The sequence below is a fragment of the Caretta caretta genome, chromosome 4 (genome assembly GCF_965140235.1).
Source record: "Caretta caretta isolate rCarCar2 chromosome 4, rCarCar1.hap1, whole genome shotgun sequence".
Classification (NCBI taxonomy): Eukaryota; Metazoa; Chordata; order Testudines; family Cheloniidae; genus Caretta; species Caretta caretta.
Window position 1 is genome coordinate 43,664,594 of NC_134209.1, and position 139,808 is coordinate 43,804,401.

At 41.5% G+C, this 139,808-nt stretch overlaps 1 protein-coding gene and 1 long non-coding RNA gene across 5 annotated transcripts; one reads left to right on the forward strand and one right to left on the reverse strand.

Annotated features, from left to right (window-relative positions):
* Positions 1-21,077: 21,077 nt before the first annotated feature.
* Positions 21,078-108,754, forward strand: EGF (epidermal growth factor). 3 transcript variants are annotated; one of them, XM_048846696.2, is made up of 25 exons: positions 21,078-21,702; positions 34,649-34,780; positions 39,080-39,279; positions 40,335-40,516; positions 44,427-44,657; positions 47,224-47,426; positions 52,943-53,068; positions 54,300-54,422; positions 65,219-65,341; positions 67,426-67,551; positions 69,679-69,815; positions 72,665-72,813; positions 74,413-74,517; positions 77,013-77,236; positions 81,170-81,337; positions 82,286-82,435; positions 83,949-84,107; positions 85,012-85,128; positions 88,411-88,536; positions 89,373-89,495; positions 90,916-91,066; positions 93,561-93,725; positions 97,454-97,556; positions 101,988-102,090; positions 105,998-108,754. In XM_048846696.2, exons 1-25 carry the CDS (start codon positions 21,576-21,578, stop codon positions 106,222-106,224), a joined length of 3,780 nt encoding a protein of 1,259 aa, XP_048702653.2. In that variant the 5' UTR covers positions 21,078-21,575; the 3' UTR covers positions 106,225-108,754. The 3 variants fall into 3 exon arrangements, with proteins under 3 accessions (XP_048702653.2, XP_048702654.2, XP_048702655.2); XM_048846697.2 differs by lacking the exon at positions 85,012-85,128; XM_048846698.2 differs by lacking the exons at positions 21,078-21,702; positions 34,649-34,780 and adding an exon at positions 39,795-39,882 and having other exon boundaries at positions 39,115-39,279.
* On the reverse strand, positions 70,212-97,783 carry LOC142071853 (uncharacterized). Of its 2 annotated transcripts, none has more exons than XR_012668066.1 (4): positions 97,702-97,783; positions 93,205-93,260; positions 91,906-92,069; positions 70,212-72,206 (listed from the first exon to the last, which is right to left on the reverse strand). It is a non-coding gene; the product is annotated as an uncharacterized LOC142071853 (long non-coding RNA). The 2 variants fall into 2 exon arrangements; XR_012668067.1 differs by lacking the exon at positions 70,212-72,206 and adding an exon at positions 87,645-87,831.
* Positions 108,755-139,808: the final 31,054 nt, after the last annotated feature.

Genomic DNA, 139,808 nt, shown 5'->3' on the forward strand with positions numbered 1-139,808 from the left:
TAGAAGTTTAGGGTCACCCTTAGCAAGAGGTTGGGTCCCTGACCATCTTGGCTAATAGCCATTGATAGACCTATCCTCCATGAATATCCAGTTCTTCTGTGAAGATAGTCATTCTTTTGTCCAAAACACCATCCCATGGCAGAGTTCCACACGGTGATTGTGTGTTGTGTGAAAAGGTATTTCCTCTTGTTCACATTAAACCTGCTGCCTATTAATTTCATCAGGTGACCCTTGGTTTTCATACTGTGGGAAGGGGTAAATAACATTTCTCTCTTTGCTTTTTCCACACCATTCATGATTTTGTAGCGCTCTATCACAATGGTTCTCAACCAGGGGTACACATATCCCTGGTGGTACACAGAGGTCTTCATAGAGTCATAGAATATCAGGGTTGGAAGGGACCTCAGGAGGTCATCTAGTCCAACCCCCTGCTCAAAGCAGGACCAATCCCCAATTTTTGCCCCAAATGGCCCCCTCAAGGATTGAACTCAGAACCCTGGGTTTAGCAGGCCAATGCTCAAACCACTGAGCTATCCCTCCCCCCTCTTCCAGGAAGTACTTCAGCTCATCTAGACATTCGCTGAGTTTTACAACAGGCTACATAAAAAGCACTAGTGAAGTTAGTACAAACTAAAATTTCATATAGACAATCACTTGTTTATGCTTCTCTATGCACTATACACTGAAAAGTAAGTACAATATTTATATTCCAAATGATTTATTTTATAATGATATGGTAAAAATGAGAGAGTGAGCTATTTTTCAGCAATAGTGGGCTGTGACACTTTTGTATTTTTATATCTGATTTTGTAAGCAAGTTGTTTTTAAGTAAGATGAAACTTGGGGTACGCAAGACAAATCAGACTCCTGGAAGGGGTACAGTCGTCTGGGAAGGTTCAGAGCCACTGCTCTGTCATATCCTCCTTGTCTCTTTTCTAAGCTGAACAGCCCTAATATATTAGTTTCCCCTTATGGAACCCATTCCATACCCTTGATCATCTTTGTTGCCAGTCTCTGAAACTTTTCCAGTTTCACTGTATCCTTTTTGAGATGGGGCAACCAGAACTGGGCATAGGATCAAGGTGTGGGCATACTTTGGATTTATAAATTATGATATTTTCTGTCTTATTTTCTATCCATTTCCTAGTAGTTCCAAACATCCTTTTAGCCTTTTTGACCACTGCTGCGAATTGAGATGAAGTTTTCAGAGAACTATCCACAATGACTCCAAGATCTCTTTCTTGAGTGGTAACAGCAAATTTAGAACCCATCGTTATGTATGTATAGTTGGGAATATTTTTTCCAGTGTGCATTGCTTTGCACTTAACAGTGAATTTCATTGGGAACCTTCACAACTTTCCCAGCGCAATGCAATCCACAGACTATTCAACACAACCACCCATGCAACAACACAACCAGCACACACACAGCCATACACATTTCCAAGTTCAATGCAACCCACACATAAAACACAAATCTCCCAGCACAAAACTATGCACACACAATTCCACACAACTCTACCATCACAACACACACATTTGCACACCTTCACTCATAGTTACCATAAAATCATAAACTTGAGCATCAATGCTGCGAATTCATTGCTAGGAGAGATATAATATGAGTAACACAATTCTCTAAATCAGCTCCAGGTAACCTTTTTTCATAGTCTCAGTCTCTTACTGCAAGCAGCTGAGAATCATGATAGAATCATTGTGAGACAGATTCAGCCACCCTTACTCAAGATGAATAATATCTTAATCTGGGAGATGTCCCATTGATTTCAGTGGGACTATTTGCAGATAACGGTACTAATCAACATGAATAAGGGTGGCAAAATCTGCTCTACTATATAACAGTAAATGATCATGATGATTCAGAAGGGGTGCAGTATGACATGACAATTCTGGTGCACCGTACATCTGGTTTTCCAGATTTCTTCCATTGCCTACCGAGCTCTCTGTCCTGAGCCTATTACTTGGCTTACTATGGCTTAGTGAACAGTGAATCCCAGTTTGATTTTTGTATTCTTTATACTAGGAACACCATCAATCTCTTCAAAGGGCGAGGTTGGGAGATTGGCATTCTTGAGATTGGAATATCATCTGGGTACAATGCTAGAAAGACCATGAGTTCTATTGACACTTCTTCCAGTCACCTCAAAATGCCCCCGTCAATCATCTTAACTCCAGAACGGAACAGAAATTTACATAAAAATCACAAAACATGTTGGTCCTTTATTTACAGAGAAAGGGGTTTGAAAAATATTGAATGAATTATTAACATAAACAATGGAAGTCCAAAACGTAAACCAGTTCTAATGGGAGTTTTTGGGGAAGAAGGGATTTGGCCAATGGATAGATGCAGTGATAAAAATGATGGCAAGATACATGTTGACTTGTGTTTCCTACGGCTACAAAGGGGGCTACAAGGGCAGCCCTTCACTGGCCATATTGTCTTCTCCTGGCCCTTATATGCCTATATGTTTCTCGTCATGTATTTTCTATTTTTTTTAGCTCTGTTTGTTCTCTCTCTGTCCCAACGGAGGCTAGACCTGCTTTTTTTATTACATTCGTTGAAAAGAGATTTTCAAAGACACAGGTGGTTATGGTTAGGTTCCCAAGTAAGAGGCCTGACTTGCAAAAGTATTGAGCACCCAGCAGCTTCCGATGGCTTTCACAGTGCCTTGGCACTTTTGATAGACAGGCCACTTAATTAAGTGCCTAAATATGGATTTAGGAGCCTAACTGTAGGGATCCAATTTTAAAAACCTTGGCCATTATTCTCAGAGAAACTTTGTATTCTTTAAACTATCATAGCTAACTACTATATGATTTCTTCTTCCTCTTTTAAATTAAAAATATATTTGAGTCATTTTTTCAGTAAAAAGGAAACTCCTTACATATATATATGGTGAACATTTATATGGCTAGCAAAAGTAGAAACTGGGCTATGTTTAAGAGGATAATGAACACAGATCATAAAAAGGCATTTAAATTTATTACCTTTTCCAAAAAGTTATTCAAATAGTATATTCATTTAAAAAATGTTTTAAGAGGTGAAAATAAAACGCTGCTTGTATACATAAATGCATGCCTGATCTTTGATATTTTCTTTTAGATTTAGCTTATTTCTTGAGATTACACAGTGAAGAGAAGTGTGTTGATCCAGAGGTGGAAGGCTTGGATGGGGATAGGAGACCCAAAAAGAACGTAAGGAGGTAGGAGACTGAGATTTATAGGGAAGGGGTTATGATGAGATGGCAGGGGACCACATGGGACCTGGACTTTTCCTAGGGGTCTAGGGTGAATGTGGCAGGGGATCTAGTAGGACAACAGACTGGCAAGATGTGGAAGGAGGGATGAAGTGTGTACTGGGGTATTTCCTATATACTGCAGTGATTGGAGTTCTGTACATTCCTAAGCTAGACATGTGGGTGGTCTTGAAATGGGATCATGGAACAAAGGGCACAGCAGGAGTGCAGAGGATAGGGGGAGATAGAGAAATGCATGGAAGTTGGAGAATGGAAGGCAGTACAAAGTCCTGGGAGGAATAGAGGTAAGAGTGTGAAAAAGGGACGGGGGACATGGAGGTGGAAGTAGGAGACAGTAGGGCATGGAATGGGCTTGCAGGAGACTTGGGGGGCATGGGCAGGGATGTATAAGGCCTGGAGGGAGTGCAGGGCATCATGGGGAGGAGTAGAGAGGACTGAGAAAGGTCTATCTAAATTTTAAATCATTAAATGTTCTAGATATGGGGTAATTTTTTTTTAAAGTACATAACTAACTTAGAAACCTACGTTCTATTTTTTCAAAAGTGACTTGGACATATAGGAGAATCCGTCCCATTGAAAGTCATAAATGCTTTTGAAAATGGTACTCATCTTTAAGAGTAGGGTAGCCTGGCTTTGGTGGGCTGGATAAGATTTGATGGAACATTGTTTATCTCCTTTTGGTACTCAGTAAATTCTAGGAAAATTCACAAACTCCTCCTCCCAGCCCTGATTTAAGGATACAGGTGTGATTCTATTGGTTCAGCTAACACCTTAAATTCCTTTCTTTAAAAAAAATCTACAATTTCAAAAACAAACAACCCTGTTAATGCTAAAAAGTCTTGAAATGAGCAGTTAAGAATCCCAGCCATTCCCCCTGCTGCCATATAATCCTCCATCACTCACTGTCACTCCACTCATCTTGAACTCTGCAACTGAAAATTTACAAAAATATATGCAAAAATCAAAACAACAAATTAATGGATTATAAAATCTCATTTCCTCTTCAGGGTGTCCACTTCAGATATGCCATAAAACTAACACATACAACAATTTACTGATGACAAAATACTATATATATTGGTTAACAGAATTGAAAATACAAACTTTCAAGTTCTAAATACATGTGCATAAACCTGCAACAGCGTAGAATCAACACAATTCAGAACATCAAATCAGATCTGTCATTCTATTTCTATACACACAAATATTCTCCTCCTCAACCAGTTTCATCACAGTACAGGAAAACTGAACTTAATGTAACCTAGGACTGCATTTCCTGTCAACATCTACACTCTACATAAAATATAAAATCAGATTTATACATTTTAAAACATTGTTCCACTACAGAACAGAACAAAGGGGAAAGTTCAACTTGGGTGAATGATATAAGCGAAGTGGGATGATATAAAAAGACTAGATCCCTTAACTGATCATTCCTAGACTTTTTAATATCTTGAGCTTTACAGTATTTTTGTTTTTTTCTTTTGAAGTTTTAGATTTTTTTTTTAAAGTAAAGAGTGCAATTTTGGGGGATGTCAGCTAAATTCCACTGAAAAACTCTTTCAATTTTAACTCTTTGTTAATGCAGGTTTGCTGATCGTGGATATTTTATTATACAGTAGGCATCCATGCAAATAATTAACATATGCTGTGTGCAAGTGTAAAAATGTGTAGTAAAGATTTTGACAGGGATATAGTCCCACATATAATAATACTTGAACATAATGGGCTGCTGTCTACTACAACTTTCCTTTAACAGAGAGCCATTAATAATAGAAAATTCTATATATTCATTGTTGGGAGAGGAAGACAAATTGAATTTCTTATTTGGGCAGATGAGAGAACCACAGTGACCTTGAACTATATTTTTTTTACAATCTACCTGGCTGTAGACTTAAACTCATCTTTACCCATATGTCACCTTATTACACTTGTATTGTATATGCTTTGACCTGTGCTGCCCACTTCATATATTAGTGGTGAGTGAGCAGTTAAATGATAGTGCCAACTGCCCTGATTGAATTTTAGCATTATTGCTCATTGCTGCTTGCTAGGGTTTTATATATAACAAGAGCTCTGTGGGACATCTCCAACTGAAGGTTTAGACTGGTCTGCAAAATTCAATAGATTCTCTTACATGGTACAGTTTCACTACAGAAACTCTGAGCTAACCCTTTTGATTTTCTCTGTAAAAAAGCAGTATGTGTGTGTGAAAGTGACTGAGGGTCAAATTCTGCTCCCTCTGAAATCAGTGACAAAGCTTTCCCATTGTCTTCAATTGGACCAGGATGCAAAGTATTCCTATGATTAATAAATACCATTTTCCACACTATAATGAATATTGAAGCCCACAGGTTCTCTTTCCCAACAATGGCAAAAGTCCATCTTGAATTGCGTTCCTAAGCAATGAATGCCAGTGATGAAAATTCTGTTTACACTGCCTGTACTGTACAGCATAGATCAATGCTTAGGACAGGAATCTTTACAGCTATCATCACAGTAAAGAGACTTGAGCTAAAGGATGTCTGTCCCAAGACCCAAATAGTGTTCAGAAAAGGGATGGAGTTTTTCTGAGTGAGTTTGACTATGAAGTGACTTCCCATCTTCGTTTCTAGAAAAGAATCAGGAATTACTCCAACTACTGCAGCCAATGTGAATTCCATTTTCAGGTACATATTCATCTTTGGTAAAATTCTAGGTCTGGCAGTATTACAAGCCCTGAAGTTGTTCAGTGTTGGAAATTTATGAATAGAGACTATTGTACAGATGACTAGAATCTGAACCTTGGATGGTGATTGAAGTCGAGCACCAACTTCCCTACAAAACACAGGGTCACATCATGTTGCAGACCTGGAAGGGGCTCAGAGAAAGGTAGCAAGAATGATCAAGGCCCTAGAAAATCTCTCACGTGAATATAGATGGAAAAGATTAGGAATGTTAATGTAGAAGGGAGACTAATATTAAAGGGTCATGATAAAACTATATAAATAACACATAGTCTAGAGAAAAATCGATTGGGAACTTTTATTCTCCCTGTCTTGTAACACAAAACAAAGGGACGTGGGTGGCAGATTATCCCACAGCTGCCTAATGCAGTGTTCTTGCACCTTCCTCTGAAGCTCCTGGTATTGTCCGCTGTTGGAGACAGGATACTGGATTAGATGCACTTTGGCTCTGATCCAGTATGGCAATACATTCATTTAGCACAAGTCCATTTTGAATGCCATTGGGCAGTTAAGTGCATGAAACAAATATTTTGTAATTAAGTTGTTAATATTTTCATTCAATAAGTAGAACACTTGTGGGATAGCATTATAGTTCTCAAACAGTTGCTTCTTTCTCCAAAACTCTGAAAAGTGAAAGTAAAAACTAATTGTCAAATCATGTTCTTGCTCCCCTCTCGTATATTTCTCATAGTTTAATTTTTTTTTTAAAACAAGGAATAAAACAACCTAGGGCGTTAGCCTTGTAGCAAGTTTTTCCAGTCTTTGAAACAATTACATCTTTGTTGATGAGAAAGTTAAATCCAGTACCCATAAGTATTTATTTTCATGTGAAGCCGATTAACTAATGATGCTGAAGTCTAAATTTCTTAACACAGCTGATGCCATGGACTGATCAGGTTGACCTCTGAGTCATGTGTCTTGAATTTTCGAGCTGCTAGCATTGGGCCAAATATTCAGGCTTCCAAAAATAGCTCTTAGCAATTGTATTTTTTAAGTCTTCCTCAGCACAGTCCTTTGCATTTAAGATTAGTGGGACTTTGAGCCACAGGGGAGGAAAATATGAGTGTACTGTAATAATGGACCTGTCCTTTTAAGTTCAGAATATATATAAGTTATGCTAGCTTCTGCATTTGCTGAAGAATTCAGTAATTGGTCTGTCTTTTGGTAGGAGCCTCTGTCTTTTGTTAAAGTAATCTTGCACTATGCTCCTGGTCTCAGATTATAACTGGAGGCAGCAGCATCTAAGGCTGTTCTTCCAAAGCTTACTTTTATTGGTCGTGAGAGAACGTTCTCATCTTTCTCATGATGATTGCTTAACACAAAATAATATATTCCTCCTACTCCCTAGCACAAGATGGCCTGGCTGTGTGACATTTTGTACCTGCCACTGCCAGGAGCCTAAGGGGGCTGTGTTATGCCCAGATTGCTGTGGGCTCTGTAAATCTAAGCACTGAGACTCACTTAGGCACCTTTCTATTATTGGCTTCATTGGTCGTATCTGCATTGCATAAATATCCACACAGTACTGAATACCCTTCCAAAGCTCTGTCCTGGCAAGCCTTATCCTGATTGAAAAACCTGGGAAGGATTTAATGGGGGCAGGTTGCTCAAAAGTCCTGTTGCTTCTACTTTGCATCTACGTTTGCATTATATACATTTTTTAAAATAAGTGCACAGAACCACAGCATTTGGTTGTTCTTAACTCTTTGATAGCTGAACTGACATGTGATAGAAGAAAGTGACTTGTTCTGTGATTCTTTACCACTGTTACATGACACAAGTGTCAGAAGTTGACTGAATTTGAAACAGGGTTAATAAAAGATGATCCAAAAGTTCAACCCTCCACAAGCCTTTCAGTTTGATGAGGTGGAATTTTGAACCCAACAAATCTTAACACAGCAATGAAGTACAGATCAAGTCATTAGTTCATGCAACAAGGAATTAAGCTGGAGCCTGGAGATATTTAAAAATCATTTGCCTTCATTGAGAAAGAAGAAGAATAACCATTACCATGAAATCATTCTTAGAGAGTTTGATCAGCATTTTGATGCTTAAAAGAATGTAATACTCAAACGGATGTTCTTTTATGGGCGTGCAGAGGCCCAGAGACTTCATGGAAGCCTTAATAAAGGCATAATATGAACAAGCATAAGAACACATCAAGGATTGTCTAGTAGTTGGAATTTTAAACGCGGGAATGTCAGAAAAATTAATTATGTCTGAGTTCACTCTGAAATACGCCATGTAGTTGATAGCCTGATCTAGGGAAAGTGCAAGTTAGTAACAAGAGTGTCATGGAAGCGTGGTACAAGAAGTAGCAAAGAAAAAATTCCCGTAGGGAAGAGAGAAATACAATAAAAAATACTGCTTAGGAGCATTGAGTCACTGAAAAGTAGGAGGTATAATGAAGAACACATTCAAATGAGGTGCACCCAACCAGCGGAGGCATGTGCAAGTAAGGTAAGAGAGAAGGACATTGGGACCATGTCAGTCGAAGCAGAGGGATGAGGATGGTAGCCAAAGCAAAGATGAATGATGCTTGTTTCCTGGCATCAGCATTCAAACACACCATTCTTGAACAGGATTTGAATGCTAAATTTAAAATTGATTCAGGTGTTGAGGTCTGACACTGGTTTGTAAACAGACTTTTTAGGAGGTGTTTTCCAGTCATAAATTGGAGCAGCTCTGGGTAGTGCTCAATTGACCCCATGCACAGATAAGATGTTTGGGTTAATTCAAAGTCCATACTATCTACAAAGGCAAGGAAGTATGTGTTTGACACTTTGGTTATTAAGGTGGCCGCTGCAAGTTACTACAATCATTGAGGTGGGCCTCATAAAAAACAAAGGAGAAGCTGGAACCATGTTTGGTGAAAACTACCTGCTTAAAGGACAACTAGAGTGGATTGCACTAACAAAAGGGCCTTTCCTTGTGTGTTGAATGCAGTCTGGAGGGTTCCAATCTGCCTTCTTTCCACAATACAGGAGGAACTGGGTAGGAGAGGAAGAAATAGTGTACTTAAAGCACTGACAGAGTGATGTGTTCCTGTGGGGTCTGTCAGTGTCATAGAAAAAAGGACTATACCATACCTTGAGTCCTGAAGGTAGTAGAAGCTGTTTGACACAAATAAGTGTAGAAAAAATGTATGCTACAAGAAATCCCACCATAGTTCAAAGGGCATGTGATTGATAAAGAGGGCTGGGGGCCAGATCCAGAGGAAGTTACAGCTATAGTTGAAATACCATGATCTAAAAGTATATCTGAAATGATGAAATTTATTCTTCCTCTGGTAAATTTTTGGAGCACATTCCACAAAAGCCCAGTCTCCTTATGAACTATTTCAAGCAGACTTTGTGTGGATTTGAGAGAAAGCACACGAAAATTTGGTGGATCTAAATAATCTATTGACCACATCACTGGAACAGGCATTTGATGATGTTTCCAGTTCTACAGCTGTTTCAACAGATGCCAGCAGTTAGAGTTGTTGGCGTACTACTCCAGTTTCAGTGAGATGTTTAAAATCCTGTAGCATGTTGTTCCAGACAGCTTTCTGACGCCGAGATCAAGTACACACAACTAGAGAGAATGATTGACAAGTCTATGAGCATGAGAGAGATTCACAAAATGTTTGCAAGGTTTTGATAGCTTCAAGATCGTGACAGACCAGAACTTACTTGTTCTATTAATAAACAATAAAGATTTCGATATGATGTTCATTAGATATCTGATTGCTTATGCATTTTATGAATTTCAAGCCTCTTTCTGAATATGCTCCAGGGAGATCCTTATGGGTGGCTGACACATTATTGAGGAGCCCTATTAATCACCCATATTCTCCGGAGGCTTGGGACAATTCAGTGGCATCTACCTGTGCTCCTGTATCTCCTGCTAGCCTCAACATATGAGTTAGGACTCATTAAAATATCTGCTAATGCTGATACACAACAGCAAACTATCCATGATTTTAAGAGATAGTTGGCCCTGTTACTTAACAGGGGTCCATATCCAGCCTGTGATTTTTATGCAGAAATTTAATTACCTATGGAAATCTCATTGTACTCCTACATTCCTTGCAGAATAACATTATTAGAAGACCCAGGGGGCCTTACAAAAAGCTGGGAGTAAGCCTGAATGTCTGTGTAACAACTCAGCACAGAGCAGGACCTAAAATACAGGTTAGAATCCCGCAAGTCTTGCCAAATGACCAGAGAGACAGCTCAAAGACCCTCTCATAACCACCGCTTTGCCAGATAGACCTTTGAAAAGGATAGCACTGGGCCTATAGGAAGAAGGAGGCATGGTTTTCTAGATTTGTGGAAATTCTGCTTCTTAGTAGACTCATAAGTCAACCGGGCATGAAAAAGTTATAAAAGATATTTTTTCTCATTTTGAAATTCTGGAAGAAATAGTCCCTAACTCTGAGCCGTAATTTGCCGGCTCTGAATTCCACACTTTTGGGATGCAATATAGTTTCAGGCATGTTATTTCCAGTCCTCACCACCTGTGTGGGAATTGGCTGAGCAGTTCAGTTTGCCAAGAGAATTCTAAAACAAAAGGACTCCACATTATCTTGATTGGACCATAGGGCAACTCCCCCATCAGCCATAGGAGTAGCCCAGCTCATTTGTTTATGGGTTGAAAATTGAATTCTGCAATCTTCAGAGATAAATCTTCATTATGCATGGCCCTGCATTAAGAATGTGAAGCTGATATGCCAAGACTAGGAACTCTATCTTCTTTAACCATCTGAACATACTCCCAAAGCCTAAACCAGGGGATCCAATCCTGATCCCAGTCTGAGGAAGAAAAATATGGACACCACCAGCTGTGTAACTGCACGCTCAGAGCCTACTAACCACTCAGCATTGCTACACAAACAGCTCTCCCCACAATATTTCAGGTTGCTTTCTGGTTTTGAATTTTTCCTTGTTTAATGGAATTTTCCCTCTCCTTCATTTTATGGCTGAGGTACTGGTAACCGTGAGACTGTACTTGATCCAAAATAGCACTTGTCAATTTAAGATATTTTCACCAGCTCATGTTTCTGAAGAGTAATCTGCATGTTGAATTACAAGTGATTTTATTGGTAGCAGGGACTAGACATTTTGACCTCAATCGCTTGCTGCTGTAGTCACTGAACCCTCCCATACAAATGAAAGAGACATGCAGAAATGGCTACATGGTATGTCCCAATCCCTGACAGCCTAGAGTGGACTCCGGTATAAAATAATATACAGTAGAGGCCAAATCCTAAAGTCTTGATCTGGTTTTATTCAATTCTTACTCAGGCAAAGCATGTTTTGACTCTAAGATGGAGTAAGGATGGAGTAAGGATTTCAGATTTAGGGTAAATACATTTAAAATTATTAAATTAATAATAATAATTGATAAAAAAAATAACTTGCAGAACATAAGACTAAAATATCCTGTTCTCAAAGGACCCATTGTCATCCTGACAGATTCACAATCCCATTGAAAAAACGTTTACTTCAGTGGAGCCACACAGATTTACACTAGCTGAGAATCTGTCCCTTTGCTGTAGATAGACTTAGTTCTCCGCTTATTGAAATCCATGGGAGTTTTGCCATTGAATTGAGCATGATCATTTCCTATATGCGGTATAGCTAGAGGGGAAGAGCTGTCACTCCAGATTCTTAATCCTAGAACATGAGGAAGGGCATGTGCTCCAGCAACATGATGAGAGCCCACGCCCAAGGTCCACATGTTTGTAGCATCAAGGGATTGTGAACACTGAGAATTCACACAGGAATCGGTTTGTGACTTTTATGCCAACATGCTTAAGGTAAGTCCTGAGATGTCTGTCTATGGATATTGAGATATTATTAGAATGTTACTATTTGATCCAGGTATTTTAGGTATTTAATCTTTTTTTTTTTTTGACAACATGTTCTGCATTGCCTGGGAGCCAAGCTCCAAATAAGGCAGGCAAACTCCATACTCACAAATGGAGAGGTTTCAGTAGCATTTGGAAACACATGCAAACTCTCAGAATAGAATTCCCCCGCCCCTCTCCCCTTACTAGAGTCTTGTTTCATTTTGGAAAAGTGGACACAGAGGGTTAATTTTCAAAGCATTGCCCGAGAGGTAAACCTAACCCTTTCCCACTTTCCTGGAGGAGAAGGATTTGGGTGTGTGACTCCATTTTGAAACTGTACCCCACTGAGCATGACTTGTAAATACTATCATATACTACAGAACAGCCGCAAACACTCTTGTTTGTAACGGTGATACTACAGTATTTGGAACACTCTTGAAAACTGTGGGTACAGTACTTTGGGGCTATTACAGTAAATAAAACACAGTATTTTTTAATGGCGGTATCTAATAAAATGACACAAGAGAATGAGGTAGCTATCTTTCTAGTGTATAAGCCAGTGATCACTGAGAAATGTTTCCAGATTATTTTCGACTACCTTAGTACTTTTCTAGAGATGTGGTCTGCTAGATTTAGTAAAATCACAGAGGGCTCCTTTGCATGTTGCCTTATCTTGGTGTGTATAGGGACTTTACATAGTTAACCCATTTTGCTCTTAGCTTCCTAGATACAGTGTAGTGATTTCAGTATGCAATAAAAATATTTACATATCTCAAATGAAAAATTGATATATTTTACCATACCTTAGACATGTATATTCAAGATACTTACTGTTAAGGGACAGTAAATAATATTTAGTAGTTCTCAGTGATTTGCAGAAATGTTATGATAATACCATATCATACTCATGGTACAATTCATCAGTACTTTTTCCAAATGCAAATACAGTATAATCCTAACTGGATCTTTTTTTGGTTTGTTTCCCCCAGATTTGTTTTCTCTATGTAGTATTCTGTTAGTAGGAATAAATTATAACAAGTGCTTTGCACTTTTGAATTGCACCTTCCATCTGAGCTAGGTGCACTTTACAAATGTTAATGAACTAAGCCTCAAGCAGTCTTTTGAGGGAGGGGAAGTATCAATATCCCCCTTGTATAGGTAAGGAAACTGAGGTGGGGAGAGATTGTGACCTACCCAAAATCACACAGGAAGTCTGTGGCAGAGAGGAAAACAGAACACAGGCCTCCTTGATGCTCAGCATACATACAGAGGCAGCAGGCTGAGAACTACATGTTGTAGACTTTTATTTTTTCCCTTTCATTTCTGTATATAATGGCTGAGCAATGCCTGATGCCACCTTTTTCCTCCCAAGGCTGCCAGATGCTGGGTTAGACCCCTGTGTAAGTTAGAGGCTGCTCTAACTCTCACTGGCTGGATACAGCCCCTAAAGGGGCTGCTTTGCCAGCTGGGGATTGCCAGAATACAGCAGCACTCCAGCTATGCCTGCTCTCTCCTTGGCTTGCTCCTGACATATCTCCTACATTGTGGGAAGGGAACAGAGTGGTGCAGATCCAGCTCTATGTTAGCGGAGTATCACTCGCGCCGCCCCCAACCCCCACCGTCCCCCGACCAGGAGAAGCCTAATTTGCCCAGAGAGGAACAAAGGGACCATCACGTGAGCCAAGATCTGTCCGAATGTGGCCGATAAAACTGTGCATCCAAGCATAGCCTATGCAGCTAGTATACATTGCCATATAACTGAGTAGACAGTTTGCAGGTATGCTGCTGATTGATTGTTAGTCCTGTACACCAATAAGAGAATCACTCCACTACTGGATTACAATGAAGCGATTTCCCAGAGCCCTTTAATGCTGAATCCCCTGCACCTTGCTCCCTTGAGTAGTCTCCAATGAAGTCAATGGACCTACGTGTGGGAAACCAAGCAGGATTTGGCCCCTAGGATATTTAGTTGCATGAAAAGCACTCTGGTAATACTCAGTGACTGAGCCAGGTGTTGCAATTGGGTGGGTGGTGGTCTGAAGAGTGAACCCCCCTACACCTGTCAGCGTCAGCTCCTGTACAATGGGGCGTGGCCTGGCTCCCCACTCTGGGCACTGCGACCTGGTACATGGGTTCACAGCGCCGTTCAGGTTTGATCCCGTGACAGAGGGGCAGCCAGGTCAAATTTGAGTGAGTGGTATTGCGTCCTGGTGCCTGGGGTCACAGTGCCGCATGACCCCGTGTGGCATGCTGCAATGCCCAGAGCGGGGATCTGGGCCAGGTCCTATAGGACAGGAGCTGCTGCTGCTGGGTGAGTGTGCAGTGGGCTTTCTCTCCAGCCCTTTGTGTCTCTTACACCTCGTTTTGCCAGTTGCACAATATGCTTGACAAGGTGCCTCACCTAGACCTAATGGCTGTGGGGGGAGGCAAAAAAGGGAAAGTGGCTGGCCCCCGTGCCCTCCATTTGCGCCGCCTCTGGGAATAGTCATGTTTCTGTCTGCTGCCTACTAAAAACACACTTGTGATTACTGCATCACATAGATCCTGTCACACAGCAGCAACAAACAGAGTAGCGTTACTGTTTGTTTGTTCTCTTCTGAAAACCTGCACATTCTGACTCCAAGATGTTGCATCCACTCAAGCCTGAATCTGAGCCTCCATATGCAAAAAAACTCACTTCTTCCAAAAGTAAGACACCTGTCTGCAGATTTAAAATAAGCAGTGAGTTTATCTGATAAACCATCAGTGCCCTTTAAAAATCAAGCGTAAGTTGTGCCTGCATCGAATACTGCAGCCTGTCTTCCCACCCTGCTCTCTTTTTCTTGTCTTTCCCCAAGAGGAGAATTGACAGCTGTGGCCTCAAACAGGGTGTGTCTTGGATGCCAAGTTCCGGGATATCGTTCTCACAGTGGCATTTGAGGTCCATGGTAGGCTCTTTGGCATTGTCTCTTGGCAGCTGTGAGGCTGCTTCTGAAGTTGTGTCAGGTCAGACTGCTTTGTGTATGGCTGGGCCCCTTGCCGATGAGATGCCCCTTCCCCTACCAACTGTAATTACTTCCTAATATGGTACAGCAGATCCACATACAAGACTCTGATGATCAATAGGGAAGGATCCAAATAACCATATATTTTTCACCTTAGATCTATGCAGTACCTTTAGATGAATAAATTGCACTGCAGCTAGCTTTGCTCACTTTTCAGTGCAAGACTCTGCCTTAAGTGGATTCTTCAGGAGGTTCTACAACTTATTCATTACATTTTCTGCATCCCAAGATCACCTCACTGTTTACTCAATACACAATTAAAAATAGATAAATAAATATCGCCAGCAATTGGCAACACATTTTATTAATTTTGCTCTTTGCCACCCCCAAAACCACCCCTCAAACCAATGCCTTCTGCCAAATTAAATTAATGGAAATTTCACTGTGCTCAGAAAGTCATAACAAAGGCTCTGCTTAACTGTCGGAGGAAGAGAGTGCCAGAGTTTGGCACCCTTCACTAAGAATGTCTTGCCATCTGCCCCCAAGGAGTTCCACATCTCAGTCAGTCGCAGCCACAACAATGGAAAGAGGCGCTGTTTATTTTTTACTTTGAAAAACTGGCCTACGATGATGTTTGCGTCTACATCTGTTCATTTGTAATCTGCCATAGTATTATGGACAGTATCTGATTTAACTAGACATAAATTAGGAACCCTACAGGATCCTTTTGTAAATGTGTGTACATACATGTGTATCTCTGTGTGTCCTCATATGTGTTTTGATTCTTCTCTCACACCAGTTACACACAAACACACACATTTACCTGTGTCAAGCTGGTGTAAGTTAGCCGAGAATCAAGCTAGCTGGAGATATGGGGCCACACAAACTTGTCAGAGTAAAGGGAGCTAATGCATGAAACTAATCAAGTGATACCACTCCAAATTTCTCAGGAAGTGTTTGTAAAGAAAACCTTAGAATAGACTCAGACATTTATTTACTATAGAGGAACAAGCCTACAGATGAGGAGAGAGAGAAAGTGAGTCATCTGCAGAGATTTGCAATCCACAGACTGAAATTGGCTTTAAATAATTATGTAGTTATAACATTCAAAAACCAGTCGGAGAACACTTCAATCTCTTTGGTCACTCGATTACAGACTTAAAAGTGGCAATTCTTCAACAAAAAAACTTCAAAAACAGACTCCAACGAGATACTGCTGAATTGGAATTAATTTACAAAGTGGATACAATTAACTTAGGCTTGAATAAAGACTGGGAGATGGGATGGGTCATTACACAAAGTAAAACTATTTCCCCATGTTTATTCCCCCCCCCCTCAGCATTCCTTGACGTTCTTGTCAACTGCTGGAAATGGCCCACCTTGATTATCACTACAAAAGGTTCCCCCCTGCTCTTCTGTTGGTAATAGCTCACCTTACCTGATCACTCTCATTACAGTGTGTATGGTAACACCCATTGTTTCATGTTCTTTGTGTATATAAATCTCCCCACTGTATTTTCCACTGAAGGCATCCGATGAAGTGAGCTGTAGCTCATGAAAGCTTATGCTCAAATAAATTTGTCAGTCTCTAAGGTGTCACAAGTACTCCTTTTCTTTTTGCAGATACAGACGAACACGGCTGCTACTCTGAAACCTGTAGTTATGTTAATTATCCATCTCCCCAGCCAGAACTAATGGGGAAAAATGGTGCACACACAGAGTAGCAATGCATCTGATAATTTGCCTACGGAGTACAAAGGTGTCCTGATAGTCCAAAATTCTAATCACTGCAGCTCCCATTGACTTCAATGGAAGTGTTGAGTGCTCAGCTGCTCTGAAAATCAGTGCCAGATTTCACCCCAAAGGATCTCGCAGCATGTCTGTGTTCCGATACACAGATTAGGAATCATTTTACTACTGGGGGGAGGGAGGGGGGGGCGGAATACATTTTTGACCAAGGACAGTGAGACGAGGAAGAGTACTGTTAGCCACACAAGCAGTCTTATACTCAGGTTTTAGGTCTCCTCCTAAATATCGTCACATGGTAAATGGTACTGGTATCTATAGCAACTCAAAATAATGAAGGTCTGCTTCAATTTGAGCCATTTGGTTCCAGGGAGTGTCGGTATTCCGAAACCTGATGCTTAGCAGACATAGTGTAGTCATCTAACAGAGAGGTCTAAGGCATCACCCGATAAGGTAACACAGTGGGCTCTACCTGACAAAATAGGCAGATCACTAAATTGTTTCCCTAGAATATTAATAAGGTGTTCTATTAAACTGTCTAGCTATTATATTACATTTAAAAAAATTATAACTTTCAGAAAATTACACCTCTTTGAATTACTTGTGAAGTCCTTTGAATATCTTCTATCTGGAGAAGTAACTATGCATGATGATTGTTGTCAGGCATCATGTGAAAGCCTACAAGTCAAAATTTAAAAAGTGAAAGTGCCGAAAGTTGATGATGCAAGTTACAGCTAATGCTGTAATTGCTGTTAGTGTAAGAACTTTTTCATGGCTTTTTTGCCTTAAAAAAATCTTAACAGAAGATCCTATTAGAAAAAGGAAAAAATTGTATTTATAACAGAAAAAATATAGAATTTAAGTTGTGAAAACCAGATCAAGTGAGGTATTTGGCACATGAATTATTACGAAATAAATAGTGAGGACAGGAAGCAAAATACTACTTAGTATTCCTAACACTTTTCATTATTAAAGTCCTTTATAAATATCAATTAAATAATCCTCATGACATCTCAGTATTATGACCGTAAGAATTATCCCCCATTTACAGATGAGGAAACTTAGGCAGAGAATTCTGCCTAAGGCCACAGAAAGATCCGTGTCATAGGTAGGCTTAGAATTCAGAAAGCCCTGGCTTTCAGTTGTATGCCCAGAGAACACTAGAATATGCCTCTCGCTTTGTGCCCTTCCTGCTTTGCCTGTGGCGTATGGAATAGCATGAAGATTTATATTCCTTGCATCTGTCCCATATTAAAGCTGTCTGACACACACTTTCAGCTTGTTGATCATATGACCAATAAGTGTGAGAAGGAAGTGAGCACTACTCAGTGGTGTCTTCAGCACTGTCATGGTCATTGGAAGTATTTTCCCCAGGGATGGTAATTCCAGAGATCCACATAAGCTCTCCGTGGGTAGGAAATGGCACGTTAACAAATACATCATCCTTTTTTCCTGGAGGTTAGCAGAAAACCTCAGAGTTAGGTGCACTTGAATCACTCGGCTACTGTTGTGGAGTTGATTCCCTGGCAAAACACTGACTGAGAGAAGTCAACTTCAATAGGTATTCTGTACCTGGAGCTTCTACAACTCAGGGCCACTGGGGAGGAACCAGAAGCTGGCTTTTGGGCTTTTCTGTCCAGGACTGTTCCTCACTTCCCCAGTGACAGTCACACTATAAGCAGCCACTACATGTTTAGCATCCTTGCCCATTTGGAAGTAATGGTCCTGATTACAACATCTCTGCTCCCTTGTTGCAGCATTTCTCTCCTAAGCACTAAATAATAATATTACCACCTCTCTCTTATATAGTGCTTTTCATCTGTATATCACAAAGGAGGTGAGTATCCCTATTTTACAGATAGGGAAACTGAGGCATGGTGAGGCTAAGGCCCAGATTTCTAAAGGTATTTAGACAGTGCTGCACTCAACCTTGCAATGCCTAACTGATTTAGGAGCCTAAATCTCATTTTCAAAAGGGATGTAGGTGCCAAAATCCCATGGCTAGCTGATGGGATTTAGGCTCCTATGTGTCTAAATCCCTTTTGAAAGTGAGATTTAGGCTCCTAAATCAGTTAGGCATTGCAAGGTCGAGTGTCTAAATACCTTTAGAAATTTGGGCCAGGCTGAATTGCTGAAAGTCACCCTGCCAGCCAGTGGAAGAGACAAGAATAGAATCCAGGGTCTCCTGTGACCCAGTCCAGTGCACTCCCTGTATTATGACAGACATTTTAAAATTAGGGTGCTGTAGCAAACAGCCCATGGCGCATTTGGACAGGTCACCTGACTCTTGTGGGGCAAGCCAGCGTGTTCAGTGTCCTCTCTTTCTTGGAGATTCCTACTTTGGATTAAGCAAACGAGGCATGATCTCTTTTATCCAGATTTCAATAACTTACATTAGATATTTGCTTTTGGTTTTGTCAAGTCTGAGGCAGCTCTAGCTTTTGGCGATGCCACCACTGATAGAGCGTCTCTCCAGTTTCTGGGGACCCTCTGTGTTTATAGGACAGTCCTGAAATTAATGGGTGATGGGGGTCTGCTGTTGTCTGACTGCACCCAAAGGGGCTCTGCCTAAGGTAAAGGTCGTTGTGGTGTTGGCTGTTCAAACTTTCTCCTTGCTCCCATCTGGGATCTGAGATGGAAGGGAAAACAAAAATCAGTGGGCCACCCTTCTGAGCATGTGTTTGGGTAGAGGGAAGACCGAGTACAGAATCAGGATAAAAGATGAAGGAGAGGTTGAATAGAGCCATGGGTGGAAAAGGGAAGACCGAGAGAACGAGTCTCCTAGGAATAAAATTGGCCCTGGTCCTAAGGAAAAGGGAGAGATTATTTATTTTTTTCCTCCTTTTTTGTGGGCTTGTTTGAGCCTGACCTGGAAGAGGTCAAAGCCCTTCAGGGGAGGCCCACCTCACAGTTTGGCAAACACTGCCTGGTGATTACTCACAGAGAAGTGATGCATTCCTTTGGTACTGCTCAGGCACTGTCACCCCCACCCCCAACTTGAACTTAGAAGAAAATATGGGGGAAGAGGGGAAGTAAAGCCATGACCCAAAGTCATTTGGTTAGTGAAAATGTACCATTGGGTGAACATCACAATTTACAGCAGATTGTGCAAACCCCAACCTTCAGTGAATACCTCTCATTCACACCAGTAGTCCCATTGAATTCCATAGGGCTTTTTGCATGGGTGAGTGCTATTCAGCAGGAGTCAGGGCTGCAGTTTCTGGCCCTCTATAATTGACATTACTGTTGTTTTATAGTGCACACAGTTGTGAATCCACTCCTGAATGTCTTACAGGAAAACAAAGTTTGCATTTATCAGTACAGATTTAATTAGTGGCTTTCCCCTGTTCTTGCAAGGAAGGCAGTGGATTAAGCAAGCATGGATGTCATGCATGGATATCAACATCAAGAAACAGTTTCACATAGTTGTTCTTGGCAGAGAGTTACACAGCTTAGAATCAATGTTTCATGGTTATTATTTTCAATCAGTACAAGTCCACACGTTTCGTGAATTCAAGCAAATATAGAAAAAAATTCCCAGGGATGGACTAGCATACAGCTGTGCGGGGTTCTGGTGCTGCCAGTGTTCCCAGCTGCTGTATTATCAGAGTATTTATTCCAAAATAATGCCATAAGAATAATATAAAAACCAAACACCGCACAATAGTTAGTGTAACAGGCTCGAGTCCAGCAAAGCACTTAACTAGCTATTTAAATTTTAGCGCATTTAAATCCATCCATATTCAGCAAATCACTTAGGGACGTGGTTAAATACTTTGCTGAATTGGGTCCATAACGCTCATATGTCGGGGATTTTTGAAGCGGCAGGAAGAAAGTGAGCCTGTTTCATCACTACCTAGCATCTTGTATTCATTTACTCCTGTGAAAAGTGGGTGTAAAAGGCCACTCTGTGAGAATGGTAGCCTTGTATAGCCTCTGTGCATAGATATCAATGACTACAGCAGGTGCAAAACAGAACAGAATCAGACCACATATTGTCTCAGTTCCTAACCATACCTATCTGCCTGTGATTGTGAAAGAATGATAGGCCAAACTCAGACCGATGTAAGTGGTTGCCAGTTCTGACCCTAATATAATCTACCTTTCCAGGCAAAAATATACATAAGGGAAACTGGAAGAATATATTTTTTCTGTTTATGCACAAATATGTATTTAGGATAAAGTTTGTTTGTGGTAATGAAACACATGATGTTTAAGATGAGTGATTAGTTATTCATAATCATGACTGTACATAGCATAGTGTAAGTCTGGATACAGCCTCTGAGAAGCTAAAGTACAGCCAGCGTTAAGCAGGTACCTGCTAGGCACCAGGGACTGCTTTTTTTAGATACTGAGTATTTATTATGCATGGTGGGATATCTGCACTTTGGCTGGCTTCCCTATAGTATAGAACTGACAACATTACTATTTGCAAACACAGGCTTCACTCAAGTGGCACTAAAAAGAGAAGAGGTGGGGCAAGCAGAGCTTTAAAAAGGAATGGGGAGTCATTCCAAGTTTGTATATAAAGAGAAACTATGTTTTAGGAGGGATAATACCTATAGATATCTACCCACAAACTCATTTAAGGTCTGTGGTGGGCAGTTTTACAGCTTTTCTGTTTTTAAGATTTATTCCACAGCTTTGCTTGTTGCAAAGAAATTTGTAGTGATCCTCCTGAGATTAGCTTTTAAGCTGTGTTAAATTTGTGGCAAGGGTGTCAGGCATTTCATACTTGACTTAAAAAAAAAAAAAGAGAGAGCGAGAGAGAGAAAACATTGTGTGTGTGGAAGAAATCTTGCTGGAATTTCCTCAAAGGTTGTAGTATGGACTGAAGTGACAAGAAAAGCAAGACAGGGGTAAAACTGTGGGGGATTGTGAAAAGATGTCCCATTGCATAAAGCTGGCTGCTGTAGAAACACTCTGGGAATACACATGTTCATCTTGTCGTGGATATGACTGAGTACAAGCAAGTTGCTCTCTATTGACAGTTCAGAAAACATAAGATTATGTTTCTCGTACTTCCTGCTTTTTTGCCAGTATTTTTCAAAATTGGTTTTGTTAGCCTGTCAGCTTTACAGCACTGGAACTGTCCCAGGGGATACCGATTGGGGAATGAAAACTCCACTTGTATAGGTAAGTAAGTGACTTTTACTTTAGACATTCAAATGTTAAGGGAAGCTGCATTTTTTTATCCTCTTACCTGAGTTTCATGTGCTTTTGGTTTTTATGTAATGTGTATGTGTTCCTATGATTGGCTCGATAAATCAGCTTTTATATATTTTTGTTTCCCACAACTAACAGGACTGCTATTCCTTTATTTTTATACCAGAACTAGCTAATGCCAATTTAGCTATCTGAAAGTAATCTGTAAGAGAAAGATTAATATTATTAGTAAAGAGATTTGAACTGTCCCTGGTTACCCCGTTCTGTTTTTATGTGTGCTTCTGTAGTGTGTGTGTGTGTGTATACATACACTCATATATAAAAGTATATATATTTGTCTATATATGTGTTATTCTGTGTGTGTGTATATATATATGTACACACACAGAATAACACATAATAGACAAATATATATATATTTATATATATGAGTGTATGTACACACACACACACTACAGAGACACATATAAAAACAGAACAGGGTAACCAGGGACAGTTCAAATCTCTTTACTAATAATATTAATCTTTCTCTTACAGATTACTTTCAGATAGCTAAATTGGCATTGGCTAGTTCTGATATAAAAATAAAGGAATAGCAGTCTTGTTAGTTGTGGGAAACAAAAATATATATAAGCTGATTTATTAAGCCAATCATAGTGTGTATATATATATATATATATATATATATATATACACACATGCATATATAGAGAACTTTTTTTAAAGATATCTAGCTTACATCTCATGGTACATGAGTCAAGGACCTATTTGGTATCATGTATGCTAAAAGACACTGGTAAAAATGGATGTCATAGGAATATTAGTTCAATCTTAGTGAAATTAAGATTTATGAACTGGGAGCCCTTTCTCCTGACAGCCTGAAGTTGAGGACAGAACTTTAAGATTGTGGAAAGGCAGAGCCAGTGCTGCATTGGGCTATACGGCAAGGGAGGGAGGAAAAATTCTGGAAGTTTTCAAGGAGGGAACCCAAATATTAGAAGCTAACCCCTTTCCTTGGTTTTCTAGTGCATCAGAAGCTCTGACTCAGTTCTTGACAGGATTCCAGTGATTTAATAACAGATGTGTCTTGGTATGTTCTGGCAAGAAATGGCAACTTGTAAACAGAAGACAAAAGCATGCATCCTAAATGTCTTACTGTTAAGAGAAAAGGAGCAAGGCATACAAGTACAAGATATACAAATGATACACTTACCTGAAGGCCTTTCAGAGACTGAGGCGCGTTTCATCACTCCTTTGGGAGTTCAGTATGATGCCTAAACAATTGTATGGGCCCTGTTGTGTCCTCACTTACATGACAACAACCCCATTGGACGGAAGGATGTTTCCTAGGTATAATTTAGAGCAGACTTTGGCCACTGAAGTTTAAAAGTCTATAAAGATGCATTCTTTCTTCATTTTCTTGCAGTTGACTCAGTTGCACCTTTACTTTATATTTATTAATCTCCAGAAAGTGAGAAATGTTTTGCTGTCTCCTCTTCTTTTCTATAGAGAATGAGAGACACTCCATTCTATTTTTCATACTGTACTTGGAGAGATTTCTTTTTTAAACACCTCAACCACCAGAGCAACTGGCGAGTAGTTCAGCAAGACACTGAAGAAATAGTCATACAATCTGTAGCTATAAAGTCTCTCTGGGTAACCTGTTAGAAGTATGTATTTTGTGCAGTAGCTAAGCCAATGAGTAGATAATGTGATCACAGGTGTTGCTGATGTCAAGTAACATGTTACTGTTCAGAGTATACTGAAATTGAAATGAAATGGGCTGGAATCTGCCCTCAGTTATAGCCTTTTGGGGTTGCGTCAGTGTTACTGAGGCAGAATTTGGCACAGTGCATAGCAGTGAAGAACAACACTTATGTGGAATAACTTTAGATATTTTAAATCCCTCTCTTTATTCTTCTGACACAAGATTCTGGTTGTGTGACCGTAGAACTGTTAATGTTTGAGTCCCTGCAATAATTACATGAATCCGATTAGCAAATAAAAGATGCTGTGCAAACACATGCGAGGAAGCTGAGGGCAGATGCTGAAGGCAACTGAGGGGACAAATGTGGAGAGTGGGTCTCATGACTCAGACTGGCAAATTGTGAACAATGACAATGCTGGATAGGGCTCGACAAACATCTTTGTCATCTGTAGGTCATAACAAATATACCGGTTATTAATCAGTGCTTCTGACATTGTCTGTTTTCCTGTTAATGTATCAGCATCACGTCAGCCATAAAGGCCTTCACCAAAATGAGAAGGCAACAACAACTTTATGATTAGTGCTTTTTGCAACAGCTCTCTCTTTATCGGAAAGAACACAGGCTTTTCTAGATTTGTTGTTAAATATTATTACTACTGATTTGGGGCTAGCTTGTGATATCCTTATTCACACTGTAGTACTTTACTCCTTGAATTGTTTGTTGATTTCAAGGGATGTTCAAAGATCAAGGTGCTACTTAAGGTAAAGTTATCATAATCTGGCCCTAAGTGTTTTAAAATAGCTTTGTAAGGCAGTTTATTTGAATCCTGGGTTGGTGGACAAACCCCACCAAATCAATGAATGGCCCTGTCCCCTCAAGTGAGGGAGGGGCCACAGAGCCCAGAACTCTATAGATAATTGGGAACAAGCAATAAAAAGAACAGGGAGACCAAATCTTCTAAACTGTACGCGAGGAAGAGGATATTATATACTTTATACTGTACATTATAAAGTTATATCATCATTTACAAAAAATTAATGGTTTTAGGCTCTGAACCCTTGTGGGTAGGGAAGCACCTAGTCAGATTGCAGGACTGGGGCCTTAGTTACCAGTTGGTAACTCATCTCTCTCTCTCATAGATCTTAGTGAATACATGTAAACTTTCACCTATACAGGAAAAGCAGTTTCAGCCATACAGGCATTGTGATACTTTGTACCACAGTCAGAATGTATACCCAGTGTCAGGTTCTTAGAGGAGCTTTAATTCCCAGCACAGCAGACGATCATTTACCTGCATCACTCATATTTTTGAAAGAGTTGCAGTACCTACGCTACTACAGTTGTTTGCTTATGTTTAGTAACTTTCTGCCAGCCGTGCTAATTAAACATTTCACCTTCATAATGCATGACAGGACATTTGATGGGAATCTTGAAAATATTCAACAGAAGATATTTTCCACCGGGGTCTTTATCCAAAGCTCATTGAAGTCAGCTGAAAGACTCCCACTGACTTCAGTGGGCATTGCATCAGGCGTTATATGAATAAATACCATCTTTATGGATTAAAATTTGGAGCATCTTTGAAAATGAGGTATGAACAAGAAGTAACCAGGAAATATTGGAAAGTAATATCACATCTCTCATGGGGCCTTCTCCTAGAAGGTGCCAAGTGCTCGCAACTCACCTTGACTTCAAGGATAACATTTCTTGTCCAAAGGAGCTTTGGGTGGTGTTTTACTAGAGACAGGTCAGTCAGGCTGATAGAATGAAGCGATCTTAGCTTTCCTCATCAATATTTTGTTTGGTGAGGAGTAGCAGGCATTAATGTTGTGTCCAGTCTTATGTCAAGATTTTCAGAAGTGGCCAGTGATTTTGGGTGCCTCAGATTTTGGGTGTCTAGCTTGAGACACTTTTAAAAAGGCCTGATTTTCAGAAAGTGCTGAGCTCTTTCAAAAAAAGGGGCAAAAATAGATTTACCTTGGAAAGGTACCTAAGGCAAGCTAATAATAATAATAATAAAATTAACAATGCATTCAGTAACAGAGAAATGTGGGAAGTAATGATTAGAACTGGGTGAAATTTTTCAGACAAAACTTTTTTTTGCAGAAAAATGCAGATTCTGGTTGATTGAAACATTTAGTGAATTCTTGCTGAATTTGCCAAATTGTTTTGGTCGAAAAAACAAAAAAAACCTTTTTTAAAAAAATTGATACAATTAGTTTCAGTGTTTTTGAAATGAAGCATTTTGATTCAGAATAACTTTTTGTTTTAGAATGGTAGTTCAATTTTATTTTAAAAGATAAACCCTGAAAAATAAATCTGCATTTCGGGTTGAATGAAACGTTTTTTGTTTGACCCAAAACAAATTTTTTTTTAAACTTTTTTGGCTAGTCAAAAAATTTGAAAAAATTTCATTTCATATTGTCCTGAAATGATTGTTTTAAATTTTTCAGTTCAGCCAGTGAACCAAAAAATTGATTAGTTGCACAGCTGTAGTAGAGAACCATCAAAATTAGATGTTTGACTCAGAACAGCTGTAAGGGCTTTGTATCTGACACCCTGGATACTAACTTGCCCTTACAGTTTATTTTCCTGATCCTTCCCCAAATTGAAAATAGCCTGTTTGCCAGTTCTGGCCCAGACATGGCCACGCTCTTGAGATTTGGGTCTGAGATTGAAAAAGCCTAATGAGTACAGTTTCTCTCTGTGAGATTTCTGACATTTTCAGTTGATAGCCCTTGAAAGCAGCTTGAGAGATTTTACACCATTGATACTCAGCCCAAAACCTGATTCAGTTTCATACCCAAACCAAAGCCTAAATTCTCTCTGCTTTCAGATCCAAACACCATCTCCTTGGCCCAACTCCACTGAAAAAGTCCAAGGATCGATAATCTCTGTATCATACTTACATGGCTCCTGTTTTCATAGTATATCAGAACCTCCCAATCTTTAATATATTTATCCTCATAACACTCCTGTGAGGTAGGGCAGTGCTGTTCTTTCCCAGTTTTACAGATGGGGACCTGAGGCACACAGAGACTGAGTGACTTGCCTACGGTCACACAAATAGTCTATTGCAGAGCAATATAATATATGCATGTAGTATAAATGCAATTAAACCTGGGTCTCCCCGGTTCCAGGCTAGCACCCTAAACACTGGACCATCCTTCCTTCTGGGAGCAATGGACAGGTGATATACATGTTTGCAATTATTATTATAGCAAAATCCGGATTTCTGTAAGTATGCTAGGTGCTTTACTGAGCAAATGAAAAAGATATAAGCTCCCTGGGGCAAGAATCACCAGGGTATTGCTCATGTCTCTTAGATTGGCCACAAGTACTTTATTGCTGTGGGTGTTAGTAGTAGACGCAGTCTCGATGTACAGTTAGCAGAACTATCAAGCTTATTACAGCTCACTGTGTTACTGCATATATTTGGAATAGCCTTGGACATATGGTATATGTGTCAAGAGAAGCTGGTCAAGGGTCCATATGTCAGAGGAAGGTTAAGAAGCTGATTCTTGGGGTCTTTTTACCAATGCCCAGTACAAATATTAGCCTTGATCCTCCACTGCATCTGAGCTCATGTGTAGGGGGGTGAACATTAGGGAGCTCATTATGGCTCCCTGATTCTGGGTTGGGAGACTCCTGCATGAGAGAGAATCTAGGGCTGCCGTGACTGATACCAATAAGGTTCCTAATGGAGCTGGGGAGGATAGGCAAATTGCCTGTTTCTTTCCCCTAACCAAATGACCTCCTCTGCTGTGCCAATGCCTTCTCCCCCCATGCTGAGTGGAGGGCAACTTGTGCAGCTTTTGCCAGTGCGGAGTCCCCCTTCCACTGGAGATTTCTCCGCATGTCTGAATGGCACACAGTAACCCAAGTAGAACTGAGAATCTGGCCCATAGTCTTTTACAGATGGACAAGCAGCACACTTGTTTGTTTTGCTTAATTAACTCATCAGAATTGATTTTGACACCTGCTCCTTAGATTCCACCAGCCTAAGACTCAAGAGGTCTGTGTTACAGTCTCAGATTGGTATGCCAGTTTCTGCTGCTTCTTCATAGTAGTGCAATTTCTTTTTTCAGTTCTTGCTATCCTTAGGTCTTTAAACGGTACAATTTTAGCATAAGAGGTCACCACGGGGATTTTCTTCATCCTTCAAATGAATTGTATGTTTGTGCTTGTTGATAAAATTGTGATGGTGACTAGATATAATGGACTGAATTAATCTCCGGTGGATCTCCACAGGAGCCAAACTTCAGTGAGGTTGCATTTGTAAGTAAATGAAGGCAGACTCTGACTCACAGCCTTCACACACACACTGCTTCTCTGCATCCCTGCCAAGCATGCTAATGCTTCACCTTCTCTGAGCAGAGCATTTCTCAGGACTCTCAATAAACTGAAATATTTGTGTGTAAGGGCATTGAGGACTGCCAGCATCATGAAGACATGATTCATTGTTTTCACCGATTCTCAAGGCATTCTCTGCATAAAGAAGTCTTTGAATACAGAGCAGCACCTCATTCTTCTATTTAGAGCTGCCTGTCAGGGCACTGCAGACAGCCTTTGTGTTCACTAAGCCGATTTCTTTCACAGGGAAAAGTTCTCATTAGTTGTTGCTGGGATACATAAAGCAACTCCGGCAGGATGGCAGCTGCACTTCCCTTTGGCACTAATAGTGCAGGTGAAGGAGAATACTTATGTTGCACCTGGTGGGCAGTTTTAGGATCAGTTTCTCCAAGAGTTTAAGAAATAACCTTTTTACTTCTTAAACTTTGCACAGAGAGGACCGACCATATTCAGTATTGGGCTATCATCTATTGTTACTGCAATACGCTGGGAACATACACAGAGATCCAATACATTCACTAGTACCCCGTGTACTACTGGCACCTCATCTTTGCCATTGTAATAAACTTTCTCTGATAGCAGAAGGGAGTTATTAATGTGCCTCTGATTTTATATTCGACAGTTATTCTTTCACTATAGCATGCTTTCAGTTAAGGTGCTTGTTCACTCATTAGGGTGTGTGTGGGATTTTCTTTTTCATGTGAACTTTGGTGGCGATGAAAGGTGCCGGATAGACAAGGAATTTCAGAATTTACGGCTGTCAGTCCACAAAACAAATACAACAGAGGCAGTGTAAGTTCCCTCACCCTGACCAGCCAGTGTGCCCTTGCCTGGAGGAACTATTTCTTAGATTCATCAAGTTTAAGGCCAGGAGGTACCAGTAGATCATCTAGTCTGGCCTCCTATATCACACAGGCCATAACATTCCACCCAGTTACCCCTGTTTTGTGCCCAACAACTTGTGTTTGACTAAAGTACATCTTCCAGAAAGGCATTCAGTCTGGATATGAAGACATCAGCAGACGAAGAATCTACCACTATCTACCATGATAGTTTTTTCCAGTTTTTAATCACGCTCTCTGTTAAGAAATTGTGCCTAATTTCTAATTTTAATTTATTTTGCTTCATCTTCCAGCAGTTGGTTCTTATGATCCTTTCTTTGCAAGAGCGAAATGGTCCTGTACCTCATTAACAGTGCCTCAAATGATCCACTTTTGAGATCCACCACTACAAGATTGGAAATAACTGGCTATGTGGTAGCACGGCTGAAAGGGATCTGGTGATTGTGGTGGAGATCAAAATGAATATGAGTCAACAATGTGATTCAGTTGTGCAAAAGCAAATATCATTCTGGGATGTGTCATATGTAAGGCAAGGGAGGTAATTGTCCCACTTTTCTCAGCACGGATGAGGCTTCAGCTGGAATACTGTGGCTGATTCGGGGTGCACGCTTTAGGAAAGATGTGGATAAATTGGGAAAAGTCCAGAGGAGAGCAACAGAAATGATAGGTCAGATTTCCTAAATCTATTATGAGGAAAGGTTAAAAAACCTGGGTCTGTTTAGTCCTGAGAAAAGACTGAGGACCTGTTAACAGTCTTCAGATATGTAAAAAGGACCATAATTGTTCCCCATGTCCCCTGAAGATGGGACAAGTAGTAATGGATTTAATCTGCAGCAAAGAAAATGTAGGTCAGATATTAGGAAAAACTTTCTAACCATAAGGGTAGTTAAACTCTGGAATAGGTTTCAGGGGAGGTTGTGGAATCCCCATCACTGGAGGTTTTTAAGAACAGGTTGGACAAACACCTGTCAGGGATGGTCTATTTGGTCCTGACTCAGCGGGGCTGGACTTGATGATCTATCGAGATCCCTTCAAGCCCTACCTTCCTATGATTCTACAACGTGATCCTCCGAAATGGCAATACTGCTAGCACTCAAATTAAAGGCCCAAATCCTGCAGCCTTTATTCATTTGAAACTCTCACTGACATTGACGGGTGTTTTGACTGACAAAGGGTTGCAGGGTTTAGTCCCAAGCATCTGAGATGCAGCTTCTTAATAGCTATAACTATCCTAAGAATCTGCTTAGCAACATGTTGTAAGAAAACTTTTGTTGAGGTTGCTCTTTTGTCTAACTCATTTCAATGCATGTACGCCTTGAAGGGACAATGAATCTGCTTGACCTGGCCTAACACTGTGAAGTTTAGGGGACATTCAGTGTAGCATTTTGCAGAGTTCAGTGTGGTAGGCTAATAACCTTCATGTAGAGGTTTAGGAAGAAGGAAAGGAAGGCTTTCTTTGCAAAGGATGCATATTGAAATAAATGATATACAAAAGGACAGCGTGGTAGGAATCTGTCTCAAAAGACTACTATAAAAAAATCATATAACAGGATGTTTCAAAAGATAACTTTTAGAAAAAATTGAGGAGAGGGGCTTGATATACAATAATTATTACTAAGCTTTCTGAGGAAGTAGCTGTCTAGCTAGAGACTTATGAAGTCCCCACTACTGTAGCATAGGAGCACCTTGCAAAGAGTAATGAACTTATCCTCACAACAAAGCCAGGTTCTAGGAAAGTTATTACTCCCATTTTGCAGTTGGGAACTTAAGGAACCAAACAGAAGTACTTCCATTGTATAAAGATGGCATAGAGCCAAAGGAGCAGTTCTGTGCTCCTTCCACCCAGGCCCTAGCGGAGGGGTCCTATCTGAGGGATGAGTGGCATGGCCAGGGTGAATCTTTGCTCCAGCTATCTCCAGTTGCCAGAACAGCATAGTTGGGCACCTGGGTTTAAATTAGAGCAGTCTTTAAGCTACTGTAACGATGCTGGGGAGTTAACAGGCCTCAGAATCCAGGGGGATCACAAAAGTGGTGTAAAAAACCACCTGTACCCCATGCCTTCTAGAGCTGTGCTAAGCACGTTTCAGACACTGCTCAGAAGCTGGATCAAAATTTGCTGTTTATTTTCCTTCAGTGTGCAGCATATTGAGAATGAAATAAGATGGGGCACTTTGGCTCCTAGTTCCTAGATCTGAATGCCATGGCTTACTTAGTAGAGCGTCCCTGGCTCTGGAATTCAGTTCTCCCACTGGTGTGACAAAAAATGAGAGTCAATTCACCTACAGGGCAGAGTACGTTGCTCATCTGTTTTCTCAGGCTTTTCCCTAAGTGCTTATGGTGATGGTTGGATTATCTTTATGGCTAATGTCGTCCAGCATAATATTATGCATAAAATATATGTAAATTTGTCCAGTGACTGATGGGTAGTTTTTATGAATTCAAAATAAAAAAAAAATGATGTCACTGATTCTGTCACTAGATTTTGCGTTGGTAAAGAGCAGGAGGAAGTATGGTTTTAAGGGTCTCTTTTGTTTTATGTTACATAGTTCCTCTGTGTAGCCAGCTAAACATGTTGGCAATCCGCATGTCAGCTCTGAACAATCTGAACATAACATACCGGTGTGTGATTCACTGCATATATGAGTAAAAGGCTTCTACATGGATAGAAGGCATTTCTTGTTTTTCTCTATAATGGGCAACTACAGAACTTTTGGGGTGGGCTTTATGTTCAGTTATTATTATTTGTCACATACATACTGCTGTAAGGATCATGCTGTCTAACTCAGTGAAACACAATACACCGAATAACAGTTTAATAAACAATAGGTGCAGATATTGAGTTTTATGCCAGGAGTTTGTTTTAAGGAGAAAGGGAAGTTGCTTGTCACCAGAGAAGTGAGAGGAAGTTCAAAGCATGGGGGTAGGATGGCATGATAGAAGGTGTGAAGCAGAGATTGAGGGAAGAGAGTTTGGAGCAAGGGGAAATGAGTTTAGATCTGGGCTATGTTTTCAAAAGTCTCAATTCAGCCTTCACTTCTGCACACAATCACTTGTAATCACCCTTTTTGGTGCATTATCCCTTATTCGCACAAGTTATAGAACTTATAAATTCAAAATCCAGTTTCATGAAGTCTGCGCTTAGTTTGCACACACAGAGGGGGTTTGTATTTGTAAAGTCTGTTGTTTGTGTGCAAAAGTGATAGTGTGAGAAACCTGTGCACAAAAATGATTAATGCACACACAGTCATGCATGTCCCAAGGGAAGCCATGTTTCAAAATGTAAACCTGATTTATTTTACCCCCGAGGAGCAGCTTTTCCTTCACAGCCCAGGAGCTAAGAAAAGCATTGAAGCACCTCCGAGCATAGTTACCTTATACTGATGGTTCTGATTCGTACATATCTGAAACACTGAAAGTTGCTGCCTCTCTGGTATCTGCTGTTGGTGACTTTGTGCTTGAAGACATTGGGGCAGAGGTTACACTCTCTAGTGGCTGAAGTGGAATTACTGAGGAAGGGGAATGTAGAAGCCAATTAATGTGGAAGTGAGATTGCCTGTATTGGATCACTTCCATGTAAGCGAGGCAGTTTATTTGCAATTAAAAAAAGGATAGAAAAAGGAAATGTAACACCTAATATTGATCATTTAAGGCTGGGTTTGCTCCACCTAATTAATTGGAGAAATTGTTGAAGAACAGCTGAGTTTTGTGAAAAACTTGAACCTTTGTTATGTTGCAAGGATCAAGGTCAGTTTCTTGACTTATCTGGAGAGTAAGTGCAATAGCTGTGTCCCTGATTATTGAAAGGAGTACTTGTGGCACCTTAGAGACTAACCAATTTATTTGAGCATGAGCTTTCGTGAGCTACAGCTCACTGCATCCGATGAAGTGAGCTGTAGCTCACGAAAGCTCATGCTCAAATAAATTGGTTAGTCTCTAAGGTGCCACAAGTACTCCTTTTCTTTTTGCGAATACAGACTAACACGGCTGTTACTCTGAAACCTGATTATTGAAAGCACCTTAAATCAAGTCTCTCTACAGTTATAGTGAGATGCATTACTAGGAGTTTTCTTGATCATATTTGAACTATAGGAGTATTCACACAGCATTCAGTGAATTCCCAAAGCCCTCTTTCAATTTGCACTGGGCTAATGTTAAAATTTGGGGTGGGTTCTCCAGGCTTTCTCTTGTTTGGTTGTTGAAAAGTCTTGGTCAGGAATATAGAAGGAAAATCCTCAGCAACCTATGCAGTGACTATCATTCTCTGACCTGTATTCCTGACTTTTTAGGAAAAGATGTGTTCAGGAATCAATGCCCTTTTTGTACTTGCAATCAATTGCAACCCTTTTTCAAATGCTGTCTTGCTGCATTTTCTGTTCATTTGTGTACATTCATGTACTTACTGTGCTGATAAATCCCCCAAAAGAAGCCTTTGACATGCTTTTTTCTCCCTTCATAATGGACAGAAAAATGGATTTTATGCAGGGTAAAAGTCATTAATTAAGAGCCCCTTATATGTCTGTGCCAGTTAGCTTCCTCTGATGTACGCTAAAAAATACATAAGACCCTGATGGTATTAAGCGCTGAACACCTACTGAGATGTTGCCATCAGCTGCATTTGATTTCAGTTGGAACTGAGGGCTCTCTGTATTTCTGTGGATATGCTCCTTGCAGGAGTGGTCCCTAAGTGTTTAATTCCTTTTCCCATGTAAACCCCAAATAAAACCTGCTCTTCAGGAATGACCTTATTTTTCAAAAGTCCTTCACTTGTGTAGCTGTTTCATCGATAATACAGCATAAATACATCAAGCGTTTTGTTGATTCCCGAAGGCTCTAGACTAATCTGTCAGTTAGAAATCAACATTTCTAACTGATTCACTGGTTGCACTGAACTGGTGTTTGGTTTGGGCTAGTTGCTCTCAGAATTCAAAGGGTCTGATTTTTCTATGCAAGACTCTGCTGAATCTCAAATGTACTAGATCCAGTTTGAAATGGGAATGCCTTGGCATTCAGGCACGTTTTACAAACCCTACCGCAGAAGGGGAGGTTGTGGGGGGAGGACTGGCAGGGAGAAGTCAGGCAGCTGCAGACCGAGGTAGTGTGTCAAAATTCATTTAGCAAACTATAATGTCAACCTCAGAAACAAACAAGAGCAGGGCACAAATACATTCCTTTTGTCCGCGAAGCTACTGAACGTTAGTTTAGAATGGAGAGTTGTTAGTTACAATGGATAGTCATTAGCTAGAAGGGGGATTTCCCTGGCTTGTCCCCTGCAACTGAACAAACCCCTTGTAGCAACAAAGAAGCTATATAATATGATTAACGGAATGTCACTCTGTGTGGTCACTCTGAAGCCTAAAATGTCAGTTGAGTCAGTGTGCAGCAATGAAAATAGCTGCAAGTATGGTTTAGAGTTCTTTTTGCTCAAAATATCACCACGTTTCAAGGCCTGTTACTGTCCAATTTTAAAGTTCTCAGCTATTTTGACTTTACGAATTACACCTGTGCAGCGTAGAGAGAGGCATGTGTCGATGCCAAGCCAAGAGTCCTCTAGACCATTGTGATATCAAAGGTAACACAACCAATCACCACCCTTACTCTATGGCTAGTTTGCATTTCAACCACTTCAGCGCAACACAACCCACACACAACAACACAACCAGCACACACAATAACCCCGAATACACACATGCCCTCTCCGCAGCACATACCCTTCATTCACAACCTGCAAAAATTTCATGCGCTTCCAGCACAACACAATCCACAAACACAACTCTCTCGGCACAACACCCACATTCTCCCACCCTCACTTATACTTGCCATAAACTTGACTGCCAAAGCCACAGACCCATTGCTAATGATACCATATAGTCATCCTACTCTTTTAATAATGGGAGATTAAAAATCTGTAGTTAGCACATTATAGTATTGACTAGCTGAGTCATACACATGCTTTCTTTTTGTATTTTGTTCTGTTTTGCTTGCTGAATTCTCCTTTATCTACTTGTATTTCAGATATTGATGAATGCCTTGAAAATGGTCTAGGTACCTGTGGCCAAACCTGTGTCAATGTTCCAGGGTCCTATTTCTGCTCCTGTTTGCCTGGCTACACTCTGGATAATGACAAGTGGGCCTGTTATGTTGATGGTAAGATCATACTTTTAAATGGCTGAAAGGAGCTTTATAACTTTCTCTAGCAGTTTAGCATCAGTTCACACTGTGAAAATAGTCCAGGCTAGTCTGCTCCTAGCATTGACAGGACATAACTAGGCTACTGGACCATGCGTGGGAAAATGTCACATGCTGATTGAACAACTGCCACAGCTAACGTAAAATTAAAGTGGAAAGTGAGCTTACTGGAATGGGCCCGTGCTCTGGTGTTAGCATGACCGTTCACAGACAAAATATAAAGTGTGGTTGTGGTAAGAAAAATGAGCATGTAAAATGAGTCCTCCTTACTTAACAGATCAGCTCCCTGTCTCTATGCAGAGTCATAGCATCCATCCATCCACCCATTCCTCTCCTAACTAACCCTCCTGTTATCCCTCTCCCCCCAAAATCATGGCACTAACATGACATTAGCTGCCATCTCATTGCTCATTCTGTCTGTATGTTCTACCTCTTTCCCTCACACTCTGTCTTGTCTATTTAGAATGTAAGCTCTTCAGCCAGGAACTGTCTACACCTTTGTTTGTATAATCCTAATACAATGGAGTTCCCAGTCTTGGTTGGGCCCTAGGCACTGCCTTAATAAACATGATTAATAATAACTTCTCTCATGTCCAATACTGTAGTATCTGAGCACTTATGACCAAATCAAGTTTGAATACATTTTACTCCTGGTAGCTCCCCAGTTCCAGTATAGCTAAGGAAGACTGAACTGGATTGGGTCTGGCTCACAAATCAACAACAGAATTGTTAGCTCTTTTCTAGCTTTAGAATCTTCATCTCACTGCTGATGACGTGTGAGCCAGAAAGAAACAAGCTTGGCTTTTGGATGCCAGGCTGAGTTCACAAGGCTACAAGCGGTTCAGACAGTTTAAAAGAAGTATTTTTATCTTATATTTACTTGTAAACTATGTACATTTGATCCGGACACCAGGGAGAGGAAAATAATGTAGCTTCACAATACCATTTGTGCACAGATGCTTTTCAGAGAACAGTCCCAAATTAAATTGAAAACAATACCAGAGAACGACATCATTTATATAAGGGATAGTTTCAATGTTTAAAACACTGTCCCAAGAGGTCTTCTGGAACTGTTGTTTGAGTAATTTCCTGTTCTTCTTTGTAAGAATAATACAAGTGTCAAGCCCTAGTCCTGTATATTTTATGTCAGATATAAACAATCTGTATCAGATATGATGTGTGGACAGTCAAAGGAGAGGTGGCTTTTCACTTAAGAGGTTGTCAACATGGGGCAAAACCTTGCAGCTCATATCTCCATCTCTGGATATAAATTCTTCAGTCAGAAGCCCACCAAACAAAATTCCTCCACGTTTTGTAGACTGTAAGGACTTTGGGGCAGAGACTGTCTCTTTCTGTCTGTTTGTACAGCACCTGATACAGTGACGCTCTAAACTTGATTGGTGTCTCTGGATGATAATGCAGTATAAATATTAAATAATAATAGTAATAATAACAGGAAGCGCAAACAAAACAAAATTCATCAATGCGTTCAATTCCCCTTCAGTTAGAGCCCTTAATTAAACTACTGTTGTGAGAAATTCACTGACTGGAGAGGACAAAAACAAAATATATGTAAACTCTTGGTCAGTGGAGTAATTGGCAAAAGTGCAAGCAGTACAGCTGTCAGGTTCCTGAGACAAATCAACCTTGCTGCAGTTCAACATTCATTTACCGTTTACATAAACCAAGTCTACATAGTTGAAATAGTCTCACATGGATTTGCTCAGTGCAAACAGCAGAAAAAAGAGAGTCACTAACATCCTAGAAGCAGCTGTTATAATTGGATAATACCTTGAAAACTCCAAGTACAAAAGAGCCTATGCTACAAATCATTGTGCTGGTGAACTTCCTCTTGTACAACAGTAAACCAAATCTTGGGTTCTGGTCAAAAACTGCTGCCTAGCCTGCTATTTGAAAGCAGAATCAAACTCAGAAACTTGAGGGGTAAGGAGTCCCATTATCTCGATGGGAGGTGGATCAGGCACAGAGTTTTATTTGTCCACCTTCACCTTGCAAATGTTATGCATCTTGAGGACATCCAGTTCAAGTTTATAGGAATTATGACAACTGAGTTTAGAACCAAAGCTTATGCCTACTGTTAATAAGAATTGTTTAAAAGTTTATGAAACTTATTATTAAAACTGATGTACTTATTCATCCTTGTGAATATTAAATGTATGTGTGAAAACTGGTGGGAGGGTGTGGGTTTGAGGGATTTAAAATTTCCCCTGCAGTATTGGAAACTAAACTCAAGAGGTGACTGGATGGCTATTATAGCTGTAATATATATGGGAGTGATACCCATATTACACATTTCAGGATAACTTTAGTAATAGATTTCTCATGCATCTTTCCCCTCTTAATGTGCTCTGACCCATTTCAGACACCTTTTAAACATACGCACACAAACTGCCATTGAAATTTTTATTGCTTTCCCCTCCAAAAGTGATTTTGGTGGCAAATTAATGATTAGGCAGCTGCCTGATATGCAAGACATTTTTTAAAAAATGAAAGGCTGAATTATGATTGGTATAGTGAAGCCCCTTCTCTCACCAGCATACCAGTCAATAAGCAGTTGCTTGTACTACCTGAGTGAAAAGAAACGTGTACTGCTTGCAACACTGCACGTGCCAAACTGGCCCTGTCTGGGCATGGTCAGGGGGTTGTCATACCTCTCTCATCCCTTCTGACTCTGGCTAGTGCCTCTAGGGCTGTGCTGTTGGGAATGCATTGTGATACTTTTCTATCAGGGTAGAAAGCATCTCTGCTAAAAGCCCTCATCCCTGAAAAAGAAATCCACAAACATGTGGAGGTATGAAAATGCACAGTAAGGGCACCCAAACAACCTTAACTCTGCCCTATAGGGGGAACCATGAGGGTAAAATAAATCTAACAAGACCATAAATTGGTTTAATGTAATCTGGGGCCACAGATACTCTAATGTAAGAATCAAAGTCATATGGCTATTGCATGATGTCACTACAGGGCAGAGTTAAGGTTGTTTGGGTGCCCTAATTGTGCATTTTCATTCCTTACCTTTAACCTCAGTTCTGGATTTCCTGAGTTTAGGATACTTGCAGCACTAAATTAGTGATGTGCTCTCAACCCAAACTCCATCCTAATGTGGATTGTGTCTGGGAATTAACGGTAATAACTAGTGGCTGCATGAGTCTGTACGTGCAGCTTTTTCCTGGTTCCCATGAGCTACCTATGCTCAGACCTGGCCAGTCTCTGCTACTTCCCGCCAGGACCTTCATCCCCCAGTGTGGAGATCTGAAAAGACTCTCTGGTTGTCTCTCTGTGATTAGGGCTGGGGCTGCTCTAACCAAAGAGAGAGAGAGATCTGGGAGGATACTAACCATACAGATGCAGCCACTCAGAGCTAGTCAGTGCTGTTGCTATCTCTCTCTAGGCTCAGGAGAGTGGGAGCCCGCAGCACCAGAACACCAAGCAATGGGCCAGGAGCCCAGCTAGAGCATCCCGCATCTGCTGGCAGGAGGCAGCTAGATCCCATGCCCAGCCCAAGGCAACTGGTGGCAGAGCCTCAAGGGGAAACTAGAAATCCCAGGGGAGAGCCTGCAGCCAGCAGGAACAGAGGAATTCCTGCGTTCCTAAAGTGTGTTCTATGCTGCAGTCCGATCAGGTTTATCAAGAGAGTTGCTGTTGTCTGTGTTATTAAAGAGCTCCACATTTATTAAATATCCAGATTAAAGCGTTGAATCATTTGTATGAAGTCTTCAGATTTCTGGGCCCCCATCTCTGACAGGCACGCTATAGTAGACACGTAGGCATTTCAATTCTTGAGCATCTTGACTTTACTCAGTAATTGCTTTATTTTGACTTTCCATTTAGTAGCATCATACCTCTCACCTGCTAAAGGCTCAAAGGTGGCCTCACACAGTTTCACTAAGACCCAAAACGAGGGTCACCAAAATTAGCATTCATCCAGGAAACTTAAAATGCTGTGGGATTCCGTCTTTTAGTGTAAACAACTCTTTCTGTGTTCTCTGTTTCATGAGTCTGTAATTTTTGATTCAATTGACTTTCTACAATAAAAAGCGAAGGGGCATTGAATTTGTGTGAAACACAGATAACTTCTGGGACTAAAATGGGCAGTGACCCTTAGAATGCAGAACATTGTGAGGTATGAGTATTATAAGTTCTTCCCAACTCTGTGACTGGCATAGTGCTGAAAAGAATTTAGTGTCATGAAAGAAAAATACCTATATATGACCACATTTCTTTCCCCCACCCCAGATCCTGCACCATTCTTAATTTTTAGCCATGGAAATGCCATCTTTAGAGTTGACAGAGAGGGGACCAATCATGAACGGCTAGTTGCCAATGCTGGCGTATCAGTGCTCATAGATTTTCATTACAAAGAAGAGAAAATGTATTGGGTGGACTCTGAAAAAGGGCTTCTGCAACGAGTGTACCTGAATGGCACAAAACAAGAGGTAAGGTGGTAATTGCCATGGGATTCTCCAAGAAACCATGCATAATGAGAAATCTGATGTGAGGGGGCTACTCTTCAGATACAGTGGTGCAGTTTCTGCTTACAGATTTGCAATTGTAAGTGTGCATCCCTGGCACGCTAGCCTTGGCAGCAACGGGGGGACGTGGGGTCTGGGTTCAGTGGGCTACCCCACTGGCATTCACAATACACACAATCTCTTTAATAAGGCGAGGGGATGGTGATTAGAATAAAGGCTAAGGGGAGGAAATTCAGACTAATCTAGGTGTGTTGTTCTCGCAGACCGTACTAATTTCTACCAGCTTTAAATATATCACTGGAATTGTGGGATTTTCTCAAATAGACTTTTTCAGAAATCCAAGCTTGCACAGCTAGTATGAAGAGAATGTATGTAACTCCCCTGACATTTTTCTTGAAACTACTAATTGAGACCTAAGATTACTCCTTTCAGCATTACCTCTCTTGCTCAGAAACAGCTGTGCTCTATATCTGGCTAAGGTTGTGTGGCAAAGACAAAGGAACTTCAGCACTTCCAGAATCCAAGATGCTGCCAGTTCTGCAGTGGACTACAATGAACTCCTCACAGGTGAACTCCTGTGTCTACATGCAGCCTCACTGATTTATCCTGCATGTATGAACTAGAAGGATTAGGGCTTTTTCCAGTGTGTGAATGGATATTTTATAGCTTAGGAAATACAAGATAAATTTAGGTAAAAGGAAAATCTGGGCAACATTGGGATACCTCTGCCTGATGTGATCTATTTTCATTTGAGAACAGCTCATCCTTGCTTAGCATGACTTAACTCAATGGTTTGCGCTTAAAGATGTAGGTGACAGGAGGGGAGAAATGCAGCACAAATCAAGGTGATTAAAGAGCAAGCAAGGAAATCCAATCTCTGTGGTGCTATTAAAAAGAGGCCAGCCAATGGATTTAAATGGAAGCCTCAGTGTGTTTGCAGGTCACTATTTTGTTTGGTGACAACTTTAGGAAGGTAATTTGGGTTGCTGTTTTTTTATGTTTTTAATTTCTGTTTACAGAGACTACGCTATGTTGAAAATGGTGTTTCGGGGTTTGCCATCAACTGGATAAATCAAGATATTCTTTGGGCCAACCACCGGAAAGCAACTATTGAAGCAACTGACATGAATGGAAACAATTCCCGAGTCCTTTTAAAGGACATAGGTCATCCCACAAGTATTGCTGTTGACCCTGGGAAAAGGTAACTCTGCTTGGGGTTTATAAGTTCTTTGAATCAGTCTCAAAATAAACCAAATGCTCTGATGGCTTCTTGTAGGCTAACAGAACAGCTTGCGTACAGTATGTTGATCAAATGTCAAGTGATTGTTACAACTTCCCCAAGAACACAATAAAGATAAATAGGGTGGCAGGTGGCAGCAGCATACCAGAGACCAACACAGAGACTGACCCCCCTAGTTCATCAAGGTGGACTTAGCCAGGTGGAAGAGGAATGAGGAGGTTTTTGACTGTCGGGGAAGGAGCCAATGAGGCCTCAGTTGATGGAGGTGGAGGACTTAAGGGGAATGAGCTTGATCTTCATTTGGTAAAGCAGGAATGGTGGCTGAAAACGCTGAGAAGCCCCAATCTATAACATAATTTGAATTAGGCATATAGTACTTATTTAAAAGTAGGTGACTTTTAGAGAAGAGCTAATGCCATAGTGGTTTTCTTTGTTCCCTTCTTTCTGTTTGTCTCCGATTTTGGTCATCTTGAATATCGGTTATAAATATCGGTTAAATATCGGTTATAATGACTGTTGTTACCATACTATATATAGTAGTGTTTTAGACTTGATAAGGGAGCTTCTCTAGGCTCAAAACAATTTACATAGAGAGCCATTCATAGATGCATCCACGCAGGGAGATTTGGCTGTTCTGAAGAGATATTTGTATTTGTATCATCACCCTGAATACTCTGTGCTGACTTCTCTTGACTGTGCAAAGCTGTTTCATTGGCAATGTTTAAAATAGCAGTGGAGGAGACATTGAGGTACTCCATATTGATATGGCAATAAAATATTTTTGTTGGCACTTTTAATTTATAATGAAGCCACTCATCGCTGCTGTTGAGACATTTTAATGTTAAGGCTCATGTGTCCTCCTCTTTTGCACTTACACATTAACCTTCTTTTCATGCTAACCAACAATATCTATATTCCTCACAGGGTTGCCATTTGAGTATGATTTGAAAAGCTGAATACCAGACTATTTGTTTTCTGTACTGAATGTCACATTTACCGATTTGGAAGTTCTCACAAGTCCTTGTACCCTTTCAGCCTAAAGCCACATAGAAACATTTTATGAACGGAATAATGGAAATATATTTGCTAAACTGTTATGAACTCTGCGGACAGACTAAGGTGTATATATACACCTATGTGTGATCAACTAGGGATTTATTTTAAAGCATTACTCACATGCTGCTATGTCAGGCTAGTTAGCTATTAATAAACTGTTTAGGTCCTCCTAGAAGTCTACTTTCTTATGTATCATTTTTATATTTTAGCACATTCTGCTTGTCTGAAAGTCCTGATGGTGCTATTTTAATATTAATATAGTGAAGTCAAGCAGTCGGTAAATTAATTTCCAGAGGGACAAACATATGCAGTGTCAGAAACTAAGAAGAAATATAGCTTCCTGAAAATGTGTACAACTCTCAAGTAATGAAGTTCATCATGATAGCTAAATTAATAATCACATTTTTCTCAAAATAAGCTTGGCTGGTTTTGCTACAGAATAATAATAAAGCAATTTTTTCCCGTATTCCGCTATTTCCTGTGTGGAGTTTAGACATGGTCAAGAATCTGTAAGAGGAGGCACTGTTGTCTAAGGGTACTGCAATGGATTGTGAGTTAGGCAATCTGGTTTCAATTCCTCCCACTAATTTGCTATGTGACATTGTACTTGTCACTTGGGCCTGATCCAACTCGTGCTGAAGTTAATGGAAGTTCATGTGAATTGGACTGGGCCTTTAATTGCTCTATGTTTCTCCGTTTCCCCACCTGTAAAATGGAGATTATAGAATTTAACCAACCTTTTAAAACATGTTGGTATCCTGAGATAACCAGTACTATAAAAGAGCAAACGATGATTATTGCCGTGTTTGAAAATTGTAATAGTAGCAACCTCGTATTGTCCTTACTAAAACATTTTTTCATCTGTAGTTAATAATCTCCAATTGACTTAGCACATACCACAACAGTTAGATTGTAAACTTCCAGGGGCAAGGTACTGAGTCTTCCTATGGCATTTGTATAGCACCTACCACAGTCAGGTCGTTTCTTGACTGGGGCTTTCGGGTACTCCCATGATATAAATAAGAATAATGATGATACACAGGCTTTGTGGTATATTATTTTGTACATTTAAGAAGCATTGTAGTTCTTTCAAATTCAGTATGATCTGACACTTTTGGTCTGAATGGGATATTTATGTCTAACAATTTCAGTGCTATCAAGCCAATGCAATGCACTAATACTTCTTGGAATTTCTGTATGCAACTGTAAAACAAAGAAAGAAGCAAACAGAATTTAAAAAACGAACAAACCCTGTAAAATAAAACAACTATCCATTTATTGTTGGAGGAAGTGTGGCCAAGCCAGGTGTTGGCAAATATTGGCCCTGATTCTTCAAACCTCAAGGGGAACAAGTAATTTTGCACAAGTGAATAATCTCATTGGGCATGCATAGGTGTTTGCAGGATAAAGGCCACATTTTGACTATGCCCTAATATTTAGATTAAAACAAATCAATAAAATAGTAGAAATGGTATTTTTCAGCTAAGTGCCTGCAAAACAGATTCTGGATTAAAATTGCTTGGAATGGAAGAGCTGTATTTATCCACAGAAGAGGTACAACATAGGCATCAGCAGTGCAGGCTTTCCCCAGTTATGTGCCTTTTCCTGACTTGAAGGCATCCCTGCAGGGGTGAGAAGTTCCCAGACAATACCGTCCTCTCTGCTGGGGAGAGTCAACAAGGGTGTTGCTAGATCATGACTCACTTTTGGAAACAATGTTTGGTCTACTAAACTGGATCTTCCTTGGGGAGTTTCTAGTGTCTTGTTACCTAATTCTCTCAGCCATCCAGTCCCCTTGAAAACATTTTTAAATGTGAAAAAAATTGATAAACTGAATCTTAGCTCTACAATGCTTGCCACTGGACAGTCACCAGTTGGTAAAAGATACAACGCAGTAACCAAACTTATTTCCTATTTTAAAGGTGTCCCGAAAAGGAGTAAAATAAGGTGTTAGCCCTATTTACTTTTTATGTATAAAGAAAAACAATAAAGGGGAAAATATTTTCCTGCTAACCTATACATTAAATTCTCAGATCTTGTCTGTTCTGGAAGTCTCTGTAGTGACTGAAGAACTTGGGAAATTATGATATTATGGGGAGCAAGAGGCAGAAAGCTAAGAACTGAGTGCAGGGGCTGTTTTTAGTCAGACTTTATAAAACTTCTTTTTTATTTGTAATTGTTAACATCTATTTAACTCCAATAGCTAATGAACATTTTGGAGAAATTATGGTCACCCATTCAAATAAAGTGAGAGAGCTCCCAATATGTAAACTCTCAGACCCACAACTGCTCCTCCAGCAAAATCAGGGGAGACTAAACTTGACACTTCTGATACATCTGCAGTCTTTTAAAAAATACAAGCAGGAAAGGTATTTTTAAAAATGTTTCTGATAAGCAACAAATGTATTAAAATTATTTGCCTAAATGACAGAGAGTCTTGAAGCTTGCAAGTCTCAAAGGTCTTTAAGAGATGTAAAGGATAATGGCATCAGTATGTCAAGAGCAAGACTCAAATCTGCTTAGATATGTATCTTTTATGGACTTTCAAGTGATACTGCATAAGTATTGAAGAAGGTAAACATTCTGTTTCTGGTAGCCAGTTTCTGCATATCTGACTTTTCCTTCATGCAACAGATATCTTGGTATTACTCAACTTCTGAATTAGAAGTTTCGGTTCTGGGAATAGTGTGATAAAAATGAATACTGAATGAAATGAAAAATGAAAAAAAGGGAGGTTAATAACAGATAATACGCATCAGCTGCTGCACGATCTTGCAAATAGTTCTTTCAAAATATGACTCATTTTTGTCTTTAGGTTTTTATTTTGGTCTTCAGATGGTGCTTTTTCTAGTGTTCACAGAGCAATCCTTGATGGAACTGACATGAGAAGTGTTTTGAGGACCACAGAAAAAATAAAGACCATCTCATTGGATTTTATTGACATGAGACTCTTTTGGATCCAGTATGATAGCGAGAAAGATGTTTCACGCATTGGATCATGTGACTATAATGGTGGCTCTATACATTTGCCCAAACATTCTGCCCGGTAAGTTTTTTCTGTGTTGGATAGAAGGAAACTAAACTCTTCCCCTTCTTCTTTGAGTCTGGAAACAATAAAGATTGTAAAGTACAGACAAAATGGCATAACATTTTCAGAAGATGATAGGAAAATAGAATAAACAACCCATTTTCATTGCTGTCTGAATACTCCTCCTCCTTGGCACTTTTCATCTTCAAAGCTTTTAGCAAAGGACAACTCATTAATCCTCAGGACTCTCCTGTTAAGTAGGTATGTATTATTATTAGCTCCTTCCTATATATGGAGAAACTGAGGCAAAGAAGTTAATTGATTTGCCACAAATCACACAAATCACCACCTGGTCACAGCAGGTGGGCTCAGAGGAGAACTCAGGAGTGTGGGCTTCCAGCCTGTGCTCAGACCACCAATCATGTCTTGTCTTCCTCTTCTGTCTGATAGTCATATACAATCTTGCTGTCCTCTTCAGCTGCTGGATCTGGAGGCTTTCCTGACCCTGGCAGCACTCTATATACACATTGTCCAATTCTCTGCTGATTTTATTGCTCTGGTCATTTCCAGAGAAACAGAACTAGTGACAATGAGTGTCTCCGTCACCAACGGTCATCATAAGCCTTGTCTATACTAGAGAATTTTGGCATTACAAGCACTTGTGACATTGAACACACAAGAGTGCTTGCAATTGTACACATTGCTTTTGCTTGGAGCAAGGCTTGTTTTTGTTGCATTCTGTGTCAGGTCACTTTGCAGTAATGAACTGACCGCAACATGGATAGAAAGTTGCACTCCTGTAATTGCCAGTTGCTCTCCTGTAATTGCCAGCACTGTACCAGAATGTTCCTTTTACCCTTCCAATGGCTTCTTCCTGAGGTCTGTATAAGCAAAGATCTGTCTCTACACAGTGTAGGAGGTGCTCAGGAATGGTTCCCTTCACCTATAGACCTCAAGATGGTAGGGGAAAATCCCCTCTTTCAGTACCAACTGTCCCTCATGGGTCCTGGTATATCAGTCCTCCACATCCTGTGTTCCAGTCAAATACTACAATACCTGCCCCCTCTGCCATCCTGTTCACTTCCTGAGAAGGGTTAATGCCCTCGAATGATGGACACTTTAGGAGCTGTACAAGACTGAGCTCCTTTTGCATACATTTTAAGAGTCGCGGAAGAAAGACCAGGACTGTGGACTTTAGAAAGTCTATATCTCCTGTATTAAGGCACCAGTCCTGGGGATCTTCTAGGAACTGTGGGATTGTTATCTAGGGGCTAGATTATTAAATGTATTTGAGTGCCTAAAGATGCAGATATGCACCCAGTGGGAATTTTCAAAAGAACCTAGGCACCTAACTCCCATTGAGTTTCAATCAATTTTGAAATCAATGGGACTTGAGAATTAGGCACTCAGGCACTTTTGAAAATCCTACTAGGTGCCTATCTGCACTTTAAATATCTGGCCCCTAGTGCTTCTGCAATGGTACAGGATTACTGTGTGGACAGATTGCAATATTCACTTGAAAAAAGGATGCCTACTATGGATGCCCTGCATCATTGCAACTTACATCAATAGAGCCACACCAATGGAAGTTGCAATGGTACAATTCTCTGTTGTAGACAAGGTTTTATCACATCCTGGTATATATGATATACTCCTCAGACAAACTGCCTTAGAAAAATTGTGTTTTGTATCAACTGCCCTATGTCTGGTCCATAAAACATATCTGTTAAGACTGTAGGTCTGGAAATTGGGAGGTTTTATGCAAATAAAGTGCCACCTATTTGTATGTTTCAGTATGCGTCATCTCATTTGCATACAATTTCCATAAAATCTAAGTTTCCCTGCACACTGTCAAATCTCTATCAGTTGCTCCCATTGAATTTACCCACATCCCATCAACCCAATCTCTCTAGCTCCCTACTTCCTCCTTTGAGTTTCCCTGTGTTCTCAGGGGAAAAATTATTTTCCCTTGAGCTCTGGAAGGGGCAGAGTCTCCTCCTTCCTCCCCATGTGTATGTTCTGGGAAATGGAAACCAGCATACTGCTCTTACTAGCCATCTATACAGCATTTCTAGCCTTTCTCTTGCTCCTGAGAGGCTCAGGAACCCAGCTGAGGGTGCTAGAAATCAGTAGTCTCCTAAAGAAATGGGGATGCTTAACAGGCATGGTTCCTTCCACAAAGGCACATGGCATAATGTGTTGTCTGTTTTAAACCATGGGCTCAATAGAGTTAGCCAGAATACCAGGACTTTCTCTGTGAAACAGGGCAGTCCTGGTCAACTGGTCACTCAAGCTGCAGGAGCTGTTAGTAATGGTTTGGCTGGCCCCACTGTATCTGCAGTATGTTGTGTGCTATGTTGTAACAACAGTATATTGTGTCCATAGTGACATTTCAACGGTCATACCATACCTCACAAACCATTCAATCACGTGTTCACAGATTTTAATTTCTGATTAAAAAGTACGTCAGGGTATCTGAAGCAAACATGGTTGATCTAGGTGTTCCATGTTTTCAGGAGACATTAAGCAAATGATTAAATAGGGATGAAATCAAATGTTGTTTGTTATTTCTTCTCCACTCCAGACACCGTTTATTTGGCATATCTCTGTTTACTGAGTACTTCTACTATTCAGAGCCGAAAAGTGGCACAATCCAGAGAGCCAATAAATTTACAGGAAAAGTTATAGTTGCAATCAGCCTGAAACCAACATTTTTGCCACCTGCTGAAGTAAAAGTGGTGCATCCATTTAAACAGCCTGGTGCAAGAACAGATGCTCGAGATTTTGGTAAGTCACCACATAATGACATTCTTATGTGTGTAAGAATATTGTCACACACTCCATTTAATTTTTCAGGATGGAATTTTCTTCAGCAAGAGTTCTGGCCCTTTTGAAGTCGATGACAAAATTCCCATGGGCTGCACTGGGGCCAGGGTTTCACTCAATATGCATGGCTTTAACAGGAGCTTCAGTTAGGAAGTACACAGAGAACAATCCTAATTCTATTAATTTACGAATGAGGAACATCCACATGAATTAATTTCTTTGTGTGTGTGTGTGTGTGTGCATATCCCTAAGTATATCAAACATACACCTTGGCAACGCCCCTTCTAGGCTAACTTCCTTAATTCCTGTCCCCTCGTGGACCTTTCATTCTAAGGCATAATTGAAAACCTTGCTATCAGTCCTAAGTTGTTCTGAGAAATGTATGAAATTTCCAACCAATAGGATGTATGTATATCTCAGTCCCACTCTGAAGTAACTGGATTAAGGGTCACACTGTTCACCCTAGGACTGATATGGAATTTCAATAGAAACTTTTAAATAAGAAGCGTGAGTCTGTGTGATTTACAGTAAGTCACCTCAAAGTGTGAGCACACCATGGGTATTTTACTGTAGGATCTGAGATGAATATAGGTGAAGGGATCCCCACTATTGCAACATGGCACCTAAATACCACAGTGGTGGGTGCACTATAAATGCCCGGAGAGGAGGAAAAAAAAACGGGGCCTGACTCTCCACTGTCTTGCCCCTTGTGTAGTCATTTATTCGTATCCAACTGGGTGTGAATGGTTATTATTGAGATGCAGAGCCGTTTTGCACTTCTTTTGTACAAAGTGCAGGACAGTGGAGAATCAGGCACCTGAGAGCGTACTATCGTAATTCCACAGCTCCCATGGAAGGTGAAGAACCATGTGATTCTGAGTGACTCAGGTGGTGAGGAACACAGAGTATTTCTTAACAAAAATTATAATGTAAAAAAACCCCTCTTGAAACATAACTTGGAAACTACCCCATATCTTTTGTCCTTCTATTGACCCTTGTCTCCCTTCACTCCATCCGATGCCATATTTGGGCCCACTCTCCCCTTGGAGAGTACCATGGAGTGGTAGAAACCAAGATCTTCAAGAGGTATCGCCTGTGGAAATATTTTAATTTTCACTTCAAGCATTTATTCTGCTGCAGCAGGGATGCTAGCAATTAAAATCAAATGGCAGGTGCTTGCATGACAACAAAACACGCAGCCATGACCTTAAGGAGCCTGTCCCTTTATTCAGAGATTTTTCCACTGCTCTGTACAACATGTCACTTTGAACCTGGCGGACTGAATCATTCCCTTTGAAAAAACACACACACAGCCACCGGACCAGGGTAGGTGTGGGTCAGAGGGTGAAGCGTCTGCATATTGCTTAGCGTGATGCAACTAGTTGACCCAGGTTTGGAAGGTACTGCATAATTTCTCCTAAATCCTGAGCTGGTATTGACCAATAGGGGTGTCTGCATGTGGAAGGGGTGGGGGGAGAAGAAACTGGCTAGTTCATAATTGCTGACACAATGAATGCCAGGGGATGTCAGCTAGGTTATAAGCATTCCCTTGAGGCAAAGTACATAATGTAAAGCTTATTGATTCTGGACACTTTGCTTTTACTCTTCTCATCGGAGCTTTAAAGTATTCTCCCCCCCTTTCCCCCAAAGAGTATATACTGCTTTTCAGTGTCCACTTTTCAACTGAAAAAGGGTTTTTCCCCCGCTTCTCTTAGTGGATAAATTGTCAAGGTTTTTAAATGCACCATGCTGTCTGTAGCTTTACTGCAAGGATAATTTGGTAGAAGCATGAAAGTAAGTAGTGCTTGTAATGCGTTTTTTCCCTCTCCCAAATGGCTTCTTATAATACATGGGGAGAAAAAGAAGCTTACCTTGCCCAATCCAGATGAACCTTTTGGACTTTACATGTGCATCGCTTAGCTTATCCAGCCCAAGAACCAGGATTGGAAAGGTTAATTAGCCCAGAGCACAAATGAGATTTATAGGGGATCTTACAACAGGGCAACCTGGAGATGAGAGCATGTAGGCTGTAACTGGATGCCCTGTAGAGGCTAAGTCAATGTTTATTGCAACACAGCATTAAATGTGAATGATCAAACCTTATTTAAAACAATAACACAGATGGCAAGTAAGTTCTCCTCAGGTAGAAAAGAACCTGACAGGAAATATTTAACTGCTACAATTCCTGCCAAAGATCAAATTTGGGTTATATGCTGCAGGCTTTTTTCACTAGATTAATGCCTTGCTTGGGAGAGGTCCTCCACTATCCCCTTTTTCTTTCACAGGACAGTCTTGAGCTTGTCATGACTGTTTGTTTCACAACTAACAGGACATTAATTTGGCTTTGGGTTCAAGGCAATGTACTCACACAATGTCATGATGTAAATACCACAACCTTCTGATGCAACAACTTTGTTCTGTGGGGCAAAGTGTGAAAGGTGGAAGTGTTCTTCCCACATGATAAAGAATCTGAGGTAAATAGCTTCAGATTCAGCTGCTGATAAATGTATAACCCCTCTGGAATACTTGCCATTTCTACTTACAGTTTATAGACTGTCAGCGTTGTCCTAACATCTCAAAGACTGATTTCTCCTGTAATTATCTTTTTTCCCCTGTCAATACTGTTCTGTTTAAAGGGATACTAGTGTCAGGCAAAACTTAGCTCCAATTTTAGCTTTTATAGTCAAGCATTTCAAATATGGGTATCTAAATTTAGGTTCTTAAATCCATATATAGACACCTAAATAAAAATCTTTTGATTTTCATTGGTTCTGACTATCTGTAACTCCCATTGATCCTTAAAGCAGACATGGTGAAGAAAATGGCCTATATGATTCATTCATTCATGAGACCAATAGAAATATTTCCATGATATTTTTTTACAAAAGTCCACTGGAAGCAGTGTATAGTGTTGCTAATCTCTTTGAGACAAGCAGCTCAAATTTTGACACTTCCAACCAAACCTGAACCAAGAACCTTTTTCATATTTGATTAAATAGTAATTCTTGATGTGCCTTTCTACCAGTTGGCCAGCACTTTCCATATTATGGCTGGGCAGAATAAAACATATGAAATACAATTGTTAGGCTATTTTCCATGTGGTTGAATTTAGAGGGTGAATTGGAAATAGGGCACGTGAACGAGCTCTCTTGTGCGTTCTCACCTGTGTGGTGACATGAGGGTTGTTTGCTGCATGTGTGTGGGTGGGAATGGTTGCATACTAATCTTCAGCAGCAGCAACAACAGTACAGCTATGCTTTGCCTGATCTGACGAAGTGGGTTTTCACCCACGAAAGCTCATGCTCCAATACATCTGTTAGCCTATAAGGTGCCACAGGACTCTTTGCCGAGTCTCATCATAAGTAGCGCACAGTAGATAAGGTAAACGAATCCCCATCCTCCAAAGTGACAATGAACTTGACAAGGAAGACAATTCACCGCAAATGTTCCATGAAGTCCAGGCAGCAGAACAAAGTAGATGATTAATTATTAGCCATCTATAAACAACAGAGAGCAATAAAATGATAATTAGCATATGAAACAGAATGCAATATCATACACGCTGTTCTCAAGGTGATAAGCCCTTTGTAAAGGGACCACTTTTCTGTATGTGTGCAGATAGGTGGAGACAGCAAAGTGGATCACAGAAGCAGACAATCCTTTTCTGGTTGAGGGATCATTTTGCATTTGGCTCAGATGAGTCTCACCCCTCTGACTTTGCAAACCAACAAAAATCATCTTGTGAGCCTCTGACTGTCGACCATGGGTCTTCCGCCAAACCAGTTCTGCCCCTTCTCCTGATGCCTCCGGGAAGTACCTGTGTTGGCAGGTGGCCAGAAATGATCCTACACAGTCATGGCTTTTAGCCTTCCCCCACTCTCCTTTTGGAGCACAAGGAGCTTCATTTTTAGACAGTAGCTTGCTGACTTGATTTTACAAGTCAAAAATGACGATGAGGTTATTTTCCTAGTTTGTGGAGATGGCTGAAGAGAAGCACAAGTTAGAGCCCAGAGCATATCTGCTCTTAACTGGCAGGATTAAAATAGCCTTCCACTAGAAGAAGCAAAACTTTAAAGAGAAGGAATTTCCTTAGAATTGGCCGATGAATACAGTACACACTAACTAGACTTGGAGCCTACATACTGGAGATCCCACTTCCCTCCTCCCAGGCCTTTCTGCCACAACTGTGATGGGTGGAGGCACTCTAGCTGGACCCTTGGAGTAAAAGTCCAAAATAACCTCTGTTTGTTGACTGTCAGTGCGTGCTTTAGTGGGGACTTTGGGGGTTGTTTGGAGGAGAGGAGTTTAGCATGAGGATAAATATAGTTGGGAGTTGTTTTGTGCTGGTTGGTTAGTTGATGGGTTTATTTCAATTAAGTGTATTTTTAACTTTTGACAGAGGCACCCTACACTATTAGATATTAACATCAATCTCAGTACACAAACAATCAACTTCTTCAGCTACTTTAAATATCACAAAGCAATATCCAGATAAACTGCACATGGGTTCCATTACTAGTGTGGCTCCCTGGACTGTCTGGAAGAATTTCAGGGGTCTTTAAAGGGCATCTAGAGTATTATTACTGTTTCTAAGGTGATCCCACTTAGTAGGCTTTATTCTCTGTTCATTAAAGAAGCTTCACATTAGTTATTATAATGATTATTGAATACTAAACATACACTTAGCACCGTAATCTTGGATGTCTTCACAGTCCCTTCCCCAAAGAATTTTTATAGTCTAAATTGTACAAACATAGAACATGAAAGTAACAAAGGAAGACTGTCGGGAAAGGAGCAATAAAAGTTAAAACAAATACTAATGTCAGTAATACAACAAGAGTTCTGCTGTTTTAAAAGATTTCAGAGTAGCAGCCGTGTTAGTCTGTATTTGCAAAAGAAAAGGAGTACTAGTGGCATCTTAGAGACTAACCAATTTATTTGAGCATAAGCTTTCGTGAGCTACAGCTCACTTGTAGCTCATGAAAGCTTATGCTCAAATAAATAGGTTAGTCTCTAAGGTGCCACTAGTACTCCTTTGCTGTTTTAAAAGACAGACTGAGGCAAGGCAAGCTTTAGATTTGGGGCCTGGATCATCTTTTTGTTCTGTGTTTGTACAGTGCCTAGCACATTGTGGTCTTGATCCAGAATGGGGCTTCTAGGTACTACCACAATGCAAATAATAATAATAATAATTAATAATATAATTAATTAATGAGTAGACAACCCAAAGGTGGAAATCATTGGTGGAAAGCATGGTGAATGGGTTTGGAGGCAGGATTTGGAGGAGGAGATCAAAGATGCTTGTGTCCTTCTTTCTCACTGAATATCATGGGTCTGATTGTGCAGTAGCTCCATGTATGAAACTGTCTTTCAAATCAATGGGACTTCCACATGAAATGAAATCAGGTTCTGTATGTAAAGCTGAATTTTATATTTTATAAATCAATCTCCATCCTAGAAAACATTTACTCTTCCAGAATACAGATCCTGCCATTTGAACAAAGAAAACTGCAAGAGAAGCATCTGCAGGGATGACTCCAAGACCCATCGGTGCAAGTGTTCAGATGGATTTGTTTTAAGTAGAAGTAGGCAATACTGTGAAGGTAATATATGGATTCAAAACATGGGATGGATGGGGCAGCTGGATAAGTTTTCTCCCACACTTTTACCTTTTCTCAAATCTTGAATTATGTTTCTTTTGAAGGTTCTGTAAATTCCAGTTTCCTATCTTTTTTTTTCCTTATCATATTTCATTTTCTTGTGTCCGGGTTCTGATTGAGTCTAGAAGCAGAAGTACCAAAATACCAAAAGAAAGTCTATTCTTGTGAAATGTTGCAGTCTCAGTTTGGATTAGTCAAATGATGTTCAGATAAGCGTGCATAATTTTGTATGCTTATAAGAATTCAAATGAATCAAACTCCAAGGGTAAAATGGTCAAAACATGCCTAAGTGATGTAGGCACCTCAGTCACATTTTCAAAAGTTACTCAAGATCCTAAACCTGTTACTTTTCAAAATTTTACCTCACTTGTTTTAATCCAAATTAAACAGTCCAGTATTTTTCTTTGAACTTTTTTCTTTAATTTGTAAAACTTGTTTTAGGATAAAATGTATAAAAGCACACTAATCACTCAGGAGTCAAATTTATAAAGGTATTTAGGCCCTTAAAGAGGCAAATAGGTGCCTAGTAGGATTTTCAAAAGTGTCTAAGCAGGTTAGGTGCCTAAATCCTATTGAAATAAAATTGAATCACTTTAGAAAGTGGAACTTAGGATCCTAAATCATTAAGGTGCTTTGAAAATTTTGCCCTGAGTCACTGAGGCACCTAAAGACCTTTAAAAGAATTGGCCCTTAGGCACTTAAAATTTGTACCCTTCATAATTATAAATCAGTACAGTAACTAGCTTGTTTGACTGAACTCTACAAGCTTGTTTTTCATAGTTTAAGACCAGCATATTTGACAAAATGAAATATCCTATCTTCAGTAGAACAACTAAATAAGAATTTCTTCTTGAACTTTGCAAAAAGAAAAGGAGGACTTGTGGCACCTTGGAGACTAACAAATTTATCTGGGCATAAGCTTTCGTGAGCTACAGCTCACTTCATCCGATGCATTCCGATGAAATGAGCTGTAGCTCACAAAAGCTTATGCTCAGATAAATTGGTTAGTCTCCAAGGTGCCACAAGTCCTCCTTTTCTTTTTGCGAACACAGACTAACACGGCTGCTACTCTGAAACGTGTTCTTGAACTTTGTGTTACTTTGCTTTATTAATCCATGACATTGCATGTATTGAACATATAATGACCCTATCATACAATTGTTTCTCTTGTCAGATGTCAATGAATGTGCTTTTTGGAACCACGGCTGCACTCTGGGATGTGTAAATATCCCTGGCTCGTATTACTGTACATGCCCACGAGGTTTTATTCTGCTGCCTGATAGAAAAACATGTCATGGTAAGTAGCTGCAATACACAAACATTTAAGGACTGATCCTGGAATCCTCACTTACACAAACCTAGTGTTTCCAGTGTTGCTACATTTCTCTCTTCCAGCCCTTTAATGTGTAAGTCACGTCAGCTTAGACCCAGTGAACCAAATTTAGAGGTCATGTTTGAGGAAGTATAAACGGTGCTTAATTTGTGCCAGGGCTGAGCCCCACGGCACCTCTATGCTTGGCAGTTCATAGCTCTGGCACCTCTGAGCTTGCTGTTCCACTTATGAATGTAAAAAGAATTGCTTGAGCCCTGGCACCTCTTTCATTACAAATTAAGCACCAACTATAAATTACATATGGATAATCAAGTGTGAGCCTCATGGAGCCTACAGGAGTTAACTAAGCATCCAAACCCTAGGATGTTTACCTGAACCAGTTCCAAGCTATGAACCTCAACTTTTGGGGTTCTCCCATGCATCACTGTGTATATAGTTTTGCAATGTTGACAATGGGTTTTTGCAACATTGTGGTGATAAATATCACAATGCAATATATAAGGTAAAGAATGTAGGAGGTAGTGATTTTTTTTATCTTGCTTGATCTTAAAGAGATCTTTAAGAATAACCTGAGAGAGTATCCATTTTGAGATAATGATAATTGAGGTAATCATATAAAATAATATAAAACTCACCAACATGCACACAGAGATTTCACTTGTGTGGGTAGGTAGGAGTCTTGTGGACTTTGGACTTCTGACTTATTTGGAGAACTTTTCCTGAAGAGTTTTTCAAATGATAGCAACCTTGAGATGATTTTTAGCAGTTAGGTTAAATTACAACATCCTCTCACTCCTCATGGCCATGTACAGAAGTGATTATATCCAAGAAATCTCTTTTTGAGTGATTTTTGTTTTATTTAGTGAGGTATTATTTTCCATTTACTGGGGTATTCTATAGGTGGTATAACCCTAATACAAGACAACAAGTAACATGTATTTAGAACATAGCATATGTGGGTAGGAAAGATGCCAAATACTCTTAGCCATATAAACATATGTTGTGTGCTTATCTGGCTTAAAACAGCTTGCAGATAGTACAATGAACCATAATGTTTAACATAATATAGATTCCTGTGGTTGATTAATAATGGAAATAATATATCCCCAAAGCATGAAAATTGAAATCATACCTCAATTTCATTCCCCAGCGACAGAAAGATTGTCATTTTCTGACGTATATCATTGTGAAGCTGAGCCAATCATTTCTATAGATTCACATCTTACAGTTCCTAGTATTTATGTTATATGAAATACATATAATGCGTACTCTTGGAGTAAGTATCCAATATGCTCTGATATATCAAAATGGAAAGTAGGATAATTTCTTTTTCTTGAAAAAAGAAAAGGAGTACCTGTGGCACCTTAGAGACTAACACATTTATTAGAGCATAAGGTTTCGTGAGCTACAGCTCACTGTAGCTCACAAAAGTTTATGCTCTAATAAATTTGCTAGTCTCTAAGGTGCCACAAGTACTCCTTTTCTTTTTACAGATACAGACTAACACGGCTGCTACTCTGAAACCTTCTTTTTCTTGGAATATCTTCTATAAATTGATGTTCTGATCATAACCTTTGTAGTTCGAAAGGTTAGGAATTCTTCTTTTTTTGTTTTTCTGTGTAATATTATCCTTGTGTTAGACCCTTCATATCTTCTGGCTGTGATGTGAAATGATCTCCTTATGACACACTTTTCTAGATTTGTTTCTCTGCAGGGTTATGAATTTGACAAGCTCATATATTCCCAATCAGTTGGTCTAATGGGATATCATTTTAAAATTTCCCTTTTTGCTACTCCAGGTCTTTAGAAGCATTTTAGTAACTGATCTGGATCAATCAAGTAATTTCAACAGTGTTTTATTTATGTTTGATTGGTCTAATTTTTTAGTCATAGTTTCATTCATTTAGAGTTGCCCAGCCAAGATGGCATTTGGCCACACACATATTTCTTTTAGTTTTTATTCCTCGCCATGATTCTATTCTGTTCTGCTCTACATAGGTTCTTTTACCACACTCATAATCACCATAGTATCTGAGGCCCATTGGGTTCCTAATTTCCATTGGAATCATTGAGGATCCGAGCCTAAGTGCCTCTATACCCATTTCTGTGAGGCAGATCTAGCTGCTGAGTGTAAGACTTGGGAATATGAACACCTAAATCCCTACTGTATGTGGGAACTCGAAAGTAATTTTGTGTACCTAGCTAATTTGGTCAGGAAACAAAGGTGAACCCTCCCCACCCCACACAGTGCACAGAGGTGGGATAAAGCATCAGGCATCATGGAGGTATGATTAACATAATTGTGGGGTAAACAGTGTTTTAATCCCTACTAGGTGAAGAGAGGGGTCACGATGAGAGGACACAGTTTTACACAATAACTAGCAAGAGGGAGTTCTCCAGTACACCCACATTTTCTCTGTCTTTGCTGGCTGCTCTTGGCCCAGCAGGAGAAATGCCTACAGAGAGAGGGGTGAGTGTTCCTCTCCCAGGACTGAGCCAGTCAGGACTCAGGGCAGCATTCCTCCGGCTGGTCCCATTAAACTCCCAACCCAGCTGATGTGGGGTGGGGTATGCAGGGTGTGACATGTGCACCATGCTTTGCATCTCTTGTAAAGTGATTTTGCATAAGTTTGCTGACAACAGATTTTAACAGCCTGCCCCTTTAAAGGTCTGGAGGCCTTGAGCCAGCCCTGTTCAATCACCCCTACCTGTACCATAACTAACTGCCTTCCAGCCTGAGGAGGAGGGAAAAATAGGGTCAGCAGATAGCCTGATGAACACCTGGGTCTTCTAGGGCTGACAGGGAGGAACTCCAGGGAACAGGTTAGGCTTTCATGGAAGGGGGTTTGCTAGAAGCAGGGAATTCCAGACAGCTGTGAGGGTGATTCTAGGAAAAGCAGCCTGGGAATCTGCTCTCTGATGGAGCAGGGAAGATTTAAAGGTAGCCCAGAAGGGGTGGTGGAATCTTTTGTTTGTCTGGACTTTTGTTATCTCAGAAGGGGTTACATTTGTTTTGTGACTTGGCTGGAGGGCCCAGCCACCTCACCAGTTCTGCCCTGTGAGGGGAAGGCTTTGGGAACCTACATCAGAGGAGTAGACTGAGGCAAAGAGTGCCTGCATCACTATGTTTGACCAGGAGGGGACATGGGGCAGTCATGCCTGTGGTGCAGTCTACTATGTACCTTTGTTGAAGCCCTAAAATTCTGTAACCCTCCACTCAAGATTTACACAGATACAATGATCCTTAGGTGTGTCTTGGAAAGTTGGTTGGAAACATGGGCTTGGAAAGTCTGTGTGGTTACCAGTACAACTGGGCTCTTTAACTGGCTTTCCCTTCATGCTTGATTAGGATAAGCATGCATGTGTATTACGTCCCCTCTACCGGTGCTGTGTTTGTTTTCAGACTGTGGTTGGAAAATGCCTTTTCTTTTACATGCTACACTTACCCATGGGAGAAAGAAGAAAATTTGTTTAAAAGAATGGGTCTGTGGGGAGGAGTTGTCCTGTGAAAATTCAGTGCTACCTCTGTTTCCCAGGTGTATTTTAAAGGGGTTTCATTTCACCACTGTACATGCCACTGTTATTTTTCGCAAGTTAGCAATTTGGGTGTGTTCTGTATCTCATGAAATCTCACCCTCACAGCATGTTACTATTGGCTGCTAGTCTGGCACTCATCCCCAAATTGTCCTGGGCTTAGTTGTGGCATTTAGGAATAGGGGATAAGGCACTGCTCTCTCGCAGGAGTAGTATGCTCCAAAAGGCATAAGCCCATTTTGGTGCCCGGTGGGATGGGAGAGGCTGCACAATGGTACTGTAGGATGGTACAGTCTGCTTCTCTTGGTGCATCTGGCCTGCTTGGGAGCTTTTGCTCTGTTTCTCTGCACCTCCATTTGGAGGAAGTGTGAACCCAGAGGCACACAGAGGGAGGAGAAGTTGCTGTGCTCTACTGAGCTCAGGGACTGTGGTTGTGACAGGCCCTTGCATGGAATGCAAAGGCTTAGAGAGGAGGCCCTATTGCAATCTATCCCTCTCTTGGGGTGATTTATTTGTGGTACTATTTTACATGCAACTACTTGGGACTGGAAACGTTTTCAACGCTGCTCATCACTCTGTCAATCCAAGGCGCCTATCAGCTTAGTATTTAAGTGCTGAACAGTGATATAAGGTAAGACGAAGATAATCTGCTTCTGAGACAGGCAACGGACCAAGCATGGATTAATTTAACCCCTAGATTATTGCTGTAACTTCTATAATACAAAATGACTCCCACCCCATATAGTGCGCACATAATCACAACACCAGCACATTCTCTCAACTAAGCAGCGAGATGGAATAGTGGAAGCCCACACAGTAGCCTGAAACTTTAATGATTCCCTGCTTATTATATAAGTCTCTTCATTCTAAAGCCATAAATTCCTATTAGGGTATTAATGTAAGGTCAGTTTCTAGACCTCTTTCAAGGTACTTAAGAGGTCAGAAAAATGCATTGCAGAGCACAGTTGCCTTGGATAAGGAATATTTACAGCAGCTATGTACCATTCAAGCCAGCAGACACAGAAGCATCTGTGGGAAACCTGCATTTGTTCCAGTTTCAGTCCCTCCCAACAGATGTTGCCATGCGGTACTAAGACAGTGCAAGGAAACAAATGTTGGCTGGAAGGAGGACATCTAGAGCTGTTCTTGTCTAATTACTTGAAAGGAAAAGAGAATTAATGAGGGAAACCTAAAGATGTACAGTAGCTGGCACTGTCAACAGTTGTGATAGAAAGTCCTGTCAGTTCTGTGTTTTCACAGGAAGTAATTTACCTTAATGATATTCAAGAAAAAAGGAATAATTCTTTGTATTTATTTATAAATATATGCATATTATGAACCTCTTCCTGAATTTACCAAAAGAATTGAAAGACGCATAACAAGTCTGCCCACAATAGGCAGTATAACGGTTACTGAGACTGATGACAATTTACAATCCCTTGCCAAAAGGAATAGTTACATGGTATCTCACCTTTCCTGTGTGCCTGGAAGATCAATAGTTAAGACTCTGGTGGACTGAGAGAATGTGTTCCAGAGTCAGAACACTGCATTTCCAATCCCTAATGGTTAAATACAGGCTATGTCTGGAGGAATTATCACAGTAGTTGTAGCAGTATTTAAAGAGACAGACAGCACCTTAAGTAACCAGGACCACACCATATTAATTGGATATTAGTGGGATTAGCTGCTAATCTGGTGATTTTTATTCATATGCGCATGGTTGAATTAACCAACAATATACTGCAAGGAAGAAATTTTCCTTCATGGCATATTGGCAAGGAACTTAATTTTTTTTTATTTCCCCCCCACTCTTCTTTGGATCAGTGATCAAATGTTGGGAACAGGTGATTGTATCCCATGTGATCAGTTTCTTATGATGGCTGAACGGGGGAAGGGCATGCATGGGTAGCTCTAGGTTTTTCCCACCACGTACTTCTCCCTTTAGTTACCATTATTATTTATTGTTTGCATTACTGTAGCACTTAGGATATACCTACACTGCAGCTGAGAGAGCGCCTCCCAGCAGGGGTAGACAGACTTGTGCTAGCTTCATTCGAGCTGCTGAGCTAAAAATAGCAGCGAGGACATTGTGACAATGACAGAGACTTAGGACAGCGGGTGACTAGCCTTGCATCAGTGTCTACGATCCATGGCCCAGCTGCCTTTATTCTTTTATCTCAAGAATCTCCAGTTGACTCCAGGGAAATGGAAGCGCAGCCCCCCTTGGTGTAGTGCAGCAGCTCGGTGAGTCAGCGTTTAACCCTTCTGTTGTCGTCTGAACACTCAGGGGCAAGTACACCATCCGACAGCCTTCTCTATTTGCAATAGAGACTGAGCAGAAGAGGTCTGTTGCATGACTACTTCATGATCACAGGAACATAGTCGGATGTTGGTAAATCTTTGGTGTGAGGCCAGCAAAACTGTGGACTTGAGTAAAAGTACCAGGAATAACCACACATGCCAGCAAATAGCAAAGAAGCTGGCAGTGTTGCAAATTTAATGGAGTGGTGACCAGCGAAGGGAGCAGATGAAGTGGTTTAGGATGGAGCTGACAGGAAAACCAGGAACAAGAACCACACCTTAGGTGACTAGTTGACATCATGTCCATTTTATGAAGCGTTTGATCAGGTGCTGGACAGTGTGCCAAGCAGAGACCCAACTGTGGTACGTGATGGTCAGCCAGGACAATGCTCTGCTGGCCCCAGAATCCAGCATGGGGACCGTTGGGATGGGAGTCAGCAGCAGGTGCTGAGTGCGGACAGTGAAGTGACTCTGTTGCTGAAACCGGTCCCAGAGGAGCAGCACATCTAGGGGCCATACTCTGAGGAGCTGTTTGATGCCACCCCTGGGGAGCAGTCTGCTTTGGAGCCTGCAGCAGACACAGAAGGAACAGAAACTGCCCTGAGTGTGGTAAGTTTCCGGCTCCGTTTTAATGTTTGTTGATACTATAATGGGAGGGATTTCCATTCGATGAACCAATGCAAAAGTTATTAGAAGCCCCAGCACATGTATCTGCTAATGGCCGATTGTCTGCCACCAGCGGCTTGGCTCCCTCTTCCTCCACCGCGTGGCGTTCAAAATGGTGACCAGAAAATGCAAAACAGTAAAAACACCTTGAAAGTGAATATTTATTTGAGACGGCACAGATTTTTGCTAGGGCATTCCTGTTCCTTAAAAATAATAATCGTACATCGCCATGTCTGTAAGTATGCCGTTCTGTAACCACTGAACGACGTAACAAGCCACCTGGAAACAGTGATTCTAGTCCACTTTCAGCCAAAGGCAGTCCATGCAACATAGGTGACAAAATCCAGAGGTGCCAAATTTGACTGGGCATTGAAATGTTGTACAGAAACGTGGCAGGAGGCAGAGGGGTAAGGAAGATGGCTGTGCAGTTCTGGGTGTTTCCATGCAGCCATAACAGGCTAAGCCTTGTGGAAGCTAATGCAGCATCCTGTTGATTTCCCTCATGAATTTTGACCCAATCCCAGGCGCTGATAGTTGCAAACTTTTCCTGAAGCAGGAACTCCAGATACGTAGTAGCATTTTGGAGAAGAGAATATTTTCCAGGGCCACCTCAGTAGCTGACCAGCCCACTTCACTCATAGATATGTTGTTCAGTCACTATATGTGCGAATATTTCAGTTGCACACACTGCAGGTTTCCCACCAGCAGTTCGGGATAACATCTCCCTTTACCAATCAGCCACAAGAACTGTTATGTCCTCCAAAATGTTGGAAGGCCTGAAATGATAGAAGAAGCTTTTGCAGCGTGGCCACTGAGCGGCACCCACCCGCACCCAACCCAAATAGTTCTGCAAGGTTTAAGAAAGCGAAAAACAATTTTGCATTTTTAACTTACCATGGTCTATGCACTTACTTCACTGTGATTAACCAGGCTGTGTCCAGAGGCCTTCTGTGATCTGAAGTATCCCTCTCACAAAATATTGAAGTTTAGTTTGGAAAGTAACATTTTATGTCTTTGAAATTCCAGAAGGATTTTTTCTGTGCTCCTGCATTGAGCTATTTGAGACAATAACCTCGTGTCTTGTCCTGTTCCAGCTCCCTCAACATCTACTGGCTGCAGTACCTCTGCAGCTCACCCACACCGCAACAGAAGTCTGAGCCAGTGTATCTTCATGAGCCATTCCAAGAGGAAGTGTTTCCATGCTGAACTTCTGATTGGAATTCTGGACAGGGCCAACAAGCAGGTCCAGTATCAGACAGAGGAACTTGTGGCTAGAGGAAAGGCATGGTGAGAGGAAAGGCTCAGGCTAGCTGCACAGCTTGAGGACAGGGTTTCGGTGCAGTTCCTGGAACAGGAATGGTGGCTAAGGGAGAAAGAACGGTTTGAGCGGTTAATACCGCTAAAAGTAACAAGAGTACTGGTTTCTGCTTGCATGACCCACACCACAGCGTGAGTCCCCTGTGTGGTACCAAGAGATGCAGTCCAGAAAAAGCTTGAAAAACTCCATGGCTGGGTGACCTAGGCAATTGGGCTCCATGAGTGGCTGAGCAGGGCAGGGGGTGCCTCCGCCTCTCCCCCGGTGCCAGGTGCATGGCAAATAGGGAAAGAAGGGAAAGGAGAATGGGGGCCCAAGGGACATGTAGTGGTAAGGGGTTTCTGTCTTGTATATGGTTTCACTGCTTGCCCTTGTCCATGCACTTCTTGGTTTTGCTAAGTAGTGGTGAGATAATGGCACCTGGCCTGCCTGGCAATGGGTGAATGTTGTACTTTTCGAATGCATATTTATAAATAAATCTCTTTATTTTGTCAAGAAAGTTTATTGCTGTCACTGCATCACTTCATACACTTTGTATTTAAAATAATAAAGGTTCACCTGTGGCTTCACAAAGATTGTGAAGAGCACAGCAAGCCACAGTAATGCTCACAGCATTGATGACACTGGAATCCAAGAGTATGCAGTGATCTCCAACAGGATTTCACACTACCAAATGCATTCTGCAACTGCTCAGAGTGTAATCAATGCATCTTTTGCCAGGGCCTCTGGAGTCAGGTACAGTTTCATAAGCCAAGACAAAAGAGGGCATGCAGGGTCCCCTAGAATAACAGTGGGGACAGTAATTCTGTTTATGACAATGTCATTTGGTGGGAATAGTGTACCAGCCTGTCCATGAATGCAGACTCCCAATGGGCAGAAAACCATGGCATTATGAACTTTCCCAGTGCAGCCCCCTGTTGACATTCATAAATTCACCTCTGTGTCCACAAGGGCCTGCATAACAATGTGGTAGTACCCTTTGTGGTTTGTGTACTCCTTGAGGAGGGCAAACTATGGGCATATGAGTTGCATTAATGGCCCCAGTGCAGTTTGAAAACCCCATTCTCTCAAAGCCAGCAATTACTTCAGGAATATCTTTTATGCCTGCCATCTTGGGATGAACCAGATGTCTGATTGCCTCAGAAACCTTTGCCACAATTTTACCCACCATTGACTTTCCAACACCAAACTGGTTGGCAACTGGTATAGCATTCTGGGGTAGCCAGCTTCCAGTTATAGCAACCTGCTTTTGGACGGGCATTGGCTACCCTCGTGTGTCTTTACACTGGAGGATCAGGGCAAGCTGCTCGCAGAGCTCTAGAAATGTAGCTTTCTTCATCCAAAAGTTCTGGATGCACTGCTGGTCATCCCAGGTCTGCATGATGATGTGGTCCTGCCTAATGAAACCCAGCCTACGTAGGGGGCTTCAGCAGCTATGCCAAGTGTCATGAGTAGCATCAGCCAGTTCGAGTCTGCCATGTCTGTGTCTTCTTCCTCCTGCTCCATCATTAGCTCTGTCAGGTGCCTTTGGTGGGTCAGAAAGTGCTGCCAAAATGTCCACCTGAAACTCACAGAAGCTCTGCCTAAAGTGCAAGTAAGAGACGTTCTTCGAATGGCACCTCCTCCGTGTTGCTGGCTCTACTAGCTGGAGCGTACAGACTAAAATGGCGGCTCGGCAGGATGTGTGGGTTGGCTGTTCAAACTTCCTGTAATGTACAGGGTGGACAGTCTTGTTTTCTCACAGTACACCATGGTCAAAGGGCGAGAGCAGCCACATTTCAGGAGGGCACTAGGGAGTCTGGGATATGGTTGGTTTGACTCAGTTCTGTATGCTGCAGTGTGGATGGCAGAGCCCCAGGTTTGAACCCAAGTTAGAAAATTCTTAATGTAGGGTTGACAATCAGTGTAGATGCTCAAGCCCTGGTTTCTGTAACCCAGGGTCCACTACTTGAGTCCTGCTAAGCCTGAGCTTATATTGCAGTGTAGACCTACCCTTAGGGAACTTCTACACTGGAATAAAAGACCTGTGGCACTGCCGTGGCTAGCCTGGGTCAGCTGACTTGGGTTTGCAGGACTCAGGCTGTGTAGATGTCCGGGCTGGGGCTGGAGCCTGGGTTCTGGGACCCTCCCTCCTTGCCCAAATGTCTACATAGCAATTTTACAGCCCCGCAGCCTAAGCCAGCTAACCCAAGCCAGCCATGGGTGTTTAACTGCTGTGTAGACATACCCTTAGGGGCCCTAGCTGAGATCAGGGCTCCGTTGAGATAAGCACTGTGTGTACAGAAGTAAGAGATGGTCCCTGTCGGGAAAACCTTATGATCTAAGGTCCTGATTCATAAAGGTACTTAAGCACATGCCTAACTTGAAGAACATAAGTAGTTCCCATTGACTTCAGTGCTTAAGTGCCTTTCTGAATTATGGTCTAATGACAAAACAAAGAGTGTTGTCCCCGTATAAAGCACTTTACAGATGGAAAACTGAGGCACTGAGTAGATTAACTACTCATGGTCACACAGGGAATACAGGGCAGAGCTGGGAATTGCACCCACATCTCCTAATTTCCAGTTCAGTGCCTTACCCACAAGACCATCCTTCTCTTCAGATGAGCCTTCCTCACAGTTTCAAAGCCCCTGCCCCTGTTCAGTAACTGGGTCAGTTTCACATGCAACAGGTGAGTGTGTCTTTAATTGCTGCTACTTTGCTGACACCACACTAAACTTTTGGAAAGTTTAAAATTACAGGGTACCTATTAACAGCTTCAGAGCACAGCAACTATTTCAACTTTCTCCTCCATTATACTCGATAGAGATTTTGAAAAGCAAATAGAAATCTTATCCTGGCTGTGTCCACACATGAATCTTTGTTGTGCCTGTTTAAAAATGCTGATTAACCTTTGTCAAGTTAGTATGTGTTCTGAACCCTTTTCCTTTTCAAATTACTACAGAGCTCATTTCCTGTGAAAATAATCACACTGAATGCAGCCATGGTTGTCTTGAAACATCTAGAGGGCCTGTTTGCTTCTGTCCTGAGGGATCAGTGCTCAGAGTAGATGGCAAAACATGCTCAGGTAGGATTATTAACATTTTTCTTGCTTTAATGAGTCTGTGTTTATTGCTGGTGCTGAGCACCAAAGCTGGGTGATGGTGTTTCACACTAGCTTTGTGCAGCTGTGGATGACTGTGCAAGGTAGCTGAGAATCATGCTCTTTGATTGGATGAACGGAACTCATCTGTACCAATAAACATTTCTTGCCAGCGGCATTTGAACCTCCTCAGGCTGTATTCTGCGTGCCCTTTTTGTAAATGCTAATCTGGACGCTCCACGGACGTTTGTTCCGGAACACACACATTAACAATTTCCCCTTGGCAGAGTCTCTCAGCAGGCACAGGACAGAGAATACAGCTCAAAAGTTGAACAGGGTGGTGGTGGGGATTAGCAGAGGTGACTTTGCAGTTTCCCAGATTCTGGGCTGTCTAACTTATGTCAGCCTTAGCTCAGCTGCCTATGGGCTGCTGTGAGGCCTGAATAGCTGTAGTATAAAGAGTTTTTGTGACTTGTCCTCCACTGCTGACACCTGCTCCCAATGGGGGGACTGTGTAGGGCTACTTTGCCGGCCCTGTGAAGTTTTGGTGTCACAGGAATTCCCCCTGGGCCATTGCGGGCCCCTTTACAGCTCCTCCATATTTTGGAGTGTTATAGGAGCCATGATCTAAGAAGGGTCAAGGGGGTGGGGGTAGTTTTAGGCGGTGTGGCTCAGTTGAGTCAGTTTATGTAGTCAATGGGTATGTCTGCACTGCAGCTGGGTGTGTGCCTTTGGACCAGAGGTGGGCAAACTACAGCCTGCGGGCCACATCCGGCCAGTGGGTTCCTCCTGCCCGGCCCTTGAGCTCCCAGCCAGGGAGGCTCGCCCCCTGCCCCCCACTGCAGTCCCCCTCCCCCGCAGTTATGTTGCCGCGTGGGCAGTGCTCTGGGTGGTGGGGCTGTGTGCCCCTGCAGGGCAGCGCAGCAGGCTCCGGCCGGGTGGTGCAGCTGCCAGACATACTGCTCTGAGTGGCATGGTAAGAGGGCCGGGGCTGGGGGATTTCAGGGGGCAGTCAGGGGACAGGGAGCAGGGGGCGGTTGCATAGGTGTGGGAATCCCGGGGGACCTGTGAAGGGGCGGGGGTGTGGATAGGGGTCGGGGCAGTCAGGGGCAGAGGGGGTTGGATAGGGGCGGGGGGTCCACGGAGGGGGCCATCATGGGATAAGGAGCAGGGGTTAGATGGGTCAGGGGTTCTGAGGTCAGGGGGCGGGAAGTGGGAGGGGGTGGATAGGGGGTGGGGCCAGGCCGTTTGGGGAGGCACAGTCTTTCCTACCCGACCCTCCACACAGTTTTGCAACCCCAATGTAGCCCTCGGGCCAAAAAGTTTGCCCACCCCTGCTTTAGACATTTGTGGCACAGGTAGTGGCTTGGTCTAGCTGTTCAAGTACAAGACCAACCAACCCGCCTCGGTCTGTCCTCAGGTGGCTGGCATGTGCTGCAACATCCACCCAGGTATTTTTATCACGCTAGCTCGTGTGGAGGAATGGTCTCTTTTGGTGTTGGTAGGGCTGTGCAGTGATTTATTTTTTTTAAATCTAGTAAATCATTTGCACTCTTCATTCTCCCAACAAGGTGGCTTAAGCTTAGAAAATGAAACAACAAAACATGATGTTCTGGCCTGTCAAGTTAGAAGATCAATGGGTTTCATTGCTTAATTACCCTAACCCATTTCACCTTCTGGTGAGAGAATGGCTTTAATTTGCTGTACCATGGGACAAAGCACAAATATTCAGTGTCTGATGGAAGTAGTTACTTTCTGTAGATTTGACTAGAGTTCTGTTGAGTAAAATAAGCTGACTTAAATAATCAACACCTGCAAACTCTGTTCATATGTCCTACTGCCCCTGTTGTAAATCTTCAAGAGGAGATGTAACAGAAGGAGCTGATCATGTTCACCCATGTTGGTAACCTTTGGCCTTTAACAATAATGCGGAAAATCTTTGGCAACAATAAAATCTATCTCATAGTTGAAATCACAATTGTATGGGTTGTTCTGTTGCTGATACTTGTGATTTTATAGTGTTTTATATTATAACTACAGTTTAATTCTTAAAAAATGCTCTGTTTAAGGTTGTACATCTCTGGATAATGGTGGATGTAGCCAGATTTGTACCTCTTTAAGTCCATCTTCCTGGGAGTGTGGTTGTTTTCCTGGATATAAGCTGCAGGGGGATAAAAGACACTGCACTGCTATAGGTCAGTATTGAAGTGTTCCTGGATATTCCTGGCCATATAACAAGAAAGTTATAACAACTTTTAAAGGGGATTGGGTATTTTGGATCACTCTTTAACATTTTTTAATTAATTGGAATGAATTTGAGGAATATTGGTAGTTTGGGAAAATAAAACATGGTGAAATATATCACGACGTACATAACTACATAGTTCAGTCTCCCTTGCAACAGATTGTTTCTTTTAGTCAACTTCAGTCGTTTGAGGGGCCCCATCCTGCATTGTGTAGCATGGGGGAGGGGATTGTTGTGTCCCAGAAGTAAATGGGGAGCCGTGTGTGCAGCAGTCTGCTGATGTGCTACACAATGCAGGATTGGGGTCTAGGTTTTTATATGTGAGGGCTGGGCAAGGCATGGCCAGCTGAGGGCCCTCTATTGCATAAGTTATTTTCACCACTGATCCAAAAAAGCCCAAGTTTGTTGACATGTATGTCCCAGTGCAAGGCCCATCTATTTGGGGTGAGGATAGTGGTGGTGGGCAGATAGTAGATTGGTTTTTGGAGTGAATCTTTACTTTTAGATTTTTGTCAGTGTTAGATGTTATGTTATGTATTATACATATGCCCAGAGAGGTTGCATTTTATACATTTAAAAATGAATCAGTTGCATTGTCAAACATCAGGCATATGACAGTGTGCACATCTGCACTGTGCAGTTTTACTCCGTGCATGTCAATACCAATCTGCAGTCTTTGCTATTACAGTGCAAAGCTCCTTATGGTCCCTCACTGTCAAGTGAACTGGATTGTATGGTGGTGTTGTGATGTACACTTTATACGAGGAAGGATTTTCTTGCGGCTGAGTTGCTGGACTGGCACTGAAGAGATGTGGGTTCAATTTCTGCCTCTGCCACAGACTCTGTGTGCCCTTGGGCAGATGACAGGGCTCTGATCCTGCAAACACTTAACATATGTTTACTTATAGTCTCCTGTGAAGTGGAAAGCATGTACATGCTTGCAGGATTAGGACCTAAGGCTCTGTGCTTCAGTTTCCCCACCCTTCCTTTCATCCTTTGTCATTCACTATTTCTATTTAGATTATAAATTCTTTGGAGCAGAAAGTCTCTCTTACAACTTGGTTGTACAGTGCCTCACACAGTGGTGCCCTAATCTCTCTTGTAGCCTCTGGGCAACACTGGAATGCAAATGACGACAGCAGCAATAATTAATTTATGTTGGGGGGATTAATTGAGACTGTCAGACTAACTTCATTGGTGAAGTAAGTGAGATTTAAGTCAAGGACCCAAGGGTGAAAGGCTAGTTCAATAAACTAAAGCACTACCAAGCTCCCTTCCTTTGCATTGTAAAATGCTAATTTAGGGTCTGTCGATGCTGCAATCGGAGGTCCGATTGCAGCTCAGGTAGGCGTACCCGTGCTAGCTTTAATTTAGTTAGCATGGCTAAAAAGAGCAATGAAGATGCAATGGCACAGACACCAGTGTGTGCTAGCAAAGCAAATATGTACCCAGGGTTCTGGGCAGACTTGTACAATCTGCTCTGAAATCCATGTGCTGCTAGCTTGGTTAAAGCTAGCACAAGTATGCCTAATTTTGGTTGCTGCGTTGACAGGTATGGGCTGTGGGGGAAGGAGGGAGTGTGGCTTTCAGTCTATGTTCTGTATTTTAACACTTCCCTTTCTGTTTCTTTGTTAAATAAAAGACATCCTGATTCAGCTTGTGTATACCTGGGCCCAGACTTTCAGCCTTTCCTGAGACAAAACTTCTATTGACTTTTATAGGACTTTGCCTGAGGAAAGAACTGAGTAATAACTAAGTAAGGACTTCATGATTTGCCCTGTGCATGTCCAGCATATCTATGCAGTCACCTGCGCAGAAGAGTTAAGTGCCAGTTTAAAATTTAGCAATAAAAGGAAAAGAGGCAATTGCTTTCAGTGATAGACAATTAACTTTTTCTTTCTTCATTGATGAGATCTTGTTGATGTTGAACTTTGATTAAGATGATGGAAACAAAAGAGCGAGGAGAGACAGAGAGGAGAAATGTGCACTCTAATTGCTTTTTCACACATAAAGCATCTTATCTACAGATTACTTTGGGCCTAGAAGAATTAACATGCATGCAAAATTTCATTAACAGGCCCCAGGCCATTTTTGTTATTTGCAAATGGCCAGGACATCCGCCGCATCAGTTTTGATGGAACAGATTACACAAGTTTACTCGACTGGCAGATGGGCATAGTCTTAGCACTGGACTATGACCCAGTTGAAAGTAAGGTAAGGCATTAAAAATGAGAGGATTTTGAAGTGGTGTGAGGACAAATGGATTGTGCTTCCTTGTACCTTAACCTTTGTGCTGCCAATGATCCAGATGACATGCTGTGCTGCTATTATTCCGTTGAATGTCCAGCAACACAGTTGGTGTGGTGTTCTGTCTCAAGTAGGGTGCTAAACACAAGCCCACTGGTTAAATTTGACCCTTCAGTTCTGTCTCTTAGTTTAATGTAGTCCATATGCCAAAATGGCTGGATTTCCCACATAGTTTTAAGCATGACTACAAAGAGATACCGTGGGTCTCTTATATTGGACCAACTTCTGTTTGTGAAAAGGACGCTGTCTAGAACAAAAACATTTGTGTAATCAATTGATTTCTCACTTTAAACTTCAGAATCATTTCCTGGAAATGTATCGGGTGCTTTTATTGAGGGATCATAGAAAATCAAGGCATCTTTACCACTGTTACATATCAAAACCCATACAATATGTAGAGGCTCTTTTAACAAGCATTGCACCCAATTCTCCTAGTAGCATTAAACCAACCTTCTGCAAATGTGGCAAGCTTGTTAGCCTTACAGAATGTGGTCCTGATTCTGCCTGGTGTTCCTTCTGGACCCAGGAGTCAGCCCACATGGAGCAGCTTGCCAGATTAGGACCAGTGAGTACTGCCTCATCCCAGTGCTCTAAGCTTGGTGAATTTGGAAGAGGGGTAGTCAAATGCTGCTTTGTTAAGCCTTGTATAACAGACAGTTTTCTCCTTATAATGAGACTTATCTCCACTGTTCTCTAAGATAATGCAGTATGCTCAAGTTTATCTGAATACCATGGGGGACGCAGATTTTATTTGGATAATTGGGAGTTCAGATAAATGAGAGGGCAGCTTCTCGCCCCAGTTCCCCAGTGGTCTTCCTTGCTGTCAGAAACAGCTAGACAGGGTATAGACATTGCTGTTGTCACAGCACATGGGCAGTAACAACAAGGCAGCAGACTCCGTAGCACCTGGCTCCTGTGGCAGCTTGGCTTGGCGCACACATGCCCCAGCATTACCTCCTGGGGGCAGCTGAGGGAGCAGCATGGAGGCTGCGCAGAAGATGGAGCTGGGCACCTCTGTGCTGCATCGGCCAGGGCCAGAGCTATAACGCTGCCCCAGTGAAGAGTAACTCCATGGCAGAGGTGAGAGGAGGCAGTGAGGGGGAAGTGGATGTGCATGTAGGCAGCTGGGCACAGGTGGCAGGGGGGCTTCCCTGGGAGGGTTGCAAGGTGGCAACTGAGCAGGGGGTTTCACTGGAGGGTTGCATGCTGGCAGCTGCATGGAGTGGCTAACTGGGAGGTTGCACACAGGCAGCTGGTTTTGGGTAAGGTTGCCAACCGTCTAATCACACAAACCCAAACACCCCTGCCCCGCCCCGCGCACTCCATTTCCCCCTCCCTCTGTCACTTGCTCTCCCCCACCCTCACTTACTTTCACTGGGCTGATGCATGGGTTGCGGTGCGAGAGGGGGTGCAGGCTCTGGGCTGGGGCTGAGAGGTTCGGTGGGAGGTGGCTCCAGGCTGAGCTTGGACCAGCTGGTTGGGGTACAGGAGGGGGTGTGGGCTCTGGGAGGGAGTTTGGCTGCTGGAGGGGGCTCGGGGCTGGGGCAGGGGGTTGTGGTGCAGGACGGGGTGACGGGTGCCTCGGTCGGCTCCTGGTTGGCAGCACAGTGGGGCTGAGGCAGGCTCCGTGCCTGCCCTGGCCCCACACCACTCCCAGAAGTGGCCTGCATGTCCCTGCAGCCACTGGTGGGGGAGTCAGGGGGTCTCTGCATGCTGCCCATGCCTGCAGGTACCACCCCCACAGCTCCCATTGGTGGCAGTTCCCGGCCAATGGGAGTTGCAGACTTGGTGCTCTGGGCAGGGGCAGCACACGGAGTGCCCTGTCCCCCCAGGGGTCGCAGGGATGTGGTGGCCACTTCCGGGAGTGGCCAGGTGCCGCCGGACTTTTAGTAGCCTAAAATCTCCCAGTTTGGCTGCAGTAGCTTCTAGGAGATAGAGCCTTCTTCTTGCAAGCAAAATACCCATTGAAGTTAGTGAGAGTTTGCCCGAGTTGAGTTTTTAAAGGCTCAAGAAAAATCTACAGTCAGTGCAAAGGCATTAATGTTGTTGTTAGCATTTGCAGTGAAGTTTTAGTGTTATTTTGTATGCTGTTTTGCAGTTCAGGATACAATTCTCTGCTGATACCAAATATAAAATGACTTTCCCCCCCTCCTACAAATGGTGGTAACCATAACTCTAAACAGTGGAGAATTTCAGATTTCGTCTAAGACCTTGCAAGGTTCTCTGTGTAGGCCAGGCCGTTGTGCCTGTCTGCAGCCCCATTAGAGTTGAGTCCTGGAACACCTTGCAGGACAGGGCCTGTTATTTAAGAAAATAACAAAGACAAATGTGAAAAGAGGTGGAACAGGAGGAAATTATATCCATCCCCCTCCACACACATGCTTTCATTTACTTAAATGATCTGGCAACTAAATATTAACACATTTCTTTCTGCCTCCTCCTTCTGTTGTTTCATGGGCTGTGTTCCACTTTAGGAGGTTGCTGTGTAAAAGAGAACCTTAGGTTATTGAGGAGGTGGTATGTAGGACAGCTAGGATTTATTACTAAGCATGCTCAGCCTGCGGAAGTCATTCTGATTGAAGATAAGTGCCTGTTTGTTCGATCAATAATCACAGGATACCAGTTTATAAATAAGTGAATAGGGATTTTTCCAAAAAGAAAATTCATAGTCAGAGATGAAACAGTAAGATCAGGGAAACTGGACAGAAATGATTTGTGAAATAGTTGAAAATAATTCTTATGTTTCCTCTTAACAGATTTATTTTGCACACACAGCCTTGAAGTGGATAGAACGAGCTGATCTGGATGGCTCAAATCGTGAAAAAATTATTTGTGAAGCTATAGATATACCTGAAGGTCTTGCTGTGGACTGGATTAACCGTAAATTGTATTGGACAGACAGAGGGTATGCTCTTCTCTCTGCACTGATGCCAGAGCACATATAACATTGTCATAAGATATATGGAATAACTGAACTGTAATGTGGGAATAATTGAGATGTTACTTTAAATACAGTAGTGTTTTATCAAGTAATTGTAAGTCATTACTGACTGAAAGCTTAGCATCTGAAAATCAATATCAAGGTGTGTAAAAAATCTGAAAGTGTGTAAAAAAAGAACAATTCTCTGTGATTCTGATATTATACTTCTCGTACAGACAAAATTCCCACTGATTTCAGCAGGAGATTTGTCTTTGTGAGGACCAGGTGATCAGGCTCAATTGCAATGAATGTAGAATATGTGCTGCATATAAGCTCATGAATATTGCTATACTATACACATGACACATCTTGGACATAGCACAGAACCATTGTCTCCTTAATCACAGACCTCCTTGAGTTAAAGGAGACTCTTTGTTAACTCACTGTCATAGAAAGGATTATGTCCTCTTTGTGGCTTAGTCACTAGTGGATAATATGATCACACATGTGAGCCAGCACATCACACTATTCACGGAGGGGAAAAAAAAGCCCATCTTTGGCAAAAAGGCAGTGTTGGATTAGAGCAACACCCTAGTGGTTATATGAAAGATGAAGGATGGCTACATAGCATGACCAACATTTTACTAGACAATAAAAATTGATTCTGAATATGCAGATCATCTTCCTACTGTATGTGCTGTACTCTGAATTGCACCTTCCTCACTCTGTGATGTATATACCCAGGCGATTTTTGTTTGTGAACTGTCTGGAAAATATGTGGATCAACGTCCTGTATAAAAATTAGTAAAGTTCCTATGCCCTTCCTTCAGAAGGTATCCAGAAGTTCATGGATGGATTTGTACCTTTCACACATTCTGAGCCACTGCTTTTTTTCTCCCAGGCCTACATTCCTCCTTCCATCCTGACACTGCTGGCCCTTTCCTTTTTGAGTCAGCTAGGAATGGAAGGATGTAGGTTTCCCTTCAGTCAGATGTTAATACTATTCTGACATTTGTTCCTCTGGATAACATTTATGAGAGTAAAGTTTCTGCAATCTTTTCTGGATAAAATACAGGACTGGGAGTCAGGCCATCTGTGTTTGCTTGGGCACCACTCTGACTCAGTTTCACTGTCTGTAGAGTGAGGATAATGATATGTACCTGTCTTTGTAAAGTGCTTTGAGACCTATGGATGAAAAGTGCTTTAAGAAAAGTATTTATTACTTTTGTTCTTTAACACTTTTCCTCATTCAGGAGCTTATTCTCTCCTTGATTCCAATTAATGTTCTTAATAAACAGACATCCAATTCTCTACCTACCCGAAAAAAGTAGTTTGATTTCCTGCAGAGAAATCAATTTCCTGCTATCATTCTATTGGACCAGATAGTGGAGCTATGACATGAATGATTAAAACAATGGGCCAGTCAGTGCTGGCAAGACTAGCTTCTGTATTTGAAATGCCATTCATTACACTTTATGGTCAGCTAAAGAAAATGACAGTTTAAAAACTCAGTGAGTATATTTTGCTAAAAAAGGAAATGAAGATAACAGTAATGGCTCAAATTTTGTCCTATATATATTGCAGGAAGTCTTACATTGGGAGGAGTGAGTTGAATGGAGTGCGCAGAGAAATGATCATCAAGGAGGACATCTTCCAGCCCCGAGGGATTGCTGTTCACCCGCTAGCTAAGTAAGAAGTAATAGATACTATTGATCTAAGAGTAGGTGGTGAGGAAGGTAAATATTAAAGCTTTCCCCCCCTTCTCTAATTAGGAAACCAGTGTTCAGGTCCTGCCTTTTTCCCGCATAAACTGATCTCATCCTATGATACTTGTCCACTTCTCACTGTTGGAAGTGGGCTGCCCAGTGAAGCAGTAATTGGTTGTGTTGAGAGTGAAGATTGATGGAGTTGAGTGGGAGAAGTTTGCAGAGCTCCTGCCATCACTTGGCTCTGTCCAGTTCTGTCAATTCTTCATCAATCAGCACCCAATTCACCTTGGAACGGGAAGAAAGCAGTAGATGACTTTTTTCTTCTTCAAGGAACTTTGACTTTTATTGTAAAGACACACATTTGCCTTTGGGACACACTATGACCACACATGCCATCTGTCTGGTTTTGTGTGGGTGGGCAGCTGTAGCAATGGGAATCTAGAAGCAGATTTTAAAAATACTTATGGCTTCTTTTTCACTGCTGGGCTATTGTTAGTTGAGGATTAATTACAGGAATTATGTTATTACTATATGTTTTATACAATTATCACCTGGCACCGGGGATAAATTGTATATAAATAAAACTAAGCACATATATATATATATATATATATATAAAGTCACCCTCACTGGTAAATGTTATTAGTTAGAAAGGATTGTATCTTTTGCAGGACACTATATGCTCAGCTTTGAAAGTAATTTTTCCTTTTCACCAGGGAAGGGACTTTATTGCAGTTATCATATTCACATTTAAGTAACATTGCAGTCTTTGAAGTCATATCCACAATAATCTACTGGATGTGAAGGTGCACGAATATAAACATATATCTGCACTTTTATCTTAATTACATATCTGGTGGTGCATACATAATATGTTGATGGGGACATTAGAACCACCAAGTGATAGATTCGGGTTATTGGTGAAATCCTGGCCTTATTGAAGTTAATGGACTCCCATGGACTTTATTTGGGCCAGGATTTCACCCTGTCTGTAACAGGATGGTTTCTAAAACCTGAAATAGTGTTGCAGGGTTTTTCAGAGTCATTTTGATGTCAGGTATGTTTATCCTGCAGGAAAGTGCACTATAATTACTGCTGAGTGAAAAGAGTAGGTGGACCTTGTTAACCCCATCCAGGAAATAAAAGATTTTGGAAAGTGGTGATGGAACAAGGGTATGGAACACAGAGGGTCTCTAGGGAAAACACTTAGGAATACCTGAGTTTGGGAAGCTAGTTATAAGTTATCAATGGCAATAAAGTAAAATCTCAAGTTGAAAGTAAGATTGACCTATATATAGTGTGTCACAGAATGTCGGAGTTTTATGGTCTAGTTCCTGAAAAAGTAGGCAGAAGTCCAGACGAGTTTTGATTACTGTTGACAAGATGATTATTTTTGAAACAGTAACTGATGAATCATTGTTTAAAGTTGAAGCAAAAGATGTATTGGAGAGGGACAGATATGGTGGGGTGTGGAATCAGAGCCCAGTGAAAATGTCCCTGTTGAGAAGTTAAAGGTTAAAGAAACAACAAAGGACTATGGTAGTTTCCATGATGGTAAACGTCAGTATTAAAGATGAAATTCAAAGTCAAACAAGAGTATTAAGAACATTGTGGGACAGATGATACTCTCCATTAGCAGTCCTTTGATGACAGAGGAACTGCTTGTGTCAGGCTAGTAGGATTTGGGGCCTATATGAGTATATTTAACAAAGGCAGATAACTTGGCCAAATTCATCCTTTGATGTAACTCCACTGAAGTCACTGGGATTACACCAGGGAAATTCTGAGGCCCCAAAATGATTAGTGATTCTGCATGCCTTAATTTTTAAATGCCCAACTTGAGTCACTTTAAAGGGGCCTGATTTTCAGAAAATGTTGAGCCCTCAACCTCTGAAAATCAGGCTTCTTTATGCTATCTCGGTTGGGCACCCATAAACTGAGCATCAAGAATCTTTACTTAGTTTGAAAAATTTGGGACAGGGCTCATTTTTGGTTTCTTTTAATATATAAAACAAAATAGAAGAAAATAATTTCCTGGCTGACTTGCTTACAGAGATGTGCATTCAGGATTCCATGTGTGCCCTGTAACAGCTGTTGCTATCACAGTGCCTAAAGCAGCAATCGCTCCATTATTATAGAGTGTTATAGTATTATCATCTGTTGCAAGGGAAACGGAGAACCCTAAACTCGGTAAGAAGCTGATGAGGGAAATGTTTCTTCAGAGATTTTATTTTAAACTGCAAAAACGGAATTATGTTCACAACCACACATATATTTAATATAATGATCTGGGATCATAAAACAATTTTTAAAAGATCAGTATTCTAAGTATTTGTTTTGAGGATAGGTGCCTTATGTCTTCCATGTGCCTGACTTGCTACAATCAGTCTGCCATGAAAGAATTCTCCAAAACAAGATCAATTTGAAGGGAAAACATATTTGCTTACTGACTCCTTTGTGTTTTATTCACTAAAGGAGATTATTCTGGACTGACTTGGGGGTCAACCCACGGATCGAAAGTGCTTCCCTACAAGGCATTGATCGTCTGATTATAGCTAGCACTGACCTGGTTTGGCCCAGTGGAATAACTGTCGACTGCTTAGCTGACAAGTTGTACTGGTGTGATGCTAAACAGTCTGTTATTGAAACTGCAAGTCTGGATGGTTCTAAACGCCGAATACTTACACAGTATGATGTAGGTGAGGTTTTGGGGTTGATGATTACTTGTTATGTATATCTGTCTCTGTGTGTATGTGAATCTGAATTATGGGCCAGATTCTTCACTAATTTACGTCCTGTGTAGCTCCGTTGAGATTAATGGGATTGTAGTAGGTAAGTCCATGCAGAATTTAGTATATTCAGCAACACCTGTACTAGAGACAAGCCGTATTAATCACCCTCTAGTTGTAAGAGACCACCCCAAATCTATTGCACAGAGTTCCATGCTGCCTTCCTTAGAAGATCTATCCCATTAAGAAAATGATACGTTGGTTCCTTGAGTTACTGCTTCACTACATACATACATCAGTGGAGTTACACCTGTGTAAGTGAGAGGAGAAAACAGGCCTTTAGATTTTAAACTCTCTGTATCAAGGACTATGTCTATACAGTCTTCAACATGCAGACATCTCTAAATACATAATACACACATTGCGAGCAATGGAAAGATGATCTTTGCAAGATGCTGGTGGCTATTACTGCTCAGCCTTGCTGTGATTTGAGATGAGAAGATCACCTTGAGAGCTAGAACAGAAGCCTCAGCACAGGATAACTGATAGTCTAACACATTTAGAACAAACCACATTTTAGTGTTTGTTTGTGTGTGTATACAGAGCAGTGATTGCCCTTCGACGCTGTCACATTGTTGACAGCATATATTTTGTAACTGTGTAGTCAGTCTATAGCAGTGTTGCCCAAAAGGCAGGTCATGGATCAATTGAGGACTGCCGTCTGGGTTCAAATAGACCTCCATGTATAATGACCACACTATCACCGTATTGTGGTCGTGTTGTTCTGCCAGAGACCACATTAGGCAGCCATCTCATAGTACTAGGCTGCTCTTTTTCCCTGGTGTGGCTTGTGTTTCTTCTTCTATGCCAGATTCCCCATCACTGATGTGCAGGGCTGCCTGTAAAGATGGGAGGACTCTCCAGTCCCTTGGGTACCAATAGGGCTGAATGGAGTGCCCTTCTAGCATTCCTTTCCCCTCCCCCTCCCCACAGTGCTACTCTGGCCTGTCATTCTTCTTTGTCCCCTCTGTGATAGGTTTGACAGTGAAAAGTACAAACTGTGGTAAACTCCACTTTGCAGCCAAGTCAGGCAGGCTGAGCTGCAAAGAAAAACCTGACAACCTGTTGTAAGTTTCACTTTGTTCTCCAGTGACTGTCAAAGGGGTAGCATCTCTCGGGAAGCAAAAGAGAGGACGAGAGAAAGGAACGTCAGAGGAGAGTGGAGGAAAAGAGATGGATCTGAGACTATGGTGTGTGTATTGGGAGACAGAGAGGTGACATCAGACATGAGACTGTGTTTAGGTTGGTGAGCATCAGACTTATGCATAGGAAGGGGGAAAGAGATACAGAGTGACATCCTGGTCCTGTTGAAGTCGATGGGAATTTTGCCCTTGACATCAGTAGGGCAAGCATTTCACTCTTGGTGTTTTATGGCTTAAAAATGGGACCAAGGGAGGGTTGTCTAAAAATTAATTTTCTTTCTCTCTGGTTTATTTGGAGTTTTTTTTGTTAATTGTCTCTGTCTTAAAATGTGTGGTCTGAGAAAGTCTGTGTGAAGTATTGTATGTATATAATTGTATATTATTTTTAAATGACATACTTTGACAAACACTCAGTTGGACCCATGAACATTTTAAGATTAATACATTGTACCCTGGACAAATATAACTTCAAACCTTCCCAACGGTATCTAAATACCTTATACATACTTTGGGTAAGTATGCATTCTTATTGCACGGGTGCCATCTAGTGTCGCTGTAGTTACAGGTCATATGTGAATAATGAGTAGAATGTACGGGCATCCAGTGACAGCTGCATGCAAGGCAGATTAGGTTTTCTTAGATCTGTTCCATCATTATGACTGTTTTGTAGTTTGAGTAAAAACAAAGATGTGAGCACCTGTTCTAGGGGACCAACAGTAAAGGTCTCTGTTTATACAGTCCCTATTGTGTTTGGAGATGCATAGTAATGGTACATAGTTCTGCTTCTACATGATTCTTGTAGGATGGATCCTTATTTCTTATTTTTAATTTTATTGGATCATTTCCCACTTTTATTTTTGATTTTTAAGTTGTGGTTAAGTATAAGTGAAAACTGTGAGGGCTAAATTACTGATGTCCCCATTGGGATGGGAGGATTTTGGTCTTTCAAGGGTGCAGGTTATGTGTAATAAAATAATTCACTATTTGGATGAAGACATTATCCAGGATATTGGCTAGTTTCTCAAACTTCATGGAATGAAATAAGAAGAGAATCAGGCCAAGGGAGTAAACCTGATGTGGAAGACTTCAGGATATATGCTCATGGGATAGAAAAGGATTCCTAAATCCCAAAACAACATTTAAGAAAAAGTAAACAGTCTTGTCCACATAGGAACATTTCTTTGATATAAATTGAAGTGTGAATTGAAACCAATATGGTTATACTGGTTAAAAACCACTGTGTGGACACACTAATTCTGGTATAAAAGTGGCTTTTTTTTTAGTTTAGCTAATGTCACTTGGGAAAAGGGTTAAGCTAAACTGAAAGAAAGACACATTTATCCTGGAATAAGTATCCAAATGTGGGTGGTATAATTGGTAATATGTTTCTCATATAGACAGTGTTTTTCCAGTTGGGCAAAGGCTTACGTATAAATTGCGTTACTACAGGAAATACCTGTCACTCAACAGGAATACCTGATGCTACAGGCTGATAAAATGGGGCAAATATCCAAACTCTGGCAAGAGTTTAGAGTTCCCTCCAAAAGCAGCTAAAAATATATGCAGGTCCAGTATATATGATCTGTCCGTGCGTGCACTGAGGAGAGGAATACTTGTCTAAATGTATAGGCCCATAGCAACCTAACAATAATCTCTAACTCTGACACCGATACTCAAATAGCCAGAATTAGACAGCATAGATTTCTTTTAAAAATCTATACAACAGTACTTGGCATCCTTAACTCGGAATTGCCATGCTTGTGTTTGGAAATCATCCCCTTATTCCAATTTGAAAATTTAAGCATATGTTCCGTTACCAGTAGAGACCTGCATGGATACAAAATGTATCTCCGTGGATATAAATTGGTACCTGTGAAGCTGCAGGGCTCTGCTGGGAACCACAACAGTGAAAGCAGTAGCCTGTCATGCTGCCGCTCCCAGGAACCAGGGCCTTGTGCTGGCAGCTCCTCTGACGTGGCTGTACTGCTCCCAGCTCCGCCACAACCCCGCCCACTGGGGCAGGCACCAGGCTCACCCGCAGCTGTCTCTGGCCGTGCTATTGCATTGGGCAGGGCTGGGGGCGATACAGATATGCCGGAGGAGCTCTGGGTACAGGGCACTGGCTCCTGAGCGTGGCGGCCTGACAGGCTACTGCTTTTGCTGCTCTGGGTCCCGGTAGCGCCCTGCAGCTCTGCGGATAATGATTTATATCTGCCGATATCTGCATCTGCAAATATAAATTTTGTATCCATGCAAGGCTCGAGTTACCAAGGGAAAAACTGCTACTCTGTGCACTATTTTGAAAATGTAAGGGTTAATTCTAAGCCGTGTAGGTGAATGGTGTAGTATACTGGCTTGTGCATGTACACACATGCACACAGCACTGTCCCTCATAGGATGGAATCAAAATGGAATCAGCTGTATCACAACTTTGCATTGGTAGCAGCTAAAAGAGAATCTTGAGAGGCAAGGGCCTGTGCTTTTGGAGTCGGAAGAGCAGGGTGCGACTGCTCATCAACAACCATTCATGGGCACTGATATTTTCCATCATCTACTGATAGATACATAAAAGTGCAAGTCTGGGTATCTCTACGGTATTGCTGTGTTTCTAGAAAGACGTGTGTGGATACTTATTTTGGTTACGTGCTGACTTGTGTAACTTGAACCTGAACTGGAATTGAAGAGTATAATTGCTTTCTAGGCCATCCATTTGATGTAGCAGTATTTGAGGATCACATTTGGTTCTCTGACTGGGCTAAGCCTTCATTAACGAGGGTGGACAAGAAGACCGGCCAAAACAGGGTACGTCTCCGAGGCAGCATGCTGAGACCCTCGTCAGTGGTTGTAGTTCATCCTTTGGCGAAACCAGGTATACTGCAAAAGTTAAGCAGTCATTTCCTTACGGGCTTCTTTTTATGTTCGCTGCTATTGGTACAATAGACATTTAGAGGAGGGAATGTTCATCTCTGAAATAGAATTTTCAAAAGGCTCCGCATGCACAGTCAGACTGGCTTTTATTAGAATCATGAGAAACCTGTTGTTTTCTGGAACTCTGGAACTCATGGGGGCATTAGTGGGTTTGTTTTCAGCTTGGTGTGCAGACTTTGGACATGCAGCTCCCCCATTAATGCTAATAGCTCTTGCATCTCTAAAGCCATGTGCTTCAAGCTAAGAATATAATACTTTCTGTAGCACTAATCTGACCAATTACCATGAGACCACACTCTTGATATCCATCTATCGCCTTTGTGTAGCTTCCTCCTCCTTATACAAATAATAGTGATGTGTAACACCAAAAAGGCACCTGTGGAACCTCTAAGCTTCTTTGGTTTGAGGGCCAAACCACTTGATTTTTCTGCAAGGGACAAACTCCAACCCATTGGAAGAGCTTGCAGGAAACTTCATATTGCATCTACCTTACTGAAGTGAGTCGTCCTATTGATTTAGATAAGACTACTTGTGTAAATAAGACAGTCACAGTTTGACCCAGTGCTTACTATCCTCTGCACAGAAGTAAGCCTTATAGAGGATGATAGGGCTCCAGGTGTTCAATAATAAAAAGCATTCATAATAGCTGTAAGTATATCTGTGTATGATGGAAAGCATGCAGTTCTGCTTTACTGTCATTAAGGAACACATATACTTTATTGTACACGTCCCATCTTAACCAAAAAAAAGTGCATTCTCTTCTCTGTCAGTTTTAAATTTTTTAACTGCTTCATATCTGCACTGCCAACAAGATAAGATAATTAATAGTTGAGGATTTTCCGAACGTATGGCTGCATCCTGCTAAGGTGCACATATGTCTCTTCCCTAGGGGCAGATCCCTGCCTTCATGAGAACGGAGGTTGTGATCAGATATGTGAAGACAGATTTGGAGTTGCTCATTGCTCATGTCACAAAGGCTTTATGAAAACCCAAAATGGAAAAACCTGTCAGGCCCTGAATATTCCTGAGACAGCAGCAGGTATCATATTCTTTTAGTCATGAAAAAAAACTTGTCTTCAAAGGATACTATCAAATAATAATGTAATGTATTTTTCTTACTCTTCACAATTTGTGATAGGCTTGTAGACATTTGAAAACAGCATTTATTTCCCTTTTATAGGCATTTTCTTACTGTGTCACTCCCCTGCCTTTCTTCTCTCTCTCTCCTTCCCCTCTGGGTTTTGAATGGAAGTCAGCATGTAACCAGTTTGACTCTGCATATAGTTCATGTCTTCATGCAAAACGATTTACACACAATTCCTAACCACATAGATGTGTCGTGTTTTGACTTCATGTGTGAGCAGGACTATTACATGACTGTCAGGTTCTAACTGGGTTCTGCAGGGCAGAATTTCCCAAAGTATCTTGACAACTTACCAAAGTGCATTGCACCAGGTGGAAAAACACCAACTCTTTGCTCTGCCCCTGGCATCAACAGCTGAGGCATTTGGGAAAACTGCTTATATTTTCCAGGAGTGCATTCATACACACTGGTCATGCATTGTGCTACGTGTGGACAAGCCAATATGGTTGGCATACAGTTGAGCTGGAAAAAAATGCTGCTTTGTGGTTGCACTGAATCATGTTAGCTGTGCCTGTGTCAGAGCCTGGATATGTGCAATGTTTCTATTAAGGGTAGGAAGGTCCTGTATTTAACAACATATTTCAGCGTAAGGGTTAGAATTCACAATTGTCTCCGAAAATTAAGGCTTTTCCTCAGTGAACTTAAAGAAGCAGCTTGACTAACTCAGCCACTAAAAACTTAAGCAAATCTGACATGTTCTATCCTGTAGGGGGGCAATGATTCACATTCATCCAAGTGATTATATTACAGGAGAGAGTAATGTAGGTAAGCATCTCACAAAGTGCTAGTCAATATACTGTAGGCTACAATTCTTTACTATCCCCCTCAGGATGGATCAAAGGTTCTTTGCACCTCTGATTTTTATGATTCTGTGTTCTGATATGGTACCCCCAGACTGAAAAAAAGCATCAACTCTCTATTTTTTTCTCCCATACCCCATAAAATACTGGCTTATACAGTCAGGCTCACCTGAACATCCCAGTATCTTGTGAAGGTGAATTGCTGTGCCTTTGAAGTGAATTGCTGTATCATCTCTAGCATTTTTAAAAAGTTTAAAAAATCACGCTCTTTTACACCTCAGTGGACGACCACTGGGGCAGTAACATATGAATCTGACTTCTGTAGTGTTGGACCTTGACACACAGACATCAAAGTATGGACCTTCAATGTTGACAAGTGCAATTGGGGAATTAATTTAATTCCTTTCCATTGTATTTGAGAGAACCAACCACTGAGAGGATTTTAGGCCTGGGGGAACAGGCCAGAATGAGAACAATCTGACTTTTGTTTTAAATAGAAAGCCACAGATTCTGTGACTTGTGAATTACTGATTTATGTATGACTAAAAATCAGAACTTTGATTCAGTAGACTTCAACCATCTGTTCTACTTGTCTTCAACATTTTCAGGGGGTATCTCTGTACAAAAGAAGGCAGCACCACAGAATAAAACAGCAACACTGGAAACCGTATACCAAAGTCCACTGAATAGTAGGACATATGGGGATACTAACAATGGGGAGGAGCTACAGACCCAACACTTGTTGATGGCTGAAATCATGGTGTTTGGTAAGGTCTACAATTTTATGGTTCACAAAGGTCATGGCTGTTGTACTGAAAGTGAAATTCTGAGCTGGATACAAATTGGTTTATTCAACTGGATCAGAGGTGAGTGGTGGAGCTTAGAGGAAGGAGGGATCAATCTGTAATGGTCATGCTGCCTATAAACACCACCAGGGAGAAGAAACAAACATCAAGGTTTAGGTATGGATGATATGAAATTAGAAAGTCTAGTCAGAACCAACCAAAGGTGGGATCCAGAGGGGCACTGGATCAAATATGGACAGAAGGCTTTTGCTTAACAGGAAAACTGTAAATCACAAAGAACTAGATCAGAAAAACCAAAAAGGGATTAACAGCTTTTCTTGCCTAGACACTTTTATCTCAAGTTAATTGCTATGAACGTTTGTACTTTAAAAATCTGTTAGTTTATGAATTGCCACTATGAGGGTCAAATCCTTTCTTCTCATCAGGCATGGGGGAATTGAACTTGTGACTCCCATGTCCCAGGAGAGTGCTCTAACCACTGGGCTAATGGTTATAACAGCGGCCTGTCTCCTGCCTGGAAAAATTCATTTTGGGTCCAAAAAAATCATGTCAGCTCAACCCCAAATGGATTTTTTTGATTCATCAAAATTTTACACAATTTTGGGATTCAGCCAAATCAGTTATTCACCCAACTCTGATGCATTGTAAGGTTTTGCTTACACTGGGAAAATGAGTGGTTAAACACTGTTTATACCTAGTGTAGACAAAGACAGTTGTGTTTAAAATTGTTAGCTGGTCATTGTTAACCCTAGGGGGCCATGTTTTAAAACTTTCGCTGTACATGCTTTTGTGTAAAAAATCCATTTGCTCCTTTGATTAACTGAACTAGTCAGTGTGGTGGACTTTGATTTTGTTTGTGCTACAGATCGAGATGACTGTGCTGTGTTAGAATGTAATGTCAACGCCCAGTGTGTTCCCCTGGAAGATGGTGCTATGTGTCAGTGTTTGAAAGGATTTATCAGGGAGGGTAAATCATGCTATGGTAAGAGGAAGTATTAAAATGTTCTAGAAAATGATAGAATTGAAAAAGCCGCCTGTCTTTGACATATCCACAGCATGAGCCATCACAGGAAGGCCGACAAGACCGCTGTGTTTAGACACATCATTTCCATTGAAAAGGATAATGAACAGAGACCATGAAATGGAATGGTTAATTATTACATCCATTATTTTCCCTTGAATCATGAGTGTAAATACTATTCATATCAATGAGTAAGACAAATTTGCCGCAGGTGTAACTCTTCTGACTTTAGTGCTCTCAATTCATAAACATTATACCAGGGATGAATTTAGTCTGTTGTGGGAATAGAGAGAGAAACTATGTGCTACAATGCCCTTAGCAATGGAGGATGCAGCAAAAGGCTGAAGAAGCTCTTCTCATGAATATGTGGGAGAGAGAGCTCAAGTCTGTAAGCGGCAGCGTTATCAGACGAGAAGAGAGTTCCCCTTGAACTCAGTGTGGAATGTGAAAGCAAATAGGATCCACTGAACATTCGTGCTCATTGTAGTAGCATTAGCGTTCATAGTTTCTGCAGGCTGCAACCACTAAATATGCACACTTGAACCGATGTAAAAGATTAGCAGGAGTGACAGATTCAGACTATGTAATTAGAGATGAGGCCAATAACAGTGGATATGGTAGAGGGTTATAAATAATTAATGCTACAGAGACCTACTTGCCTTTTCACAGAATGCTAGAACAAGGACACATCCAATGAAACCGGAAGACAGCAAAATTGATATGAGGAAATTGTTACACAACACCAACTATCCTAGGGAACTCATTGCCACAGTCTTTTGTTGAGGACAAGGGCTTGGGGGTAATCAAAAACATTTTATGTATTTAAATGGAGAACATCCACAGCAACATCAGCAGGGTAAAAAAAAAAAAATCATCAGACCTAAATCCTCGTGCTTCCCAGCATAAGCCAATCACTGGCTGCCTGGGGTTGGGGAGACACTTCTCCTCAAGGCATGTCAATTGTTCAGTATGATTTTGTTTGTACCTCCCTCTGAAGCATCTGGAACTGGCCATTCTTACTGACAAAACAACTGTAGATTGTTCTCACCCAGTATTGCAATTCTGTGTTCCTATGACTCGTCAGACATTCTATTCAGTAGAGAGCAGAGATAACAAATACAAATTATGGGGGTAATAGAAATACAAGTATAATATATTTATTTATAAAAAGCATCTAATTACAAAAAGCTCAAGGCACATAGATATTATAGTTGATGTATAATTTAGCATTGTGGATTCTCTTAAGGTTTAATGGGTCTAATGCAATGTTTATATTGTATAGTTATGGGAGCTCCTCTGCCTGTCTCTTTCTGGTATTAGAATGTGCTCTTGGGTACTCTTGTGATGAGACCAGCTACAGCACAGTGCAGTTAGCCCATTTGTGCACTCGCAGAAACAATAAATAAAAGCACTTTATCTTACCACAAAGATAAAGACAAGGCAGACCTTGGAAATAAAGCACAGGCAATCATTTGACTGTAAAACACCAACGACACTTGCAGCATTATTTTAATAATAATAATTGGGAGGGAGAATAGATATGAAATGTTTGTTTCATTGAACTATTGTACCTTTTTCTCTTAACCCTTGTTTCTCTTTTCAAAGTCTACATTCCACTTCATATCGTGCTTCTGGAGAGCAAGAAAGGAGGCAGTTTTGAGATTAGGTTATACACTCATGATTCAGGGAATTTATTTGTCACTTAAATTAAATGGAAAGCCAGGCACTGCAGATCAGAGGGGAGGCCACGGGTAAAGAGAGAGAGAGAGAGAGTGTGTATATGATGCACCCTCATGGGACAGTAGACTTTGAAGCTGAACATTGCAATTTCAGAGATAAACACATTATCATGCCTGGTTCTACCTACAGCCCTTTTTTGGCACAAATAGAAGTTTACTCAAGTATGTTTTTAAAGCAATTTTGCACCACAACTGAGATCAGCAGGGGTGCTCAAGCTTGATACCCCCATGGTATAAAAGAGGGGCTGCTGGCAGAGCATTCTCCACCTTTACTTTAGAATGCTCACCCACTGCCAGTCCAAAATAGTCTTGCACATACTCTGCAAAGCCCACCTGTTTGAGCGGGCTTTGGGGGACGGCTAATGTGTTTGAGGGTGCCTTGGGGGAATGTGTGGTGGTGGGATTTAAATCATACTGATCATATGACATGGGCATCCAGAGCTTTATTTCGGAGTGCCCTTTGGGCTAAAGTTCTTTTTCTTTGAAATAAAAATCAATCAATAAATAAGCCAGGTATTTTCAAGGAAGCCTAAGGGAATTAGGCATCCAGTTGAATGGGGTTTAGGTGGCTAACTTATTCAGGCTTTTTTGAAAACCCCAGCCTCAATTCATGGCCACAAATAAGGACACCTCACACCCCCTGCTCACTCTTCCCAGTACTTTAGAAGCAAAATGATTGCTCTGTACTACAGAGTAAGGCTGATATAAGGCAGCTTACGTCGACCTAATTATGTCAGTTTACACACTCCAGCCTTGCTCCAGCTGATGTAGGTGTCCTATTAAACCGACATCATAATTCCACCTCCACTGGAGGCATAGGCTCATGTCGGGATAGATCAGGGGGATGTAAAGTCCGTGTAGACACTGTGTTACTTACATCGGCTGTTGGCTGTCATTCTTGTCTACTTTCATCCATGGTGAAGCCCTGAAATTGACAAGAAAGCCATGGGGCAGGTGGTGGGCTCCAGCTAGAGCCCAGCTGCCCCGGGCTCCCCATTCCCAGCCAGGCTGCATGCTCCCCGCTCAGAGCCTGTCTTCTCTCAGGCTTCCTGCTCTCAGCCCAGCTGCTGCCTGGGCTCCCCACTTCCAGCCAGGCTGTGCCCTCCTGGGCTCCCCACTCCCAGCCAGGCTGTGCCCAGCCTGCTCCCTGCAGGGAGCCCTGGTGCGGCATGGAGGCTCCTGGCTCCATGCTGCTTGGAGTCTGGCTGCCCTCGGGCTCTTGGCTCACTGCCTCAGCTGGGCCCCTGGTGGGGAGCTGGGAGCCTCGGTGTAGCCGCCAGGCTCCTGTGGGGAATGGGAAGCCAAGAGTCTCGGTGCAATTAGTGTGGTGGTTGTAAGTCGACCCAACATAGGTCGATTTATCTTTCTAGTGTAGACGTGCCCCAAGTAAAGGTAACAGGATTGTTTGCGGGTGGGTCTCATACAGTCATTTCTTTTCCATCATTTCAGCATGTTACTCCATGAATAATGCGTCCCTTGGCTCCTAACATTGTTTTTCTCATAGATATTGATGAGTGTGCTCTTAACATGGACCGCTGTAATCGATACCTATCGGACTGTATCAATACCGAAGGTGGCTATGTCTGCAAGTGTCTGGAGGGATACAGTGGAGATGGGCTTCATTGTTATGGTGAGGGGGAGTGTGAGGGTGACAGGGGGAGTGAGAGGCAGTGACAGAATGAATGAGGAAGTAAGAGACGTGTCTAATGATTTAGATCGGCTATGTGTCAAGATGTGAGAGTTGTGTTAAGTGTCTATAATGATCTATCCCACTACTTGGTCGAAAAATGGCATTGGAGTCTGCATACTAATATTAGACTAGTAAGCTCCCCAAGACGGATGACATTTATCATCTCTACTTTTTTGGCTCTTTTCCTACTGTTTGATGTGTGGCAACATCAGCAGCGGATCAATATGCAAAGCCTCTAGTTGCCAATGGATACTTCCCCTTGGTGTTTACACTTTGGTGGCTATGCTGGGGAAAAAATGGGTGAACCAACAGAGATTTATTGGAAATCATTACCATGCATATAAACTAAAGCAGGTATTCAGTGTGTCATAATACTCCTCAAATAATTCTAGGTTAGTTTAATAGGCATGAGCTTCAAGTTGTTGACATTTACACCCTGAGTACATTTAAAGACGTGTTAATAATCAGATCCACTGATCCCACTGTCCTTTAATTTTATCGGTGAAGCTTCTGCCTTCTCTTTCCAGTGGAGGATCTACTGTCCTTCTCCCAACACTGCAATCCTCTGAGGTGCAGGGATGGATAAGCCTACCTGTCCGCCTCTCACAGAGAGCACACTTTCTTGCTCTTTCATCCCACTTGCTGCCAAGAATATTCTGTGGATCGAAGCTCTGCAGCATTCGTCCCAATGCCAGTAGTGCTGAGCCCATTACTGCCTGTATAGAATGACACTCAGAGGCATTCGTTCTTCTAACTGCAGACTGTTTGGGTGACAGATATCGATGAATGCAAGCTGGGGACACACACGTGTGCAGAAAACACTGTCTGCACCAATACTGAAGGAAACTACACTTGCACTTGCATTAATGGTCTATCTGGAACTGAGGTCAGCTGTGCTGGTGAGTAAAGTTAGTGAATAAGCCAAATAACCTGGTCCCTAAGTAAGGAAGGTCGAGTGCTCCAATAGATGAATCATCCTGGGAAATTCAGAAATTGCTGAATAATGATGTCAGGCAGCCTGTGAATCCAATTAAATTGGTTCTGGATGCTGCTGTTTGCAAATTGCACTTCCCCAAGAAGAGGTGGGCTGAGGAGACCAGATTTTGGTTTTACAAAGCTGGGCATCATGAGTATTTGATTCCATTTGTTGGAAGTATCAACATTCAGGGCCAGCTCTAATTTCTAAATATAATAGCTTACAGCTAATAACCACTGTCTTCTTTAAGAGCAGATATAGTTCTTTGTTGGGGGTAATACCATGCCCCTCTTATGAGATGACCTAAGACTCATCATGTCAAGCCATTTTTCAGGTTCTCCAGGGGTTCAGCCTCTCTGCACAGAGACAGCACAAGGTGTTGTGGCTCAGGGGATACAGCACTAGGCTGGGTCTTGAGAGGATTGAGTTCTAGTCCAGTCTCTGCCACTGACCAGCTGTGTGACCTTAGGCAAGTCACTTCATCTCCCTGTGCCTTTGTTTCCTCATCGTAAAATGGGGATAATAATACTGACCTTCTTTGTAAAGTGCTTTGAGATCTATTGGGGGAAAGTGTTGTATAAGAGCTAGATATTATTATTGTTTAAGTCCTACTTAAGCCCTCAACTAGAGTATAAAGAACAGATTTTCAAGAGTGCTCAGCTCAGTCACCAGAATAAGTGGCCAGATTTTCAGCAGAGATGGGTGTGTTGATTGCTAAGCTCTTTTGAAAATCTGGCCATAAGTGTCACAACAGGAGCTGAGCTTCATTGACGTGCCTCAATGGGAGCTGATCTCCTTTGAAAATGTGGCTTTAAGTGAAGCATAGTCATTGTGCTGGTCCCCTACCTAGAGGTGAATTTTCCTCTTGCTGGTACACTGTCCAGTGACAGAAAGCATTCTACAAAATTCTCCGAGATCTGTCTGTGCAGAAAAATGAAGGAAATTATGACAATGGAAGGTGACCAGCAGATTCTCATGCCCTCTTTGCAAGAATCCGATTTTTCAGCTGTTTAAGCTGTAACCGAGAAACGGTGACATTAAATTATATATGACTTTATGCCTGATTCAGCTATGGAAATAGATAATGTTTTAAAAATCCAAAGCTTAAGTTTGCTCTGGTTGTGTGGTGGTAATAGAAAAACATCATAAACTGTAGAAACAAAGAAAGTATATATTGTAGTTCCACCTTAACCATGTGCAGATGGGCGAATCACAATCTGTTTATTGGGGTTAAAGAATCTTACTTATTATCTTGCCTGGAAATGCTGAAGCTCTGTACCAAGCAATTTTGCCAGTTTAGCCGACGACTAAGATGTGCATGCATGTGAAATACTGTATTTCAGAATCTGCTATGCCTTCTACCACGAGCAGCAGTGATGACAACATTTCCTCTGAACAAGATGGTTTTATGGGCTGCCCTTCTTCATACGAGTCCTATTGTCTTCATGGTGGAGTTTGTATTTATGTTTCAATTCTACAAGACTATGCATGCACGTAAGTATAGACCTTTGTATCATCTGTGCCAATGTATGCCATCCTAGAGATACTGTGATGGGCATTTCCCTCAAGACAAACAATGAAGTATTTTGCCATATATGTTCTCTGTATTTCCTACAACTGTAAGCAGAGCCTGACCTTTATATTCAGTTGATATAAGTGATGCTCACTGTGTTCCCGAACATTGCCGTTAACAGTAGCATTTGATTTCTTCCTTGAGTGCTTGATTCTTTTGCACATATTTGCTTCCGAGTCTATAGGTACATTTACACTGCACACTCCTGTTGGTGGCATGTGGAGTACATACACTACCTGTCCCCTATAGCATAGAGATACATGGCAGTGAAGACAATGAGCTGAGCAGAATCAGGACACATCTGACCCCTACTCATCCAGGCGGTGCCTCCCCCAGCTACACTGCTGTTTTTAGCAGTGTAGTGTCCTGTTGCCTCTCCAGTGCTGGAATCTTTCCCAGCCGCAAGGAGAGACAACAGCAACAGAGAGAGGCTCCATCAGCTTCCCACTGCCAAGCCTTTGCCTGCTGTCCTCCCCCCGCCACAGCCTTTCACTGGCACATGTAGCTACACGCCACAGTGTGAATGCAGCCTGCTTTTTTCTGCAGTGCGTAGCTACACGTACCCTACACGTGGTCGCTAGAGGTGCAGTGTAGACACAGCCTTTGTAGGGTAACTGGCCAGACCAAGGTGCCCACAGCTTTAAGGAATACCGGATGCATAACAGTTGCTTTTCATTTCTACTCCTACATATGTATTTATATATTCTTGTATGTGTTTTTCAATAATAATACTTAGTTATCCACATCTCTGCCAACTCACGTGTCCTCCTTGGCCTTTCGGCTTCTCCCCGGGTTGGTTTGCTGCAGCCATCTGTGGTGCTCTGTGATGGGAGAGGACACCTCCATCCATGCCCTTTCAGACTAGTACCAGCCTTCAGCACCTCCACTTAGAGACTGAGGGATTTTTGTCTCTTTTGGGGCAGTCTGTGTGAAATTATCAAATACAACGGTCCTCTTAAAAACAAGGGGTTCATTAGAAAAAAGAGAAAATGGTAATAAAACAACAGAAATGGTTTGCATATCAGACCTCATCTGAATCCTTTCCAAAGCCCAAGAAGGCAGGGCTCTCTTTAGGGGGTGTCTATGCAAACACTTAGTTTGTGGAAAGCTGGGCTATACATCTACCTTGGACGAGCCTGATGTGCACTAAGTCTTCGTGTGGGCCCTGCTGCCGCAGACAGATTATTTGTGTTTAAAACTATATATCATATGGCAGAGGGCTCCCTTTTGAATGATTATTTTTATATTTGCACACTAGATGGCAGTATTCCCTCATTTAGACTGTAGAATTCACATTAAATACAAGAATGTAGTTAGGGGTGAGAGGGGAACTATGTGTTTAGTGATAAATTGCACATACCAAACATAATTTATTTTAATTTGATTCAAATGCTCATATTAGAGAGTGATCCATTTGGCTTGTATGGAATTTATTGCGGTTTTACATCATAAACATATTAGCATTGTTCTAGCTCTAGTGTGTATTTGTCATATCTTGTGACTGAAACAAGGTGCATGGTCTTAATTTAGTAATTAATGTTTGCATAGCATTTGAGATCATCAGTAAAGGGTACTATAGGCCACATCCTACTTGCTTTACTCCTGGGTGGTTCTGTTGACTTCAGTAAGACCAGTTTGGTGAGTGGGATTTGGGTCTACATTATTAACCCTGAAAGAATTTTAAGAATCTAGTTTACTTTTTGCTGTTTATGTTGCATTGTTCCCGTTTTGTATTTCACTCAGCTTGGACAATGAAACTAGATTGGTGAGATTCCCTTTTACTTTTCAGTTTCTAGTCAATTTCATGAACTTTTTTGTGTGTGTCTGGGGTCACAACACTGAAAGGTGATTTTTTTTAAAAAAAGCAGCAACTGTTCATTTAAAATTTTAAAAGATCCTGCAGATATTTTCTATCCATAAGAGCTTTTGTAATGCCCCTTCTTCCTCTTTCCCCATTGCGTTTAACAACAACAACAACAAAAGTTTGAAAATAAAACCAAATGATTCAGCAAGATCTCATTTTCAAACAATCTTTTATAGGGAAAAACTTGAAACTTACCTGTTGGAAGATGCTACTTTGAAAATCTCAGAGGAACGTTCCCTTATGGAAAATGCCTGTAGAATTTAATAGAAAATAATTTCTTATAATTTTTTAACCACCTCCTAGAATTGAATAAGGTATTAGATCCCTATTATAAAATTCTATAAGATGTTTCTATAAATAACATCTCGCTATTAAATGGTGGTTAGAGAAATTTCTGTAAAACCCTCTTGGTTTATTTAATCCCTGTTAAACTTTCCAAGACTCTTCCATAAGGGTTGCACTTGATGAAGCAACACCAAAGGTGATTCAAACAGTGACATTTTTCTTTTCCATCATTGGTTACTGTGTGTGCTCATTTGCTTTTTTGATAGCTGTGTGACTGGTTACGTGGGGGAGCGCTGTCAGTTCAGCGACTTGGAATGGTGGGAACATCAGCATGTGGAGCAAATAAAGAAGCGGAACATCACAATTGCAGTTTGTATAGTTGTGCTGATCCTGCTGCTCCTCCTGGGATCTCTTGCTGCTTACTGTTACAGGTAAAACTTTCCATCACAAATTTACAACACAACTCTGAGGTACCAAGCAGTTTTTGCATAACTAATGGTGAAGTATAGGGGCTATGCCAGTTTACAGCAGCTGAGGATCTGGCCCCACATGTATTTTGCTCTTTTTTTATTTTCGGTAATTTATCCTATGAATTATTCACAATCCTTAGGCATCTGAGCTCCACTCCCTTGTTTGCAGTACACACATTGACATTAATGAGAGTTACATGTGTTGAGGGAGAAGAAGAATAGACCCTATTAGGTTTGAAAAGGATCCATAATTTGTATTGACGAGGAAGTTCAGACGCATGCCCTATAATGCATATTTTTCCCCTAAGGTTTCTCTTCGGTACTGCAGAGCTGCAAAGCAATTGGTAGGGCTTTGCCTTTTCTGTGATAGCCATCCTGTGAGGTTGGGCAGGGGCTGTGCCTGAGAATTTTCTTGGCCTGGGAAGATCAGATATGTTCCCCTTTTATCACCAAGGCGCTGCAATGATACATGTAGCAGAGCATGTGGAAGCAACAGCTTGCCAGGTACTGGAAGCATCAGCAACAGGGATGTGTCTTCTACGGTGTCTCTGTTGGGAAAGTTCTCCCATCAATCTCTAATGCCTCTTAGGGATTGCACAGGGATGGGCTGCCCTTTGGTGAGAAAATGCCCTATAATCAACATGTTATTTATAAACAAACTGTTCCTATAGATGACAGAGGGTCTCAGTCTTACAATATATTGCAGCCCCCAACTTGCCCAGGTGTCACCGGGAGCTGAGAAAGCAGGATCAAACTCTAGGAAAGGAAATTCTCATGCAAATACCTGTATCTGTATTTAAGGACCTCATCACCCAACTGTCCTCGGAGGCTATAGTACAGTCTTATAGTTTGTACTTGGAGCAAAATACCCAGCAGCCAAATCAAGACACCCTCCTCCTGCATAGATCAAAAAGAAGGAAATAAACCTGCCTACTAGTATGTGTGGGTGTATGTATGCGTGTGTATGTTTTTTAAGATCAGAGTCCATTAAACACAAATAGCCATTGAAGTTAACGTAATTTTTTTCTTATTTAATTATTCATAGTATATTAGACCAAAGAACTGGAAGTGCTGCCATATTTCTTATGTTCTATTGACTGATTTTAGAGTCCTGGATTTAAACCTAATTGCAGGTTGGCCTGTTTTCATGATTTGGGATTCAAAGACAAGTCAGCTGAATTATGTATATAGAATAAATGAACAGAGTGAGGGTTTCTTAACTCTGTGTCTTTAATTGAAGCTGTCATTTTAACAAAGTGAAAAATACAGATGGCTTGAAGGTGCAGGGATATTCACTGATACAGTATATTTTTTCCCCTTTTTTTCCTTTTCTTTCATAGCTGCACTCTGTTAAAAACAAAATCTTTGTCATTTTGCCCTGATTTACTTTTCTTCTTTATCAGATGGTTTTGATCAATATAACTGTTTACCTCAAGAGCAAGTTTTCAGTTATATGCTTGACTGGCTTTGTACTACAGCTATTACTAGCCCAACTAGATCAAAATGAAACTACTGATCTAAAATCCCTATTTAAGTGGAGCCTAGAAACCAATATTTCGATTGAAATTGCTGTTTTGTTTTTTCTTGTAGCTGAGTATATTTTGAAACATATTGATTACATTCCATGAACCGATTGGTAATACTCGTACTCTCCCCCCATAAAACACAAACTCGTATCTCTTTATAATTGCAAGAATCTAAGGAAAACTATGTTTATTCACCTCCAAAATTTATAATGTAGAAGGCAAAAGAATTGATGCACTGTGTCAATTTGTTTAGTGGATATGGTCAAATAAAACAGAATTATTGTTGTTAATATTTAGCACCTTACATTTTTATAGTGCTGCAGCTGGATAAGCCTCATGTCACTTCTTTGAAGCTGGGAGGTATTAATATCCCTATTTGACAGGTGAGAAAAAGTGACTTGCCCAAGGTCACAGGGCAAGTCAGTGGCACAGCTGGGATTAGAATTGAGAAGCTCCTGGTTCCAAGATCATGCTCAGTCAACTGGTGTCACTGCCTCTTCAAATTGTTCTCAAAGTTACACATGGAGATCCTCAAACCTGCCTAGTTGTTCTAGCATGTGTTGTTCTGTATGCTTAAAAAATGAACAACAGAATTCAAACAATCCTTTTAACTGGGATAGGCTGTTGTGAGCACATAGTTCCTGTGTGTGAGTTTTGCTGTGGGCCTGAGTCACTTCTGGAACTGTCGGGCACTAGCTCCCTTTGACAGTTGTCCGTAGAGTGCCAAGTGGTTCACATGTGGCTTCATGAAATACTATCTCTCTTCCATCCTGTCCCCTGTCAGGGGGATTTTTCTACATTTGATCCTCTTGGAGTCTATCACTCTTGGGGGAGAGTCCTTGGCTTTGGAATTAACTTTCTCCAGCGATACATCAGAGCCTAGGGTGCAGGATGCAGTGCAGGACACCTCCTCTTAGTCTCATATTTAGTTTCTAGGGTCAGTAGCTACAGGGAGGTACTTACTATCTGTGGTGGGGATGGGTCTGACTTATCTCCACCAGAAGACAATTTTTGGTTTGTATTTAATTTCTATAAATGTGACAAAATATGATAGTTATGGGCATGATACAAATAGCTAATTAACATGTAAAAGAAAGGTGAAATAAAGAGGAAGATTTTCATTTAATAAAGATCAATTGGTAACTGGCATTAAAAGTAGAGCTTATCAGATGCAGTAACTCGGTTTCCACTAGAATTAATCTAGTTTGTGTTTTCTAGTAAATGTATTCTGTCTGTGATCCCAATTCAGGAAACCACTTAAGCACCCGCTTAAAATGAAGTAGGTGTTCAAACTCTGTTCCTCAATAGGGATGCTTTTCTGAAATGGGAGTCATAGTCATTTTCAGTCTTATACTACAGTGATCATTGTTCAACTGCTAAAATAGTGCCTTTGAATTGTGAAATTGATCACTTAGATCTGATTACTTGTTTCTTTTTTTCTCCTCTTAATAATATTATTGGCTTTTTTCAGAACTAAACAGTTTTCCTCTTATATAACTATCTCTGGTAGGCTTACTCCAGAAAATGTTTTAGTTCTTAGAATTTTGAGTACTCTAGATTATTAGTAATATTTACTATATGATTTTCTGAACTTTTGTTGATGTCATTCATGGAAAAACAATGAATAAAAAGGAGGGTTGGATTTTCAGAATTGTATACGCTCAAATAACCATGCAAGAATGCATGCATATTTACTTCCCTGACTTGCACGCACAATTACAGTGACTGGACACACGGTCATAGCATTTGTGCATGCATAGCCCTGAGTATCTGGCCTTTTAATAAAGAGGGAAAAAGCCAAATTTGTAAATAAACAAATATTACAATAATAAACAATCTTATATTTGTTTACTATTCCCTCCCAAATCCTTGTTATTTTTATAAACTACATGATACTGAAGGCACATTGTCACAAACATTTTATTACTGTACCTACTACTGTTTGAACCATTCCACTTTTGTCAAGTCAGGACTTTTTAACCACACATCTGTAATTAGTAGTAATGTACTAATTGGTCTGTATGAAAGAAAACAAAATACATTCACTCATTTGTCAGTATTAGCAAAATATTACCCTTCGCCAATAAAATAAAACGTAAAAGTAAAATGGCATCTGTTCCTCCCAGTGACAGTTAATTTGTCGGGGCTTTTGTTCTGTTGCAGAAGTCAGAACTTCTATAAGAAGAACCCATACGCAGAAGCGATAAGAAATGCCAGCAGCAGCGCCGACAGTGAGAACGTGACACCTACTAGCAATAAGCCTCGGGTAACTATATTAATATGGAAGTAGGAAGGATCAAAGGGTATTAGGGATCCACTTGAGATTATCCATCAAATAATTCTCATCTTAACTATATTAAATAACTGCTAGAGTCATCAAATACTTTGCTGTGAACCGTAGTTCATCTTACCTCATTGTTATCCCGCAAAGTTCACAGCTGCCTGAATGTATTGCAACCATTAGCCAGTGTTATTGTTAGCTTTGAACACAACAGTTGGAACTGTGTTCTAAATTAAGGAAATGGCAAAGTGATGACATGGCATATCACTGAGTTATTTTCACAGGAAAGTATGCCCTCCCTGTAAAAGTTTTCTTGGAAGCCAAGTATTCTGCATGCTGGGCGAGATGTCGAACTTTATATTTGGGTTTGATGCAGTTAAATACCTTTGTATCAGAAGCAGGCTTGAAAAGACAAACATCCAATCTATTATGGCAGCTTAGGCGTGAGCGAATATAAAATATTCTTTTAGCCATTTTTTCTTGATGCAGAGGGTCAAATTCTCCTCGTGGTCAGACTTGTCCAAGTCTGTTGAAGTCACTGGGGTTGCACCAGTGTAACAGAGATAATTTGGCCCCATAAAATCTACATTATGGGCTTACGGCACCTTAGAGACTAACAAATTTATTTGAGCATAAGCTTTCGTGAGCTTTCATTGGAAGTGAGCTGTAGCTCACGAAAGCTTATGTTCAAATAAATTTGTTAGTCTCTAAGGTGCCACAAGTACTCCTTTTCTTTTTGCGGATACAGACTAACACGGCTGCTACTCTGAAACCTGTCACTATGAGCTTGATTTTCATTTACACTAAGGCTACTTTATACTGCTCTGACACAGTAACCAAACCTTAAAGTGGTCCTAAATTACACACTTTGAAAATATGGATACACTGACATTTGCTTTAAGACAGCTTTTCACTGCCAGGGTAGTGTAAAGTGGCCTAAAGCCTTATCTACACACACAAGTTATACAGCTTTCCAGTATAATTAAAGCAGTACATTGCCCCCCTGTCTCCCACCTCTCTGCAGTGTGGATTCAGCACTCATATAGTGGAATAATTTATTCTTGTATGGGAAAGGCAATAAGCTAGACCAATGTAAGGTAGCTGTATTGCAGTATAACTGTGTCCACATTACAAGTTGTATCAGTATAACTATTTCAGTTAAAAAAAACCTCACATCCCTTACCTACATAGTTATACCATTACAAAAACTGCGTATAGACCAGGCCTTAGTGTAAAAGAGGCTCAGGCCCTAAATGTTTTTTGTTTTGTTTTTTAAATAATTGAGATATTAGGTTTAATTCTAGATTTGATCTTGAATAAAAAGTTCCTATCTTGAAACTATTGCACCAAGTCTCCAAGTCCAGAGCGATTCCATTTACAGGCCTTGCCAGGTTTGTTTGTAAATTAATACCTGTGAGGGGCTGGAAGATTTTAAATAGCATGTAACATGTATCTGCTCTGAAGATTGTTTTAAGCAACAGTAAAATGACATTTTGCAAATGGACTGGACTGAAGGCTGTGTTTGCAAGTGGGTGGCCACTGAAACGTGCGGTTAAACATATGCAAGGCATGTTGAATTGACTTGACCATGGTTGCAGCGTGAAATAATTCTTTAGCTGGTGAGGCCTCGTGCTGCTGTGGACCTTTTATTACCAGCGTTTCAGTTGCTGAGCCAGTCGGCACTTTGTTCCTGCAGGTATCAGATAGCAAATGCAATGAATCTGAGCCATGCTGGCACTTGTTCATGGGCAGAGAAGAAAAACACAGTTTGCAAAGTAGCTGATGTTTGGGAAATCAGAAACATTTGTTGGAATCGAGAAAAGCCTGTTGGCTTGGACTGAGAAAAGCCTGTGTATTTGGTGGCCTCCGGCTGATCAGCACAGCCCTCACCAGCATCTGTCCCTGCAGCTAATATCAACTGATGATGACGTTTGCATTGAGTATGGGGGTAATTAAACAGCTAAACAATGAACTGAGTCAACAGAAACAAATCCGACCTGCCTAATATACATTCTAGTGATGAATTTCACCACCTACGTTCTTCTACTGGGGGTTGTAAAAATATATTTAATAAAGTAATTAATTTCAAATGACTTGTTACTGGCTCAGCAAGTAATCACACTGCCCCACTACTATTACTTTCTCTTAGAAGTAGTAGATTACTTTTGCATCATGCATTTAATTTGCTCAATGATGATGTAGCCATGAGGATTAAGTACCATGGCATCTTCACACATACTTGGCATGGGAACAGCATTATTGCCAAGAAAAGCATTGGACAGTAATCCACTCCTACTATTCACTCGGAATTATAAGCTTTGTGGGTTTTATTTAAAAAGAAAATTCAGTTACTTTCTGGGGCAGAGACTGTCTCTTCAGCTGTGCCTTTATTGCTCCCAGCACAATAGGGCACCAATCCTGGTTAGGGTCTTTGGGTGCTACCAAAGTGTAAATGGTTAATAATATTATTTAATAATGACTTACTTAAATAGTGGGTGGATCATATGCTATGAGAATACATGTAATAAATAATGCTACTGATGCTACCTGGAGCTGTAAACTGTTAATGAAATTCACCCCTTTCCTGGTAAATGGTCCCAGTAAGCAGTGTTTGTATAGCTAAAAGAGGATTTGGGGGAATGGAATCTGCTCTCTGATCTCTGGGCCAGGTGCAAGGCAGCTTCCATGCCTTGTCCCTATTTGGGCCCACCCGCACACCCCCAGCTGTGAAATATGTTGAGTTGATGTGGAGCCCACATGCATGTAAGGGGTCTAACGTTTCCCACCAGCTGCAATCAATTGCCATGGCGTCAGTTACTGGAACTGCTTGGGTAAAATGGTTCAGTTACTCCTGCACCCTATGCCAATGTCCTCTCTCTGCCGCCATCCTTCCAGCTGAGGGAGAATGGTTGCAACTAGCGTTGTGCAAAACATGGCAGTTTGCTGCATGTGGGGTTTATGCCAACAATTCCTTCACTTTCACACTAAGGGAGTTCACAACCTTGAGTTTCATATAGACTTTCAGATTCAAATAAACACAAACTCAATTGAAACTGTCAGTTTTCACCATGTTTTTGTCAAACCCACATTAAGCTGTTTATTTTGCAGAGGTTTTTTTGTAGGCAATCTCATAAACCAAGCCAGGTTCACTCAAGAGGTGTGGGATCCTTGGCAAACTGTTGGACGAGCCTATTCTGGGTTTAGTTTATTCTGAGACCTGTAATCCAGCAAGTTTAGCTCTACTTTGAAGCAGCTTTTCAAATATCTGCAACATAATGCAGAGTCCACCGGATGCCTGTTACAGCTGTAGGTCTGGAGATTTTTTGCATGTGAATCAATGCCCCCCAGGCCAACATCAAATATTGCTCCAATTTCTCTCTCCTTACCTTCCCTCTGGCTCTCATCTGTGAACATCCCTCTTCCATTTCCCTCCCCTCTTTTTAGCTATCCCTCACGGCCAGTTTCTCCATTCCCCTTTATCTCTGTCTCCCACTCCTTTTCACTCTGTTCTTTCTGGTTCTTCCCTCACACTGCTCTGTTGAATTTCCCCATCTCCCTTGGGACAGAATTACTCTTGTCTCCTAACCTCCAGAAGGGGCAAGGTCTCCTTCTTCCTTATGCCCATGGAGTATGTGCTAGGAACTAGGAGTCACAATCATGCTTTCTTCCTCACCCGCTCTGGAGGATTTAATCTCTCTCCTGTTCTGAGCTGCTGCCTAGTGGCCATTGCCTGCAGACCTGGCTCTCTGTGCTGCTGAGCAGCTGGTGACTCACTCCCCAAAGAGAAAGGAAGAGTAGGGGGCAGATTTTTACAGGTATGTAGATGCGTAAAGTTGCAGATAGACATCTGGAGATTTACAAAAGTGCTGAGGTGCCTTGCTTGGAAATCAAGGGGAGTTAGGCCCCAAGTCCCTGGGACAGGGCAGAGCCTGTGGGCTGATTTCAGATGCCTTCTCCTAGGTTCCCAAAAGGCTCATTGAAAATGTGCTCAGGAACCTAGGAGCAGACACTTCCAGGGAAATTGGGAGACTTAACAGGTGTGCTTTCAGTTCAGCAACCTAATTAGCTGGAGAGAAGGGACTGGTGCTGGAGGACATTAGGCCCTTTGCTCCACCCTGTGGGCTAAGCATGCTGCCCGTGCAGCACAATGGCTACTGTTTAGAATCACAGACTCTCAGGGTTGGAAGGGGCCTCACGAGGTCATCTAGTCCAACCCCCCTGCTCAAAGCAGGACCAATCCCCAGTTTTTGCCCCAGATCCCCTAAAGGGCCCCCTCAAAGATTGAACTCACAACCCTGGGTTTAGCAGGCCAAGGCTCAAACCACTGAGCGATCCCTCCCCTTATGAGTGTGGCTCACTGTATGTTACTCTGCAAAGAACAATAGACTGTCTACTAGATTTGTATATGTTTTCCAGTTCATTGTTGTGATGGCACGAAACGGTCACAGGGAACGCAGAGCTGTCGATCTAAGGGACTGTGAGACGTCAGATCGCGGTCACTCGTGCTCTTCAGAGTCCGGTGAGTAGGGTTTTCTTTAATCTTTGGCAGCAGCTTTACTTGGAAAAAATCTAACAGCTTTCGCAGCAGAGTGTGTCCTTGTATACAGCAGTCCCTCAGAGTTACAGTACAACAGTATGCACAAAAGAGGTCATTCCTGGCCCCTTAGCGAGGAGGCAGCATTACAATCCGACAGCTTCACAGACAGCTTGGGGTACTGATGTACAAGTGCAGTCTTCATCTTGCAGAGATCTCGTTTGTTGATGTTTAAGAAGGATCTTCTTGCTTGAGATAGAGGTAAATTGCTAGTTACAGTGTAAACAGTTCCAGCCTATAGCGGCAATTCAAAGACAAGGCATAAGTGAGCCACATCCTGAAATGCAGTAGTCAGTTCTGCCAGGAGAATAATGAGGAAGTAAGGAGCCTAGATGTGCTCCTTGAGCCAAAAATACTGCTCCTCTAGTGGGTAGTGAGCCTGAGCAGATGTGATAATTTTACTCATAAACACACTGAGAACTTTGTTCTTTTTTTCACAAAAGCTGTATTTCTTTGTTTATGTCACTGAGTCTCTCCCAATGACTTTGTGTTATTCAGCTGGAATTAATGACATTTACATTTAGATTAAGGAGTCGAAAGCTGCACTGAATATTGAATTCTTAATGTCCATTTGCATTCCCTGGCCCTGATTCTCCACCATATTGGAGGGCAGCAGGTGCCAGGGAGCTGGTAGAGGTGTCTTGATTTCAGGGCATAGCCCTGGCACAAAGTCCTTAACACCAATAGAGTATCAGCCATAGGTGGAGCTCAGCTCTGCCATGCCCCTATGACCTTAGCCCATCCTTGACATGCTCCCTCCTGCCCCTTACATCAGGAGCAGGGGGTAGCTGGTCTAGGAGACAACTTACAGTGGGGTCCCCCATGGGAATCCGGGGCCAGTTTAAGGCCACTTGGCACTAGTAAGCATCACTTACCTCACTGCATAATGCCCATTCAGTCCTTGACCCCTGCTGACACACATCACGTGGTCTGTTTAGTGCCAGTGCTGATGATTTTGTGATGTGTGCACACATTATCCATTAGGAGCTGGGCAGAGACCAGTACTTTCGCGCAGACATCCGAATAACCAGCCATCAGATTCTGAGAATAATAGCACTGTGTTTGTATTTATTTAGCACTTCCATGTTCAAAGCACTGTACAAACATTAACTTTTGAAGCCTCCTCGCAACACCCCTGTAATGCAAGCAACCAGGCGTTATCTGCGTTGTACAGATGGGGGAAGTCTGACCTTGGAAAAGATACACTAAATCAGCGGCAGTCCTGGCATGGAACCCAGGAGTTCCTGACGCTTGTGCTTTTTCATTTAGAGCATGCTGCCTTTCAGCTGTCAGCTGGATTCATTGACAGCTGACCAGGGCTGGATTTGAACTGGCAACTGATGGAGGAAAGGCTCCATGTACTGAACCAGTCCTCTCAGTGCTCATATTTAACTCATGTCTACAGCAGTTATCAGGGAACCAAATTCTCTCTGCAACAATTTATAAACACACAGGGCCAGATTTGCAAAGGTATTTAGACACCTAAAAATGCAGATAGACACCGAGAGAGATTTTCCAAAGAGCCTGACCGGACTAGCATTTTTAAATCCTCCGATTTTCCAAAGCACGAATGTTGTGAGAGGTGGGGATTCTAGTGGTAGAACAGGAGACTGGGAACTATGGCACCAGGGTTCTGTTCCCAACATGGCCTCCTATTTGATGAGAGCCCTTGATCAATTTATTTAGGGTAAAGTTCACCCCTATGCTAACAGGGATAGCAGACACCCCCAGTCCAGTTAAACTGCCATGCTTCTGTGTGTGAAAGGTTAGTCGTTGAGCAGTCATATTGAGAGTGAAGTGGAGATGGGCTTCCACATGGCTATTGTGGAAGTGGGTCAACTGGGGGTGGGATGGAGGAGGAGCAGTGTCATGGTGAAGGGGGCCCAAGGCTATATGCATATTGTGGCCACAAACACGTAAGGAAGATGCTTGCAGAGCTGACAGCCCCACGTTCAGATCCTTTGTTGGAGTATTGGCTGAAGAAGGACTGCAGAGCTGCCCTACATAATGCACCGATGGGTGGTGAATTCCACCCTTAATCCTTCTTCAATTAATTGTACAAAGCTTATTTATTCAGGCTGCGCATGGACAAGGTGAATTTACCCTTTGATTTCTCTAACTCAGTTTCTCTATCTATAAATGAGAATAATACTTAAATGCTTATCCAACTTTTTAAGTTGCTTTGATAAGCGTAGATGAAGGACTCTCTATGGCAGGGTGACCAGATAGCAGATGTGAAAAATCAGGACAAGGAGTGTGTGGGGGGGTCAAAGGTGTCTATGTAAGACAAAGCCCCAAATACTGGGACTGTCTCTCTAAAATCGGGACATCTGATCAGCCTACAAGATGGGAACAGAGTAGTACCATCCATTATTATAGGCTAGTAGTATCGCCTATAGACAAGGATGCCTGACACTTTCCATTATAAGACCCTGTTCTCGGCTGCTTATAACTTTGTCCAACTTTAACTATTTGGGCTGAAATTCTCCATGGCAGCTGTCTGCCTTAAGATTGTGTGTTGTTTTGCTCATGTGAAAATGAATTCTTACACCATTTCCTTGAAGTGCTCATATTTCAATGCTTTATAGCAGGAGTCTGGCCAAGTTATAAGTCTTTGAAAAATTGTTTCTTAAAATCTCAAGCTTTTTCCTCACTTCTGAATGCTTTCCTCTGGAACCTTTAATGTTCTTTTACCACAGGGTTTTATTCGTAATGATACATTTCCAGTTTTGTTTGTTTCACATCCACTCCCTCTCAAGGTTCCCATGAGTTATTCAGGATAGTTAAGTCCCAAGCAGACTGTGAAGAGTTACAAAGTGATCTGACAAAATTGAGTGACTGGACAACAAAATGGCAGATGAAACTCAGCATTGATAAGTGCAAAGTAATGCACATTGGGAAAATCTAATCCCAACTAATGATGGGTTCTAAATAAGCTGCTAGCACTCAAGAAAGAGCTCTTGGAATCATTGTGGATAGTTCTGAAAACTTCAGCTCAGTGTGCAGCAGCAGTCAAAAACGCTAACAGAATGTTAGGAACTATTGGAATAGGGATAGATAATAAAATAGAAAGTGTCAGAATGCCACTATATAATTCGATGGTGTGCCCACACCTTGAATACTGTGTCCAGTTCTGGTTGCCCTATCTCAAAAAGGATATAATGGAACTGGAAAAGGTTCAACAAAGATGATCAAGGGTAAGGAACAGCTTCCATAAAAGGAGAGACTAAAATGATTAGGGCTGTTCAGCTTAGAAAAGAAACCATTAAAGGGGATATGATAGACGTCTATAAAATCATGAATGGTGTGTAAAAAAGTGAATAGAAAATAGTTGTTTATCCTTTCCCATGATACAAAAAACAAACAAACCAGGAGATACCCAATGAAATTAATAAGCAGCAGGTTTAATACAGACAAGAGGAAATACTATTTCACAAAATGCGCAATTAACCTGTGGAACCCATTGCCATGGGATGTGGAGTCCAAAAGTATAACTGGGTTCAAAAAAGAGCTCGATAAGTTTATGGAGGATAGATACATCAATGGCTATTAGCCAGGATGGTCAGGGATGTAAGTAACCCCATGTTTAGGGCAACCCTAAACCTCTGACTGGCAGAAGCTGGGAGAGGAAGACAGGGCTGGATCTCTCAAAAATTGCCCTGTTCTGTACACTCCCTCTGAAGCTCTGATACTGTTGAAGAAAGGATACTGGGCTAGATGGACTAGTGGTCTGAGTCAGTATGGTTGCTGTTCTCTTCTGTTCTGAATTTTCTTGCTAGTTGCTATCCCTGTTCTCAGATGGCTCTGAGTAATATTTATCCATTTCGTCCAGCATATGCACAGCCTCAGCCTGCAACAAACAACAAAGCAGCACAGATGGTAGCAGAAGAGGAGAGACAGCAAGGCTGCCGGCAACATTTTCTCAATGGTAGGAAGCCTCAGCTTGGTGAAGCAGAGAGGAGCCCTCATCAGCTTCAGCGGAGCAGCAGCCCCATTGCCATGTTGGAAAGTGACCTTCACTCCCCAGCACCATCCAGCCTGTTAATGCAGCCTGATTAAAGGGTCCGAGAACTGAGCTGAAGCTGGGGTAGTATGGAACTGAAACTTACAAAGTGAAGCAATATTTTTTCTTTAAACTGTACATTAAAAAAAATACCTTGCCAGTCTTTCCTTATCATCTCTGCTTGGAAGCATTGCCGTGATGACAAGACTAGTGCTAAATATTCTATTACATTTTTAATATCCTGTAAAGGTCCTACTAATTACAGTACTTTGCATGTAAAAGGACACTGGATGAGAACTCACCCCAGGTGGTGACCATTAGAAACAAACATCTTCTGAATGATTTTATTGTTATTTTCGGTGTTTGCTTTCGTCATATACATTCAGAAGTCATGAAAACAAAGTAGGTAATGGTAAGCAGGATGACCATATGGAGAAATTTACTGCAATTCTGTAAACTAAGATGATGCAGTAGAATCAGATAAAATGGTTTCTTCATTAAAATACTACTCAGGGACGCTGTAGGCTGGATGATCCTCTCCCCTATGCTAGTTTTGTACCAGGATACCTCCTTTGACGTTGGTGGAGTTATTCCTCATAGATACTTATGTAAGTGAGAGCAAATTGAGATTCTATACTTTTAAGATTTAGCTGGACCATAAGAATTTTTGTGTAAATGAGCATCAATTATATCCAGCAAGGGAGATGTAGCCTCTGGGGAAATTTATGTCATTTATAAATCTTTCTATCTTCAAAGTCCCTTCAGATCATGAACTGTTTTGTTCCTGGGATGAGACAATGGGCCAGATTCTTCTCAGTATAAATGCACTGGAGTTACTCTCACTTTATATTGATGTGACTGAGAGTGAAATCTGGCTCATTATGGATGGGTCTGGCATATGGAAAGAGTTCCAACCATCTATCACATCAAATACACACATTTTATAAAAAAAATAGGAAAAATCCAGTTTGGATTGATGTACACAAAACCGGCTTGTTTGTGCTGCCACATTAAATCCATGGGATTGATTGTAAACATATAAGAGGATTTATTTTTATCGTAGACATCCAAGCAGCTACAATTTACTTCTAATTATTTAATACCTAAGTAAAACTAAGGTTGTAAAACTTAACAGTTGTAAAGCTCTGTTTTTTTAGAGAGTTGTCACTTAGTCTAGTCGCTTATGATTTCAAATTATTTGAATCCAGCTTATTTGAATTGCTGAGATTGTTTTTAAAGTATTTGCAAATCAGCTATATTACTTATAATATGAATATTCCCATGTGCATCTCCACCCCTCTCATGCAGGCATCTGTTTGCTCATCAGAATCAAACCTCCGATGTTTCTGAGGTTTGTCCTGCACTATTTATGGATCCTCATCTCTAATATCCACTGAGTTGCCCATCACTATTAATAGTGTTATAATTTCTTAATGTAGATAGCTGAAAATGTTATGAAATACATTCACATATATTTGCAATCCTTTTTTTAGAATTCTGCTAAAAAGGCAGGATATATTTCCCATCCATTTATTAAGTTTTGGGTAGTGATTGGAGAAGCAAGTACTCTAAGCAGTTTCAGGACCAGAATCTCCTTTCACTTACACCAGCTTTATACCTGGGTAACTCCACTGGTGTAAGCAATAGGAGAATTGATCTAGTGCTTTCAATGCAAAGTTATGAAACACCTCTTTTATAAAAGGTTCATAAGCGTTAGAGTTGTTTCATTTCTGCTTGGAAATATTCAAATGTGTTTGTAACTGCCATTAACATTAATTGCAATTACAGCTACTCACATGAACAGATGGACTCCTCTGTTTAGACTGAAGTGATTTGAAGAGTGTTAGAACACTAAATAATATACAAGAGGGGACAACCCTTGTACTGAACCATAAGTTCTCAATATGGAGATTGGACTGTAAAGTAAATAGCTAAACTTTGAACAGAGTAGAGATGGATCATAGTCTCCAAGTGTGGATTTGTATCTGAACCCAAACTTCCCAAGACTTTGCAGGGATATTTGTTTAGGGCAGTGATTTCTCTTGTCTCAGTATAAGAATAGAGGCCAGATAGACAAAAAGGTCCTGATTCAGCGAAGCACTTAGTCACATACTTAGGTTCCATTGACCTCAATGAGACTTAAGCATGTGCTTGAAGTCAAGCATGTACTTAGGTGCTTCCTTGAATCGGGATTGAGGGTTGGATCTAAACTTCCTCTGTCTTAAACTGTTCAGATTTTGAGTTTGGACCATCTCTAAAACAAAAGTGTTTCAAATGCCTTAAAAATTGTACAGTTTCAAATCCATGCTTCACAGTCTTTCTGCCTTAGTTTTGTATGAAGTATCTCATTTCTAATTTGGTAGCTTTCACTGGAGAGTTTTGAAAGTCAAAAGTATACATTTTTACAGTGGGGGTACTGGTGACGATAACATTAACTGATTTGTTTCCTCAACTCACATAGATCTAAGCAGAAAATGCTTTTTAGTGCTAAAACCACAAGGAAAAGACAGATATATAAATATAATATATTTGGTTTATTTGTATGTTTATAAACTTTGTGATTTATAAAATAAATAATTCCTAGCATTTCCATTGTTTTGATAGAACATAGTGCACAATGGTGGCTTAGATTTAATACATGTCACATTTACTAATAATCCAAACCGGTACCCCATAGCTGCAAAAACTAATGTGTATGTACAGCATGCACGGATATGGTTCTTCTCTGACTGTTTAAAGGATAATCCTTATTAGTGTAAATCCTCCATACCTCAAGATTAGATCCCAGCCTTACTAGAGTATCAAATAAGTGTTCAATGTGGGATTTTAGCTATACAACTCTTGTAAGCAGTGAGAAGCTGCATGATTAATTCCTCATGTACTCTGCTGAATATTTACTCCTTTCTGTGCACACAAGAATGTTTCTAAAATGATCTTTTCTACTTACATGTGTAGAAACATGACTGATGGTCTTAGGCTACATTTTCAAAGTGGTCCAAGGTGTTAGCCTAGGATTTACATTGAAGTTAATGGGAGCTGGTGAACTGAGCGTATAAAATCCCACATTGGCAGTAACATGGTTAAGGAGAGCTGGAAAGCCCAATTAGCCCATTTTGTGGCACCTGGAGGGGAGACAGGTAATTAAGGATTAGATCCAGCTGGGGCGAATGGGACTGGATAGTTCCTGTAAAGGAAGACTGGAAGACCAATAGGGGAGAACTGAGAGTGGAGAGCTGCAGTAGGTAACTTATACCCTGGGTCTGACCCTGAAGGAGAGGGCAGCAGGAGCGAAGGAGTTCCAGGTGACTGCCAGAGAGGCTTAGAAGCTACTTAAACATGGACGCTTCCTCTGCAGACTGGTGAGAAGCTACCCAGGAAGCTCAATCTCCAAGAGGAGAGGGTGTGATCTCAAGGAACAATCTGCAAGAGGGGCATGGTAGGAAGTAGTCCAGTGGAAAAGCAAGGGGTTGGGAAAGATTGATGCCAATGTCTTTATATGTGGTTCCTGGCTTGGAACCTAAAGGAATGGGTGGGTCTGTGTGCCCCTGCTTAAACCCAGCAAGGAAGTTTATTAAGGCCTAAAACAGGGGTAGGCAACCTATGGCACGCGTGCCAAACGCTGCATGCGAGCTGATTTTCAGTGGCATTCCCACTGCCCGGGTCCTGGCCACCGGTCTTGGGGGCTCTGCATTTTAATTTAATTTTAAATGAAATTTCTTAAACATTTTAAAAATCTTATTTACTTTACATACAACAATAGTTTAGTTATATATTAAAGACTTATAGAAAAAGACCTTCTAAAAACGTAAAAATGTTTTACTGGCATGCGAAACCTTAAATTAGAGTGAATAAATGAAGACTCAGCACACCACTTCTGAAAGGTTGCCAACCCCTGGCCTAGAACAAGCGAAGAAGTTACTTGAAGATGCCAAGGACTGTATTACCTTCACCGAGGGTGATTGACATCTTGATCTATTGGGCTCCTTAGCACCCTGAGAGAGGAAAAGGCTACCGGTGACTTGGCTGGAGGGCTAAGGTTGCAGCAAATGGGCTAAATGGCAATTGGTCCACCAACGAAGGAGGGGAAACTGAGGCAGAGTTGTTGTCATCTGGTTTTCCCACAAGGGTGCGCTGAAGATTGAAGGCTCCCTCCAACATCGTCACATAGCTATATCCCTGCTCACCTCTTTTCTTATCTGATCAGCCACTGCATGTGTCAAAATCCCATTGAAGATAATGAGAGTTCTGTAAATGGAGCAGATGTAGAACTGATCCCTAAAAATATACTGGTAAACTTAGCGTTTTATGAAATTAAATTAATATGCATCATGCTAAGCTTTAGAAAGAGGAATTTTAAAACAAAAAGTGAAAAGCGAGACTAAGATTAGTTACAGAGAGATTTCTGCAGGAGGAGAGAACCATTTAGGGGTATAATCCTGTCTTTATTGAAGTCATTGGCAAAACTCCCATTGATACAAGAGAGCTAATATTCATTATAGGCAATGCAGGTAGTATCACTTATAGGCAAGGTTGCCTGACACTTTTTATTATAAGATCCTGTTTCTAGTTACTTAAACCTTCACCAAACTTTACCAGTCCAGGCTTAAACTTTCCATACTGGGTGACTGCCTCAGTCTGATTTTTTTTCTTTCTAAAAACTTCAGCAAAAGTGATTTAGTGGCTTTTCAGAATTAGACGGGGGGAGGGTGGGGGAACATATTGTTTTGCCCCCTGTTACAAATATTCTACAACCCTTTCTTCGAGAAGCTGCATTGCTTTCATCCTTTGGGGCAGGGACTTGAAATTTGGTGGTGTGGGGTCAGCTTGGTTTTAGGGATGCCTTTTGCTGCACAGATGCCTTTTGCTGCACAGATGCCTTTTGCTGCACTGTGAAAAATTGCCCATGTGTTGAGCCAAACTTGCATATTCTCAGTAGTGAAACTCCGTGGAGTTTGGCGGCTAAATTATCTGAAGGTTCTAGCTGCGCTGAACATGCTTCAGGGGCTGAGCTGGGCTTTCTCTGCCATTGCTGCTCCTGGTAGTCAGGAGTCTGTCAAGTGAGAGGCAGTGAGAGAAAAGAGACTCTGTATCTCCTGTGCTTTCAGGCAGTGGGGAGCAGGAGTAATAATCAGCCTGACTCAAATACTCAGGCACTGGGCTTGGGGAGATGGCAAGGAGGGAGTGGGGTGGGGAAAAGAGTGGAGGGACGATTATGTGGAGCTGGAGTATAAGGAGACTGGGCCTGTGGTTTGCAGCTGTGGTGGGAGGGACTGAGATGTGGAGCCAAGAAGGGTAGGTGGTTCCCTCTAAATTTCCCTCTCATTTTCCCTCCAGTGTTTCCTCTAATTTTCTCCACACGTGCAGAATGAATGGTGTTCCGTGCAGCAATATGGAGGGGATGTGTGACACATCACCTTCATATTGATGCACATAACAAAATTCATGGGGCGGCGGTGAGGACGAGGGGTTTGGAGTGTGGGAGGGAGCTCAGGGCTGGGGCAAGGGTGTGAGGGCTCTGGATGGGGGTGCGGGCACTGAGGTGGGGCTGGGGATGAGGGATTTGAGGTGCAGGCTGCCCCAGGGCTACAGCAGGGAGAGAGGACTCCCCCCGCAGCAACACCTGGGCTGGGGATGGGGTGGGAGAGGCACCTCTCCCTGCCGCAGCAGCTGTGGGACTGGAGCAGTGGGATGCCCTCCCCTGGCTGTGGCAGGTCCGGGGCGGGTTTGGGCTGGGGGAGGAGTGCCTTGGCCACAGCAGGTCTGGGCCGGGACTGGGTTTAGGCCACCCGCCTCCCAGAATTTCCAATAAGGCCCAGCTGCAGCAAGTCTGGAGGTGAGTTGGGGCCAAGGGACGGGCTCCCTTCCCCCAGCAATGGCAGGTCCTGACCGGGCAGGTTCCCTAAGCGGCTGCATAGGGAACTTAGGTGGGGACTGGGATGTTGAGTTGAGAATAATAATGCCATCATACCTGTCCATTATACCTCACAGCGATGTTGTGAAAGTAAATTCATTAATGTTTGTATATAAATTCATACATTCCAAAGCCAGAAGGGACCATTATGATCCCCTAGTCTGACCTCCTGTATAACACAGACCATAGAACTTCCCCCAAACAATTCCTAGAGCAAATCTTTAAAAAAAGCATCCAATCTTGATTTTAAAATGGTCAGTGATGGAGAATCCCCTGTGACCATTGGTAAATTGTTCCTGTGGTTAGTTACTCTTACTCTTACTGTTACAAATTTACACCCTATTTCCAGTCTGGCTAGAAGTTGAAACATTCAGCATTCATTGGATCATGATATACCTTTATCTGCGAGCTCGGAGAGCTCATTATTAAATATTTGTTCCCCATGTAGGTACTTTGTCAGGCACTTAGATGCTGTAGTGATGAGCACTATAGAAAAGCCCATGAGGAAATTAATAATTCTGTCTCTAGAGCAGGTTATGAATAATGTGCAGTAAATAAGGCCTAAGGCACTGAACAATGAGGAGAAAACAAAATATTGAATAGTTGCTCATTAATTGAGCACTGTCCAGTCTGTGTACTGAATCAAGTAGTGAACAAACAGTATATGAGCATGTAATTAAAGACTCTGTGATAAAGCATACCCACAAGGAGGCTGCACTAGGGTTTCCCCAGCAACCTTAATTCTGGCATTTCCTAGCTTTTGAATGTTAGATTTTGCACACTGAACATTCCTTTAATGGAGTTTTTTTTGTATGTAATATGATATAAAGCAGGTAAATTGCAATGAAAGAACAATGGGAGTCAATGAAATTGAAATGTCACACATTTTGAAATGAGAAACTATTTTACAGAATGAATAACTTGTAGAACTCATTGCAACAAGACATTGTTGAGGCCAAGAGGTCAGTAGGATTTAGATCCTTTTATATGGATAATAAGAAAATCCTCAGTACTTTTTAAAAAAGAAAAAAGTATATGTATACGAGCCCTTATGCTTCAGGGCATAAGACAACCAGTAGCTGACGGAGATCAGTAAGAAACTTTCCCTATGTGCAAGGTATTCATTGATTGTACACTACAGGATTTCCTGCAGCTTCCCCTGAAGCGTCAGGTACTGGTCACTGTCAGAGATGAAATACTGAATAAAAGGACCCTGGTCTGATCTGTGTGGCAATTGCTATATGCCTTCAAAACTTCAGCTGGCCAAAGTATTGTGTTTTCCTTTAAAGGGGGTGTCATTTTATCTCTCATGTTACTTCAAGCTGGTGCTTAAACTGCTCAGTTAACCTACAGCACATCCTTGGTATTGTTGCCTCTGTGACTGACAATTTGCCATCTTTATCCACATGAAAGGGTAAAATAGTAACATCAGTGAAAGCTTCTGCACACAGCCCCAACCTGGAAGCATGGCAGAACGGTTGTGCTCACTCTCTCCTTGGCTTTTCTACTGAGACTGTCACTTAATACCAGTTGTGATGTGGACACCTGTCCTCTAGGAACTGGACAGAGACCACCTAATTTCAGACAGGCCATTCATTATTCAGAGGATGGGAAGGACTTTCAGCCACCACTCACTGCCAAGCAGGGCTGGATTCAGTCCCCAGAGTAAAGCCTGAGTACTTTACTACCAAGGTTTGGAGAAAGTTCTGCAAATTCTACGCATAGAATTTGTCTTTTGAGGCAGCTGCTGCAGAAATCCTTTATTATTGGTGCCTTAGCCACTATCTTGTCTTCCTCCTTAGCGTCCAGGTGCAACAGGCTCAATGGAAACAATTGTCTTCTGCCAGCCTACTCCTCCTTATGAGTTCTCACTCTTCATTCTGCCGGCTCCAGCTATGTACTAAACCAAAGCCCAGAAGGCACTTCCCTGGCAGGCCTCTTTGACCAGGACATTGCAACCCAGCAGCCCCCTGCTCTCAAGGTAAGAAACTAAAATATGACCCCACCAGGCTTATTGAGTATGCCTGAGTACAGAGTCCCCCGCTCTTCAGGCTCATACTTAGGGGTAAGAGCATCAATGAGTGCCAAACTTCTTCCTTCCCACTTACACTCCTGCTGAGAGCCTAGTTTCACGTTCTCTCATCCATTGCTGCCTCCCATTCGGTTCCTCTGCTGGGACCCCCACTGGATTATTGTTGCCCTATGCATACTGTCCTTCAGCCAGTTTTCAGTCCAGGAGGCAGAGTTCACCTTATCCAAGAGGCTCTGGTCAAAGCCCATTAGAAATAATGTTTAAAGTAAGACTGTAGGACAAAGTGAAAGAAACCATATAAGGTAGTTCTCCCACTTCTGATAAGGTTCACAAGCCGCTGCCAGAATATGTATCAGTAAAACAGCAATGGGGGTCATGGCCCATGACAGGGGCTTTCCCAATTCAAATAATTAGTTGATCAAAGAATTAGCTGCTCTTGCCTATTGTCATAAATATAAAGGGAAGGGTAAACCCCTTTGAAATCCCTCCTGGCCAGGGGAAAGCTCCTCTCACCTGTAAAGGGTTAAGAAGCTAAAGGTAACCTTGCTGGCACTTGACCAAAATGACCAATGAGGAGACAAGATACTTTCAAAAGCTGGGAGGAGGGAGAGAAACAAAGGGTCTGTGTGTCTGTCTATATGCTGGTTTCTTCCGGGGATAGACCAGGAATGGAGTCTTAGAACTTTTAGTAAGTAATCTAGCTAGGTATGTGTTAGATTATGATTTCTTTAAATGGCTAAGAAAAGAATTGTGCTGAATAGAATAACTATTTCTGTCTGTGTATCTTTTTTGTAACTTAAGGTTTTGCCTAGAGGGGTTCTCTATGTTTTTGAATCTAATTACCCTGTAAGATATCTACCATCCTGATTTTACAGGGGGGATTTCTTTATTTCTATTTACTTCTATTTTTATTAAAAGTCGTCTTGTAAGAAAACTGAATGCTTTTTCATTGTTCTCAGATCCAAGGGTTTGGGTCTGTGGTCACCTATGCAAATTGGTGAGGCTTTTTATCCAACGTTTCCCAGGAAAGGGGGGGTGCAAGTGTTGGGAGGATTGTTCATTGTTCTTAAGATCCAAGGGTCTGGGTCTGTAGTCACCTAGGCAAATTGGTGAGGCTTTTTACCAAACCTTGTCCAGGAAGTGGGGTGCAAGGTTTTGGGAAGTATTTTGGGGGGAAAGACGCGTCCAAACAGCTCTTCCCCAGTAACCAGTATTAGTTTGGTGGTGGTAGCGGCCAATCCAAGGACGACGGGTGGAATATTTTGTACCTTGGGGAAGTTTTGACCTAAGCTGGTAAAGATAAGCTTAGGAGGGTTTTCATGCAGGTCCCCACATCTGTACCCTAGAGTTCAGAGTGGGGGAGGAATCTTGACACCTATGTAGGAAGCTAATTTATTTTTAAAATTAATTTAGAACCATAGAAATTTAAGGCTGGAATTGATTACAGTCTTCCTTATAACAGCCTTTAACATATTTGAAGATTGCTATCAAGTCTAAACTCAAGAAAACTTATTTTCTCAAGACTAAACATGCCCAGTTTTTAGCCTTAACTCACAGGTCAGGTTTTCTAAATCTTTTATAATTTATGTTGCTCTCCTTTGGACTCCATCCAATTTGTCCACATCATTCCAAAAGAGCTGGACACACTACTCAAGCTGAGGACTCACCAGCGCTGAGTAGAGTGGGACAGTTACCACCCTCATCTTGCTTACAACACTCTTGTTAATAACCCCAGAATATATTTTTTTAGCAGCTACATCACTTTGTTGACGTGTATATTCAATTGGAGATTCACTATAAACACCCCCACCCCCAATTCCTTTCAGCAGTACTACCAGCTAGCCAGTTATTCCCCATTTGGCAGTTGTGTATTTGAATTTTCCTTCCTATGTGAAGTACTTTGCATGTATCTTTATTGAATTTCGTCTTGGTGAGTTCTGACCAATTCTCCAATTTGTCAAGATCGTTTTGAATTCTAAACCTGCTCTCCAAAGTGCATGCAACCCCTCCTGAAATTAATTTTGTGGTTCACTCATAACCTCTAGCACACTTTTGGCAGCTCTAGGCCTTTATTTATTGGTTTAAAAATAAATTTTTAATGCACTATTTTCAGCAGTACAGAAGAGATGTGCATTTTAATAGGCAGTATCTTTCTTAAATATTGATTGCACAAAACAATGCAGTTGGCTATGCTATGCTAAATGGAGAGATTGCATAACTGGCATTTTATTAGCCTATTAACCATTGTTAGTCATTATGTATTGTGGTGAAAAGAATGCTGTATTAATATATTGATTCCTCTTCCTCCCACCCCCCTGGTCAATTATAAAGTGAATTATTTCTTCCAGAGCCTGTAGAGAGCTTTGAGGGAGATGGAGAAAGTTAGGGGTGTTACATTAAGGAAAGCAACCCAAGACACTGTCATGCTGCAGTATGATTCAAATAAAATACTTTAAGATTTCAATAGCCCTCTAACCATTTTCCAGTTCTCTCTTTGTGATTAAAGCAAGGGTGTCAAGTTGTTAAAGGGAGGGGGAGGGCAAAAGTAGCATGTGGCCTGAGACTTCCGTCTCTTATGTAAGTAATCTTTACCTTGGACTTTAGTCTGTAATTAATGGGAAATGAGGAAGACACATGTATTTTAAACGACTCTTGAAATATAACCTTTCTAAAGGAATCAATAAACGAAATACAGCCAGATGCGGAACATCTCACCGGAGACATAAAACACTAATCGTTCTGGGATGTCTGAGGTTCCCCTACAGTATTTGTATGAAATAATAGAGTTCAAACTTGTTTCCATTGACCCCGGTGCTGCTTATTAATGATTTTTGCAGGGATGTGGAAACAGTCAAATTCAGGTTAGGTGTTTGGAATCCCAATACAGATAAGAGGAAAAAGGTTAATCCAGTCAATGAAATAGGCCAAAACCAGGACTGCCTAAGTTTGTAACACCTTTTCCTCATTTGCCACTTGGTCAGTAGCAGTTTGTTTTAATTAATAGCTTTCTCTTAAGTAACAAACCTCCCAGCTGAGGGCCTAACTATAGTATTAACTACCCAATCTATGCCATTGGGATTATCTTTAGGGTCACAATACTGTGATTTTGGCTTTTGACCTGTGAGAATATTTTTTCTTTGCCTAAGAAAAGAGAAATGTCTTCATCTATATCTTGGGGGACACACATGGGAAATGTAATCCTTCAGGATGTTCGCACTGAGACAGAATTTATAGCTATATGTACGTTATGATTATGTACATTTATTTCTCCATTGCTAAATGACGGTAGGAAACAAACCTATCGCTGCCAGAGAACCAAGACCCTAGATCTGAACAGTGCTAGGTTCTGAGACATTTTGGAACTGAATCCCTTCTGACCTTAATGTCTATGAGTTTATGAATCTGAAGTGAAATTTAGTGGTAGGCTACTAAAATAAACCAACCAAAAAGCCTAGAGCTAACGCACCCAGCCCCCCAAGAAGCTTGAAAGTTCGGATCTGGATCTGAGCTTTATGACTCAGCCACCTCAAGGAAAAGGGTGATGTGACAGGGTGCGTGTGCCTCCAGTCCTTGGCCACCCCAGGAATTGCTCAGACTCCTTTTTGGGTCCAAGCTGTATAATTTAGTCACGTCCCACCACCAATACCTACACAGTACAGCACAGCAGTCCTAATTTCTATAACCTTCAGTTCCTGTTCATCAGGGTACTAGGAGGAAAGGAGAAATCTCTTCCTTGGGATCGCCTTCAACCTGGGTGCAGCTAGCCCTGTCCTCCCTACATCAACACTTAATTTCTGCCTTTTTTAAACTAGTTAGCTAATGGGCCAATTAATTCCTTACCTCTCCCAACCTCCCTGTCTGATTAACTAATTCCTCCCTATCGCCTCAATCAGATGTTGCTGGGGAAACTAATTGAGGCGACAATGATCAGAGTTCTGACTCGTCTGTCAGGCCTCAGCACTCTTTCACAAATGGTCTTAGACTAAAGCACAGGACTTGAGGTCAGGAAATCTGGGTTTTGTTCCTAGCTGTGCTACTTGTATGTGGCCTTGGGCAAGTCACTTAACCTTTCTGTGCTTCAATTTCCCCATCTGTAAAATACAAGTATAGATGCTTACCTATATCACGGTTGTTGTGAGGAGTAATTCGTGGCTGCTTTTTTGATCATCTGATGGAAGTTGTTCTAGAAAGACAAAATGCTATCATTCTCATAAACTATGTTGCTCTGAATTCAGTGGAGCAAGAAGAATGAGCAATAATAAAGAGAACTGGATTTGTAATGAAATTGAAATTACTCTAGATTTTCATGACTTTCTGCTTCAGTGCCAGATTCAGACCTGTTGGGGGAAAAAATGGGGTTGAACCCTCTTATACTAGACCTGAATTTGGCCCTCAGTGTCTGAGTGTTACATGCATAATAGGTGACTATTGTGTAAAGTATATAGTCACCCTAATTCATTCAAAAGTATATTTCATTTCCAACTGCTGTAGTCTAGTCTCTTTGTGTTAAATTTGCCCCTGTGCAGAGGGCCCATTCACCATGCAAGTTCTATTTAAACGGTAAGATATAGGTAAGTCACGCTAGTCTTCTGTACAGAAGATAAGTAGACATAGATGTAAGCTTTCAAAATGCTTTGCAAATCACACCCATTGTGGGCTCTCCAGCAGGAGAATTCAATGAGCCAGATAAAGGTGGCTAGGTTCTTTGAATGGTTAGGCCTTAAAAATGATACATTCTTAAGTCTTAGGAAAGAATGTGAGTTTAACAGTGCATTAACTTTGGCAACCAACAGAATAGAAAAGGTAACAGCCAAAAGTTGGCAGATCAGTTCTTGGAATGTAAAGAAAAAAAAGCTCAGAATAGACAGGTTAGGCTTTATTGTTTCCACATGTATTTGTAGAAAGGGGATATACTTCAGGTCTCAGTTTCTTCCATTTTAATGGGGGGTTTTCTCTTCGTGTGTTTTGCTACCTATTCCTGCATTGGTTCTATTGTAGACCACTCGGCTTTATATTAAGATGGCTTTATAAACTGATGCATTTACAAAATCTGCTGACCAGAAAGGAATATGCATTCATATATTTGTATTTGCATGCCTTCTACTGCAAATTATGATGAGATAATGACTGGCAATAGTAAACTCATCCAAAAACCAAAAGGCAAACAAACTTTCAGGAAGTAAGGGAACAGCTGACTCTGAGATGCGGGCAGATTTTCAAATCTCCTCATTGTAAAAACAGGAATGAAACAAAATTTATTTGTATTGTAAAGGGATCAGAAGTGGAAAGGGACAGAAGAAATAAATATTTTTGTGTTCCATTTGAAAGGGACAAGCAATAGTTCATAAGAAAGGGTCTCTCTGAAAATAAACAAATAATTTCTAATACCGCCATCATAGAATATCAGGGTTGGAAGGGACCTCAGGAGGTCATCTAGTCCAACCCCCTGTGCAAAGCAGGACCAATCCCCAACTAAATCATCCCAGCCAGGGCTTTGTCAAGCCTGACCTTAAAAACTTGTAAGGAAGGAGATTCCACCACCTCCCTAGGTAACACATTCCAGTGTTTCACCACCCTCCTCGTGAAAAAGTTTTTCCTAATATCCAACCTAACCCTCCCCCCCCACTGCACCTTGAGGCCATTACTCCTTGTTCTGTCATCAGCTACCACTAAGAACAGTCTAGAGCCATCCTCTTTGGAACCCCCTTTCAGGTAGTTGAAAGCAGCTATTAAATCCTTCCTCATTCTTCTCTTCCACAGACTAAACAATCCCAGTTCCCTCAGCTTCTCCTCATAAGTCATGTGTTCTAGTCCCCTAATCATTTTTGTTGCCCTCCGCTGGACGTTTTCCAGTTTTTCCACATCCTTCTTGTAGTGTGGGGCCCAAAACTGGACACAGTACTCCAGATGAAGCCTCACCAATGTCCAATAGAGGGGAACGATCATGTCCCTCAATCTGCTGGCAATGCCCCCTACTTATACATCCCAAAATGCCTTTGGCCTTCTTGGCAAGAAGGGAACACTGTTGACTCATATCCAGCTTCTCGTCCACTGTAACCCCTAGGTCCTTTTCTGCAGAACTGCAGCCTAGTCATTCAGTCCCTAGTCTGTAGCAGTGCATGGGATTCTTCCGTCCTAAGTACAGGACTCTGCACTTGTCCTTGTTGAACCTCATCAGATTTCTTTTGGCCCAATCCTCTAATTTCTCTAGGTCCCTCTGTATCCTATCCCAACCCTCCAGCATATCTACCTCTCCTCCCAGTTTAGTGTCATCTGCAAATTTGCTGAGGGTGCAATCCACACCATCCTCCAGATCATTAATGAAGATATTGAACAAAACTGGCCCCAGGACTGACTCTTGGGGCACTCCACTTGATACCGGCTGCCAGCTAGACATGGAGCCATTGATCACTACCCGTTGAGCCCGACAATCTAGCCAGCTCTCTATCCATATCTATCTTATAGTCCATTCATCCAGCCCATACTTCTTTAACTTGCTGGCAAGAATACTGTGGGAGACCATGTCAAAAGCTTTTCTAAAGACAAGGAACAACACATCCACTGCTTTCCCCTCATCCGCAGAGCCAGTTATCTCGTCATAGAAGGCAATTAGATTAGTCAGGCATGATGTGCCCTTGGTGAATCCATGCTGACTGTTCCTGATCACTTTCCTCTCCTCTAAGTGCTTCAGAATTGATTCCTTGAGGACCTGCTCCATGATTTTTCCAGGGACTGAGGTGAGGCTGACTGGCCTGTAGTTCCCAGGATCCTCCTTCTTCCCTTTTTTAAAGATGGGCACTACATTAGCCTTTTTCCAGTTGTCCGGGACCTCCCCCGATCACCATGAGTTTTTAAAGATAATGGCCAATGGTTCTGCAATCACATCCGCCAACTCCCTTAGCATTCTCGGATGCAGCGCATCGGCCCCATGGACTTGTGCTTGTCCAGCTTTTCTAAATAGTCCCGAACCACTTCTTTCTCCACAGAGGGCTGGTCACCTCCTCCCCGTGCTGTGCTGCCCAGTGCAGTAGTCTGGGAGCTGACCTTGTTCGTGAAGACAGAGGCAAAAAAAGCATTGATTACATTCGCTTTTTCCACATCCTCTGTCACTAGGTTGCCTCCCTCATTCAGTAAGGGGCCCATACTTTCCTTGACTTTGTTGCTAGCATACCTGAAGAAACCCTTCTTGTTACTCTTAACATCTCTTGCTAGTTGCAACTCCAGGTGTGATTTGGCCTTCCTCATTTCACTCCTGCATGCTCGAGCAATATTTTTATCCTCTTCCCTGGTCATTTGTCCAATCTTCCATTTCTTGTAAGCTTCTTTTTTGTGTTTAAGATCAGGAAAGATTTCACTGTTAAGCCAAGCTGGTCGCCTGCCATATTTACTATTCTTTCTACACATCGGGATGATTTGTCCCTGTAACCTCAATAAGGATTCTTTAAAATACAGCCAGCTCTCCTGGACTCCTTTTCCCCCTCATGTTATTCTCCCAGGGGATCCTGCCCATCAGTTCCCTGAGGTTGTCAAAGCCTTCTTTTCTGAAGTCCAGGGTCCATATTCTGCTGCTCTTCTTTCTTCCTTGTGTCAGGTTCCTGAACATGACCATCTCATGGTCACTGCCTCCCAGGTTCCCATCCACTTTTGCTTCCCCTACTAATTCTTCCCGGTTTGTGAGCAGCAGGTCAAGAAGAGCTCTGCCCCTAGTTGGTTCCTCCAGCACTTGCACCAGGAAATTGTCCCCTACACTTTCCAAAAACTTCCTGGATTGTCTGTGCACCGCTGTATTGCTCTCTCAGCAGATATCCGGGTGATTGAAGTCTCCCATGAGAACCAGGGCTTGCGATCCAGTAACTTCCGTGAGTTGCCAGAAGAAAGCCTCGTCCACCTCATCCCCCTGGTCCGGTGGTCTATAGCAGACTCCCACCACGACATCACCCTTGTTGCTCACGCTTCTAAACTTAATCCAGAGACTCTCAGGTTTTTCTGCAGGCTCATACCGGAGCTCTGAGCAGTCATACTGCTCTCTTACATACAATGCAACTCCCCCACCTTTTCTGTCCTGCCTGTCCTTCCTGAACAGTTTATATCCATCTATGACAGTACTCTAGTCATGTGAGTTATCCCACCAAGTCTCTGTTATTCCAATCACATCATAATTCCTTGACTGTGCCAGGACTTCCAGTTCTCCCTGCTTGTTTTCCAGGCTTCTAGAATTTGTGTATAGGCACTTGAGAGAACTTGCTGTTTGTCCTGCTTTCTTAGTATGAGGCAGGAGCCCTCCCCTCTTGTGCTCTCCTGCTCGTGCTTCCTCCCGGTATCCCACTTCCCCACTTACCTCAGGAATTTGGTCTCCTTCCCCCGGTGAATGTAGTTTAAAGCCCACCTCACTAGGTTAGCCAGCCTGCTTGCGAAGATGCTCTTCCCTCTCTTCGTTAGGTGGAGCCCATCTCTGACTAGCACTCCTCCTCCTTAGAACACCATCCCATGGTCAAAGAATCCAAAGCCTTCTCTCTGACACCACCTGCGTAGCCATTCGTTGACTTCCACGATTCGACGGTCTCTACCCAGGCCTTTTCCTTCCACGGGGAGGATGGACGAGAACACCACTTGTATTATATATGCATCAATGTATTATAATGCAGTATTGACGTATACAAGCACCATGACTCTTTCACTTACTTCCCCATTGTTTCAGTGGGATCAGTTATAATAATTTCTGCTTTGCCGCTAATATGTGAACACTTGTTGGCTCCAAAACTCACTCTCTCCTTTTTAACATTCGTGTAGTTTGCAGATTGATATAACCGAGTAGGGCCCCGGTGAGGGCCCAGTGGATATAGGAGAGAAACAACACAAATCTCAACACAGAGTTGGACATTGTGCTCTTCTGCACTCTCTTTTATGATGAACAGAGGGGCTTTCAGGGCCCCAGCTCATCTAGGAATGCAGACAATGCTACCTCTGGGTGGCATCATTCCACCTCCATACACCAATAGTTCATGGGTTTTCTGAGGGATTCAGGTGCTGGAGATTGGGGAGGAGTAGGCCAGAAGCTGAGCAGAGGGGAAGGCCACTTTCCACAGCACTGTTCCAAGCATCCCAGTGGAAATTTAGGGCCAGATTGTAATACCCTTACTCATATTGAATACCACTGTGTGCTACACATGTTCCCATTGATTTCAGGCTCATTAATGAACGTGAGTCAGATTCTGATACCCTTACTCATGCTGAATATTACCTTAATCCATCACTGCTCCCATTGATTTCAATATATATATAGACATGGTCATGCAATCACTTAAAATTAGCAATGGGTTAAGCCGCACAGTTGATCCAAATCTTTGCCCAAAACGCACATCAGACCAAAATGGAAACTTTAGAGTTTCATAGAGGTTTAACTGTTTTTAAAATTGTTTCATTTTCCGTCCTCTCCAGGTTTTGTCTGCAGATGGGCACGACGTGAGGCGAGCCTTGACTGAGCATGGGGTGAAGGCTGTGCACTGATTTTTGTTAAACAAAGAAGGAATCTGTCTGATGCTTCCAACTGAGATTTTAAGAAACCTAATTTTTCTTTTAAAAATATAATTGTAAATATATAATTTTACTTCCTGGTTCCATCTGGCACTACAAAGAGAAGCAAGGATAAGCTATTTACAACTGTAGCTGTTGCAGCATTACCAATTCCCTGGATGCAGGGAAGATCAGAAGAATTAGGAGAGCCTGATAGCTCTGAGTGAGATTTCTAGTCCAGGTTCTGATCCTCTGAGGTCCAGAATACTTACAACTCAGTTATTTTTGGTGGTGCTCAGCAGAATAGAGCTCCAGTTTTGCAGATCCAAGAAATTTGGCTAAGATTCAAATAGGCATCAGAACATGTGATTTCTTATCTGAACTAAGCATTTGAAGGTTCATTTTAAAAGCGTTGGTGAGACCACTGGAGTTTGGTTTCTCAAAACTCTCAATCTACTCTCTAGGTCTCTAAGTGTTTGAGTTCACAAATGGGGGCATTGGATCAGTGTTTAAGTTAGGCTCCCCATCAGTGCCTGGCCTGGACTGGGGAAGCTAATGATCAAATCAGAGGAACAAATTTGGTGATGAATCCTGGTCACATGCCATCTGAGACACATTGCGTATACGCAAAGAAGTTCACAAACCTTCCTTCCTGTACTTTAAACTAGGGTTGTCAAGCAATAAAAATATTAATCGCACTGTTAAACAATAATAGAATACCATTTATTTAAATATTTTGGATGTTTTCTACATTTTCAAATATATTGATTTCAATTACAACACAATACAAAGTGTACAGTGCTCAATTTATTTTTTATTACAAATATTTGCACTGTAAAAAACAAAATAAATAGTATTTTTTCAATTCACCTAATACAAGTACTGTAGTGCAATCTCTTTATCATGAAAGTTGAACTTACAAATGTAGAATTATGTACAAAAAAAAAGCCTGCATTCAAAAATAAAACTATTTAAAACTTTAGAGCATACAAGTCCAATTTCTTGTTCAGCCAATTGCTCAAACAAACAAGTTTGTTTACATTTGCAGAAGATAATGCTGCCTGCTACTTGTTTACAATGTCACCTGAAGAACAGGTGTTTTCATGGCACTGTTGTAGCTAGGGTCTCAAGATATTTACATGCCAGATTCACTAAAGATTAATTTGTCCCTTCATGCTTCAACCACCATTCCAGAGGCCATGCATCCATACTGATGACTGGTTCTGTTTGATAACCACCCAAAGCAGTATAGACAGACACATGTTCATTTTCATCATCAAGAGTCAGATGCCACCAGCAGAAGGTTGATTTTCTTTTTTGGTGATTTGGGTTTTGTAGTTTCAGCATTGGAGTGTTGCTCTTTTAAGACTTCTGAAAGCACGCTCCACACCTCGTCCCTCTCAGATTTTGGAAGGCACTTCAGATTCTTAAACCTTGGGTCAAGTGCTGTAGCTATCTTTAGAAATTTCACACTGGTATCTTCTTTGCATTTTGTTAAATTTGCAGTGAAAGCGTTCTTAAAACTAACAACATGTGCTGGGTCATCATCCGAGACTGCTATAACATGAAATATATGGCAGAATACAGGTAAAACAGAGCAGGAGACATACAATTCTCCAACAAGGAGTTCAAGTCACAAATTTAATTAATACAGTATTTTTTAACAAGCATCATCAGCATGGAAGCATGTCCTCTGGAATGATGGCCGAAGCATGAAGAAGCATATGAATCTTTAGTGCATCTGGCACATAGAATCATAGAATATCAGAGTTGGAAGGGACCTCAGGAGATCATCTAGTCCAACCCCCTGCTCAAAGCAGGCACAATCCCCAATTTTTTTTTTTTTTTTTCCCCAGATCCCTAAACGGCCCCCTCAAGGATTGAACTCACAACCGTGGGTTTAGCAGGCCAATGCTCAAACCACTGAGCTATCCCCTCTCCTCATAAATATCTTGCGACACCAGCTACAACAGTGCCATGTGAACACCTGTTCTCACTTTCAGGGGACATTGTAATTAAGAAGTGGGCAGCATTGTCTCCCGTAAATGTAAACAAACTTATTTCTCTTAGTGATTGGCTGAACAAGAAGTAGGACTGAGTGGACTTGGTAGGCTCTGAAGTTTTACATTGTTTTGTTTTTGAGTGCAATTATGTAACATAAAACTACATTTGTAAGTTACGCTTTCACAACAACGAGATTGCACTACAGTACTTGTATGAGGTGAATTGAAAAATACTATTTCTTTTGTTTTTCTTTTTTACAGTGCAACTATTTGTAATAAAAAATAATATAAAGTGAGGACTGTACACTTTGTATTCTGTGTTGTAATTGAAATAGATATATTTGAAAATGTAGAAAAACCTCCAAAATATTTAATACATTTCAGTTCATCTTCTATTGTTTAACAGTGTGATTAATCTTAATTTTTTAATCATGATTAATCGTGTGAGTTAACTGCGATTGATCGACAGCCCTACTTTAAATCCATATTTTTTGTCTAGGGAGAGTAATAAAGAAACATCTTTGTCGGTAAAGAATGTTTTAAAATGTATCCTGTAACCTCAAGGCCTGTGAAACTCATATGTGAGACAGGTGGAGCTGTATCTTGTCGTGTGACCTTGTCATGTGACCTTAGCTTGATTACCTTATTCCAATGCTACCTCTAGCTATCTAAATCATGTATGCAGATGAACATTACACTAGCTATAATCTCAAACACTTGGGAACTATGAAACACCTTCAATTTGGGGTAGAGAGAGAGGAAATAATTTCTTTAGCTCTCAGTTCTTATAGCCAGATATCGTAGTCTGTTTTGATTCCACGTGCTAAGGTAAAACCTGACACTATCCTGAAACTGAACTGTGATGGGTGCACTGGAGGTGTTAGCTACAAACCCATCATCAGCCTTCCACCCTGCAACCCTGCCAGCCAACCGTCTACACTACTGAGCCCCAGCCACCTCTCATCTAGCCCACAGTACCCCAAAACTTATCATTGTTTCTTCTTGTGACCCAAATCTCACAAGCTTTTCTATCAGCAATGATTGCAGAATATAGTGAGTCACAGGATGATTTTCTATGTATTTTGCTGGTCACACAGCAGAAATGATGCAGAACCACTGATCTGGTTGGCAAAGCAAAGGCATAGGGAGGTTGAAGAGGTTTTACAAACCGACATGTTTGTTAATTCTAACATTGTTCTTACTTGTCTTCCTCCAATGTTTATATTAATAAAAAGATTTTTGCCTCAGGCTCCATCTTGGGAATATCAGAAAATGCTCACAAGAACTCCTGGGTTGTTTCATGGTGAAATTGTATTTGTGATCTGTCAATAAATCTGTGCTACTATCGGGGATAGATACAGAGGGATCATTATGCAAGTCATAAAAGTGCCAAAAAAAAATCAAGGTCCCATTTCCATTAGAGATGCAGAAACAAACTACTTTAGGGGTCTGTCAGATGCATTGGCTATTGATGCACAATACCAGGCACCATGAATCATGTCTCTATCTGGAAGAAGAGAGCATGGCAGTGAGATGGGACAGTGTTCTTCTCATGTGTCTGACCATGATTGCCTCCATATTCACTCATGAATCTTGCATGACCGCACAGCCTTCAGAGTTTCCCTCCTCGATCACTCTGTGACCCTGAGTGCCTTTCAATTGTTCCAGCTTGACCCATGCATAACCCCATGACGTCCTCACTTGCTATGCATGATGTCATGTGACCCTAGTGTCCTGATATACTCGCTCATTGACCCTTCTCTGACGCAGATTACCTCTACATTTTCCTTGACCCTCAGCTTCCCACCTTGTTCTTTATGACCATATGCGAACCCACTGCTGGCAGAGTTGCACTCATTGACCTGCCTCTGACCCTGATTGCCTCCAAATTCATTCTCATTAACCTCTCATGAACCCACAGCCTTCAGACTACCCATACTTGACCACCATATGACCCTGATTGCCTTTAAATTGTTCCAGCTTGACCCATACATGACCCCCCACTACATACCCATTTGCAAAGCATGACCTCATGTGAACCCAGTGTGTTGACTTACCCTCTCATTGACCCTTCTGTGAGTTGGAATGACTCCAGATTTTACTCATTGACCCCCTGCATGACCCCACAGTCTCCCCAGCTTGTTATGCATGACCCCCCCCCCCACATGAACCCATTGCCTGCAGAGTTGCTCTCATTGCCCCCATGCTGAGCCTGATTGCCTCAAAATTAATTCTCATTAACCTTACATGACCCCCACAACCTTCAGACTTGCACTCCTTGACCACGCTGTGACCTTAATTGCCTTTAAATTGTTCCAGATTGACCCATGCATACCCCCACTACATATGCACTTGCAATGCATGACCTCATCTGACCCCCAGTGTGTTCATTCACCCTCTCATTGACCTTTCTGTGACCCTCTTGCCTTTAAATTGTTCCAGATTGACCCATGCATAACCCCACTACATACTCACTTGCAATGCATGACCTCATATGAACCCCCCAGTGTCTTGATATACGCTCTCAGAGACCCTTCTATGACCCTTATTGCCTGCAAGGTTTCCTCATTGACCCCTGCATGACCCCCTCAACCTCCCACCTTGTTCTTTATGAGCACATGTGAAGCCACTGCCTGCAGAGTTGCACTCATTGACCTGTCTCTGACCCTGATTGCCTCCAAATTCATTCTCATTAACCTCGCATGACCCCCCACAGCCTTCAGACTTGCCCTCCTTGGTCACTCTGTGACCCTGATTGCCCCCAAATTTATCCTCATTGACCTTGAATAACCCCACAGCCTTCAGACTTGCACTCCTTGACCACTCTGTGACCCTGATTGCCTTTAAATTGTTCCAGATTGACCCATGCATAACCCCACTACATATGCACTTGTAATGCATGACCTCATCTGACCCCCAATGTGTTGATTCACACCCTCGTTGACCTTTCTGTGACCCTCTGGCCTTTAAATTGTTCCAGATTGACCCATGCATAACCCCACTACATACTCACTTGCAATGCATGACCTTATGTGACCCCCAGAGTCTTGATATATGCTCTCAATGACCCTTCTATGACCCTTATTGCCTGCAAGGTTTCCTCATTGAACCCTGCATGACCCCCTCAACCTTCCACCTTGTTCTTTATGACCATATGTGAACCCACTGCTGGCAGAGTTGGACTCATTGACCTGTCTCTGACCCTAATTGCCTCCAAATTCATTCTTATTAACCTTGCATGACCCCCACAGCCTTCAGACTTGCCCTCCTTAACCACTCTGTGACCCTGATTTCCCCCAATTTTATCCTCATTGAATAACCCCACTGCTTTCAGGCTTGCCCTCCTTCACCATTCTGTGACACTGATTAACTCCAAGTTTTGCCTGATTGACCCCTCCTCATCAACTCTCTCTGCAACCCATGACCTAGTGTGACCCCCACAGCCTTAATATTCCCCCCCCAATCACCCCTCTGTGTCCCTGATTGCCTCCAAATATGTTGTCATTGATGAAAGAATGACCTCCTAGCTCCAGCCTTGCTCTCCATAATCCCTTGTGAACCCACTGCCTGCAGGATTGCTCTCATTGACCCCTTTTGACCCTGAGGGCGTCATATCAAGGGGGTGTGGTTTACACTAAGTTATTGTGCTCAAGGGTGTGGGGTCATGCATTTGAGCATGGATTTGGACCAGTCTGGGTCACAGAGGAGTCAACGCGTGGCATAGCAAGGCAGGTGGTCCAAATGAACTCATGGATTGCAAGGGAGGATATAGTCAGGTTAGGCAAGGGTCAGGCATGAAAAACTTGGATGCAGGCTGGGTCACTTAGAGCAAATTTTCAGGCAGTGGGTTCACATGGGGTCATGAAGATCAAGGCTGGAGGTAGTGGAGGTGATTGAGGGGGTCAATAAGGAATAATTTGAAGGCAATCAGCCTCGCAAAGGGGTCAATGAGAGCAACACCTCAGGTACTGGGTCACAGGGGGTCATAGAGAACAAGGCTGGAGGTAGTGGGGTCATGCAGGAGTCAACATTGTTACTTTTTTTTCTACTTACGGGAAGTCTGTGCTGCATCATGTTAGGGAAAGATGAATCCCCCAAAAGCTAGAGTGGCACAAATGAGTGCCAAATATGTAAAAAGAAAAGGAGTACTTGTGGCACCTTAGAGACTAACCAATTCATTTGAGCATGAGCTTTCGTGAGCTACAGCTCACTTCATCAGATGTTTACCGTGGAAACTGCAGCAGACCACGGTAAACATCTGATGAAGTGAGCTGTAGCTCACGAAAGCTCATGCTCAAATGAATTGGTTAGTCTCTAAGGTGCCACAAGTACTCCTTTTCTTTTTGCGAATACAGACTAACACGGCTGTTCCTCTGAAACCTGCCAAATATGTGGTATAACATAACCCCCCCCGCCCCCAAGTTACGAGTTTTTACGTGCATAATTCAAGCACTCGGGACTTAGGAAATGTCAGAAATAAGTTAGCTCATCCAACCTTAATTTAGCCCTTTTGTGCATATGCATTATGATAGGATCTTCAGTTATATGCTTACAAACAATTTTTCCTTCCACTGGTCCCCGTGCTCCATTCAGTATACAGGACTGATTTCACTGAGTTGCATCAACAGTGAATTTGGTGCATAGGACCCAGGTTTTTAAACATATTTAGTTGTTGCTGCACTCAACATTGCAAACTTAACTGATGTAGAAGCTTAAATCTAATTTTCAAAAGGGATTTTTGGAGTTTAGGAGCAAAAATCCCATCTATAGTCAGAGGAATTTTGGCTCCTAATTGCCTTGACACCTTTTGAAAATGAGAGTTAGGCTCCTAAATCAGTTAGCATTGCAGTGCTGATTGCAGCAACACCTAAATACCTTTAAAAATTTGGGTCCAAGTGTTTGAGTAGTATTCTACTTGCAGTGTATAAACTGTGTATGTATCAGCTGGAAGTGACAGAGGAGGAAAAAAACCTGGGTGTATTGGCTGATCACAGGATGACTATGTGCCGCCAATGTTATACAGCCATGAAAAAGGCTAATGCAGCCTGAGGCTGCATCAGGCAAGGTATTTCCACAAGAGACAGGGAAGTGTTAGTACCATTATACACACCATGGGTGAGACCTTATCTGGAATACTGCGTGCAATTTTGGTCTCCTATGTTTAAGAAACTGGAACAGGTACAGAGAAGGGCTACTAGGATGATCCGAGGAATGGAAAAACCTATCTTATGAGAGGAGATTCAAAGAGCTTGGCTTGTTTAGCCTAACCAAAAGAAGGCTCAGGGGAGATATGATTGCTCTCTATAAATACATTAGAGGGATAAAGACCAGGGAGGTAGAGGAATTACTTAAGTTATGCACCAATGTGGACACAAGAACAAGTGGATATAAACTGGCCATCAACAAGTTTAGGCTTGAAATTAGATGAAGGTTTCTAACCATCAGAGGAGTGAAGTTCTGGAAGAGCCTTCCAAAGGGAATGGGGCAGGGGAGAAACCTAACTGGCTACAAGACTGATCTTGATAAGTTTATGGAAAGGATGCTACGATGAGACTGCCTAGAAGAGGCACCGACTTTCTAATGTGCCAGGGGTGCTCCTGTCCCAGGCCCTGTCCCCATCCACCCCCTGCCTCTTCCCACGCCTACTGCACCTCTTCCTGCCCCATTATGCCCCCTCCCTCGAGCATGCCCCACCCTCACTCCGCCACCCCTCCCCCCAGCACTTCCTACAAGCCACAGAACAGCTGATTGTGATGGGTGGGAGGTGGAGTGGGAGGTGCTCCAGGGCTGGAGCATCCAGAGAGTTGGCTCCTATACTGCCTGCAATGGCACGTAGGCAATCTATGACTTCTAGCAGAAAATATCTCCAATGGGTGGGGATTGGACACTAGATGGGGAGGGCTCTGAGTTCCTAAAGAGAATTCTTTGCCAGGTGTCTGGCCGGTGGGTCTTGACCACATCACCATATTTTGGGTTGAGAAGGAATTTTCCCCTGGTCCAGCTTGGCAGATACCCCGGACTTCCTCTGCAGCATGAGTCACTTAGAGGTTTAAACTAGTGTAAATGGTGGATTCTCTGTAACTTTAAGTCTCTAAACCATGATTTGAGGACTTCAGTAACTCAGTCAGAGGGTAGGAGGGGTGGATGAACTTCTGTGGCCTGCAATGTGCAGGAGGTCAGACTAGATGATCATGATGATCTCGTCTTACCTTAAAGTCTATGAGATGCACTTGAACTGAACCTTGGATCTGAAACTTCAGGAGAGTTCTAATCTGGACAGGAATCTCATGGCTTGGGTCTACTTCTCAAACTTTTATACTTTCACAAAATCAGCGTAATTCAGGAAACTATAAAGTAATGACTGGTGCTGTGTTTTTTGCCCTGTTGTTTTCACTTTTATAAAGTTCTCTGTTAGGAGGACTCAGAATAATGGAAGATCTACTCTATATATAGAGTATATATAGCATAGCCCCAATCCTACACTCTTTTGAACTACATACTGAGACAAAACTTCCATTAAAGTCAATGGACTCTTCCCTGAATAAAATCTGCAGGATCACCCTTTGTGTAAGTTGCAACATTCACACTATGGCATTAGGATAGGATGGAGTTTCAGCTCTAACTGTGAATTTCCTGACTTCTGCCTGAAACCAGATGCTTAATACTGTTCTATCAGAGTTTTAGGGGTAAATACAGCAATATTTTATTTAATAAATCTGTCCTTTCAAATGAATCTATTGGGAACTGTAAAGTAATACTTCGCAATATTGATATTTCAGTGCCCCAACACAGTATATTAAAACAATAGGAATACCTTGCACATGACACAGTTGAGGTGCAAATCCACATGCTACTGCCCTCTATAAATATGTACGAGATGTGGACATAGGCCATTTTTTCAGGATGACATTTAAGGGCCAAGTGTAATCTCTAATGGGACCACCTTACGGATGTTTGTTTCTCATGGCCCCAAAAATATATATGTAAACATTCTTGTGAGATTCTGTCATCATTTGTACCATTGCATTATGCATAACTCTAGCCCCCTCATAACACGAATGAACTTCCGAGGCTTTTCAGACTTACACTACATGGAGCCAGCAGAGCTCTCTGAGGTGTCGCTTCAATGAAATGTCAAGGAAAATACTGTCAGTTTCACAACCTTTCAAGGAATGAAAGTGAAATAATGTACTTGGAGACATCTAGTGGGAGACCGTTATGAAAGGAGAATTCCTCCCCTGCTCGGAGGACTGATTTGGCCCCACATAGTAGGAGTAACAGTAAGGTTAAGTGTCTAACTCAAGGTCATATTCCAAGTCCATGACAGTCAAGAATATATGCTAGATGATGCCTCAATTGTAATTCCTCTGGTCTAACCACTAGGTCATGTTACCCCCAGCGCTGACAGTCTTTGTATGAACTAGGGCTGGCCTCATTACCCATTATCCATGGCCAGCTTAGAGTTGGGCACCTCTGGTTTCCAATCTGACTTCCTTTCTTCAACAGAAATAAACTGTACTGATACTGTATAATAAGGCCAGGTCTATATTACAAGTTTTTGCCAGCATAGCTGTGCTGGTCATTGGTGTGATTTGTGACTAACGTAACCGTGCCAGGAAGAGACCCGAGTGTAGATGTAACTGTACTGACAAAACTCCCCTTTTGCTGATACAGTTCATTCCACTCAGGGGGGCTGGAATAAGCTATGCTGGCAGAAGTGCCATTTTCCTGGTATAAAATGCGTCCACACTGAGAGCGCTTTGCCAGTATAATATATCCAGTATACCTATACTGGCAAAGCACTCCTCGTATAGACCTTGCCTAAGTCCCCCTCTCTTCATTGTGCCTCCCAACCCTACTGAAAGGTGACATTTGGCGTGACCACCCCTGCTTAATAGAATTTTCCTGAAGACAAGATTTACATGATTTTGTGGCTGGCAGAAGAGAGAGATTTCCTATAACTTAAAAGAAAAAACACCCAGGTATCAATATAGCTTTCTCACTTGGGCTTTATAGTGTTAATAATCATAGTTCGTATTTACATAGATTCTCATCTGTTGAATTGAAAATAATTGCCAGATTGGACAAAATCTATTATTATCCCCATTGTACAGATGAGATAACTGAGGCACAAACAGTTGAATGAGTTGGAACTAAAACCATTCCTCCCGACTTCTAGGCCAAGTATCAATATGTGGAAATGCAAGTGAGGACATGATATGGACCAAAGACCATATCTTACTAGGTAAGATTCATCACTGTAACCTTTTGATCTGGGGAAAAATTGTCCATGTTAAATTAGATCCATGTGGTGACTGTGAAGTCAGATTGAGAGAATTATGGAAGCCAAATGCCTGTATTTATCTAAAGACTGAGGATTACCTTCCTGAAGACTGAGACAGTAGGTTCAGTCTCAAATTTCATTCAAATGTTTCCTTTGTTTCAGCAAATCTTGGAATAGAGACATATTGTAGCAAATATGTAATTTTGACATGAAAAACAGATCAATAGCACCTGAAATGAAACCACAAAGTCAGTTCAGTTAGGCTCAGGGATTAAATGTGACTGGCACAATGTTCTCTTGCAATTTGAAATTCTGGGTGAGGGGAGCAGATTATTTTCCCTGAAAACTCATTAACTCTTTCAAGTCTGAATGGTATTGAAGCTTTCTTTTTTATTAAAATGGATTCTTTAAAATCAAACATGTACTGATGCCATTTTATGAGGGTTCTGTTTCTGTCAAGTTTGCACTGGTGGTTATAGGGGTAGGACCTGAAGGAATGAATAATTAGTGTTGTGTCAAGTAGTTTTCGACTCTCAGGCCAACAGAGGAAATATGGCCCACTGGGTTGCATGTTAGCTGGTGACCCTGAAGAGTTGGGTTCCATTCCCATCTCTGTCACCGATCTTTTCTGTGACCTTGGCCAAATCACTACTTCACCATTGTTTCGCCTCCCACAGTTTGTTTGTAATGCTTATTTAGCTTAGAGGCTCTTCGAATCCGTGACTCTCTTACAACGTGTTTGTACACTGCCCAGCACAAATGGGACTGCTAGTTTATATTATGGGAACAACAAACAATATTAATAAACTTCTGTACATTATCTGGGTTACTGTCCAATGAGATGACAATGACTTTAGAATACATTGGACTGAGCCAGATTTAAGAAAAGAAAAAGGTGAGTGAATATTAATCAGCGAATTATGTTTGTTCTTTTGTTTATCTACACATTATCAACCAAATGATCCCAATCTTTATTAGAGAAAAGCCTGATCCAAAGCCCATTGAAGTCCTTCCATTCACATCAGCGGGCTTTGGATTAGACTCTTAGAGAGCATTACATATTAGTAATATTTTTATAAAATATGTAGTAATATTTATTATTATTAAAATTATAATCTAAAGGCTAGGGATTACCTTCCAGAAAGATGAGAATCTCCTACCTCATTCTCAAGTCTCAGATCACATAATACAGTAATAAATATCACTATGTATTTTGGCAGGGGTTGAATGGGAAAATAGAATATATCTATTGTAAACTTGTCAGAGCCTGGACTGTATCTTTGCAGGTGTTTGTCCTGCACCTAGCATAAGGAGGCCCCAACTCTGATCTATGCTACTGTAAAATATAATCTTGATAATTATATATTACCATAGCATGCAGATTTCCTACTCAACCTCTAACCAATTATGTTCACAACTTCTTAAGAGAAAAATACAGAATAAAATTGAAAATATGATGTGGAAAATTATAAATTCAAATGATCATTTGCATTGACTTATTAGGTAAATCTGAGGCCTTGTTCACTGTGTCATGGATAACAGTCATGCTACTATATATCAGTGGATACAGTTTGACAGCATACTCTTGCAGAGGGATCATATAGAGTAATTTAGTTGCTATCAACAGTAGAAAGTGACAGCTCACTACAGAAACCAGAAGGCAGATGAAATTTCAGTTTTGTTCTAAATGTCCCTTTATTTAAACTGTTGTATTTGAACTGAGAGCAGAGATTTCCAGTGTCATGGATTCACTGAAGGTCTGACTAAGAGCTCATTGAAGTCAATGTCAAATCTCAATTTGATATCAGTGGCATAGGACCAAACCCTTAAACATTATAAAGTCTTTCTGCTCCAGTACCTGTTGAAAAAAATTGTTAAAAAAAATTAAGAAAATTGGATGTTAAGACGTCTAATAAAACTGATTACTTGTTAAGGCAAAATTTTCAAAATGCAATGGGATCCCCTTTGTCTAATAGATTTTAAATTGTACTAGAAGGGATATCCAAAAGGAGGCCATTTCCTGCTTTCTATACAGACATTCGGGGTGGGGGTGGGGATTTTCCTCTTTTACTATCTGATGAACATCATTAGTCTCTTTGGTCAGACTGCTAGGCGCCTCCTGGAGCTTAACCTCAGATTAGCATCTGCTTCATTTTAGTGTCTGCCTCATAATGATATCAATAAACAGCCTTCTTACAGTAAAAATTGATAATTAAACCTGTGCTAGCTGACTCAACATCTCCTGCGCCCTGGGGAATAATTATGGATAATGAGGGTTTAATGGATCAAAATATTTTATGTTTTCCTGAATAATGAACATGGTGCCCTTGAAAGGTGATCGAGAGGTTAATCACCAATGGCTAAGGTTTATCCAGAGCTCATGCAGAGTGCAGACAGGAGCAGGAAAAGCTCTCTCACATTGCTCCAAACTCCAGGCCAAATTCAGGGTTGGTGTAAGTGGGTGAAACTGTTGACTTCAATGGAGTTAGACTTGCTTACACCAGATCTGAATTTCACCCCTCCTCTTTGCATTACAAAGATTAATGGCATCTACAAAAGAGTGGTGCAAATGGGAAACTCAGGTTAGTAAGGTGTTGCACTGCATATACATTTGTAATTAATAGGGTTTGTATACTACACTAAGCAAGGCTGCTCTCAGGCGTGGTTGCACAGTCCCGCTTAGGAGCAGCATAAAATGCAACTTTCCTGATGTCCTTGTAGTTTGTTTCACTTGTCTAATGCTATCTGGTAATGAACCTCCTAAACTGATGGGCATAGCAACCAGCTCACTGTCTATACTGGCAGCTGGCACGTTACAGCACCGAAACTTGCAGCCCTCGGGGGGTGTTTTTTCACACCCCTGAGCAAGAAAGTTGCAGCGCTGTAAAGTGCCAGTGTAGACAAGCAATGGTGATGCATAAACAATGTTCTGAATAAACCTGCGAGACAAGGCAGACAGCGCTTGGCCTGAGGAGACAGGTTGCTGGGCACTTTCATCTATTTACATGTGTTCACTGTTAAGAACTGTGCATGTTTCGATAAAATATTTTTGGTAGCTTTTCTTTATACTGCTTATGTTGCATTAGTTAAATAACAAAGTGCAGGTTGTAGAAAATATCACAAGTCTATTCTAATCTATTGTATGTAGGCTCTTTATACGGCCCTCATCACTGCAGCATCTGAGCACCTTACTGCAAATCTCCAGGACTCTGAAGTACTGGCCATGCGGAGCGGTGGTGCCCTCAAGCCCTGTCAGTACATCCAGAGTAGTGCAACAGACAAACCAACTGGTAGAACAGCAGCAAAAATGACTTAGGTCCCGGTCTTGCAAAGATTTATGCACATGCTTAACTTTATACACTATGAATAGTCCCACTGACTTCAAAGCAAGTATTCACAGTGCATAAAGTTAAGCATCTGACTAGGTCTAAGCAGAGTCAGTATCTCTGAGATGATTTTTAGGAGAAGAAAGAATAGTGAGGAGAGAGAAAGCAAAGACAAGTTTATTTATTGTGACTTTTAAGCAATTAGCCTTCACTCTAATCCTGCTTTTACATATATACAGAACAAGGAGTAAAATCCACCAAATGCATATTATAGATATGCAGCCTTGTGATATAATACCACAGTAATACCTGCCCACCAAAAACATAAAATGAGAGCTCCTCTCTCCATTTCACACCAAACTCAATCCTAACGGATTCCAGTTTGCCAAAAAGTGACTGCTGGGGATGGCTGAAACAGTTGATATAAACAATTAACTTTAGATGAGAAAAGAGGTAAGAAAGGCCAAAGTTCCACTTCCTATGGGAGCTTTTTTCTGTCTTAGAGCATCTGATACATCTGTTGCAAATATGGACATGTCACTGCTTCCAAAGATGGACCAAGGGGTAGGAGTTTCCTTCTAGATCAGATTTAGGCTATGGTTAGGCAAGTGGATTTGCAGCCAAACCAGGGTTAGGGCTTGAGTTCAATTCCTGATTCAATGGCAGTGAAATCTTGTGAACTGTGCATGTGAGATTTTGCCTTTAATAGTGTGAATCTCCCCAATCAGATGCTCTTTTGATTTTTCAGCTTGATCTCAAATAACACAAGAAGTCTTATCCTTTCTGTTTTGGATCTGGTCAGGAACAAAAACCACTGCGGGACTTTCATTTCTGAAACCCCATCCCTGAAACCTTGAAGGGGTTTGAATATGAGGTTTTGGATTTGGCTTATCTTGAATTGCTTCGGAAAGAGGGTATCTGAATGCACTTTGCTAATTACTCCTGTTTGGTAGCGGTACAGTCAAACTTTATTCAATTTAATTTTAAAAAAATTCCCTCCACCATCTCAGGCTCTAAAGCAGATATAGGTAAAATAGGAAAAATCCCGGCGTGGCCTCATATTTTATGAGCCGTCTAAGTTTAAAGCTTTAGACAAATGATTCTATTTTTGGCTAATTTCGATCATAACACACGTTATTTTAGCTTTCAGTTAAATACACATTGGTTGAAATCCTGACCCCATTGAAGTCATTGGGAGTTTTACCATTCATTTTAATTGGGTGAAATCCTGGCACCAGTAGTTGAGTAAGTAGTTAGTTATTTTTTGAAATGTTTATTTTAAACTTCTCTTAGAATTCATTACAATTGTCTGTCCAACATGAATTTGTGATTAAGACATTTATAAATGTGTATTATTGATGCAGCTGGTTCCAGTTAGACTTATTGGGCAAAAATTAAATGTGTTCTGTGGAAAAAAAATCCAACATGAAATATCTTTGAAAAGTTCCTTTCTTTATGTGAAATGGCCAAGTGTATTGTTTAAAGCACACAACAAAGCAAAGTGGTCAGAGGTAATTTATTTGAAAAAGCATTTTTATTTTTATGTATTTATTTTGTGTTGAAAGGAACTTTTTTTTTATTTCCAAGGGGAAAGATTTTCTACATTTTGTCAAACAATTTTTTGTAGAATTTGTCACATTGAAATTGGCTAATAGAGTTTTTAAAAGGGGGTTAAACATTAATTTGACAGAGAAAACATCACTTTCACATTGTGACATTTTATAGCAAGGTTTAATCCATAGTGCATTTATAATGAGCTGGAAGCTAGAGCGCAAAGTTGGTACAACAGAAGTTTAAGTAAAGGAACATAGTCTTAACTACAGCAATATGCATGTGCCATTCTCAACGTGGGGGCTGATTGGCAGTTATTCTGGATAGGGTGAGTTGGGAAGGGTGACATGATGTATTGCTAATCAGTGTTTTAATTGAAAGGGACACACAGTATGAGCGAAGACGGGAGTCTTTTGACCACTTTCTACCACCAGAGGGCACACTAAAGTTTTATTTAGTTTTTTAAAAAACTATTGGAGTTTTATTTTGCATAAGGAAATGGAACTTTTTTTAGGAGTCAGGAAAACTAGTATAGCTTTACAATGACTGTCAGGTCTGGAGGAACAAGTACAGGGTTGGGAATCTGGAGAGTCTTAGTTCTTAATCCTTGCTCTGCCATTGATTCACTTGGTGAAATCCTGGCCTGGTTGAAGTCATTGATGCGAGTGGGGCTAAAACGTCACCCACCGTGCTACTCTGAGCATGTCAGTTCACCATTCTGTCTAAGGTGCTGCAGAGGCTTTATGTGGGCTCTGGGGTCCATCCACATGGAGTTCCTTGTAGGATCAGGATCTCCATAAACTGGGAGAAATACTACTTATCTATCTCACAGTGATGTTGTGAGGATTAATTGGTTAATGTGTGTGCTTTGAACATATAAAGTATTGTAAAAATGCTAATAGTTCTCACCTACCAGTGCTGTTTCCTTTAGCACATTTGTAAAGATCCTCAGATGGTCAGGGCTATTCATTTATTCATTATTAATGATCAAAATCAAAACCTAGGCCTGCTTGTCCATTG

Excerpts from the sequence above, each read along its gene's own strand:
- EGF (XM_048846696.2), top strand. The coding sequence starts at position 21,576 with ATGTTTCTCGTACTTCCTGCTTTTTTGCCAGTATTTTTCAAAATTGGT. Across the intron at positions 65,342-67,425 it reads AGATGGCAAAACATGCTCAG|GTTGTACATCTCTGGATAAT; the intron begins GTAGGATTATTA and ends GCTCTGTTTAAG. Across the intron at positions 74,518-77,012 it reads GCTGTTCACCCGCTAGCTAA|GAGATTATTCTGGACTGACT; the intron begins GTAAGAAGTAAT and ends TATTCACTAAAG.